This window comes from Myxine glutinosa, chromosome 12, assembly GCF_964187855.1.
Source record: "Myxine glutinosa chromosome 12, kmMyxGlut1.1, whole genome shotgun sequence".
Classification (NCBI taxonomy): Eukaryota; Metazoa; Chordata; class Myxini; order Myxiniformes; family Myxinidae; genus Myxine; species Myxine glutinosa.
Window position 1 is genome coordinate 20526293 of NC_136272.1, and position 144179 is coordinate 20670471.

The window sequence follows — 144179 nt, forward strand, 5'->3', positions numbered from 1 at the left end:
CGATTGCCTCTCCCGGTCCGTCGCGGGTGCCGTCCACCTCGGCGTGGATTACGCCCGCATGGCGGCCGACCAGGTGTCCGACCCCGCGGTGCAAGCCCTCCGGACAGCGGACACGGGCCTGCGGTTGTCCGATGTCCCCTTCAACGACACAGGCACAGTTCTCCTGTGCGACGTTTCCCTGGGCCAACCTCGTCCCATTGTGCCCGCTGGATGGCAACGGCTCGTTTTTGACGCCATCCACGGCCTTTCCCACCCGGGCCGGAAAGCGTCGCAGAAGCTCGTGGCAGCGAAATTCGTCTGGCACGGGCTCCGGAAGGACATCCGCGACTGGGCCAACACCTCTGTCGCCTGCCAGCGTGCGAAGGTCCACCGGCACACCCAGGCCCCGTTGGCACCATTCGACGTGCCCGCACGGCATTTTGACCACGTCAATGTGGACCTGGTGGGACCCCTTCCCCCCTCGCGGGGCTTCACCCATCTCCTCACGATGGTGGACAGGACCACCAGGTGGCCGGAGGCCGGCCCGCTGACGTCAACGACGTCCGCCGACGTGGCGCAGGCCTTCATCGGCACCTGGGTCGCCCGTTTCGGCGCCCCCTCGGACATCTCCTCTGACAGAGGCCCACAGTTCACCTTTGAGCTTTGGGGCGCGGTCGCTCAGGCCTTGGAGGTCAAACTTCACCGCACCATGGCCTACCACCCCCAGGCCAACGGCTTGTGCGAAAGGTTTCACCGCTCAATGAAGGCCGCTCTCAGGGCCAGCCTCCAGGACGACGGTTGGGCTGACAGGCTCCCGTGGGTGCTATTGGGCCTCCGGACGGCCCGTAAAGAAGACCTCCAGGCTTCTACCGCCGAGCTGGTCTACGGCCAACCACTGCGCATGCCGGGGGAGTTCATCCCCGACGCCACCGTCCCCTGGTCCGCGGCTCGCCAACGCTCGTTCCTCCAGGAGGCCGCCAGGAGATTTGCCCCGGTGCCCACGTCTCATCATGGCTGTCCTCAACCCCATGTCCCCCCAGCGCTTTGCACAGCGGAGTACGTTTTTGTGCGCCACGACGCGCACTGGGGACCACTCCGGCCGCCGTATGATGGGCCTTTTCGGGTCTTGAGGAGGGGCGACAAGTCGTTCGTCGTTGACATTGGCGGCAAACCAGACCATATCTCCGTCGACCGCCTCAAGTCGGCCCATTTGGACCTCGACCAACCTCCACGGTTGGCCCTTCCTCCACGGCGGGGCCGTCCCCCGTCGACCAAGCCCCACGCCCGACCATCCGCCGCCACCCACCCCCACACGAATCGCCAGGGGTCGTTTCGGCCGGGTCATTAAGGCCCCCCACAAACTGACTCTCCCTGTACAAGTGAATTCTGGGGGGGCGCATGTAGCGGTCACCGGACACAATTCTCTTGTACCGGCCGGTGACGTAATCAGCGGGCGGTCACTCGGATTGCATACCACGCCCCGTGGAGAGGCGTGGCTTACTGTTTGAATTTGAAAGTTATATTGCCGCTCGGCGTAGCCTTTTTCAGTGTATTCGTGCCGAGCTCGGAATAAACAGCTCAGTAAAAATCAGCTCGTTGTCGCGTCCATATTGTTGGAGTTCGACGTGAGAGCACAGCTCCACAGTTATATACATATATATATATATTTCTTCTTAATGCAGGTTTCCATCAGATGCACACCAAAAGAGATTGTGGGAAGTAGCCCTCAAGAGAGAAGGGTTCAAGGCAACCAAGTACAGCGTTCTCTGCAGTGACCATTTTGAGTCCGAGAATTTTGACCGGACGGGTCAAATTGTCCGTCTCCGAGATGGGGTGATACCATCGGTGTTTAATTTCCCATCACATCTGTTTAAAGTGAGTTGATTTTGAGAGTAGAACAGACACAAAATTATGTACTTTGCTTTTTTGTAGTTATACCAGTTTGCTGACCTCTAAGCATGCTAAATAACTTTTTATGTCATTATAATAATGAGTTATGGACTTTTCCATTTATAACAAATAAATTAATATAATAGTTCTTTAATTGATAGATAGATAGATAGATAGATTTTTTTATTTCAAACAAAAGCTGAAGAGGTTACAGTACAATATCTTATAAATAGATTTAAATGTTATATATGTACATGCATTTAAACACAACAATCGTTTGAGGTAGGGATTAATTGATTGAGCTTAATTGATAGCCTTTAAAAAAAGTATTATTTGGTTAGTCCATATTTAACATCATGTTATATGTACATCTAATCTTAATTAATTTCCTGTGAGTCACAGAGTGTTTATTCAGTGTTTGGTCTGCTCCTGCTGTGAGGGTGGTCTGCTATTCTGGATGGTCCGCTTTTTACAGTACCCCCAACTTTCCTCCTGTCATGTATGAAGTGCAAATAATCACCGTTGTATCCCTACACCGTGACCGCATGGTATCCCATCCTCGTCGCCATGTAAAGTATCTCGACAAACTACGATCAATTGTCGTACACGTTTATTCACTCTGCCGATACAGGCCCGATTCACCTCAGCGCCATCCGAGCTCGCGCGTAGTGATACAATGCCATCACGGTGTAGGGATACCATGCGGTTAAGGTGTAGGGATACAACGGTGATTATTTGCACTTCATACATGACACCTCCTATGAAAAACTTTGCTCTTATTAAATAGGAATTTTCCTCAGCATTAAAATGAGGTATTAATTGTACAGATCCGTTCATTATTAACCGAGCTACGGTCTAGGAGTCAATTTTTAAGCCTTGGATCCAATGATCACACATGCTGGTTGTACCTCCGCAAGATGGCGGCGCTTCCGACGTATCGCGACAAGCGCTGATAGGCCATGCGCCATCTAGTAATATATCTATGTATAAATCAATTGAAATAACATAAAAATTATAAAGGCTGTAGAAAATTATTTTCAGAGGTTTACCGCCAGTGATGCAGCGACTTTTACACCACCTTATTTACTTTAGTTCTTCATGCCTGATGTTTGTGTCCTTTATGACATTCTTAAAAACAGTAAGTTTCCTGTTTGGAATGATTTTCAATTTTGGACATGGTACTCGCAAAAAGCCCACCGATCAAAATTCCGCGCGAAAAACTCCCTTTTGGGCGGTGTATGGGAACTAAGCGCTGCTTCGCATGCTCTATGAAGGGTATGTTTTAGCCATGTAAAGGTAGGGCATGGCGATTGTGAATATGACCTGTTCGACGATGTGTTCGACCTGAACTGCATGAAAATCAAAATGCCGGTGGGTGGAGTTCGCCTTCCTCCTAATCCTAATGGCATCGTTGTACATCGTTCCTCCTAATGGCATGTAGTGAGCCATAAGCCCATAAGTGAGCCATCTATCTATCTATTCCCTTGCTATTACAAATCCAACTCAGGCCAGCTGTCGTCATTGTGGGTGGAGCCAAATAGACGGACGGAAAACTTCCGCTGCTTTAATCTATATGGAGGAAGTAGGTTGTGGCTTTTATATCGTTGTCAAATACAATGGTTGCTATTAAAACGCCTCAGCATGTGCAATTAGTATGAGGTTTGAAAAAAAAACAAGGAGTAAACCGCTGATGCATTAAAAATATTCATCCATCGAGCGTCGAAGTCGGGCTTACTAAAATGGCAGTGGCGTAGCATAGAAATGTTGACGTCATAATCGCTCCAATTATCGATAAACGGGCTCAGAGATCGCAAGAAGAAAAATAATGAGTCAAATGAAGTATATGTGTATAATGAGGAAGGAAACACAATTAAATCCAACAAGCTAGTTTTTTTTAAACATAATCTACTCTGATTGGTGCCTGTAATTCCCCCTGGGCCTGTGCAGCAAATGGAAGACAACAAAAAGGATCTCAATGACAATGGCGCCGACACCATGCGGAATGGAGAGCAGACGTTGTTATTATAACGTCCAAACAAAGCCGTACTACAACATGCAGCGTCCCCTGCTGGTCGCGTGATGGATTCCCTTGCTATTACAAAGGAGCATCCAGTATGTGCAAAAAGTGTCCATGGTCAGTGCTATCACTATCAGTGGGAAAGAATCACGATCAACGAGAATTTTAGGAGAACAGGTTGAATGTGCGATTCGGTACAGAGCGAAGACGTGACTCCTCAGCGAACTCGAGTCCTCACAGACAAATCAAGTCCAAGCCAATAGCGCCACCTACAGGGTCACCGTAGTAAAGTCACACGTCCCAGGACTTGGTTTTAGCTGCTTATACAAGATTTGTTTATACCATCGACAAGAGTGAGCCATAAGCCCAATGAGTAATAACACATTACAATAATAACAGCAACATCCCAAGTCTCATCTCCAATTATCTCATTCAGTTATCTGATCTCCGGTCATCTCATTTCCAGTCAGTCATCCTATCTCTCATCTCCAGTCATCTCATCGATAGTCAATCATCAAAACTCTCATCTCCAGTCAGTCATCCCAACTCTCATCTCCAATTATCTCATATTCAGTTATCTGATCTCCAGTCATCTCATCTCCAGTCAGTTATCCCATCTCTCATCTCCAGTCATCTCATCGCTAGTCAATCATCAAAACTCTCATCTCCAGTCAGTCATCCCAACTCTCATCTCCAATTATCTCATATTCAGTTATCTGATCTCCAGTCATCTCATCTCCAGTCAGTTATCCCATCTCTCATCTCCAGTCATCTCATCGCTAGTCAATCATCAAAACTCTCATCTCCAGTCAGTCATCCCAAATCTCATCTCCAATTATCTCATATTCAATTATCTCATCTCCAGTCATTCATCAAAACTCTCATCTTCAGTCATCTCATCTCCAGTCAGTCATAAAAACTCTCATCTCCAGTCAGTCATAAAAACTCTCATCTCCAGTCAGTCATAAAAACTCTCATCTCCAGTCATCTCATCGCCAGTCAATCATCAAAACTCTCATCTCCAGTCATTTCATCACCAGTCTGTCATCAAAACTCATCTCCAGTCAGTCATAAAAACTCTCATCTCCAGTCATTTCATCACCAGTCAGTAATCAAAACTCTCATCTCCAGTCATCTCATCGCCAGTCAATCATCAAAACTCTCATCTCCAGTCAGTCATCCCAAATCTCATCTCCAATTATCTCATATTTTGTTATGTCATCTCCAGTCATTCATCAAAACTCTTATCTTCAGTCATCTCATCTCCAGTCAGTCATAAAAACGCTCATCTCCAGTCATCTCATTGCCAGTCAATCATCAAAACTCTCATCTCCAGTCATTTCATCACCAGTCTGTCATCAAAACTCTCATCTCCAGTCAGTCATAAAATCGCTCATCGCCAGTCAATCATCAAAACTCTCATCTCCAGTCAGTCATCCCAAATCTCATCTCCAATTATCTCATATTCAGTTAAGTCATCTCCAGTCATTCATCAAAACTCTTATCTTCAGTCATCTCATCTCCAGTCAGTCATAAAAACGCTCATCTCCTGTCATTTCATCAACAGTCAGTAATCAAAACTCTCATCTTCAGTCATCTCTTCTACAGTCAGACATCAAAACTCTCATCTCCAGTCATCTCATCGCTAGTCAATCATCAAAACTCTCATCTCCAGTCAGTCATCCCAAATCTCATCTCCAATTATCTCATATTCAGTTATGTCATCTCCAGTCATTCATCAAAACTCTCATCTTCAGTCATCTCATCTCCAGTCAGTCATAAAAACGCTCATCTCCTGTCATTTCATCAACAGTCAGTAATCAAAACTTTCATCTTCAGTCATCTCATCTACAGTCAGACATCAAAACTCTCATCTCCAGTCATCTCATCGCTAGTCAATCATCAAAACTCTCATCTCCAGTCAGTCATCCCAAATCTCATCTCCAAATATCTCATATTCAGTTATCTCATCTCCAGTCATTCATCAAATCTCTCATCTTGAGTCATCTCATCTCCAGTCAGTCATAAAAACTCTCATCTCCAGTCATTTCATCACCAGTCAGTAATCAAAACTCTCATCTCCAGTCATCTCATCGCCAGTCAATCATCAAAACTCTCATCTCCAGTCATCTCATCGCCAGTCAATCATCAAAACTCTCATCTCCAGTCAGTCATCAAAACTTTCATCTCCACTCATCTCATCTCCAATCAGTCATAAAATCTTTCATCTCCAGTCATCTCATCTCCAGTCAGTCATCGTAACTCTCATCTCCAGTCATCTCATCTCCAGTCAATCATCACAACTCTCATCTCCAGTCATCTCATCTCCAGTGAATCATCAAAACTCATCTCCAGTCATCTCATCTCTGGTCAATCATCAAAACTCTCATCTCCGGTCTTCTCGTCATTTCATCTCCAGTCAGTCATCCCAACTCTCATCTCCAGTCATCTCGTCATTTCATCTCCAGTCAGTCATCCCAACTCTCATCTCCAGTCATCTCATCTCCAGTCAGTCATCCCAACTCTCATCTCCAGTCAGTCATCCCAACTCTCATCTCCAGTCATCTTGTCATCTCATCTCCAGTCATCTCATCTCCAGTCAGTCATCCAAACTCTCATCTCGTCATCTCATCATCTCATCTCCAGTCAGTCATCCCAACTCTCATCTGCAGTCATCTCAACTCCAGTCAGTCATCCCAACTGTCATCTCCAGTCAACCCATCTCGTCAGTGAGTTAGTCATCCCAACTCTCATCTCCAATCATCTCATCTCCAGTCATCTCATCTCCAGTCAGTCATCCAAACTCTCATCTCATCATCTCATCTCATCTCCAGTCAGTCATCCCAACTCTCATCTCCAATCATCTCATCTCCAGTCATCTCATCTCCAGTCAGTCATCCAAACTCTCATCTCGTCATCTCATCTCCAGTCAGTCATCCCAACTCTCATCTGCAGTCATCTCAACTCCAGTCAGTCATCCCAACTGTCATCTCCAGTCAACTCATCTCGTCAGTCAGTTAGTCATCCCAACTCTCATCTCCAATCATCTCATCTCCAGTCATCTCATATCTAGTCAGTCATCTGAACTCTCATCTCCAATCATCTCATCTCCAGTCAGTCATCCCAACTCTCATCTCCAGTCATCTCATCTCCAGTCAGTCATCCCAACTCTCATCTCCACTCCAATCATCTCATCTCCAGTCAGTCATCCCAACTCTCATCTCCACTCCAATCATCTCATCTCCAGTCAGCCATCCCAACTCTCATCTGCACTCCAATCATCTCATCTCCAGTCAGTCATCCTAACTCTCATCTCCAATCATCTCATCTCCAGTCATCTCATATCTAGTCAGTCATCTGAACTCTCATCTCCAATCATCTCATCTCCAGTCAGTCATCCCAACTCTCATCTCCAGTCATCTCATCTCCAGTCAGTCATCCCAACTCTCATCTCCACTCCAATCATCTCATCTCCAGTCAGTCATCCCAACTCTCATCTCCACTCCAATCATCTCATCTCCAGTCAGCCATCCCAACTCTCATCTGCACTCCAATCATCTCATCTCCAGTCAGTCATCCTAACTCTCATCTCCAATCATCTCATCTCCAGTCAGTCATCCAAACTCTCATCTCCACTCCAATCATCTCATCTCCAGTCAGCCATCCCAACTCTCATCTCCACTCCAATCATCTCATCTCCAGTCAGTCATCCCAACTCTCATCTCCACTCCAATCATCTCATCTCCAGTCAGCCATCCCAACTCTCATCTGCACTCCAATCATCTCATCTCCAGTCAGTCATCCTAACTCTCATCTCCAATCATCTCATCTCCAGTCATCTCATCTCCAGTCAGTCATTCAAACTCTCATCTCCACTCCAATCATCTCATCTCCAGTCAGCCATCCCAACTCTCATCTCCACTCCAATCATCTCATCTCCAGTCAGTCATCCCAACTCTCATCTCCACTCCAATCATCTCATCTCCAGTCAGTCATCCTAACTCTCATCTCCAATCATCTCATCTCCAGTCATCTCATCTCCAGTCAGTCATCCCAACTCTCATCTCCACTCCAATCATCTCATCTCCAGTCAGTCATCCCAACTCTCATCTCCAATCATCTCATCTTCAGTCATCTCATCTGCAGTCATCTCATCTCCAGTCAGTCATCCAAACTCTCATCTCCAGTCATCTCATCTCCAGTCAGTCATCCCAACTCTCATCTCCACTCCAATCATCTCATCTCCAGTCAGTCATCCCAACTCTCATCTGCAGTCATCTCAACTCCAGTCAGTCATCCCAACTGTCATCTCCAGTCAACTCATCTCGTCAGTCAGTTAGTCATCCCAACTCTCATCTCCAATCATCTCATCTCCAGTCATCTCATATCTAGTCAGTCATCTGAACTCTCATCTCCAGTCATCTCATCTCCAGTCAGTCATCCCAACTCTCATCTCCACTCCAATCATCTCATCTCCAGTCAGTCATCCCAACTCTCATCTCCACTCCAATCATCTCATCTCCAGTCAGTCATCCCAACTCTCATCTCCACTCCAATCATCTCATCTCCAGTCAGTCATCCTAACTCTCATCTCCAATCATCTCATCTCCAGTCATCTCATCTCCAGTCAGTCATCCAAACTCTCATCTCCACTCCAATCATCTCATCTCCAGTCAGTCATCCCAACTCTCATCTCCAATCATCTCATCTCCAGTCATCTCATCTCCAGTCAGTCATCCAAACTCTCATCTCGTCATCTCATCATCTCATTTCCAGTCAGTCATCCCAACTCTCATCTGCAGTCATCTCAACTCCAGTCAGTCATCCCAACTGTCATCTCCAGTCAACTCATCTCGTCAGTCAGTTAGTCATCCCAACTCTCATCTCCAATCATCTCATCTCCAGTCATCTCATATCTAGTCAGTCATCTGAACTCTCATCTCCAATCATCTCATCTCCAGTCAGTCATCCCAACTCTCATCTCCAGTCATCTCATCACCAGTCAGTCATCCCAACTCTCATCTCCACTCCAATCATCTCATCTCCAGTCAGTCATCCCAACTCTCATCTCCACTCCAATCATCTCATCTCCAGTCAGTCATCCCAACTCTCATCTCCACTCCAATCATCTCATCTCCAGTCAGTCATCCCAACTCTCATCTCCACTCCAATCATCTCATCTCCAGTCAGCCATCCCAACTCTCATCTGCACTCCAATCATCTCATCTCCAGTCAGTCATCCTATCTCTCATCTCCAGTCATCTCATCTCCAGTCAGTCATCCAAACTCTCATCTCCACTCCAATCATCTCATCTCCAGTCAGTCATCCCAACTCTCATCTCCAATCATCTCATCTCCAGTCATCTCATCTCCAGTCAGTCATCCAAACTCTCATCTCGTCATCTCATCATCTCATCTCCAGTCAGTCATCCCAACTCTCATCTGCAGTCATCTCAACTCCAGTCAGTCATCCCAACTGTCATCTCCAGTCAACTCATCTCGTCAGTCAGTTAGTCATCCCAACTCTCATCTCCAATCATCTCATCTCCAGTCATCTCATATCTAGTCAGTCATCTGAACTCTCATCTCCAGTCATCTCATCTCCAGTCAGTCATCCCAACTCTCATCTCCACTCCAATCATCTCATCTCCAGTCAGTCATCCCAACTCTCATCTCCACTCCAATCATCTCATCTCCAGTCAGTCATCCCAACTCTCATCTCCACTCCAATCATCTCATCTCCAGTCAGTCATCCCAACTCTCATCTCCACTCCAATCATCTCATCTCCAGTCAGCCATCCCAACTCTCATCTGCACTCCAATCATCTCATCTCCAGTCAGTCATCCTAACTCTCATCTCCAATCATCTCATCTCCAGTCATCTCATCTCCAGTCAGTCATCCAAACTCTCATCTCCACTCCAATCATCTCATCTCCAGTCAGTCATCCCAACTCTCATCTCCAATCATCTCATCTCCAGTCATCTCATCTCCAGTCAGTCATCCAAACTCTCATCTCGTCATCTCATCATCTCATCTCCAGTCAGTCATCCCAACTCTCATCTGTAGTCATCTCAACTCCAGTCAGTCATCCCAACTGTCATCTCCAGTCAACTCATCTCGTCTGTCAATTAGTCATCCCAACTCTCATCTCCAATCATCTCATCTCCAATCATCTCATCTCCAGTCAGTCATCCCAACTCTCATCTCCAGTCATCTCATCACCAGTCAGTCATCCCAACTCTCATCTCCACTCCAATCATCTCATCTCCAGTCAGTCATCCCAACTCTCATCTCCACTCCAATCATCTCATCTGCAGTCAGTCATCCCAACTCTCATCTCCACTCCAATCATCTCATCTCCAGTCAGTCATCCCAACTCTCATCTCCACTCCAATCATCTCATCTCCAGTCAGTCATCCCAACTCTCATCTCCACTCCAATCATCTCATCTCCAGTCAGTCATCCCAACTCTCATCTCCACTCCAATCATCTCATCTCCAGTCAGTCATCCCAACTCTCATCTCCACTCCAATCATCTCATCTCCAGTCAGTCATCCCAACTCTCATCTCCAATCATCTCATCTCCAGTCATCTCATCTCCAGTCATCTCATCTCCAGTCAGTCATCCCAACTCTCATCTCCAATCATCTCATCTGCAGTCATCTCATCTCCAGTCGTCTCATCTCCAGCGATTGACGCTTCACAAACCTGCTGTTGGTTTCACGGTTAAGGCGTTTGGCTTGTAAATCCTGGGGTTCTGAGTTCGAGCCCCTGTTAGGCCGTTTAATGAATACTAGGGCATTGCCCGTACTATATCTATATCTAAAATTATATCCCCCCCCCTCTATTTACATGAAATGGTTTGGTCCAAAGCGAACGGCTTCCGGAGTTTGGTAAAGAAATCGCCATCGCGTGCACAAACGCGCAGGAAAGCGAATGAATCGCAAATTCGTTTTTATTAGTTTTAAAACATAGTTTAACGGCAACATAGTTTGCAAACGTGAAATAAATGAATACGCTCTCAAATGTGCCATCCGAGGCAGAGTGTGTCCGCCACGTTCGGCACACGCGATAGTTCGCTGCTCTCTGATTGGTTGAATCGTTTTTTGGACATAGCTCGGTAAGTAATTGTCCGATTAATATGAAACCTTGAAAAGGCACATCCTCGGGTCCCCAGCAATATACCTGGCAAGTTAAAAGTATATCGGACCCGTGGTTGTCGAGAAACAGCGGTCACAGACAAACAAACGTACAAACGTACAAACAAACAGAGATTACTGGAATTATAGATAGACTAGGGCATGCCCGTACGTGGGTGCCCGTTCCTTGCCAAAAAAAAAAAAAAACGCTACCCGTACGCTCTACCCCGCCCGTACGCCCGTAAACAAAAAAAACAACGCTCTTCGCTTCCGCCCTTCGCTCTGACTGAATTGGGAGAAATAATGCGCATAAGAAATCGAATTACGTACCGTAATGGCGGTCAGCTCGTAACGCGCTCAGCTCCGCTCGTCTCACATCGGCCACGCCTACGCAACAAAGCGTTCTGTGATTGGCTGCCGGAAGTGAAGTCGTCACTGTCCGGAAGTTCGCAAATCGCAGTTACGATGAATCGTTTTAATTTAATCGCAGTTTGAATTCGTTTTAAAACATAGTTTAACGCCAACATAGTTTTCCAACGTGAAATAAATGAATACGCTGTCAAATGTGCCGTCCGAGGCAGAGTCTGATCGCCACGTTCGGCACACGTGATAGCTCGCTGCTCTCTGATTGGTTGAAGCGTTTTTTGGACATAGCTCGGTAACTACTTCTCCGATTAATTTAAAACCTTGAAAAGGCACATCCTCGGGTCCCCAGCAATATACCTGGCAAGTTTAAAGTATATCGGACCCGTGGTTGTCGAGAAACAGCGGTCACAGACACACAGACATACAGACACACAGACACACAGACACACAGACACACAGACACACAGACACACAGACACACAGAGATTGCTGGAATTATAGATAGATAACACCAGGTGGGTTGATTCAGCCTGAACCATCCATCCCTCGAGGGTCGGCAAAACATGCACCAGCTGATTGGTGACGAACCACCACCACGACCACCACCATCTAGCGTCAGAATCACGAAACTTCGCACAAAGTGGCGGGAACAACTTCATGTGCGGATTGCATTTTGCTTCATTCGAAAATCTTTATCTGTTTTGGAGAACAAGACATTACTTTTCAAACCGCCCTCGTGTATTTATGCATAATTAGTTAATTACATACAGTACCGGTATATATATAAATATATATTTGCATCTGCGTTTCGTAGAGGCGTTTATATTGATGAACATTGCAGGGACGTGAGGTAATGAGGTATAAACGGTACACGAGGTTGTCGATCAAGAAAAGGAACACAAAAGAAACATGAGTGTTGATAAAAACACAATGTGGGCCAAACGGACCGATTTATTTATTTATTTGGGCTGCAAAGCTCGCACGAGCGCAAATCGTGTTGTGATGACGTCACGAGGCAAAACAAAGGCATCGGTGGCGGCCTAGCGGAGGAAGAGCGCGTTCGCGGCCATGCAGTCCAATGGGGTTGCGGGGAACGGGACGGGGAGCGACTTGACGATACAGAACGGTGGGGATGCGGATGGGGACGGAGACGGCCTCGAGCTGCCGGCGAAGAAGGCGCACTGCCTGTCGCAGAGAGAGCGCGATGTGGTGCGGATTGTCGGGCAGTACCTTAATGGCCTCGGTCTCAGGTTGGAAAGGATAGGCCCTCACTGTGTTTGTACGTGCTGTGGAATTTGAATAGCGTTGTGTTTGTTGAATATCGTGTGTGTGTGTGTGTGTGTGTGTGTGTGTGTGTGTGTGTGTGTGTGTGTGTGTGTGTGTGTGTGTGTGTGTGTGTGTCTCTATTATATGTGTGTGTGTCTCTATTATATGTGTGTGTGTCTCTATTATATGTGTGTGTGTCTCTATTATATGTGTGTGTGTCTCTATTATATGTGTGTGTGTCTCTATTATATGTGTGTGTGTCTCTATTATATGTGTGTGTGTCTCTATTATATGTGTGTGTGTCTCTATTATATGTGTGTGTGTCTCTATTATGTGTGTGTGTATTATGTGTGTCTATATTATGTGTGTGTGTATTATGTGTGTGTCTATATTATGTGTGTGTGTGTGTGTATTATATGTGTGTGTGTATTATATGTGTGTGTGTCTATATTATGTGTGTCTATATTATGTGTGTGTGTATTATGTGTGTGTCTATATTATGTGTGTGTGTATTATGTGTGTGTGTGTATTATGTGTGTGTCTATATTATGTGTGTGTGTATTATGTGTGTGTCTATATTATGTGTGTGTGTATTATGTGTGTGTGTGTATTATGTGTGTGTCTATATTATGTGTGTGTGTATTATGTGTGTGTGTGTGTTATGTATGTGTGTGTGTTATGTATGTGTGTGTGTTATGTATGTGTGTGTGTTATGTATGTGTGTGTGTATTATGTGTGTGCGTGTATTATGTATGTGTGTGTATTATGTATGTGTAATATGTATGTGTGTGTGTAATATGTATGTGTGTGTGTGTATTATGTGTGTGTGTGTATTATGTATGTGTGTGTGTAATATGTATGTGTGTGTATTATGTATGTGTGTGTATTATGTATGTGTGTGTGTATTATGTATGTGTGTGTGTATTATGTATGTGTGTGTGTAATATGTATGTGTGTGTATTATGTGTGTGCGTGTATTATGTATGTGTGTGTGTAATATGTATGTGTGTGTGTGTATTATGTATGTGTGTGTGTGCGTGTATTATGTATGTGTGTGTGTAATATGTATGTGTGTGTGTATTATGTATGTGTGTGCGTGTATTATGTATGTGTGTGTGTAATATGTATGTGTGTGTATTATGTATGTATGTGTGTATTATGTGTGTGCGTGTATTATGTATGTGTGTGTGTAATATGTATGTGTGTGTATTATGTATGTGTGTGTGTATTATGTATGTGTGTGTGTGTATTATGTATGTGTGTGTATTATGTGTGTGCGTGTAATATGTGTGTGTATTATGTATGTGTGTGTGTATTGTGTATGTGTGTATTGTGTATGTATGTATGTGTGTATTGTGTATGTGTGTATTGTGTATGTATGTGTGTATTATGTATGTATGTGTGTATTGTGTATGTATGTTTGTATTGTGTGTGTGTGTGTGTGTGTGTGTGTGTGTGTGTGTGTGTGTGTGTGTGTGTGTGTGTGTGTGTGTGTGTGTGTGTGTGTGTGTGTGTGTGTGTGTGTCGTTTGTTAACTCCATATTCGGGTTTCAGAAGGTGGAACGGAGTGTTCCCAGGTGTCGAAGTATCCACATCTGTTTCAGTAAGGGATCTTTATTCATGGACCAGTGTGTGAAGTTTTCTTATACTCAAAGTTTTGTTCCGAAGGTTCTTTTGAGGATCTTCTCCGACCCTCAGCTTCCAATATTCCCGGGGATGGTTTCTCAGATCTGTAAGTTCTTATTTATTATTCCCGTTGCTCAAATAATCACTGGTGCAATTTCGACGCTCTTCAGCTTCCAGTATCTTTTCACCTCATTTTTGAGGGCTTGATATTTGGTCATTTTATTGAGTTCTGTGTTGTTTCGGCCAAAATCGCTGGGGACTGACCAATCAGCAATGCTGTCTTTTCTTTTTTGTACCTGAGTACAATATCCGGTCGCAATGCTTTGTTGTCCCCCGGCGCACCGCGGAGCGAAAGGGGGACTATGGTTTCCCCTCCGTCCGTGTGTGCGTCCGTCCGTGCGTGTGTGCGTAAGCAAAGGACCGAATTCTAATTTGGTGTGTGGGTGAAACCCACGTCAAAATCCAAGATGGCCGCCGCCATGTATGTCTGACCCTTGTGAGCGGAATATCTTGAAAAATAAGCGAAGTACCAACGTCTAATCTAGTGTGTGGGTGTATCTCGGCATAAGGTGGAAGGCTATTGAAAATTGGGTCGCCACGTCAAAATCCAAGATGGCCGCCGCCATGTATGTCTGAACCTTGTGAGTGGAATATCTTGAAAAATAAGCGAAGTACCAACTTCTAATCTGGTGTGTGGGTGTATCTAGGCATAAGGAAGAACGCTATTGAAAATTGGGTCGCCACGTCAAAATCCAAGATGGCTACCGCCATGTATGTCTGAACCTTGTGAGCGGAATATCTTGAAAAATAAGCGAAGTACCAACTTCTAATCTGGTGTGTGGGTGTATCTAGGCATAAGGAAGAACGCTATTGAAAATTGGGTCGCCACGTCAAAATCCAAGATGGCTGCCGCCATGTACGTCTGAACCTTGTGAGCGGAATATCTTGAAAAATAAGCGAAGTCCCAATTTCTAATGTGGAGTGTGGGTGTATCTACGCATAAGGAAGAAGTCTATAGAAAATTGGGTCGCCACGTCAAAATCCAAGATGGCCGCCTTGCGTCTTCCACTTTGTCAACTCATCACTTCACCGACGGGGGACCTCGGCGTAACGCTTGTTTTCTGTGTTCACGTTTGATGGGATAATCAGGTCATATGTGAGCATTACTTCCTTGTTTTCAATGATTGCTTTTGGTTCATGTTTCCATGAGTTTTCTGGAACTGGAATATTGAGAGTTTTGCAGATGTGCCAGACTGCCAGTGGATTACTCTATATGCCTTTGTTGTGCCTTTGGGTGTTCAGCCGCTCTGACATGAGTTTTTTACATCCTGATAGGAGGTGGCTTGTACTTTCTGTTTCTACATTACAGAACTTGCACTTGTCCGATTGACTCAGTCCCACCATTTTCTTAAAGCCATTGGCGTCGTGTCCTTGGTCTTGGACATTTATAATGATTCCTTATTCATCCCAGTTGAGGTGATCTCTTCTTAACCATTCCAAAGAGCCTTCTTTGTCTACTCCCAATCTGCCCAACTCCCTTTTTCTTTTCTTTTTACACCAGCCTGCCCTTTTATCGTTTTCCCAGTTGTCAGTGTATATCTGTTGGATATTTTGTTTTGTATTTTTCTTTCCTTTTTTTTTGCAATTGTTAGAGCTGTACTCGTTTTGCTTTCTTGTGTTGTATCTTCCATTCACACCTGTCTTTGGAAACTTTTTGCTCGGTGGATTAGGGATACCTTCTCTGGTTTGTTGTCTTTGTATTTGCTTACAAATTGGATTCGGTTGTCTGTTGCACTTTTTACATATTCAGCCAATCCTACAGTTGTCATTCTGCGCACTTTGTTGAGTTCCATCAGGCTGCTACCTCCTTCTCGTCTCCACAGGTACATTCTCAGGATGCTTTGATTGTTGTAAAACATCTTGTGGATGGTGAGGAGTTTCCTTGTTTTGATATCCAGTTTATTGATTTCTGATTGTGGCCAGTTTATTATTCCGCAGCTGTACTGGAATACTGGTATTGCTAGTTGGTGAATGGCTTTGATTTTGTTCCTTGGAGTGAGATATGTTTTCAGTATCAGCCTCGTTCTACGCAGGAGTTCTTTTGTAATTGTTTTGCGCATTTGTTTGTGAGATATTTGGTGTCCCTCCTTTACTCCGAGGTATTTTATTATGCTTCGTTGTCTAGCTCCTCTATTGTTGTACTTGTGTCAATTTTTATATTGTTTATTCTTGTTGGTTTACCTTCACTTGGCATACTTGTCCAGGCCAAATTCCATTTGAATGTCACTGGAGTACTTTTTAGCTAATTTGAGTTCTGCCAATTTTTCATCATTTGGTGCAAAGAGTTTTAAATCATCCATGCAAAGTAAATGTTTCACCTTTTGTCTCTTTGGACGTTCTCTTATTTGACGTCAGGATGTATCCATGTCCTTGCTCATTAATGAGGTTGCTCAGTGGGCCCAGGGCCAGGCAAACTAGGAGGGGTGAAAGGATGTCTCCCTGGAAGATTACTCGACATATCTTCACAAAATCTTTCTCCCCCAAGTGCTGTAATATCAATGTGGTATTCCAAAGTTCCATTGCTTTCTCTATCAGTTTGATTATTTGGGGATTGATCTTGTACAATTGCAGGCATTGTATCATCCATGAATGTGGTACACCATCAAAAGATTTTTTTGTAGTCTCTCCATGCTGTGGATAATTTTGGTCTTGTTGTAATCCAATTTTTGAGTATGGCCTTGTTCAGTAGAAGGTGGTCTATCGTTCCATAGCGTGTGTGTGTGTGTGTGTGTGTGTGTGTGTGTGTGTGTGTGTGTGTGTGTGTGTGTGTGTGTGTGTGTGCGTGCACACACATTGGCCTGTCCGATTTATCTGAGTAATGTTGCGTGCATGCACACGTGATTGTCGGAAGCGTAATTATAAGATGTGTCCTACTTTTACCACTCATCATATTATTACTAGGACTGTCATGGTTCAATCTTGTACATTAATATAAAACTCAGAGGTGATGAACATGTAAACAGGTATCGTTTATTACCCTCGCCAAAGAAGAGGGTTTTACATTTGGGTCCGTTTGTTACTTGCCGGAAAAGATTCCGGCAAGTATGTTGATCTGTTTGTTTGTGTCTGTTTGTCTGTTTGTCTGTTTGCAGCACTACGTCCACACCGTTGCACGTAGATTCGCCAAACTATGCACACGTATTTGTCTTGCCCTGGAAGAGACTGTGCCCAATTGATGACGTCATCAGTCACGTGGTTCGGCCGCCATCTTGGAAAAACCGAAAATTTTTGCACCTCTATATCTCCGAAAGTGCTGAATAGAAAAAATTGACACATGGCTCATTGTAAAGAACTTTCCATGGGGAATAAAATGTGTTAATGATGATGTCATCGGTCACGTGGTTCGGCCGCCATATTTGTCCGAAATGGCCGATTAAAAAAGTAAAGTCCGGCAAGTCCTCGGTCTCTGACCGATTTTTCATCTGTTTGTTAATCTGTTTGTCCACACAGAATGTGCTAACGTAGGCCACAAACGCCACCTAGTGGTAGCCAGAAGTAAACGTTCTCTCTTTTTTTTCAACCCAGTACGTCTATTTTAAAGTACAATTCGAATGTAATGTATTAAATTTACCGTGTACCCACTGTATACTAGACTTTGTATCTCTCTCACCTGAAAAGGCAGAGAAAGCTCTATCCAGCTTTGACCCTGATTCAGCAATGGGCCCAGATGGCGTTGTTGTCCGTGTTATAAAATCCTGCACGCTCCCTTTCTTGCTTCCCTGTTGTCTGCCCTGTTCAGTCTGTCCTTTTCGTTTGGCTGCCTCCCCTCGGCCTGCAAGTCAGGAAGCATTACTCCGGTCGATAGGAAGGGTGCAAAAACAGATACTATCAATTATAGGCTCAATTTATAGGCCAGTGACTTTCTTCCAATTACAAGCAAAGTCATGGAATCCTTTCCTGTTTTCAAGCTAATGCTGCTAATGTCATCTTTCCTGTTTTCAAGCAGCCTTATCTCCGACCATCAGTTTGGATTGCGTCTCGTCGATCAACTCTGGACATGCTGCTGCTCCTCTCTCAGCAATGGTTGGACGTCCTAAGTCTCAAACTAGATGTTAGGACCCTCTCCTTAGACATATCTCAGACAATTGACAAGTTGTTATCAACAGACTTCCTCCACTCGTGCACTCAACATGTTGTTATCAATCGGATCCTCTCCTTTCTTCTCCCTGTGGAGTATGACGTTTCCCACAGTGTGTTGGGCCCGGTCGTGTTCCTCATCTACATATAAATTACCTCGTTGATGCTGTGGAAAACGCTCTCTTGCTTTTTGCAGACAACTCCACATTGTTCTGTGCAGTACCCCCATCCCCAATGCTAGGCAGACTGAAGCTGTATCACTCTCTGCTGATTTTATTAGATGCTGATCTGATAAATGGAACATGTTCTTCAACTCTGAAAAATCTGTCTCACCTTACCACTCCAGAAGGATCATCAAACTAACCCACCAATTTATTTTCATGGACAGACACTGGTAGAGGTTTATTCTCTTGAACTTCTAGGCCTCACCATCAGCCTTGACCCCTCTCGAGGGCTGAACACATCGTAAGTTTGGCTTCCAAAGCCGGTCACAGACGGGGGCAATCGGGGCATCTTATGTCAATCCAAGTCTTTCCTTGGAAAATTAGAGCTGCTCACAGTCTACAAGCACCTTTGTCCATAGCTTACTGGAGTACTGCTCTCCACTATGGGCTGATATCCCAGCTCCACATTTAACACTCCTGTATTCTGTGAAATCTAAGGCTCTCAACATTATTGGAGTCTGCCATGACAAGGCCGAAACATAATATCTAGTACTTTAATATAGCAGGGATATCACTGGTCTCTTTACTGCCTCTTCTCCAATATTGCTCCCTGTGCTCTCTCAATCTCCCACCCCTCCCTAGATCAACTATCAGGGATGTAACCCCCAACGCAAGTCGGGGGCCAAATCTTTATTATTCTTCCCTTCTGCTTGGATTTGTCAGGGCAGCGCAGTCACGGTCAGAGTGCCGATCAGTCCCCATGGACCGGCCCTTTCCCTCTTGTCTCTGTCTCTGTCTCTTCTCTCTCTCTAACTCTGCCATGGCCCTGACTTTGTGAAGGCAGGGGGTATACCATCCTGGGTGTGGGGATCTCTGGGTCCCTCCTGGGAGATAGATCAGCCGTCTCCATGCCGCGAGCTTGTTTGAGAGAACTGTCTGAGGCTATACAACAATAACAACAACCCTCCCCAGCAATTCCAGAATGCACGTGCTCTTTTGGTAACCCTCTCCTAGTTAAACCTCCAACATCCAGGCTGACAGCACACAACTCCTTTTTTCCTCGCTTCTGTCATACATGAAACCAGCTTCCAGAGACCGTTCTTTCCCACTATTCCTTCCAAGGCTTCAAGCAGGCACTGCACCACCACCTCATGTCATTCCCCACCCTGACTAGTGACCTTTACTACCCCCATCTGCATCAACCCCCCCCCCCCATCCTCCCCACTCCCCCACCCACCTAACCTTCTTGCAAGCTAATCTCAGTGTTTCCTCCCCTTCTCTTTGTCGTCCTTTTTTGTTCACATATTCCCTTAGTGGTTGTGCCCAATTGTTGTCCCGCCACCCCACTTGATTTAACCTTTCCTCTTTCATGAGCCTCGCTCTTTCAGAGGGAAAAACAAAAAGACACGTGCAACACCAAATTGTGTAGACGGTCGGTCTCCTGTGAATTCAGCGTTGTTGATCTCCTCACCAATCAACTCTATGATCTATCTGCTTCATAGCACTTGGTTTTACCCCTTTTTATCTCGATGGCTGCCATCTTGATTGTACCCAGAATGCTTTGCTGTATACATGTTGCTCAGGATAGTGTAATTTATACAACTAGGGCATGCCCGTACTATATATATATCTAAAATTATATCCCCCCCCTCTATTTACATGAAATGGTTTGGTCCAAAGCGAACGGCTTGCGAGTACGGTGACAATCCCCCCCCTCTATTTACATGAAATGGTTTGGTCCAAAGCGAACGGCTTGCGGAGTTTGGTAAAGAAATCGCCATAGCTCGGTAACTACTTGTCCGATTAATATGAAACCTTGAAAAGGCACATCCTCAGGTCCCCAGCAATATACCTGGCAAGTTTCAAGTATATCGGACCCGTGGTTGTCGAGAAACAGCGGTCACAGACAAACATACAAACATACAAACATACAAACATACAAACATACAAACATACACACAGAGATTACTGGAATTATAGATAGATGAAAGGTCCATATCAACCTTGAACTGCCCCTATATAACCAATCCCAAGAGTTCACACTGCATTTGAGCAAAATTCAAAACCCAAAACACTTTTGTCTACCGTTACTGCTTCGTGTATTTGGCAGGAAGTCAACGTTTGTTTCTCTGCAGTGAAAGATCAACAGGAGTCTTTTCTTGGCATTCGGTGTATTCATAAAATACATTCAGCATGCCAAAACAGGAATAACAAAGTACAGATATCTTGCTGGCAGGATGTACGGACAAGGGGTTTGGAGTACATCTAACTGGTTGTACCACTACGTAATTCTCGTTTGGTAAATAATACATTATCCCTGCTGTCCAGCACAGTTCGCATAACCCTCCAATCAAAAGTATCTGCAACTGTGCTCAACTAATTTGGGATGTACTGGCTTGCCTGCCTCAGGTTGCTGTCAGTTGGTGAATTTGGTGTTGCGAGTCATGCCGTGTTGGCATCCAATGAGTGTTGTTGCTAAATAAGTTTCCCCAGCTGCTTTTTCTGCTCCCCTTGAAATCACGACGCTCCCACAAGTCCCTGCTGAGACATCCCTGGATAAACCAAGTAACACATCCTTCACATGACCAAACATGTTATTTTAGGTGTGTGAAAATCAACAGGTGGTTGCAAGTTTTGACCCCTAATTAAAACAAAAGGTACCACACGCTCTACGCTTAAGTTATTACCCTGTGCGTGCCAAACAAAAAGTGGGGTTAAGGAACTGGTTCACTTTTTTCTGTCTGTCTGTCTGTCTGTCTGTCTGTCTATCTGTTCACAAACGTCAGTTTATGATCGAAGAACAACTTGATTTCATTTTGAATGTTGTATTTTGAACACTAATCGGAGCATGAATCGGAAAACGAACCTGTAGTTTAACATTACTTTTGGTCTCATCTCATCCCTGTTGCGGACATGCAGATAGGAGATATATTTCTTTACTCTGTCAGCTTGTCTGCCAGTCAAACAAAATTAAAAATCATTCCAAACAGGAAACTTACTGTTCCTAAGAATGTCATAAAGGACACAAACATCAGGCATGATTAACGAATGTAGCGTTAAATAAGGTGGTGTAAAAGTCGCTGCATCACTGGCGGTAAACCTCTGAAAATGATTTTCTTCAACATTTTATAATTTTTATGTTATTTCAATTGATTTATATACTTGAACACTGTGGAGCACAAATTTGGAAACTTCTTGGCACTTTGGCAGTACTTGGACAAACTTCCATGAAACCCTTCCATTTAGCAGTACTTGGACAAAATATTACAGCATTTTACACCATCTCGACCAATTAAATTTACCGAGCTTCTCCCATGTCTTTTTTTCTCAAGACTGCATGGGGTAAGATGTTCTATGTACTGTTATGGACTAATCAAGTGTGTTTTTTTTTGTGTTTTTACAACTTTGCTCCCAAAGAAGTTCTGGGCTTTCTTAAACCGAACTTGGATACTTATTGGAAGACGAAGTCGGCACACCCCAGTCAGACTGTCCAACACATAATACTAGATCCTTTAAGGGCTCTTTAAAGAGCATTCATGGCAACTCTTGAAGCCATCGAATGGTTATCTAAACTTGATATAATAGGTTATCCACCGATATCATATGAAACCAGAAGAGCACAAACCTCCGCCAGGCTGAACAGTTTATGTTTTGTATCCAATGATGGGCCGGATCTGGATTCTGACCTGAACCAAAATCTAATCGGCTTGTTCTTGTCACCGTAATCAACTCGTCCATAACCTTTTAAATATCATGGCATACATCATCTTGCTGGTATCTTGCTTCACTTTTGGCCAGATCTCTCTAATGGTAAAGAATCACTTAAACATTAAATAATTATTGTATCTGAATCCATATACAGATCTTCACCAAAATTGAATCAATTCTTCCTTGTCACACACCCAACCTGTCTACCAAGCTTCGTCCAAATCCGTCCATAACTTTTTGATTTGTCGTGCTATTTATCGGTTTTAGCCCTATCACTAAATGGTGAAAAATCACTGAAAAAATTCTCTGATCCAGATCCGGATGAGAATCTTCACCAAAATTGAATCAATTATTCCTCGTCACATACACAACGTCTCTACGTTTTGGCCGAATCCGTCCACAACGTTTTGAAATATCTTGTTCACAAACAAACAGAAAGACAGACAGGGGTGAAAACATAACCTCCATCCACCTTCAGTGGCGGAGGTAATGAGAAGAAGAGGACAATTAGGCCATACTTGGGCAGCTCCATAGCGTTCTGCCCAAATTTAAACTGTCACGCAACTGTTTATTTATTTAATTATCTTGCTGGTAATGAACGAAGGCTCATGGAGGAACCTTGACATCACGCATGCAGGACAGGTACATTGGTAGACTTATGGACAAATTGTACGAACCCGGATCCCAGAATCATCGACTGGGTGGCGACGATAGCTCGTCTTCGATGCATCATAAACCGATTGATTGTAAGTATATATTTTAAATAGTTTTATTGGCTGTTCACCAAGTAACATTTGAAAAGATTAGCACTCATCATCATACAAAGTTCGTTTTTTTTTTTCACTGGTTCAGGATTATCCACATTAACCTGAGGATCCTCAATTCCATGTCGTCCTTTGTACCATTTATCAAACGCAGGCTTTTGCATTTGCAATCACTGCTGGCCAACTTTCACTTCTATAAATAGAGCTAAACAAATCTCCAAGGTGGCCTGAAGGTTACGTGGAGTTGGATTGCGAGATCATACTGTCATTGGAAAGCACATTGCAGCCCAGACTTTAATATAGTGAAGCATTGTGGGTACCAGTAAATACCCACTCCCTTCAGGAGCAAATCGTGCTGGCAGTGGATATCTTGCACAATGCCTTAGTAAAAATTGTGATATTACCCCCTTCACCCCCCTCTCCCCTTATAATAATCAGCATCACGGTACAAAGGCCCTGAATGTGTCATCTATGCCCCAACCTCTGGGGGGGGGGGGGGGGGGGGGAGGGGGCGTTATTGTGCCCATGACCAGCTCACATGTACCCCCAGCTCGTATACAAAATTGATGGAGATCGGTGAAGCTGGTTGGAGCGTCTAATAGGTAGAGCATCCGCTCCGAGTCTGCTAGATCTGTGGTTCGAACCCCGGTCGAGTCGTACCGAAGACTAAAAATGGTACGTGCTGCTTATTTGCTTGGCATTCAGCATTAAAAAGGATAGAACACCGACAAACAACCATATGTCGGCATCTATGGGGAGGGCCAAAGTTATCCTTAGGAAATGCCCTGCTGAGTGTGGTGAGAAAGGCGGAGCCATTGTTGTGATGTCACTGGTACCCAGAGTGCACCTGGAATTAACGTCATTTCCCCCAAGCTCAGTGGCTGTGTTGTCTCGTCTAACAGTCTTGTGTTGTGTCTCGTTTATTTGTTTGTATCTCCGTGTGTGTGAGATGCGTGTGTGGCTGCTCTACTATGAGCAATAGATCCTGTTTAAAAAAAAGAGAGATAATTGGAGTGGGGGTGGAGGGGGGGGGGGCATTGCCAAACATCCTGACATTTTTCATTGCACAATATGTAGATGGCCCATAATTCGACCTGATAATCTGTGTAGCTCGATTAGTTGTAGACGAGCCGAAACCCGTGGAGCATCCACGGAAGGGAGGATGTGGTGTATGGATAGTGTACCATTATGGATGGCACAGGGGATTTGCTTGTTGTCCGAGTAAGAGTTAGGAAGAAAGATGAGAATGAAGAGTGCGTATATGAACAACGATCGCCAACACCGGCACAAATGCATGCTCTGGATTGTCCACTCAGCGGACGGCTTGCTTCGCCTTCGCCCAGCAGACGCCAATACGATGGCGTCGTAAGATGGCGTCGTATCGGCAGTTAATCGGCTGCTTTTGGGCCCCAACGTCGGCTAATTCAGATTTTTTGAGTATGGCTGTACGTGATAAACAAAGAGCGCGGTTCGTAGATCGTAAATGCATTAGTGCCGTGGGCATCGGGTCACTGGGTGCGGCGTAAAAGGGATAACAAAGTCGAGTCCTTACGCTATTATCTATCTATAATTCCAGTAATCTCTGTGTGTTTGTTTGTTTGTACGTTTGTCTGTGACCGCTGTTTCTCGACAACCACGGGTCCGATATACTTTAAACTTGCCAGGTATATTGCTGGGGACCCGAGGATGTGCCTTTTCAAGGTTTCATATTAATCGGACAATTACTTACCGAGCTATGTCCAAAAAACGATTCAACCAATCAGAGAGCAGCGAGCTATCGCGTGTGCCGAACGTGGCGGACACACTCTGCCTCGGATGGCACATTTGAGAGCGTATTCATTTATTTCACGTTTGCAAACTATGTTGGCGCTATGTTGGCGTTAAACTATGTTTTAAAACTAATAAAAACCCCGGGGGGATTGTCACTGTACTCGCAAGCCGTTCGCCGTTCGCTTTGGCGTTGCGAATGGACCAAAACATTTCATGCACCAAACCATTTCATGTAAAGCGTTCGCCGTTCGCTTTGGCGTTGCGAATGGACCAAAACATTTCATGGACCAAACCATTTCATGTAAATAGAGGGGGGGATATAATTTTAGATATAGATATAGTACGGGCATGCCCTAGTAATATAGATGATTGCACGAGCAAGATTTACCAAATAAAGATGCACACATTGAAATCCCCCACAGAGGATCACAGTTTAAGTTTGAGTAATGCCAAGCAAGGTACTCTGAACTGCTGAGGTAACCACCCTGGCAGGTCGAATTAGCTCATTTTGTATATTGTTGTTGATAGCAGAGACCAGGTTTATTTCTTGTTATGATGTCAATTGATGCATGATGCAGGATGCAGGACAAGTGGTATGCCTCATCACTGTGTCTGCAGATAAACACATGGGAATGATAAGGCCATTTGGTGTAAATGAGTTGTGTTAACAGTAAATGTCTTGCAATGACTTGATATGGTTGTGATTTCTTGGTAAATCCCCAAAAATGGATTTTAAAAAACTTGTTTAAAGATTTTAAAGATCATGCTGACAGTCCATGGTTGAGGTAGCAGGTGACTGATTTAAGATCTTGGAGTCTTGAGTTCGAGCTCCTGCCGTGCCGCTAAATAACACCAGGTGGGTTGATTCAACCTGTCATCCTTCCGAGGTCGGTAAAAGGAGTACCAGCTTACTGGTAACAGGGGCACTGCATCAGTGACAACCGCTCTCCCAGCAATGATGCAACCAGCAGATACAATGCCTTGGAACTTCATTAGCAAGTAGTGGTAGCCAGCACCATCTTGATCCATGGCCTTCACAAAGTTCTTCATCAAACCAAGTTTCAAATGAAGTGGTGGTAAGAATACCTTCTCAGGGTCAACATGAGGTTTGTGAATTTCAAATGAAGTGGTATTCCTATGGTATACTGGTTCTCAAAAACTGGATGTGCTCGTGAAAATTGGATATCATAATCGAAATCTACAGGTTCATGTTGGTTAGAATCACCTCAAAATATACTAGAACCATAAAACTTTAAAAATTTTGTTGACCAGTGTTATCACAATGGTGAAGAATCACTTAAAAATTAAATAAAACTCATATACAAATCCAGATTCTGATCTTCACCATAATCTAATCGATTCATACTTGTCATACGCCCAACCCGTCCACCAGGTTTTGTCAAAATCCGTCCACAACATTTTGAGATATCCCGCTATGTATCGTTTTTGGCTCGATCTCCCAATGGTTAAGAATCACTTTTAAAAGTCTAGTAGCCGGATCCGAATCCGGATCTTCACCAAAATCTAATCAATTCATCCTTGTCACACACACAACCCGTCCACCAAGTTTCGTCCAAATCCATCCACAACATATTGAGATATCCTGCTATGTATAGTTTTTGGGCCTATCTCCCAATGGTTAAGAATCACTTTAAAAATTCTAGTAGCCGAATCCGTATCAAGATCTTCACCAAAATCTAATCGATTCTTCCTTGTCACACACACAACCCGTCCACCAAGTTTCGTCCAAATCCATCCACAACATATTGAGATATCCCGCTATGTATCGTTTTTGGCCCTATTTCCCAATGGTTAAGAATCACTTTTAAAATTCTAGTAGCCGAATCCGGATCCGGATCTTCACCAAAATCTAATCGATTCTTCCTTGTCACACACACAACCCGTCCACCAAGTTTCGTCCAAATCCATCCAAAACATATTGACATATCCCGCTATGTATCGTTTTTGGCCCTATTTCCCAATGGTGAAGAATCACTTTTAAATTTCTAGTAGCCGGATCCGGATCCGGATCTTCACCAAAATCTAATCGATTCTTCCTTGTCACACACACAACCCGCCCACCAAGTTTCGTCCAAATCCATCCAAAACATATTGACATATCCCGCTATGTATCGTTTTTGGCCCTATTTCCCAATGGTGAAGAATCACTTTTAAATTTTTAGTAGCCGGATCCGAATCCGGATCTTCACCAAAATCTAATCATTTCATCCTTGTCACACACACAACCCGCCCACCAAGTTTCGTCCAAATCCATCCAAAACATATTGACATATCCCGCTATGTATCGTTTTTGGCCCTATTTCCCAATGGTGAAGAATCATTTTTAAAATTCTACTAGCCGGATCCGAATCCGAATCTTCACCAAAATCTAATCAATTCTTCCTTGTCAGACACCCAACAGGTCCACCAAGTTTCGTCCAAATCCATCCACAACATAGTGAGATATCCCGCTATGTATCGTTTTTGGCCCCATCTCCCAATGGTGAAGAATCACTTTTAAAATTTCTAGTAGCCGGATCCGAATCCGGATCCGGATCTTCACCAAAATCTAATCATTTCATCCTTGTCACATACGCTACCTCTCTGTCAAATTTCGTCAGAATCAGTCGACAACTTTTTGAGATATTTTGTTTACAGACAAACAAACAGACAGACAGGGGTGAAAACATAACCTCCATTGACTTTCTAATTGAGAATGGTTTGTTAATTTCTCCCATCGGCAGCTAACCAGGAGACTGTGATTTGCGGAGTGTAACAATTTGTAAACAAGCAGACTTGCTAACCTTATTTGTCCCCGTGAATTGTGACAAACCCTTGTTATTGAACCCTCCAGTGAGACGTCATACAAGACGGTTGTACGTAATGAAAGCCTGCATCCGGTGTGTGGTGGGGTGTGTTTATGTCTACCTTCGGTAGAGTTCTTGCTCTTCACTGAGAATCAAAACAGAAAAACAGTTCTGAAGCTTTTATGTTTGAAAGTACAGTTAATGATGACTTTGCGAGGGATAAAGTGGGTCAGTGTCGACCTGTTTATCGTGCCCCGGCAGTGGATGCTGTGTTCTTTATTTTGGTTTCAAACTGATTATACAGGACAAGAACCTCAGGATGTATTAATGTGCTTTGTGTATTCATCGTGAGGACGTGAGTGGACATGAGACACATGAACACAGTGTGTATATGTCATTTGAACCTGGGATTCCATCATTGTGAGCTAAGGGCACAGTGTGGGAATGCCAAACAAACCGATGTTGATGATGTAACGAGCTGCTGTTTATATGTTTTTTAACTTTTTTTTTTTTTTTTTTTTTACAAGATCTAGGGTCATGTAAGGGCGAGGTGACAGATGGCAAAAAGGCGACGTGCTGACAGTGCGGCAGTCGGGGGAAACAGAGCAAGGGGGTGAATGGACAGGATACTATAAGAGAGATGATGGGAGGAAGCAGGGTAACTTCCTAGCAAGAGGTTTGCTTTGCGGAAGGGTTAATGGGGTTAAGAAAGACTGTGGGTACGGATGGGAGATGACTTGAGGTGGTGGTGCCACTGCCAACCTGAAGCCCTGGATGGAGGAGTGCAATTGAACAAACTCCAGAAGGCAGTTCCACTAACAGGAGAGAAGAGTGGAGGTGTGCAGTGAACCTGATTGTCGGTAGTTTAACGAGCCCTGAGTGGAAGACTGCATGCTGCACGGGGTCGCAGGGTTGAGATGGCAGATGGAGCCGGATGAGAGGATAAACACAGGGAAGAGATGTTGTTACACCAAAACAAAGCAACTTTTCTTTATATAAGGAAAATGAGTTTTTTTTCTTGTTTTTCCACGTCCATTTTAGGAGCCTGCAGAATGGAAACTGCTGGGAATGTATAATCAAGTTCTTTAGTTCCTGAGTACGCTTAAAGTACATGTGTCGTACGGCGGGCCAGGGCACGTGCTTTGCGGGGTGTTCCAACCGGCGGAAACTTTTGCTTATTTACAAATCTCGATGATAACAGTTATTTAAAGATGTGTGTTTTGGTTGGAAACTAAATTGCTGTTATTGCATGGAGGATCATCGGTGTACGGTTTGGGCTGGCCGCTTGGTGTTTCCAACCGAGTTATTATCTCCTAATGCTGAATTGGATGGTAGCCCAGGTTCAAATCCCATATTCGGTGTAGATGTGTTTATTATCTCCAATGTTTTTTTGGGATACAATATCTGGGCTCATTGAACAGCAAGGTGGCTGAGGTTAAAAATGTAGAAAGGATGTACAGAGGGCCTACAGTTTGATGTGGAGAGACAGAGACAACAACAACAACAACAACAACAACATGCATTTTAAGGCCATTTTCCCTACTAGAGCAGGGGTTAGCCTTGCGGTCCCCATGACAATCTTCTCCATTTTGCCCTATTTTCTGCATCTCCCCTTGTTAACCCCCTTGCCCGCATTTCTTCTTCCACCATCTTTAGCCAAGTCTTTCTCGGTCTTCCCCGTCCTCTACTTCCCTCTACATTCATTTCCATCACTCTTCTCAACCAGTCACTTTCATCCTTCCTCAACACATGACCAAACCATCTCAACCTGTTCCTCTTCACAGCATCAATCACAGGCTCTATTCCCATCATCTTTCGCAATTCATCATTTGTCTTCCTCTCTCTCAACGATACTCCGCACATCCACCGAACCATTCACATTTCCACCCTTTCCAGCCTTCGTTGCTGCACTACATTCATGACCCATGTCTCGCTCCCATAAATCATAACACTTCTCACACATGCAGCATACACCTTTCCCTTCAGCTTCAACGACACTACCCTCCTCATCAGCACGCCACTCAGTTCCCGAAACTTCTTCCATGCACATCTCACTCTAGCAACCGTTGCCGAGTCTGATCCACCTTCTTTATTCAGCACGTCTCCGAGGTAGCAAAATGTTTTCACACCTTTCAGCTTCACGCCGTCTCCAAGATCCAACTCAACATTTCCTCCATCTGCAGCTCCCTCTGTGCACACCTTACATTTGAATGTAGCTGCCACACTGGTTAATGACCCTCTCAGACCACTACATTTTTGATTAACCCACTCAGCGCACATTGTACATTGAATGGAGTTCACTCCGACACCCTTCCTGCACACAGCACATGGCCACTTCCCAGTTATTTCCACCTCACCACATGCTTTACCACTTGCCATCACCTTCGTCTTTCCTATATTCACCTTCAGACCTTTTGTCTCCATACATTCCTTCCACTTGTTCATCTTTTCCTTCAGTCCATCCATACTTTCCGCAATCAACACCAGATCATCTGCATACAAAAACTCCCACAGTAAACCCTCCTTTACGTTCTGAGCCAGCACCTCCATCACAGCTACAAATAGTAGTGGACTTAGTACCGACCCCTGATGCACTCCCACCTTCACCTCAAACTCACCACTGTTCCCGTCCTTCGTCCTTATAGCTGTGCGCGCTCTTTTGTACATTGTGTTACGTGGTCCCCTCGGTGACTACCTGGTCTCGGTGACCCCCGGACCGTGAGAGGACCTTCGCCAGCAAGTAGGATGATATATATGAGCTTTCGTAACGCAACCAATATGAATTCCGGTCAAGAAGAAACCCCACACCAAGGATCCGGACTAATCAATAATATATTCCCTGAGCAATCAACAACCATCAACAATGCACAATCAATATTACAAAGATGCAAACTCATCTACACTAACTCTAAGATGGCCATCTTATATATTCCTCACGTGAGCCCCACTCCTGACTCCCTCCGTGGTCAATGTCTCTCACAATGTCTCTCGTCTCCGCACACGGGCGGTTGAACGAACCCCGGGCGGACGTGCTCCAAACGTGCCGTCTCGTACCGGGGACAGCTGCTGCAGCGCCCCTCCTTGCCAAGCAACGGGGCAAAATCCAGCGCGGCTTCCAACGCGCGCGAGGCCCCAAAGTGCGACCCGTACGCGTCCTTGTAGACGGGGCAAAACCAAGCGCGGGTTGCACCGCGTGCGAGGCTCGACGTGCGACCCGTACGCGTCCTTGTAGACGGGGCAAACCAAGCGCGGTTTGCAACGCGTGCGAGGCTCAACGTGCGACCCGTACGCGTCCTTGTAGACGGGGCAAAACCAAGCGCGGTTTGCAACGCGCGCGTGGCCCAGCGTGCGACCGCTTGGTTCCGTGCACGAACTCACGGGGACTTGACGTGTCAAAAGGTAGTTACGCGTCCAGGTAACTCCTCTCGCCAAACGGGTTTCGGAACGCCTCTGTTTTCCACGCAGCGCGAGGTCGATTCCACCTTTTGTCGTCGCGGGGCGAGGAAGATCAAGAAGAAGAATCGTCCTGTTCCCTCGTGTCTTTTTTTCTTCCCTTTTCGGTCACTTCCGTTTCCGGCCACTTCCGTTTCCGGCCACTCCCTCCGAAGGGCTCCTGACCCTCCAACCACAACAACTTAATATACTCCACACGGATAAGCAAAGACCTGAATGGTAATTCCCATACATTCACATAAATATGTAACACTCCCCCCCTTCAAGAAAGAAAGTTTGAACCCAGCGAAAACTTTCTTCGCCGGCCAATTTGGAGAAACAAACCAGATAACTCAACCCCTTGCCCACATTATCCGTTCCCCCCGGGCACAGTTATCACTTAAAAATAAAGCAACCAAAATTTCCCCACAACCCCTCCAGATTACTCCCTCTGGACTAAGTACCAACAACGACATTGTCCCTGCCAAATCAAACTCCATCTCATGACCCTCTGACTTTGACCGTGAGTTTCTTGGGAATGAAGGTTAAGGGGTTGATCAAAGATCCAAAGTTAAGCAACTCGATAACACTTTTTCCGGGAGGCCAAGCCGAGTATTCACTACATGGATGCCTTTAGGAACGCGGAGTTCACGGTTAGTCCGTGCAGGAAAGTTCTCTACAGGGGCGCCTTGAGGAACGTGGAGTTCACGGTTAGTCCGTGCATGAAAGTTCACTACATGGACGCCTTTAGGAACGGCGTTCACGGTTAATTCGTGTAGGAATCTTGGCTCGGCGGCTCCGCCGCCTTCAGTGCTTCAACTTCTCAGAACTTCCCTAATAATTAGGGTGGGACCACTGGTCCCTGTAGTCCCATGAATAGCGGTCTCCTTCTCGGCCCCTACTTTGCCAATCCTTCCTTCGGGAGCGGCCGTAACTCAGGGAGCCTCCATAATAATTTTGATTGCGGCCCCCACCAAAACTACCGCCCAGTTGTCCTCTCCTGTAGACCTCTCGACGCCTACGAAATGCCTTCCCTACTGTTATGGTCCGACCCTCCAAATCCTTGCCATTCCAATTCTTCTCTGCCTCTCTGGCGTCTTTTGTGCTGGCAAACGTGACAAAGCCGAACCCTCTTGACTGTTGCGTTTCCCAGTCTCTTACCACCCGCACTTCCACCAGCGGCCCATATCTGTTGAAGACAGAGGTCAGAATTTCTTCCTCTGTTTTGAAGTTCAGTCCCCCTACAAACAACTTGGCACTTTTGTCGCCATCCCGAGCTGGTGTGGTGTTATTCTCCCTGCTGGGCTCTTTACCAACCCTCAGGTTACCATAAACTTGACCCCCGGCCAAATCATTCCCGATAACCACAGATACACCCTCTACCGGAAGCGTGGCTTGTAAACCGACGGTGACCGGTCCTGACACCAAATCGGACTCCAACTGGATGACCTGAAGGGGAGCACTAACACCACCCCCGATCCCCTGTAAACGAACACTATCCCCCGTTGCCGTCTCCTCGGACCATGGCAAAATGCCTTCAAGCATTAGAGATTGATGGGCCCCTGTGTCCCTCAATATCCTAACCGGTCTCCGGTTAGTCGAGGCTCCATCCAGTGACACAAACCCCTCTGAAATAAATGGTTGGTAACCCTTTTGATGGCGATTTCTTACGCTAGCCATCGCATTCGGAGTTGTAATAGTCGGACTCCGCTCTGGGTTGTCCCTTTTCATGAGGTAACAACTGGACATCAAGTGTCCAGGTTTCTTGCAAAACGCGCAAGTAGGTCCGGAGGAAAAACTCGGGGTCTGCCTCGGGCCTCCTGAACTATAAGTTTGTCTTGGGCCCGCATCCCTCTGATTTCGAACCGGTGGGGTATCATAGTTGTCCCCATAATCATCCCGAGGCCGCCGCCATGTATGGTCGTTCTCCGCACCTGCTGTTCCCCACCTCCCCTGCGGAGATCTAGGCGAGGAGTTAGGTTCGTGGACCCCTATTCGGTGGGTTAAGGCATAATCATCTGCCATGGTGGCTGCGTCCCACAACTTTGGTACCTTCTTTTCCTGCAGGTACACTTTGATGTCCTCGTGGACACACTGCTGGAATTCCTCCACCAGGATCAAGTCCCGCAATGCCTCGAAGTCTTTCCCGACTCCTTTTGACTCACACCACCGATCAAACATGTTTTCTTTCACTCTGGCAAACTCCACATGGGTCTCACTCTCCCTCTTCCTGGCATTCCTGAATTTTTGCCTGTAAGCTTCCGGAACCAACTCATAGGCCTTGAGGATGTGCTTCTTCAGTACCTCATAATCTGCACATTGGTCCATTGGTAGCGCCGAATAAATTTCCTGAGCTTTCCCCACCAGCACACTTTGCACGAGTATGGTCCATGCCTCCTCCGGCCAGTTTAATTGTCGAGCCACTTTCTCAAAGTGTGGAAAAAATTTCGCGACTTCTTTTTCACTGAACGGTGGAACCAGCCTCACATGTCTGCCCACATCCCAGGTTTTCTGGTTAGGTGTCGACCCCGTCAGCAAGGGTGGTGCCTCTCCCCGTTCTCTCATTAACTCCAGCTCCTTGAATTTGATTTCTTGCTGAAGCTCCATGTCACGTTCCTTTAATTCCCTTTCCGCTTTTCTCTCCTCTGCTTCGAGGTCCCTTGCAGCTCTCCTCTCCTCTGCTTTTCTCCCTTCTAACCTTTCCTGGAGTTCTCGTTCCACTCTCCTTTCCTCCGCTTGTTTCTCTTCCCTCCTCTCTTCTGCTTTCCTTTCTTCTTCTGCTCTTTCCTTTTCTGCTTTCCTTTCTTCTTCTGCTCTTTCCTTTTCTGCTTTCCTTTCTTCTTCTTTAATCCGTTCCTGGCTCCGTAACTGCAACTCCAGTTTCCGGAGCTCAACGTCTTCTGGTTCTTCGGGTAGCCACTCCCAGGCTAACTCGTCCCATGTTCCTAATCCCACCATAGAATGTATCACCGTGGCCTGCAACTCTGCCTTCCTCAAATTAGTTCGGACCTCCAAGTTAAAATGTTTGGCCAATTTCAAGAGGTCCGACTTTAGCAACGCTCGGAACTGTGCCTCACTCGGTGTTACCCCAAAGTTCTGTGCCACAAACGCCATGGTGCCTATCGTTAACACCTGTTAACCTTCACCCAAGATTTTACCGCAATTTCTCAAAACAAATTTATTTTACCAATTAATAATTAATTAATAAATTTTAATTACTAAAAATTATTATTTTATTATTTTATACAATTTTAGATCCCGGACGTAGACCCAATTGCGAAACCGCAAATCGTAATTTGGACGAGCCCCCAATTCTGTTACGTGGTCCCCTCGGTGACTACCTGGTCTCGGTGACCCCCGGACCGTGAGAGGACCTTCGCCAGCAAGTAGGATGATATATATGAGCTTTCGTAACGCAACCAATATGAATTCCGGTCAAGAAGAAACCCCACACCAAGGATCCGGACTAATCAATAATATATTCCCTGAGCAATCAACAACCATCAACAATGCACAATCAATATTACAAAGATGCAAACTCATCTACACTAACTCTAAGATGGCCATCTTATATATTCCTCACGTGAGCCCCACTCCTGACTCCCTCCGTGGTCAATGTCTCTCACAATGTCTCTCGTCTCCGCACACGGGCGGTTGAACGAACCCCGGGCGGACGTGCTCCAAACGTGCCGTCTCGTACCGGGGACAGCTGCTGCAGCGCCCCTCCTTGCCAAGCAACGGGGCAAAATCCAGCGCGGCTTCCAACGCGCGCGAGGCCCCAAAGTGCGACCCGTACGCGTCCTTGTAGACGGGGCAAAACCAAGTGCGGGTTGCACCGCGTGCGAGGCTCGACGTGCGACCCGTACGCGTCCTTGTAGACGGGGCAAACCAAGCGCGGTTTGCAACGCGTGCGAAGCTCAACGTGCGACCCGTACGCGTCCTTGTAGACGGGGCAAAACCAAGCGCGGTTTGCAACGCGCGCGTGGCCCAGCGTGCGACCGCTTGGTTCCGTGCACGAACTCACGGGGACTTGACGTGTCAAAAGGTAGTTACGCGTCCAGGTAACTCCTCTCGCCAAACGGGTTTCGGAACGCCTCTGTTTTCCACGCAGCGCGAGGTCGATTCCACCTTTTGTCGTCGCGGGGCGAGGAAGATCAAGAAGAAGAATCGTCCTGTTCCCTCGTGTCTTTTTTTCTTCCCTTTTCGGTCACTTCCGTTTCCGGCCACTTCCGTTTCCGGCCACTCCCTCCGAAGGGCTCCTGACCCTCCAACCACAACAACTTAATATACTCAACACGGATAAGCAAAGACCTGAATGGTAATTCCCATACATTCACATAAATATGTAACAATTGCCATCACTACTCTGATCAACCATTCCTCCACTTCTAACTTCCTCAATGCCCATGTCAATACTTCACGTGGAACCCTATCGAATGCTTTCTCCAGATCAACAAACCCAAGAAACAACTTCTTCCTCTTCTCCATGTACTTCTCCTGCAACTGCTTCACAATAAAGAGCGCGTCTGTCATTCCTCTTCCTGGCATAAATCCAAACTGCATTTCGTCGATCTTCACCTTCTTCCTTATCCTCCTCTCCAACACCCTTTCCAATACCTTCATTCCATGCTCCAATAACTTTATCGCTCGGTACGAGCCACACTCCAGAGGGTCACCTTTCCCCTTGTATAGAGGGACGAGAGTACTCAGTTCCCAATCCACTGGAATGCGGCCTTCTTTCACCACCAGATTGCAGATCTCTGTCATTCTCTTCACACCCCAACTTCCTGCTGCCTTCAACATATCTCCCACAACTCCCGTCGGCCCTCCCGCTTTTCTACTCTTCATTGCTTTTATCGCTTCCTCAACTTCCTCCTCAGTTATCTTCTCTGCCGGTCCTAAAACTGGGTTACTCTCTGTGTTGCCATCCCATTCATTCTCTGTATTCAACAGCATTTCCATATATCTTTTCCGTCTTCCTTTAATTCCATCTGGGTCCACAACGATTTGTCCCACTTCATCGTTCAAGCAACTCACCGCCATCACATCACACCTTTCTTTCGCTATCTGCTTTGCAATCCTGAATACCGCTCTCTGACCCTCTTCTGAATCCAAGCGTTCTCCGAACATTTTCCTACATGCCTCCTGCGCCTTTGCTACTTCTTTCTTTGCAGCCTTTTTGGCTGCCTTATAACTTTCATGCTCTGCTTTTTCTGCTCCCGTACCCTTCGCCTTCTGCCACTCCTTGAACTTCTTCCTCTTCTCGTCAATCCTCTTTCCAACTTCATCATCCCACCACCATGTTTCCGAGTGCCTCGGTGGTCCTTTTGTCTATACACATCACACATACCTCACCAACGGCTCCCAACAGACTATCTTTCATTGACATCCAACCACGTTCAAGCTCAACCACATCATCCTCTACCCTACTCAGCCTCTCTTTTAATGCCTCCCTTACTGTCACCTCTTTCAACCTCCACACCTTCATTCTCGGTTGGTACTTCACCCGCTGAGCTCTCCTCGCACATTTCACCCTTATGTCGCAGACAACCAAGTGGTGCTGTGAAACAGCCTCCTCTCCCGGGATCACCTTTGTGTCCCGGAGGTGCCCCCTATCTCGCCTACGCACCATCAGGTAGTCAACAGTTGTCGTCGACCCACCTGACGTGTATGTAACAAGCTTATTATCCTCTTTCTGGAACTGAGTATTACAAATCAACAAATCAGCTCCATCAGCAAACTCCAAAATCCTTTCACCTTCTCCATTTCTCACACCATATCCGTAACCCCCATGAACTCCCTCAAAACCGTCCATACTCCTTCCCACATGTCCATTTAGGTCTCCTCCTACCACAACAACTTCCTCATCTTTCACGTTTTCCATCAGCTTCTCTATCGCACACCAGAACTTGTCCTTCTCTTCATTGCTCCGACCAACCTGCGGAGCATATCCCGAGATGACGTTCACCAAGAGCTTTCCAATCATCATTTTCACCATCATCAACCTATCACTCACTCTCGTCACACTCACCACACTGTCTACAAACTCCTCAGAAAACAGGACACCAACACCATTCACGCCCTCCAGGCACCCTTGCCACACAAACTTGTATTTCTGTCCCTGCCTACCCTTCACCATTCTCACACCACTTCCCTTCCATCTCGTCTCTTGCACACAACATATGTCCACTCTTCTTCTGACCAATACTTCCACCACTTCTCCTGATCTCCCTGTCATTGTCCCTACATTGCATGTCCCAAACCTCAGAAACCTCAGAGACAGAGACAGAAGGGAACAATAAGAGGGTTGCGTTAGGTTAGCTGTGTTTTAATTGAGGTATAAACGATTCTGGGTCGGGATTGGGGATTGTAATTAATGTCAAATATATGAAGGCCCGTTTCCGGCAGGTATTGAATCGCGAACAACTTTTTGGAAATGAAGTGCATTACCTTAGATGATAACGGATTCGTTCTGTCATGTCATACCTTAATCGATCGCCCCCTTCCTACCAAGCTACCCTGAATGCAATCCTGCCAGGCCGCAGCAAACTTCGCAGCAATCTGATTGGGTCTCCTTCTGGTAATTGTTAATGGCTGATAAATATAAAATCCGGACTAATTGGGTACACTCACTTTGGTTCTCTATTGACGCCATAAGCCTCAAAAAGCACTGACTGCATACTTAGCTTCGGTACTTAGACGTAGATTCAGGATCTGCAATTCCTATGGAGTACCATATACTCTTGACAGAGTGTCCGTGCTGCCAAAGCAATTCTTGGGCAAAGGATATACTGGGTGGTTTGCCATTGCCTTCCCAACAGTCATTTCGTATTGGAATTTGTAATTTCAAAAATATTTTCAAAAAGCAGATTTTTTTTACTTCCTCAAAAACTCTTACTTCAATTTCTATCAACTAGGGCATGCCCGTACTATATATATATCTAAAATTATATCCCCCCCCTCTATTTACATGAAATGGTTTGGTCCATTCGCAAAGCCAAAGCGAACGGCTTGCGAGTACGGTGACAATCCCCCCCCTCTATTTACATGAAATGGTTTGGTCCAAAGCGAACGGCTTGCGAGTACGGTGACAATCCCCCCCCTCTATTTACATGAAATGGTTTGGTCCAAAGCGAACGGCTTGCGAGTACGGTGACAATCCCCCCCCTCTATTTACATGCAATGGTTTGGTCCAAAGCGAACGGCTTGCGGAGTTTGGTAAAGAAATCGCCATAGCTCGGTAACTACTTCTCCGATTAATATGAAACCTTGAAAAGGCACATCCTCGGGTCCCCAGCACTATACCTGGCAAGTTTCAAGTATATCGGACCGGTAGTTGTCGAGAAACAGCGGTCGCATACACACACACAGACACACACACACACACACACACAGAGATTACTGGAATTATAGATAGATGCAGTTATTTTATTTAAGGCCTGGCCTCAATGAGGACTCATAGTCTGTGACTGGAGCCTTCAACATTAAAAATATATAATATGTAAAATTAAAAATATGTAAAAATTTGTAAAAATAAATAAATAAAAGTTCAGAGGGCCGGAGATAGCTCACCTACTGTGCGCGAAAAGTGGGATATTTAACGGATATTTAACGGATATTTAACGCCGGTGCTTGTAGTCGTATCTGGCTTGACGTCTTCCCGATGGATGGAGCACACATTGATGCCTCTCCCTCCTTGAGAAGCACCAGGATGACAGTTCATACTTTGTTCGAGATTCAAATTAGCTTGTTGGTACAATCCTGTCTCTATTCGCAATAAATATCAGCATCGGGGTAATCACGCTGCCTTTGTGCCTGTCCCCAACCCCCGACCTCTTTTCACAGTCACACAGTGGAACTTCTAATGCAAGAAGCCGGTTGCCGACTCGAGCACCCGACAGCAGCCAGGTTCCGCAGCCACGTGATGGAGGGAGAGTGGGAGAAGGTAAAATGTCAGGAGGCTTTCGGCAAATCGATACATATCGCTTCCTTCGCTACCAACACTTGTCTTCCTTTTCACTCAATCCTGTCTGAGTGGTTTGCCATTGTAATTTTATTGTTATACATCAGCAGGAACTTTCGTATACTGAATTGCGATTTGTTCTCAGGCCGAGGCAGACGTCAACGAGCTCAAATCCCTTGTGAAGGTGACTCGGGGCACTCTGGTAAGCTTACTAGGATGAAACGTTTCCTAGTTTTCCAAGTTGTTGATGTACGTACACGATGTGTTTATTTCTCACTTTTAATCCCAATTCTCTGGCTGCCTCCACATAACTTCCTGGACCGCTCACTGGAGTTGCATATGCCACAATAATAAGTATTGCTGTGACCAGAATTGTGCTTTCATTGTGTTGTTCTGACACCAAAACACTCGGTAACAGTACATATGGACACCGTGCCCAAAATTGCAATAGGCCTACACATCTAGTTCCGCATGACACATTTCTTCAAGACGATCCGTCACGGCCCTCGGTGGGTTGGTCACGGGTCACGTTGGTCACGGGTCACGTTGGTCACGGGTCACGTTGGTCACCCTCGGTGGGTTAGTCACGGCCGGGTCACGGTCACGGGTCACGTTGGTCATGGGTCACGGTCACGGTGGGTGGGTCATGGCCCTCGGTGGACACCGTGCCCAAAATTGCAATAGTCCTACACGTCTAGTTCCGCATGACACATTTCTTCAAGAAGATCCGTCGCGGCCCTCGGTGGGTTGGTCACGGGTCACGGTCACGTTGGTCACCCTCGGTGGGTTGGTCACGGGTCACGGCCGGGTCACGGGTCACGTTGGTCACGGGTCACGTTGGTCATGGGTCACGGTCACGGTGGGTGGGTCACGGCCCTCGGTGGACACCGTGCCCAAAATTGCATGAGTCCTACACGTCTAGTTCCGCATGACACATTTCTTCAAGAAGATCCGTCGCGGCCCTCGGTGGGTTGACGATGTGATACGATGAGATTACCTGGTCCTTTTAGCCCCAATTTCTCGCTGCCGCTCCTTCCGATGCCGATGCCGAGCCCGGGTCCTGACGTCCTGCAAGAGTGATCCGTTAATTATTTATCGCCGCGTTGTTTTTCCGTTGCTTAGCGATCTGCAGGCATTCTCCCTCCTGTCGGTGCAAATAGTGCAATGCTTTGTACTTCGAAAGTGATAAACCACGATAATCCGATCCTTGCTTTTGTTGAACTCGATTTCTCATGCATTGACGTTGCATTTTCTTTTTAATCTGTAAAAGGTTTGTTGGTCTTTTTAACTTGCAACAAAAGCTTTTGTTGGCTTTTGTGCACAACGACAAAAGGCAAATGCGGTTGCCCAGATACCATATTGCCTCGGGGCAGGGGGGCGGGGCAAGAAGGGAGGGGGGTGGGGGGGTTGGGGCAAGGAGAGGTGGGGAGGAAACTTTATCGGATAATGGGCCCTGGCTTGTCTAATGACAGACACTATCTTGTGACGACACAAGCAGGACATTCTAGCTTCCCAGTGCGTTTACTCAATAGTAATTACCTCTCGGAAAACCATCACTTTGTGCATCACTGTCTGGAAAATGGGCAGGAGAGCTGCAGGTGAGCATGAATTGATACAATAAGCAAAACAGGTGTTTGTGAGTGCAGTTCTGGGAGCTTTAACTGTCAGTCGAGGTGAATGGTACAAAGCAATACAGATCAGTACCGTGGACCACCACCCATCCTCATGAGGGGAAATGTTGGGGTTACATGGATTTGCAAAAGGTTACATCAACACTGGTCATGAATTGTCGCTTCCAGGGAAAAATATCCATAAACCGGTACAGTCGCTCACTATTAGTCATACTTTGAGGAGTACTTTGGTAAACGCCAATACAATAGAAGTAATACCAGGAAGTCGTAGTTTTAGGAGTGCTTTTTCACGTTTTCTTTGTTTATTTATTTGTTTGTTTTTAGCGCATGCGGTTCCTGGTGTTGGAGCAGAAGTACTTGGAGCTGCTTGAGGATGGGCTTGTGCTGGAAGCCTTGCACGTCTTGCGACACGAACTTACACCCCTAAAGTTTAGCACCGAGAGAATTCACACACTCAGCGGGTATGACCTCAGATACGACCTGCATTCTATTTACTGGATACTAATGACATTTACACGAGGTTGCACTGAATAGTCTTTCCATTTGCTGTACTTCCTCAAAAAGCAAATGAACAAAGTAAGTCTTTTGTGGCAATGTGAACTTACTGGCCATTGGATTTTGGCATGTGCATCTTTTATTGGATGTATATTGGGTTGATCATGTGACCACAGAGTACCATTGCAAAGATCATTTTTCAATTGCTTGGGGTGCAGCTGTGCTGCTGATGCAGTGCCCCCTGTAGGTTAGAGCAGGAATTTGTAATTTGTTCAGGGTGATATCCTGCCTACTCTTCACGATGGACACCGTGGGATGTTTTAACTTGCCTTCTTTATGGCATCTTGTACCAATGGGGGTTGTTCGTCAGATAGAGTCAGATGTATTAGGATGTTCAACTGCCATCAGCAAAGCGATGGGACGTGTCGAGTTCTGGACGCCGGGATGACGTGCGCGTCCAGAGAGGCCGAGCCCAGCGCTAGACGTAACTCCATAATGACGTCCCAGTGAAAGGAGTGTGACAGACAGAGAGACTGACGGATGGATGGAGAAATCCTGCTACTTTAATATAGATGACACCTTCTTTGTCAAAACTTCACATTATGTATTTGCTTCACATGATGTACAGTCATGTGAAAAAGCAAGTACACCCCATATAAAGTTTTGACGTTTTCAACATATTTCAACATGCAGCTATTTGATCTTCATTTCAACAATATTGAAAGATAAAGGTGATATAATATAACAAATATCATGTAACATTTACATTTTGTAGTCCATTGTATAATTTAAATAAACATAAATGCAAATTTCGCATGTGGAAAAAGTAAGTACACCCCGACATTTATCACTACTTCAAATACCTAAAATTAGAATTGGGTGCACCAGCTCAGGTGCAAATGATTAGAACATCCTGAGAGAGGATCTTGGAGGAACCTGTCTTATTTAAACTTCAGACATTTAGTTTGGTTTGCTCTTTGTTGTTGAAGTGTGTGGCGTCACCATGCCTAGATCAAAAGAGCTCTCTTAGGCCTTCAGAAAAAAGGTTATAGATGCCTACGAGTCAGGGAAGGGATTTAAAAAGATCTCCAAACAATTTGAAATCGATCATTTGACTGTCCGGAAGATCATCGGCAAGTGGAGAAGATTCCAAACAACTGCCAACTTGTTCAGGCCAGGCCGCCCCAGCAAGTTCAGCCCGAGAGCAGACCGCAAGATGCTGAAAGAAGTCTCTAAGAACCCTAGAATGTCATCACGGGACCTACAGATAGCTCTTGCCCCTGTTGATGTCAAAGTGCACGAGTCTACCATTAGAAAGAGGCTGCACAAATTTGATCTATATGGGAGGTGTAAAAAAACAACAACACCTTTAGAGGCCATTTTTCCCCGCAAGCGGGGGTTGGCCTTTTTCGGGGACCGTGGTTGTTGTTGTTTTTTTTGGTCCCCTTTTTGAAGCAATGTTTTACGGCCGGATGCCCTTCCTGCCGCCAACCCTGTTTGTCGCCTTTTTACGACACACAGGGAATTACCAGTGAACTGGTACTCAATTAGCCGACCTCGGAAGGATGACAGGCTGAGTCAACCCCCCTGGCGTTAATTCAGCGATCGACCGGGATTCGAACCCAGGATCCTAGGATCCTAAGCCGGCACCCTAGCCGCTAGCCCAACACCAGGGCTATATGGGAGGTGTGCCAGGAGGAAACCTTTGCTGTCCAGAAAGAACATCAGGGCAAGACTAAAGTTTGCCAATGAACACCGAGGTAAAGAACAGCACTTCTGGAACAATGTGCTCTGGACAGATGAGTCAAAGGTAGAGCTATTTGGCCACAGTACCAGAAGACATGTTTGGCGAAAACCAAAGACAGCATTTGACCACAAGAACCTGATACCAACTGTAAAGCATGGTGGTGGAAATATTATGGTTTGGGGCAGCTTTGCTGCATCAGGGCCTGGGCAGCTCACCATCATGGAATCCACTATGAATTCTTCAATGTACCAGAGGGTGCTTGAGGATAATGAGGCCATCTGTCGGAAAGTTGAAGCTCAACCGAAGGTGGACCTTGCAACATGACAATGACCCTAAACATACCAGTAAATGCACCAAGGAATGGCTGAAAAGAAAGAAATGGAGGGTTCTGGAATGGCCAAGTCAAAGCCCGGATCTAAATCCCATCGAGGTGTTGTGGGGGGATTTTAAACGAGCTGTGCATGCAAGAAACCCCTCAAACATCACACAGCTGAAATAATTCTTCACGGAGGAGTGGGCAAAAATTTCTCCCAGTCGATGTCAGAGACTGGTAGACAGTTATAAGAAACGCCAACTTGAGCTTGTTTCTGCCAAAGGGGGCAACCCATGAGAGCCAAGGGTGTACTTACTTTTTCCACATGCGAAATTTGCATTTATGTTTATTTAAATTATACAATGGACTACAAAATGTAAATGTTTCATGGTATTTGTTATATTATATCACCTGTTTATATTATATTTATATTTACCTGGATGGGTTATATTATATATAACCTGGGTGATATTATATCACCTGGAGATGATTTGTAATACTCAGTTCCAGAAAGAGGATAATAAGCTTGTTACATACACGTCAGGTGGGTCGATGACAACCGTTGACTACCTGATGGTGCGTAGGCGAGATAGGGGGCACCTCCGGGACACAAAGGTGATCCCGGGGGAGGAGGAGGCTGTTTCACAGCACCACTTGGTTGTCTGCGACGTAAGGGTGAAAGGTGCGAGGAGAGCTCGGCGGGTGAAGTACCAACCGAGAATGAAGTTGTGGAGGTTGAAAGAGGTGACAGTAAGGGAGGCATTAAAAGAGAGGCTGAGTAGGGTCGAGGATGATGTGGTTGAGCTTGAAAGTGGTTGGATGTCAATGAAAGCTAGTCTGTTGGGAGCCGTTGGTGAGGTATGTGGATGGACAAAAGGACCACCGAGGCACTCGGAAACATGGTGGTGGGATGATGAAGTTGGAAAGAGGATTGATGAGAAGAGGAAGAAGTTCAAGGAGTGGCAGAAGGCGAAGGGTACGGGAGCAGAAACAGCAGAGCATGAAAGTTATAAGGCAGCCAGGAAGGCTGCAAAGAAAGAGGTAGCAAAGGCGCAGGAGGCATGTAGGAAAATGTTCAGAGAATGCTTGGATTCGGAAGAGGGTCAGAAAGCAGTATTCAGGATTGCAAAGCAGACAGCGAAAGAGAGGTGTGATGTGATGAGGGTGAGTTGCTTGAAGGATGAAGTGGGACAAATCGTTGTCGACCCAGATGGAATTAAAGGAAGATGGAAAAGATATATGGAAATGCTGTTGAATACAGAGAATGAATGGGATGGCAACACAGAGAGTAACCCAGTTTTAGGACCGGCAGAGAAGATAACTGAGAAGGAAGTTGAGGAAGCGATAAAAGCAATGAAGGGTAGAAAAGCGGGAGGGCCGACGGGAGTTGTGGGAGATATGTTGAAGGCTGCAGGAAGTTGGGGTGTGAAGAGAATGACAGAGATCTGTAATCTGGTGGTGAAAGAAGGCCGCATTCCAGTGGATTGGGAACTGAGTACCCTCGTCCCTCTATACAAGGGGAAAGGTGACCCTCTGGAGTGTGGCTCGTACCGAGCGATAAAGTTATTGGAGCATGGAATGAAGGTATTGGAAAGGGTGTTGGAGAGGAGGATAAGGAAGAAAGTGAAGATCGACGAAATGCAGTTTGGATTCATGCCAGGAAGAGGAACGACAGACGGGCTTTTCATTGTGAGGCAGTTGCAGGAGAAGTACATGGAAAAGAGGAAGAAGTTGTTTCTTGGGTTTGTTGATCTGGAGAAAGCATTCGATCGGGTTCCACGCAAAGTATTGACATGGGCATTGAGGAAGTTAGGAGTGGAGGAATGGTTGATCAGAGTAGTGATGGAAATGTACAAAAGAGCGCGCACAGCTGTAAGGACGAAGGACGGGAACAGTGGTGAGTTTGAGGTGAAGGTGGGAGTGCATCAGGGGTCGGTACGAAGTCCACTACTATTTGTAGCTGTGATGGAGGTGCTGGCTCAGAACGTAAAGGAGGGTTTACCGTGGGAGTTGTTGTATGCAGATGATCTGGTGTTGATTGCGGAAAGTATGGATGGACTGAAGGAAAAGATGAACACGTGGAAGGAATGTATGGAGACAAAAGGTCTGAAGGTGAATATCGGAAAGACGAAGGTGATGGCAAGTGGTAAAGCATGTGGTGAGGTGGAAAGAACTGGGAAGTGGCCCTGTGCTGTGTGTAGGAAGGGTGTCGGAGTGAACTTCATTCAGTGTACAATGTGCGCCGAGTGGGTTCATCAAAAATGTAGTGGTCTGAGAGGGTCATTAACCAGTGTGGCAGCTACATTCAAATGTAAGGTGTGCACAGAGGGAGCTGCGGATGGAGGAAATGTTGAGTTGGATCTTGGAGACGGCGTGAAGCTGGAAGGTGTGAAAACATTTTGCTACCTCGGAGACATGCTGAATGGAGAAGGTGGATCAGACTCGGCAACGGTTGCTCGAGTGAGATGTGCATGGAAGAAGTTTCGGGAATTGAGTGGCGTGTTGATGATGAGGGGAGTGTCGTTGAAGCTGAAGGGAAAGGTGTATGCTGCATGTGTGAGAAGTGTTATGATTTATGGGAGCGAGACATGGGTAATGAACGTAGAGCAGCAAGGAAGGTTGGAAAGGGTGGAAATGCGAATGGTTCGACGGATGTGCGGAGTATCGTTGAGAGAGAGGAAGACAAATGATGAATTGCGAAAGATGATGGGAATAGAGCCTGTGATTGATGCTGTGAAGAGGAACAGGTTGAGATGGTTTGGTCATGTGTTGAGGAAGGATGAAAGTGACTGGTTGAGAAGAGTGATGGAAATGAATGTAGAAGGAAGTAGAAGACGCGGAAGACCGAGAAAGACTTGGCTAAAGATGGCGGAAGAGGAAATGCGGGCAAGGGGGTTAACAAGGAGAGATGCAGAAAATAGGGCAAAATGGAGAAGATTGTCATGGGGACCGCAAGGCTAACCCCCGCTCTAGCAAGGAAAATGGCCTTTAAAATGCATGTTGTGTTGTTGTATATCACCTTTATCTATCAATATTGTTGAAATGAAGATCAAATAGCTGTATGTTGAAATATGTTGAAAAAGTCAAAACTTTACATGGGGTGTACTTACTTTTTCACATGACTGTATGATCGCAATGGAAAATTTCACATGGGCATCTTTAATGTCATTGATTTGATTAAGGTGCTCTAGATGCTCTAGATGCTCTAGATGCTCTAGATGTCAGCACATGCTCTGGATGTCGGCCTCTCTGCTGCGGCCAGACTTTGATTCAATGGGAAAAATTGTTTCTTAATCTGACACATTCGGCTGCAGTGAGGAAATGGATTTTGTCAGTTATTGCCGTTTTGAGATAATCTATGGATTGTGGCCTTCCTCGGTAGAAGTTGTCACTAATACTCCAGGAGCTTCGTCAACAAAATAGGATAACCCACACGAATCCAACAGAATTGCTATATCTCTGCTGAGGAAGTCGCCGGAGGCATTATATTGTGTTTTTGTGTTGTCCGTCCGGCTATGGAATGTTCGTCCATGATAGGTTTTTGTTACCATGATAACTTAAGAACGGCTGAAGGGATCTAAGTCAAACTTGGTACAAGTATGTATAATGATGCAAAGATAAACTGATGACATTATGAGGTCAAAGGACAGAGGGTCTGTTGCTGTGCTAAATTTGGATTTTGACCAAACTTGGTATCATATACATTTTAATATATATTTATATATATATATATATACACAGACTTGGCATTTAATATGGAATATTTTTTTAGCCGCGTCGCAGACGCTGCTCATAGAGTGCCCTCTGCTGTTGTTCTTGTACTTGTTCTTGTTCTTCTTCTTGTTCTTGTTGTTCTTGCAGAGAAGACAAAACCTCAAAGCTCCACCCATTCTGGGAACCATAGCTCCACCCATTGTGGGAGAGGCTTCATATAAACAAATATCCACCATTTTATTAACTCGCATAGCTTTGAGGCCTGTTTTGTAGGCCCGTGGTGTCTTGCTCACTCACAGAGTTTTCTTTCAAATCAAATTCGATATATCATTTCATTTTTCATAGTCGCTAACATAGTTTTAGACTTGGTTGAAAAAAAACGGGAAGAAAATCCGATGAAAGTTGCCCTTTATAGAACGAAATGAATTCTCAAAGGCCTGTAACTTCAAGTCCATTGAGATATATTTTGTTTAAATCGCGGCATGGTCAGTCATACACCGCCCGAAATAACAGACGGGAAAATGCCGAGATATATTTAAAAATTCGTCCATTTGATGACAATCGTCACGATGAAATATTTAATTTATACGTCGTCACAATAATGTGGAGAGAGGAGCATAGCTTCGTTCACGTGTCGCCACACATGGGAAATTGCCGAGATATATTTTTTTAAAATCGCGGCATGGTCAGTCATACTGAAGCGATATAGTCATACTGAAGTCATACTGATATAGATATAGTCATACTGAAGTCATACTGAAGCGATATCTCGACAAACCAACAACCACCTGAAATAACAGACGGGAAAATGCCGAGATATATTTAAAAATTCGTCCATTTGATGACAATCGTCACGATGAAATATTTAATTTATACGTCGTCACAATAATGTGGAGAGAGGAGCATAGCTTCGTTCACGTGTCGCCACACATGGGAAATTGCCGAGATATATTTTTTTTAAATCGCGGCATGGTCAGTCATACACCGCCTGAAATAACAGACGGGAAAATGCCGAGATATATTAAAAACTAGCCGAAACCCGTGGAACATCCACGGAAGGGAGGATGTGGTGTATGGATAGAGTGTACCAATATGGATGGCATAGGGGATTTGCTTGTCCGAGTAAGAGTTAGGAAGAAAGATGAGAATGAAGAGTGCGTATATGAACAACGTATTTATTGCAATCTACTTAAATGACAACGCTACGATATACTTTTGAAAAATGAATGGATTCGTAATAGGAATCGGCATAGCACCACTCTGGCCATTTTTTATGAGACTATATGGTGTGGGTTAGATTTGTGTGAACAAAATCAAGAGAAAGGCGACACTTTGTAGAATCCAACTTACACTGTGTATAAAGTGTCACCTCCTGACTTTGTATTTTATATTGTTAGAGACAAAACAAACACTAAATAACATAGCCACATACCAAAAACGTGTATTTTCAATTTTCACTTGTGCAAAAATGCTACTCACAATTACATCGCCTGTGCGTCGGCCTGTGATTGCGCCAGAGAGTTGGCCTGTGAGTCAACTTCCTTTCCAATGTCTGCAAGAGTTGAAATACTGATTGTGCATGTGTAAAATTATATGAAAGAAGAACATGCATATCAATAGACGATGCCATTGAAAAGGAGCGCAGCTGTCAATAGAAAAGGATGTCTGACTTATCAATTTGACATTATTGCACAGGAAATGACAAACAAAGAAACAGTTCATTTCCATCGGGTAATATTATGATGAGAGATCAGCCGATACCTTTATTATGTCCATCAGCATCCATGGCACTTAGGAAAAAAAAATACGTGGCATCAGCCAGCCGCAGCCAACTATCACGTACCGTCTCAAAGTCAATGCCATCCTTTTATCTCTTCGTATACACCTCACTGATTTCTACCTTATCGTGAACAGGGTAAAGCCTACTTTGATAATCATGAACGGTGGCAGATGCAGGAGCGAAACGTAAGCGTAGGCCTCGGCCCTACCTATCCAGTTGTTGTTTCCGTTGTGTAAGGGGGGGAAAAAACAAACATTTTGGCCTCAGACCTTTGAGAGTACGTCGTTCCGTGAACTTTTTGAACGGGCCTCGTATGCCATGCTTCGTCAACGTTGGGTTGTTTTTAAATGATTTGAAGGATTAACTTAAGCACCGTGAATAGAGCAGATACTGATGGGCTGCTGATCGGTTTCACTTCGTTGTTATCACAGTATATGGAAGAAATTATGGTAAACCCACCTGATGAGGTTAGCGTACACCGCCATCGATGACACCGGCACAAATGGCGGAACAGATGGATTCTTCTTCATCGCATTGCATCGCATTCTCTTCCTGTGAAACGGTTTCATAGAACTGTGTCGTTTATGTACATTTTTAGCCGCGTCGCAGACGCTGCTCATAGAGTGCACTCTGCTGTTGTTGTTGTTACCACGTCTTCTTCTTCTTCTTCTTCTTCTTCTTCTTGTTGTTCTTGCAGAGAAGACAAAACCTCAAAGCTCCACCCATTCTGGGAACCATAGCTCCACCCATTCTGGGAGAGCCTTCATATAAACAAATATCCACCATTTTATTAACTCGCATAGCTTTGAGGCCTGTTTTGTAGGCCCGTGGTGTCTTCCTCTCACACAGTTTTCTTTCAAATCAAATTCGATATATCATTTCATTTTTCACAGTCGCCAACATAGTTTTAGACTCGGTTGAAAAAAAACGGGAAGAAAATGCGATGAAAGTTGCCCTTTATAGAACGAAATGAATTCTCAAAGGCCTGTAACTTCAAGTCCATTGACATTTTTTTTTTTTAAATCGCGGCATGCTCAGTCATACACCGCCCGAAATAAGAGACGGGAAAATGCCGAGATATATATATTTAGTTTAAATCGCGGCATGCTCAGTCATACACCGCCCGAAATAACAGACGGGAAAATGCCGAGATATATTAAAAATTCGTCCATTTGATGACAATCGTCACGATGAAATATTTAATTTATACGTCGTCACAATAATGCGGAGAGAGGAGCATAGCTTCGTTCACGTGTCGCCACATACGGGAAATTGCCGAGATATATATTTTTTTACATCGCGGCATGGTCAGTCATACACCGCCTGAAATAACAGACGGGAAAATGCCGAGATATCTATCTATAATTCCAGTAATCTCTGTGTGTATGTATGTATGTATGTATGTATGTATGTATGTATGTATGTATGTATGTCTGTGACCGCTGTTTCTCGACAACCACGGGTCCGATATACTTTAAACTTGCCAGGTATATTGCTGGGGACCCGAGGATGTGCCTTTTCAAGGTTTGAAATTAATCGGACAAGTAGTTACCGAGCTATGTCCAAAAAACGATTCAACCAATCAGAGAGCAGCGAGCTATCACGTGTGCCGAACGTGGCGAACAGACTCTGCCTCGGACGGCACATTTGAGAGCGTATTCATTTATTTCACGTTGGCAAACTATGTTGGCGTTAAACTATGTTTTAAAACTAATTAAAACTAATTTGCGATTCATCGTAACTGCGATTTGCGACCTTCCGGACAGTGAAGACTTCACTTCCGGCAGCCAATCACAGAACGAGCCGAGCCGAGCGCGTGCGCCATTACGGTTCGTAATTCGATTTCTTCCGGAGAAAATAATAATTTCTCGATTTCTTATGCGCATTATTTCTCCCAATTCAGTCAGAGCGAAGGGCGGAAGCGAAGAGCGTTGTTTTTTTTGTTTACGGGCGTACGGGCGGGGTAGAGCGTACGGGTAGCGTTTTTTTTTTTTTTTGGCAAGGAACGGGCACCCACGTACGGGTACCCTAGTATTAAAAATTCGTCCATTTGATGACAATCGTCACGATGAAATATTTAATTTATACGTCGTCACAATAATGTGGAGAGAGGAGCATAGCTTCGTTCACGTGTCGCCACACACGGGAAATTGCCGAGATATATATTTTTTAAAATCGCGGCATGGTCAGTCATACACCGCCTGAAATAACAGACGGGAAAATGCCGAGATATATTAAAAATTCGTCGCCACACACGGGAAATTGCCGAGATATATTTTCACTTTGCACAAAAATAACATCAAGTAATCGAATCAATAGGAATGTCCTGTGCTTATAACATCGACGTTATAGGCACAGCTGCATCTAGGCATTGTGTAACATCGACGCGGCTTTTGTTTTAATTAAAACTTTTTGTACTTGTTATTTTATTACATTCACGTAGTTTCACATTCTTGACTTCGTGGAGCTTCAATCTTTTGTGGTTCAAAAAAATAAAATAAAGATGGATTCTTCTTCATCGCATCGCATTCTCTTCCTGTGAAACTGTTTCTCCATTTAACGTTTCCAAAATCAAAACTTCAAAAACTTCTTCACTTCGATTCGAAAAAACTTCAAACTTCAAAAAACGTTTCCAAAACGTCACTCCATTTAACTTTATTAAAATGACGATAAAGACCATTTGACCCATCGCCTTCGCCCAGCAGACGCCAATACGATGGTGTCGTAAGATGGCGTCGTATCGGCCGATAATCGGATGCTTTTGGGTCCCAAAGTCGGCGAATTCAGATTTTTCGAGTATGGCTGTACGTGATAAACAAAGAGCGCGGTTCGTAGATGGAAAATGCATTAGTGCCGTGGGCATGGGGTCACTGGGTGCGGCGTAAAAGGGATAACAAAGTCGAGTCCTTACGGTATTATTATATAGATTCGTCGCCACACACGGGAAATTGCCGAGATATATTTTCACTTTGCACAAAAATAACATCAAGTAATCGAATCAATAGGAATGTCCTGTGCCTATAACATCGACGTTATAGGCACAGCTGCATCTAGGCATTGTGTAACATCGACGCGGCTTTTGTTTTAATTAAAACTTTTTGTACTTGTTTTCCTTGACTTGGGTTTACTTTCTTAACTCAGTATATCAATCTGGTGAGTTTCTTTTACACTTTGGTGATTTATTTGTTAAAAGAACCATGTCACTGATTGTCTGTCGCAGCAAGAAGTCAACAACAGGATTATATCACAGGTGGCGTGGCAAAATGTACGGACAGGTGCATTTGATGATTTGCTTCACAGTCGGGTATACAAGGGTTGTTGCGTTCTGTATTCGTGGAAAACAACTGCTGCACGTCTCCCAAAGTCATTGCCGCTTCCTCTGGAGATGGTCCGTCAACTCGACAATGCTGTTTGTTATGGAGTGGTGGCTTTACGAAATTACGGCATGAAACGGCGTGCTATTGCTCGGCAGTATGGCATCACTCAAGGTCAGGTGTCAAAGATCCTGAAACGAAATGCTCAGAGGGGTGTCCCCACTCCAATACCAATAGTGGGGCAGATATGTGAAAAAGATGTTCATTTCCGGCAGAAAGTGTGAAATTTCGCATACAGGGGTATTTTGGGGCGCTGATTTCAAAAATTGGCGGATCCAAGAGATCTAACCAATGGACCGGCCGCCATTTTGAATTCCAATATGGCTGCCAAGACGAAATGTTGAAATTCCCTATCTTGGGTTCTAAATGACCTGTGGCGCTGAAATTTGGTACACAAGGGTATGTTGACATGCTGAGTTCAATAATGCAATAATTTGAAATGTCTGACAAACGGTATGGCCGCCATTTTAAATTCCAATATGGCCACCAAGACAAACATCGATGTTTTCATTGCTTTAATAGCACAGTGTACGGTAATGTCATAATGTTAAATCATTTGAGCATTATTATGATAACTGGAAAATTGTTGCATCTCAAATCTACTGATGGGTTTGTAATTTTGTCGAAGGCAGTAGAAATTTGGGAAATTCAGCGCCCCAAAATACCCCTGTCTGTGAAATTTAACACTTTCTGCCGGAACTGAACATTCACATGACATTCCAATAATTTATTTTTTTAATGTTTTTTCTCTTTCAGATCCAATGTCGAAATCAAAGAAAACATCGTCAACAATTCCAATGCCAACAGACTGGAACATTTGCGCTCTTTGCCAGAAACATTCTGAAAATGAACCACTAAGAGATGCACGTAAGGGCAGCAATCAGTCGTGTCTAGACGTCTACGAGAATCTTGCTCAAAATCTCAAGGCATTGAATGATTTAGGTGCCTTGCCTTGCGGGATAAACATTTCCCGACTAGATGATGGTTGCGGTATTGCAGAAACCCTAGCTGCGCATGCTGCCAAATGGCACAAAAACTGTTATGTGCAGTGCAGCAGCTCTCGTGTGGCCAGGGCTGAATCAAGGGAAAGAAAGCAAAGTTCAGACCTTAAACTTGGTGAAGAAACTTACTCGCCTGTTAAGAAAAGACTCAGAACAAGTTTCAAATCTCCATCCGTTGAACAGAGTACTGCTAGCACATGTTTCTTTTGTGATAGAATTATCAGTAATGAAGAAATAGTCCACAGAGCGGCAACAAAAAATGTAGATTCCAATGTTCGATTGATGGCAACAGAATTGAGGGATACAAAACTCCTGGCTAGATTGTCTGTAGGTGATATGACGGCATCAGATGCTGTTTATCACAAGAAGTGCATGACTGTTCTCCACACTCGATACAGATCATTTGTAAGAAAGAATGAGGAAGCCAGTTCAAGTGAAAATATGCCACCAGAATCAGTAGCTTTGGCCGAATTGATAGCCTATTTGGAAGAAATGAAGTGTACAGATGACAGTTACACTTTCAAGTTAGCCGATCTCACAAAGCTTTATACAGAACGTCTGGCACAACTGGGAGGTGATATCTCAAAGAGGATTAATTCAACTCACCTTAAGGACAAGCTTCTCAGACACCTTCCGCAACTTGAGGCACATAAGAGCAACCATGAAGTGGCACTGTCATTCAAAGAGGACATTGGTGAAGCTTTATTGCATGCTTGTAGACAAAGCTCTGACAACGACGCGGTCATTCTCATGAGAGCTGCCCAGATTGTGCGCAAAGATATTTTGCAAAAGCAATACCAATTCAATGGATCCCTAGTTAACGAATCATATAACAACTCACCACCATCATTGGCAGCGTTGATGGAAATGATTCTTGCTGGTACAAACATACAAAAACAAAACGCAAACAACAAGGGAGGCGTCTCTGTGCAATCCTTAACTCAACTTGTAACATTCAACACTATGAAACGAGGAAGGTTGGAAACTACAGCAGTACGTCACAATTTGAAACGTGAAACATCACTGCCACTTTACCTGGGTCTTCTCATTCATAGCAAAACAAGGAAACGGGATCTCGTTGACGTTCTTTTTCAACATGGTTTGTGTGTTTCCTATGATCGCATACTGGAGGTATCCACAGATGAGGCCAACAGAGTCATAGAAATATACAAACATGACGGCGTTGTGTGTCCAACAAAATTGCGAAGTGGAATATTCACAACAGGCAACCTAGACAACATAGATCACAACCCATCATCAGCATCAGCACAAAGTTCATTTCATGGAACTGCGTTATCACTGACGCAACATGTTTCACATGACAAAAGTGGCAGCATTCGAAATCATGAGAATGTCACTGAGAATGAGAACAAACAGCGCTCCAAAACCATAGCCGCCCTTCCTGCATCTTACAGTGATGTGCCTCCTGAAACATTTCCAACTAATAATCCCATTCCAAGAAAACCAAAAGGTCCATCCACTCCAAGTGTGTCCTCCGGAATACAGGACAAAGAAAGTCAGTGGCTTTCGTTTGTACAAAGTCTGCAGGAGAAGGAAGGTCTTGAGAGTGAAGATAATATCTCCTGGTCAACATACATGGCAAATCTGCAGGTTGAAGTTCCTCGGCCTCCTGCAATTACAGGACTGCTACCTCTGTTCCGCGAGAGTGCTCACACATTGGCAATGGTGAAGCATGGAATGAATTTAATCAAGCAGGCGACAGAACTAGTAAACCGCGGACAAGTTCCAGTTCTGACCGTTGATCAACCACTCTATGCAATTGCAAAGAAGATTCAATGGACTTGGCCAGGTATATATGGTGAAGACAAGTTTGTTGTGATGATGGGAGGACTTCATGTAGAGATGGCCTTGTTGAAAGCGATCGGCAGCTTCCTGGAGGGGAGTGGCTGGGCAAGTGTAATGACCAGTGCTGGTGTAACAACAGAGGGAAGAGCAGATAGTCTTCACAAAGGTTCGCAAATATCGAGGTCACAATGGGCACACCAAGTCACAGTAGCGGCGTTGTACGCTCTGCAGCGAAAGGCATACGATGACTACCGGAAAACATGTGAAACTGAAGATTTACAATCATTTGATCTTTGGAGCAAGAAGATGGCTACAAAGTACCCCCAGTTTTGCTACTGGAATAAAGTCCTGCAGTTGGAGTGTCTTCTCTTGGCATTCATAAGATCACAACGGGAAGCCAACTACACGCTCTATGTGGAGACTCTCACGGCGATCATTCCGTGGATGTTTGCCATGGACCATTACCATTACGCCAGATGGTTGACAGTGCATGTAACAGACCTTCAGGAACTTTCAAACGATTCCATGGATATCCATCGTGAATTTGTCAAGGGGAACTTTGTCACTCAGAAGTCATCACACAAGTTCTCTGCTATGGCACACGATCAGATACACGAACAGCAGAACGCTTATGTGAAAGGTGATGGTGGAGTCATTGGAATTACTGAGAATGAAGGGGCTCTTCGCCGGTGGATGGTAGCTGGTGCAGAAATAGCCAGAATCCTGAATGAGTTTGAGGACCAGTTTCAAAGACAGAGGCAAACTGATGTCCGCCACCACGAACAATTGCCTAGTGTCCAGAAATCCTTTGCATCAGATCTCAATAATGCAATCAGTTCCTTTGAAAAACTTGGAAACCCGTTTGCGGAAGACAGTAATGACTTGTATGTGCTTGACACAAAGGTCATCATGCCTGATGAAGTGATAGCCGCAGTGCGATCCATGGAGGACACTGGCAAAACACAATTTGACGGATTTGTGGGGCAGCGAATCAAGGATCCTTCTGACAATTTCTATGATAGCATTTCAAAGAACAATCTGCCACTGTTGAAATCGAAGCCCAAGAAAACACCTGGAAAGTCTGAGGCGAAGATTACACGTATGAAAAGTAATGTGGAGCTCTTCTCACGAATGTACATTTCTTGCCAAACTAGAGATGGTGATCTTAACACATTTTATGAATATGAGTGTCATGGGTGGCCACCTGCATTGGCTGAAGGTATCAATACAATGCGGCCACCAACCGGCAAGGCTGATCTTTTGCCCTGTTTGGAAGCTTTAGCACAACGTCCTCGTGATGCGCCCAAAGGAGAAGTTCGTATTTTCGATGGGGCTGCCTTAGTCCATCATTTGGAGCCTAAGAAGTGCAACAGTGTGATCAGGACATTTGGTGACTATGCACAGAAACAGGTCCTTCCGTACATTGCCCGAAAGTTAAATGAGGGGACTGTGATGCGTGTTGATGTGGTGTGGGACACCTACAGAACGGACAGTCTCAAAGAAGGCACCAGGCTTGGTCATGGCACTGGCATACCACTCCATGTGACTGAAGACATCCGTGCCACGAAACTGGAGCAGCTTCCTTCGTGTAGATTCCAACAAAAAGACATTATTCAGTTTCCTTGCTGATTCCCTGCAAACGATGCCTATTCCAGAGGGAAAAACACTTCTTACAACCTTAGAAGAAGAGGTTAAATCAAAGCCCCCTTCTGATGTTTCTCAAATTCAACCATGTACGCATGAAGAGGCTGATTCACGAATGATGCTACATGCTTGGCATGCATATCAGCATAGTGTAGCAGCATAGCAAACCTGTTGTGCATTTTGTGATACAAGCACCAAATTTGGTACACTAGTAGACTATCATATTATGAAAAGATCTGGATATTGGGCCATCTCAGATTCAGAGATTTGATTTTTGCAAGATTTCGATTCGATTGGGATCGAAGAGAACACCTTCTTCGTCTTCTGTACAGTGAAGTTGCCAGCCCTGAATTCTCTGGCTACATCTGGGTGCTTCATTGGGAGTGCAACCGTGTCCCTCAGGTGAACAGGGACCCACCTGGCATAGTGTGTGTGGTCTAAGGCATGGAACCATGGGACCAGTTCCGTCAGGGCATCAAGGTACGTCGTGAATGAAGCCTGCCGCAGAGAACGCACGTAGACCAGTACCAACATCTCTAGTTCCAGCACAGTTGCCCAGTACTGAAAGTTGGGAATGTCTTCTCCTCTCTGGTGACACCAGTCTTCGAACTCAGGCAGGTCTTCTGCATCATCAGCATATGTCATACAGTGGCGTTCATACGCACGGTGTTGCAGGATGTGCAGTGCCGCTGCAGTGATTTGATGAGCTCTTCTTGTGCGGGTGACGTGGGCAGCTCGTAGGAAGCAGTCGGCCGTCCCTGGCGTTGCAATCTCAGCTTGCAAAATCTGCAAATCTTGCAAAAATCAAATCTCTGAATCTGAGATGGCCCAATATCCAGATCTTTTCATAATATGATAGTCTACTAGTGTGCCAAATTTGGTGCTTGTATCACAAAATGCACAATTCTTTTGAATATTTGGGCTAAGCCGCCCCACTAGCAGGGGTACAGAAGTATCGTCATTCATGCAACAGACACGGATGTGGTTGTGTTGGCTATCGCAATGGCAAGCATTATGGACGGTTGTGCAATGTGGTTGGCATTTGGACATGGAAACTATTTCAGGCACATTGCTGCTCACACTATTGCGACTCACATTGGCCCTGAACGCTCATGGGGGCTTCTATTCCTGCAAACTGTTTCCGGATGCGATACTGTTTCTGCCATATGTGGGATTGGCAAAAAGACTGTGTGGAGCATATGGAATTCCATGCCAAACTTGGGGGAGGTCTTCAATCATCTCTCACATGCACCAGCGGAAGTAACAGATGATGACATGGACAACATAGAGAGGTTCTTCGTTGTTCTGTACCGTAGAACTTCTCCTCTGAAGAAAGTGAATGAAGCACGCAAGCAGCTGTTTGCTCAGGGAAATCGGCAATCGGAAAATATTCCACCGACAAAAGAGGCACTGCGTCAACATGTGAAGAGGGCAGTCTTTCAGGCCGGTCACATCTGGGGACAGTCCCAAATTGCTAACCCAGAGCTGCCTTCACCTGCAGATTGGGGATGGGCTAAAAATGCAGATGATGTCTGGCATCCATTTTGGACAGTAATGCCAGAGGCGTCAAAAGGGTGCCGAGAGCTGATCAAGTGCAAGTGTAAAAAACGGTGTGCTGGAAATTGCAAATGTGCTGCTGCTAATCTACCATGCACAGAACTATGTTTCTGCTCTGGACAATGCTTCCGAGATGAGCAGTAGGAGAAGTAAAACGGATGGAAAAAAGCTTGCAGCATGTTACGGCTGCCAACTGGTACGAAATATACTTTGAAATGAGCTCTTTGACTTGTTATATGATTTGTCAACTAGGGATCCATTGAATTGGTATTGCTTTTGCAAAGAACCCGGGATTTTCAACATTTCGTCTTGGCGGCCATATTGGAATTCAAAATGGCGGCCATACCATTTGTCAGACATTTCAAATTATTGCCTTATTGAACTCAGCATGTCAACATACCCTTGTGTACAAAATTTGAGCACCACAGGTCATTTAGAACCCAAGATAGGGATTATCAACATTTCGTCTTCGCAGCCATATTGGAATTCAAGATGGCGGCCTGTCCATTGGTCAGACCTCTTGGATCCGCCAATTTTTGAACTCAGCATGTCAAAATACCCCTGTATGCAAAATTTCAAACTTTCTGCCGGATGTGAACATCTCGTGCAATTTTTGTTACATATCTGCCCCACTACAAGGCCTGGACGTCCCCGCAGAACCACAAGGAGGGATGATTGCCAGCTGCACCGGTTAGTCCGCAATGGCCGTACCAAGACAGCTAATCGGCTTAGGTTTGAGTGGCAGCAACTGACAAATGTGCCTGTATCCAGAAGGCTAGTCAACCAACGACTGGTTCAAGCAGGCTATCGTGCCAGGCGTCCCCTGAGAAAGCCACACCTGCCCAGACAACACCGCCAGCGCCGATTGCAGTGGGCCAGAGAGCACCGTCGATGGCAGCCAGGACACTGGAATCACGTGATCTTCAGTGACGAGTCTAGATTTCTGGTCTATCGTCAAGATGGCCGCGTCCGAGTGCGCAGACAAGTGCATGAAGCCTACAACAAAGAATGTATAGTGCCAAGAGTCCAAGCTGGAGGTGGTGGGGTGACCGTTTGGGCTGCTTTTCATGCAGGGGGCAAAACTGACCTGGTTGTTCTGAATGGAAACCTGAACCAGTTCAAGTACAGGGCCATTCTGGAAGAAACATTGCTTCCATTTGCTCGTGCAGCCTTTCGAGGAAACTTTGTCTTCCAAGATGACAATGCACGGCCTCATCGTGCTCGCGTGATCCAACACTTTCTTGCTGACAGTGGTGTAGAGCATATGGAGTGGCCTGCCATGTCCCCGGATATGAATCCGATGGAGAACTTGTGGGCAGAATTAACGCATCAAATCGACCACTTGGACCAGCAGCCCACCTCTGTGCGTGAATTGCAGCAGGCTATTGTCACTGCATGGCAAGCGATTCCTGTCCAAACCTTGGCAAATCTCGTGAACAGCATGCCTCAACGTGTACGTGCTCTCCTGAATGCTCTGGGGGGGTTACACGAAGTACTGAACTGTAATTTTACTGTGCGTAATCCCAGTCGTAATTTAACTTTTGTTTTTGTTTAAAAAAAATTTGGCTAATGTGCAAAATAAAGAGATACTTCTGGAAAACGTACTGAAGTTTAACACAGTACTGTCCATGAACTGAGTTCGATATCAGTTTACATCACTTTCAAGGATCAATTTATTTGTTTCGAAATGTCAAATGTGGTTTTTGTTTCTTTTAAAGGTCACATTAACAAAATCTAGAATAATTTCAACATAATTCCAATGAACTTTTGGTTCTAAGACATCTTGAAAAGTAAGTTCACCCCCACAAAAAAAATATTCCATATTAAATGCCAAGTCTGTATATATATATATACAGTATATATATATCTGTGAGAAATAGTAGAAACTCCACAGTACAAGCAGAGCGTCTCATTTGCATTAAATAAATAATCGGGAGATTAAATCAGACGCGGCGTAGCTTCAGGACGGTCGATCTTTAATTTTCGACAAGCTTTCGACCAACAAAGGTCTTCTTCTTAGTCGTCCCCAAGTTGGGGATGGTGAAGGAGAATAACTTCCGCTGAACTTGGGGACGACTAAGAAGAAGACCTTTGTTGGTCGAAAGCTTGTCGAAAATTAAAGATCGACCGTTCTGAAGCTACACCCGCGTCTGATCTAATCTCCCGATTATATATATATTACGCGCTGCTATATATATTACGCAGGTTACGCGCGCTGCTTGTGAGCAAGGAGGAAGCGGACAAGCGGTAACATATAAACGCCTTTATTCAAGACTACACTGTAACACTGTACCGCTCCGGGCTGGGCGCCCGGTGTCTCTCATGAGGCCACGCCTACCCCCCGGACGTGGCCACCGCCCACTTGGTGCGTGGAATGATGTCACCACGCCAGTGGGCCTTTGTGTCCGCCACACGCGCCCCCCCAGAATTCCCGCACACCTGGAGGGCCAGTTTGCGGGGCAGACGAATGACCCGGCCGAAGCGCCCCCTGGCGATCGGCGGCGTCCGGGGTGCAGGGATGCCAGGTGGGATGCCCCTGGCTGCTCCTGGGATGGGTGCAGGACCGGGGGGCGGCGTGGCGGCGGGGCTGGGCGGTGCCGGGGGTCCGCCCGCAGGAGGGCGGCCCCGACGTGGGGGTCGGGCCACTGGCGGTGGATGGTCCACATCGAGGTGGGCCGGCTTGAGGCGGTCTACCGAAACCCGGTCAGGAGTACCGCCGATGTCCAGGGTGAAGTGCTTCGCCCCGGTCTCCAGCACGCGGAAAGGCCCGTCGTACGGGGGCCGCAGTGGTGTCCGATGGGCATCGTGGCGGACGAAGACGTACTCCGCCGTGCGAAGCTCCGGGGCGACGTGCGTCGGTGGGTGCCCGTGGCATGCCGTTGGCACCGGGGCGAACCTCTGGGCGGTCTCTTGCAGAGCGGAGCGCTGCTGTGCCGCGGACCATGGTGCCGTGGAGTCGGGGAGGAACTCGCCCGGCACCCGCAGCGGTTGCCCGAAGACCAACTCCGCCGCGGATGCGCGCAGGTCCTCCTTGGGCGCCGTCCGGAGGCCCAGCAGGACCCAGGGGAGCCTGTCGACCCAGCCGCCGTCGCGGAGGGTGGCCCGGAGCGCGGCCTTCAATGAGCGGTGAAATCGCTCACACAGGCCGTTAGCCTGGGGGTGGTAGGCCGTGGTTCGGTGCAGCCGGACCCCGAGCCCCTGCGCAACCGCCCCCCAGAGCTCCGAGGTGAACTGGGGGCCGCGGTCGGATGAGATGTCTGAGGGGGCGCCGAACCTGGCGACCCAGGTGGCGATGAAAGCCTGCGCGACATCGGCCGCCGTTGTCGACGCCAAGGGCACGGCCTCCGGCCACCGGGTGGTGCGGTCCACCATGGTGAGGACGTGGGTGAAACCCCGCGAGGGGGGCAGAGGTCCCACCAGGTCCACGTGGACGTGGTCAAACCGGCGTTCCGGCACCGTGAACGGGGCCTGGGTGTGCCGGTGCACCTTGGCGCGCTGGCACGCGAGGCATGTCCTGGCCCAGCCGCGGACGGCCTTCCGGAGGCCATGCCAGACGAACTTGTCGGCGATCAGCCTTTGGGAGGCCCTCGCGCCCGGGTGGGACAGGCCGTGGATGGCGTCAAACACCTGGCGCTGCCAGCCCGCGGGCACAATGGGGCGAGGACGCCCGAGGGAGACGTCGCACAAGAGGGCCGCGCCCGCGCCGTCGAACGGCACCTCGGTGACGCGGAGGCCCGTGACGGCGGTCCGCAAGGCCTGGACGTCGGGGTCAGCGGCCTGGTCCGCTGCCATCCGGGCATAGTCGATGCCGAGGTGGACTGCGTGGGCGACGGCCCGGGAAAGGCAATCCGCCACCGGGTTGTCCTTCCCCGCGACGTGCTGGATGTCCGTCGTGTACTCGGACACGGCCGAGAGGTGACGCTGCTGCCGGGCCGACCACGGCTCGGTGACCTTGCCCATCGCGAAGATCAGCGGCTTGTGGTCGACGAAGGCAGTGAACGCCCGGCCCTCGAGCAGATGGCGGAAGTGCCTGACCGCCAAGTGAAGTCCGAGCAACTCGCGGTCGAAGGTACTGTAACGGCGTTCGGGCGGGCGAAGCTGCCGGCTAAAGAACGCCAGCGGTTGCCAAGCTCCACGCACCCATTGCTCGTGCACCGCGCCCACCGCGTAGTCCGAGGCATCGGTGGTGAGGGCGATCGGTGCATCGGGCGCCGGGTGCGCGAGCATGGTGGCGTTAGCCAAGGCGAGCTTCGCGCCCGTGAACGCCGTGTGCATCTGCTCGGTCCAGGTAACGTCGCCTTTGCCCGGCTTACCTCGGAGAGCTTCGTGCAGGGGGCGCAGGAGCTGGGCGATACGGGGCAGGAACCGATGGTAAAAGTTCACCATGCCCAGGAACTCCTGCAGCCCTCTGATCGTGCGGGGGCGCGGAAACCCCTTCACCGCCTCCACCTTGGCCGGCAGGGGGACGGCTCCGTGCCTGGTGACACGGTGCCCCAGAAAATCGATTGTGGCGGCGCCGAACCGGCACTTTGCGGGGTTCACAATCAGGCCATGCTGGCCCAGGCGTTCGAAGAGCGTGCGGAGGTGGCGTAGGTGCTCTTCGCGGGACGCGCTGGCGACGAGGATATCGTCCAGGTAGACGTAGACAAAATCCAAGTCGCGCAGGACGCTGTCCATCAGTCGCTGGAACGCCTGAGCCGCATTCTTCAGACCGAAGGGCATGCGCAGGAACTCGAAGAGTCCGAATGGCGTGATGACCGCCGTCTTCGGGACGTCCTCCGGCCTGACGGGGACCTGATGGTAGCCGCGTATGAGGTCCACCTTCGAGAAGAAGGACCTGCCCGCCAAACGGGCGGAAAAGTCCTGAATGTGGGGGACGGGGTAGCGGTCGGGAGTCGTGGCGTCATTGAGACGGCGATAGTCCCCGCACGGTCGCCATCCCCCGCCGGGCTTCGGCACGATGTGCAGCGGCGACGCCCAAGCGCTCTCTGAGCGCCGAACGATGCCGAGTCGCTCCAGGGTAGCGAACTCCGCTTTTGCCACCGCCAGCTTCGTCGGCTCGAGGCGGCGTGCCCGGGCGTAGACCGGTGGCCCGACGGTGGGGATGTGATGGGCCACCCCGTGCTTGACGGCCCCCGCCGAGAAGGTGGGCCGCGTGAGGGCCGGGAAACCGGCGAGGAGGCGGGTGAATGCGTCCGCTGCCGGAAGCGTACAGACCAACGTGGCCGGAACCGAATCGTTCGGCAAGCCGCTTGGCAAGCCGCTCGTTGAGCTGGGCAACGCACATGCGAGCGAGCTGAACGTCTCGGCCTGGACAAGCCGTCTGCGCTTGACGTCGACCAGGAGCCCATTAGCGCACAGGAAGTCCGCGCCAAGCAGTGCCATGGGTACGTCGGCGGTGACGAACGTCCATCGGAAAACCTGCCCTCCAAACCGCAGAGAGAGGCAGCGTTTTCCGTACGTACGGATGGGCGTCCCGTTCGCGGCAAGCAGCGCGGGGCCCCCACCCGCGGCGTGCTTGTCTGACATGCCGGCGGGAATGACACTCACCTGTGCTCCCGTGTCGCACAGGTAACGGTGCCCGGAGAAGGTGTCCGTTATGAACAGCAGGCTGCTCGAACGGCCGGCGCTCATCGCCACAATTGAGCGCCGGCCCGGGCGTTTCCCGACCCGTTGAAGGAGCACGGCGGATGACACCGCCGAGCTTCGTGGCCGAACTTGGCGTGGAACCAGCACCAGGTGGTGGAGCTGGAGGAGCGCGGCTGGCTCCGCCAGGCCGGTGGAGTCGACGGGTTTCCCCGCGGTGGCGGTTTTCGCCGCGGCGGTGGGCGGGGCGTGGCGGCGTTCACGAGGTGCGTATCAGCATGCTGCTGAACCACAGCGTGCTGTAGAAGATGATGCTGTGGAACATCAGCGTGCTGTAGAAGATGATGCTGTGGAACATCAGCGTGCTGTAGAAGATGATGCTGTGGAACATCAGCGTGCTGTAGAAGATGATGCTGTGGAACAGCAGCGTCGAAGGCCGTGACGGCCACGCCAACGCTCGCCCGCGTGTCCGAAGCGGCGAAGTACTTGTCCGCCTCGGCCGCCAATGCTCGGGGTTCCGTTAGCCCGGTCCCGGCCAACGCGAGGCGAACCTGCGCTGGAAGTTGGCGACGGAAAAGCGCCCGGAATAGCGAACCGGGGGCTTCGTCGCCCAACAGTGACAGCATATGGTCCATTCGGACCGACGGGCGCGTCTCACCGAGCTCGGGGAGATCCAGGAGGCGGTCGGCCCGTGCGTCGTCCGTGAGTCTGAACGTGGCTAGGAGTAGCCGCTTGAGTGCCTCGTACTTGTGGCCGTCCGGTGGGTGGCGAAGGACGGACACAACTCGAGCGGCCGTGCCGGGCCCGAGGGAGGCGACGACGTGGCAGTAGCGCGTGTCATCGCCGGTGAGGTGCCGAAGCTGAAATTGGGCTTCGGCCTGGACGAACCAGACTTCGGCCTGAGCCTCCCAAAATTCCGGAAGTTTGACGAAGGCGGCCATGGCGATGGCGTCGCGTGTGGAAGGATCGCTCCGGCAGATCCAACGTCGAGGGTCACCAATAAAGCGCGGCGTTACGCGCGCTGCTTGTGAGCAAGGAGGAAGCGGACAAGCGGTAACATATAAACGCCTTTATTCAAGACTACACTGTAACACTGTACCGCTCCGGGCTGGGCGCCCGGTGTCTCTCATGAGGCCACGCCTACCCCCCGGACGTGGCCACCGCCCACTTGGTGCGTGGAATGATGTCACCACGCCAGTGGGCCTTTGTGTCCGCCACATATATATATATATATATATATATATATATATATATATATATATATATATATATCCATACATACATACATACATACATACATACATACATACATACATTGCATTCAGAAAGTATTCAGACCCCTTCACTTTTTCACATTTTGTTATGTTGCAGCCTCATGCATAAATCGTTTAAATTCATTTTTTCTCTCATCAATCTACACTCAATATCCCATAATGACAAAGAGAAAACAGGATTTTAGAAAGTTTTGCAAATTTATTAAAAAGAAAAAAACTGAAATATCACATTGACATAAGTATTCAGACCCTTTGCAATGACACTTTAAATTTAGCTCAGGTGCCTCCCATTTATCTTGATCATCTTTGAGATGTTTCTACACCTTCTTTGGAGTCCACCTGTGGTACACTCAATTGATTGGACATGATTTGGAAAGGCACACACCTGTCTATATAAGGTCTCACAGCTGACAATGCATATCAGAGCAAAAACCAAGCCATGAGGTCGAAGGAACTGCCTGCAGAGCTCAGAGACAGGATTGTGTCGAGGCACAGATCTGGGGAAGCCTACAAAAAAAATCTCTGCTGCATTGAAGGTTCCCAAGAGCACAGTGGCCTCCATAATTCTTAAATGGAAGAAGTTTGGAACAACCAGGACTCTTCCTAGAGCTGGCCGCCCGGCAAAACTGAGCAATCGGGGGAGAAGGGCCTTGGTAATAGAGGTGACCAAGAACCCGATGGTCACTCTGGCTGAGCTCCAGAGATCCTGTGTGGAGATGGGAGAAACTTCCAGAAGGACAACCATCACTGCAACACTCCACCGATCTGGCTTTATGGCAGAGTGGCCAGACGGAAGCCTCTCCTCAGTGAAAGATACATGAAAGCCCGCTTGGAGTTTGCAAAAAAGCACCTAAAGGACTCTCAGACTGAGAAACAAGATTCTGTGGAGTGTTGCAGTGATGGCAGTGATATTTCAGGTTTTTCTTTTTAATAAATTTGCAAAACTTTCTAAAATCCTGTTTTCTCTTTGTCATTATGGGGTATAGAGTGTAGATTGATGAGGGAAAAAATGAATTTAAACGATTTCAGCATAAGGCTGCAACATAACAAAATGTGAAAAAAGTGAAGGGGTCTGAATACTTTCTGAATGTACTGTATATGTAGAGGCATCAATGTTTGCTCCATCCATCGGGAAGACGTTAAGCCAGATACGTCTACAAGCACCGGCGTTAAATATCCGTTAAATATCCCACTTTTCGCGAACAGTAGGTGAGCTATCTCCGGCCCTCTGAACTTAAAAAAATTTATTTTTACAACATTTTATATATATTTAATGTTGAAGGCTCCAGTCATAGACTATGAGTCCTCATTGAGGCCAGGCCTTAAATAAAATAACTGCATTGATATAAATTGAAGTAAGAGTTTTTGAGGAAGTAAAAAAAATCTGCTTTTTGAAAATATTTTTGAAATTACAAATTCCAATACGAAATGACTGTTGGGAAGGCAATGGCAAACCACCCAGCATATCCTTTGCCAAAGAATTGCTTTGGCAGCACGGACACTCTGTCAAGAGTACATGGTACTCCATAGGAATTGCAGATCCTGAATCTACGTCTAAGTACCGAAGCTAAGTATGCAGTCAGTGCTTTTTGAGGCTTATGGCGTCAATAGAGAACCAAAGTGAGTGTACCCAATTAGTCCGGATTTTATATTTATCAGCCATTAACAATTACCAGAATGAGACCCAATCAGATTGCTGCGAAGTTTGCTGCGGCCTGGCAGGATTGCATTCAGGTTAGCTTGGTAGGAAGGGGGCGATCGATTAAGGTATGACATGACAGAACGAATCCGTTATCATCTAAGGTAATGCACTTCATTTCCAAAAAGTTGTTGGCGATTCAATACCTGCCGGAAACGGGCCTTCATATATTTGACATTAATTACAATCCCCAATCCCGACCCAGAATCGTTTATACCTCAATTAAAACACAGCTAACCTAACGCAACCCTCTTATTGTTCCCTTCTGTCTCTCTCTGTCTTTCTGTCTGGCTGTCTTTCTGTCTCTCTGTCTCGCTCTCTCCCCCTCCCTCTTCCTCCCTCTGTACATCAAACTGTAGGCCCTCTGTACATCCTTTCTAAATTTTTAACCACAGCCTCCTTGCTGTTCAATGAGCCTAGATCTTATATCGTAAAAAACATTGGAGATAATAGACATCTACACCTAATATGGGATTTGAACCTGGGATACATTCCATTTAGCATTACGAGATAATAACTGGGATGGAAGCACCTCAAAAAGGGAACCATGACGATTTCAATGGGCAGGGTTACAGCCCAAAGTACCCCGTGGGGGTCCTCACCCCCTCTCGTCAAAAATCAAGCTGGGGAACCCGATCAAAGCAAGGGAGGAATCACTCCATTTATGACGACCAAACGTAACAGTACACTTTGATAGATGACATGATCTTGAAAATGAAAATAAGAGTTTTTGTCAAACAAGATTAACAAGCTAAGATTAATTGCATCACTCTGTTTCACAATGGAATGTTCCGGAATCCAAACTCACGAGCAACACAAAATGCAGATCGCCTTATTGTGCAAACTGCAGTCAGGCATTAGCTGAAGTGTCAACTGTGCTTGTGGGCGATGATACCAATCTCTTGTGCTTCTGTGTTACCATGCATGTTTGGCCAACTACAATGCTTATTTTAGGCCAGAACCAAAGAGGGATGCAAGAATGTTAAAGACGAACGACATCGAGCAAATCATGGAAACTCTAGTGTTACGTGCTCCTCCACGACCCCCTCGTTACGGTGTACCTCCGAGCCCCGAGAGGAGTCACGGCAGAAAAATGTGTTATTCTGTGTGTCAAAGATCAACAGAGAAGCCACCCCAATTGTTACTCACAAACAAATATTGTATTAAGATCACACAAGAATAACAGTACAAAAACAATAGTATTCAAAAGTACAATCGATATGTCCTATGATGGTACCATCAGTTTTGTAATATATAACTCACTGTGCTCCAAGTGAGTGAAACACGAACATTCCCCAATGTCTCTTATTCCCGGCTTCAAGACGAAGTTGATTCGCTCCAGCGATCGCCAGAACGATGTCCAATCGAGACCAGAATCCCGTGCGGATGGCAAGTACTGACACACCGCCGAAGCTGTACAAAGGCGCGCACAAGGCGGCTGGGAAATCCAAAGGCGCCCTACAGGCGACTGAGAGATCACACCCTCGGGTATGGACAAAGTAACCTTCAAAAAGCCACGTCACACACACGCCCCAGATCGACGTCTGCATGCGGTGAAAATGGTCGAAAAGAGATGAAACCGCGAGCGAAGCACAAGTCCTGCGCGAGTCAAAATGGCCGACGACCCGGTCTCGTGGCACACGGCACGGCGATGATTCTCTCCTGCATCGATTGCAAAACCTGACACGCAGGTTAATCTGTCACAGCGCTAACCACTCTGTCGTCGGAATCCCTTCCCTGGGAAACCCGAAAGTTCGCTCGTGACTGTTGTTCACCAACGTTCGCTCCAGACCGCAAATAGCTCGGCTCCTTCTTGTCCGACTCTCTTGCTCCGCCCTTTCTTTCTCTTCGTCCTCCGGTTCCCGATCCGGTTTCCTGTTTCTTTCAACATTAACTTTTTTTCCTTTTGAAAACAGCTCATGGACAATAAACCTTTTGAAAGCAATAATAGTATATGGAATCAGAAATATTTACAGTGGATGCAAACCACCACAACGGAAGTGACGAATCCGTAACACGAGGAACTGAGGTTTTCTGGTTTCTACTCTTCATGCATGCCTTACGAGGACGCGACACATCATCTCGCTTATATGGGTCTGGCAAAGCTGTAATATCGAAAAAAGATAAGTAACAGTAAGGCCTTTCCACAGTGCGTGGAGATCTTTACCAAAAAGTCAACCACATAAGAGGTTGGCTTAGCAGTGAAAAGGCATTGGTCTGTCTGTACGATGGCAATTGAAGCAAATATATCGACGCCCTTTTGGCACAGGCTCTTTTTGTAAAAAGGCTGCAACAAGTGGCAAATGTGTACCACCACACTCACTGCCACCTTCCTGAGCAGCTATTGTGTACCACTCACTCAGCGTCTCCGATCAAGTCTGGCAAGGCAACATGGAGATGGATCCTCTTCAGTGGGGATGTACGGATCATGATGGAAGGATGGTACTTCCGCAAGCAGACTTACCACCAGCACCTCAACGATTACTGGAGATCATCAGATCCAAATGCAAAGGAATGGGCCCAACTCTTGAATGCTCATGACAAAAACATGAAAACACAAAAATTGCACTTTGAAATCATTGCGCCTTTAACGTCTTGTATTCACCATATAACCGAATTACCCAAAATGCTGCGGAACCCTTTTTCATAAATCGGTCAATGCATAAATTGTGGGATTTTAAAAATTCATTTGAAATCGAAATGTTCCCCTAATTAGTTTTTGGTAAACTTTGACATTTTACACAGGGAAGGCTGTCGGAAGAAAAAACAAGTGAAAACGAGAACGGCATGCTCCTTTTACACTGTGACTGCGTGACAGTGACTGGGACGTGACTGCCCCAACCATAACTTTACTTGACTGATCAGCTTCCTCCCTCCCCCCCAAACCAGCACAGCTTTTTATGCTCCTCCAACTGTGCCAAGCCGAGTGTGGTGAGGCTTCTCGTGGCTTTGATCCCTCCTGGACATTTAAATTCCTCTGGCGTTGGTCCGTAATCTTCCGCACGGCTGTGGGGTGGTGCGCTCACCTTCGGAGGTCTGCAGGTTTCGTCCAGCACCTGCTTAAACCATTCGCAAAGAAACACGCAGACGGATTGCAAAGGGGGAACGATTTAGAGGATTAGTAGGGTAGGATGGTGAGGGCTGTAGACACATTCGAGAAAAGGGTTTGAACCCCCTGTCATGCCATTAAAAATAACACCAGGTGGGTTGCTTCAGCCTGTAATTCTTTTGAAGTACCAGCTTACTGGGAAGAATGAGCCATTCGAGTATGCTGCGTCGGTGTGGTGACCCATCCCAGGATTGTGCCCCCGAACCAAAGAAAAACTGCCTCGACAGCCCTATGCATCTAAAGATGTGAAAAGAGTGCTTCTTCTTTTTTTTATGATCAAATTTTCAACAAACCTTTATTATGAGCTTATGGAGAACACTGATTAACAAGTTTTACATTTTTATTTGGATGTTGTTTTCATCGAGTTTAGTTTGAGTACAAATAAGTTTGAGTCCAAAGAGCTTTGCATTTTGAGATGCTTTCTAGTTTCTTGCTTGGAATCGATTTCTGCCGTTTGTCTGATCGATTCAAACATGTTAATGTACAGTGGGGCTGGCAGGATAGCGTAGACCGAGGCCTAGAGGTATGCACACTCGCCTCTAAGCGGACTCTCCTGGTTGTGAATACCAACCCAGCTACAAACTGTCATCCTGGTGTTCCACAGGCAGGATGATTCATCAATGTGTGTGCCATCCCTCGGATGGATGCTGAACTGGGTTTCCCGTATGCCGGCATTAGTTGGTGGACATTAAAGATCTCACGGTGTCCTTCGTGAAAAATAGAATGTTTAGTGCAAATATTGAAGTGCTTTACATTCGTATGCAGTATTGCTTTTATGAAAAAAAAAACCCTGAATTTTTCTCTCATTCTACCCATTCTGTACGGATGGCTATACTCAGGGGTACACCTGTCTTGGATTTGCTGCCACCTAAAAGTGTGACTGCATAAACACAGGTTTCACTGTAGCATTCCACTGATATGTGACACTCGAATATTATTTGATGCAGGAGTGGTCTTGGTTTTAAAAATACACGTAAACGACATCTTTCGTTCCTTACCGGGTTGGGTTTGCCAACCGACCATTTCAGAAGGGTGTGCGTGTGTGTGCAGCTTCATGATGTGCAGCAATGCTGAGAGCCTGCGCGAGAAGGCATCCTGGGAAGGCCGCGGTTCCACTTCGCGCTCACGTCTTCTGGAGAAGCTTCAAAGTGGGTTTCCATCTGGTGGAACCACATTATTGAGCATTTCCTCAGACTTTGCCTTTCCGCAACTTCTTTATAGTGTAGCTTAAAATGCAGCTCTGCTTAGTTCATCTTTCATTGACCCTCAAATTAAAATGCAGCTGAAGTCTGCAATGGAAGGTGAGCTTTTAAAGACCCTCACAAGAAGCAGCCTTCCAGAGATCAATACAACAACAACAACACAACATGCATTTCAAGGCCATTTTCCCTGCTAGAGCGGGGGTTAGCCTTGCGGTCCCCATGACAATCTTCTCCATCTTGCCCTATTTTCTGCATCTCTCCTTGTTAACCCCCTTGCCCGCATTTCTTCTTCCACCATCTTTAGCCAAGTCTTTCTCGGTCTTCCCTGTCCTCTACTTCCTTCGAAATTCATTTCCATCACTCTTCTCAACCAGTCACTTTCATCCTTCCTCAACACATGACCAAACCATCTCAACCTGTTCCTCTTCACAGCATCAATCACAGGCTCTATTCCCATCATATTTCGCAATGCATCTTTTGTCTTCCTCTCTCTCAACGATACTCTGCACATCCATCGAACCATTCGCATTTCCACCCTTTCCAACCTTCGTTGCTGCTCTACGTTCATCACCCATGTCTCGCTCCCATAAATCATAACACTTCTCACACATGCAGCATACACCTTTCCCTTCAGCTTCAACGACACTCCCCTCCTCATCAGCACGCCACTCAGTTCCCGAAACTTCTTCCATACACATCTCACTCGAGCAACCGTTGCCGAGTCTGATCCACCTTCTCCATTCAGCATGTCTCCGAGGTAGCAAAATGTTTTCACACCTTCCAGCTTCACGCCGTCTCCAAGATCCAACTCAACATTTCCTCCATGTGCAGCTCCCTCTGTGCACACCTCACATTTGAATGTAGCTGCCACACTGGTTAATGACCCTCTCAGACCACTACATTTTTGATGAACCCACTCAGTGCACATTGTACACTGAATGGAGTTCACTCCGACACCCTTCCTACACACAGCACAGGGCCACTTCCCAGTTCTTTCCCCCTCACCACATGCTTTACCACTTGCCATCACCTTCGTCTTTCCGATATTCACCTTCAGACCTTTTGTCTCCATACATTCCTTCCACTTGTTCATCTTTTCCTTCAGTCCATCCATACTTTCCGCAATCAACACCAGATCATCTGCATACAACAATTCCCACGGTAAACCCTCCTTTACGTTCTGAGCCAGCACCTCCATCACAGCTACAAATAGTAATGGACTTAGTACCGACCCCTGGTGCACTCCCACCTTCACCTCAAACTCACCACTGTTCCCGTCCTTCGTCCTTACAGCTGTGCACGCTCTTTTGTACATTGCCATCACTACTCTGATCAACCATTCCTCCACTCCTAACTTCCTCATTGCCCATGTCAATACTTTGCGTGGAACCCTATCGAATGCTTTCTCCAGATCAACAAACCCAAGAAACAACTCCTTCCTCTTCTCCATGTACTTCTCCTGCAACTGCCTCACAATAAAAAGCGTGTCTGTCGTTCCTCTTCCTGGCATAAATCCAAACTGCATTTCGTCGATCTTCACTTTCTTCCTTATCCTCCTCTCCAACACCCTTTCCAATACCTTCATTCCATGCTCCAATAACTTTATCGCTCGGTACGAGCCACACTCTAGAGGGTCACCTTTCCCCTTGTATAGAGGGACGAGGGTACTCAGTTCCCAAGCCACTGGAATGCGGCCTTCTTTCACCGCCAGATTACAGATCTCTGCCATTCTCTTCACACCCCAACTTCCTGCTGCCTTCAACATATCTTCCACAACTCCCGTCGGCCCTCCCGCTTTTCTACTCTTCATTGCTTTTATCGACTTCCGGTCCCTCGAGCGACGAGGCTTGCTTCGATCTCTCCACGGCATCAAAGTTTGAGTGTTCTCCCGGTCGTGTCTTTGTCAAATTTCCGCTGGGTATTTTGTTGTGTATGTGTTATTGTGTGTTTCTATTTGGTTTTGGTTTTGTAGTTGTTGCAAACTCTGCAAATTTGTTTGTAATTAGTCGTATTTTTGTGCGCGCCTCGTGCGGCCTGGTCTTTCCGTCAGTGTTTTGTGAATATGGGTTCTTTCCTTCATAGTATTTGCTTGTTTCTTTGATTTTCCTTTCTCCCCCCTACCTCTCACGACCATCTTACCCTTTGTCCAGCGTTTTGAAAACAGAACAAACAAATAAACAAACAAAAAAAATTCTATATTAATTCTTTCTCTCCTCCCGGACACGTGCTTGTTCGCTCTCCTCCTCGTCTCGACTTGTGCCCAACCCCCTATATCTCGTTTTTCTTCCACCTCTGCTCCTGCTTTCTCAAATCCACGTCCTCACTTAGAGACTTTTCCCAGATTGTTTTTCATGGTTTTGTTTAAATATTATTTAAATATGTTCACACCGCAGCCGTGATGCTCACGCCGCCCTCTTCCCCCCCCCCCCCCCCCCCAGAATTTCCATGTTTTAAACGTTTCCCAGTGTTTACCCTGGATTAGAATAGGTACACCGTATCCCTGCGTGTCGTAAGAGACGACTAAGAGGGTTGGCGTCAGGAAGGGCATCCGGCCATAAAAACATTGCCTCAAAAGAGAACCATGACAATTACAACTACATATGGGCAGGGTACAGCCCGAAGTGGAGATCGGTTTCTGAGGTTTGGGACATGGAATGTAGGGACAATGACAGGGAGAGCAGGAGAAGTGGTGGAAGTATTGGTCAGAAGAAGAGTGGACATATGTTGTGTGCAAGAGACGAGATGGAAGGGAAGTGGTGTGAGAATGGTGAAGGGTAGGCAGGGACAGAAATACAAGTTTATGTGGCAAGGGTGCCTGGAGGGCGTGAATGGTGTTGGTGTCCTGTTTTCTGAGGAGTTTGTAGACAGTGTGGTGAGTGTGACTAGAGTGAGTGATAGGTTGATGATGGTGAAAATGATTGGAAAGCTCTTGGTGAACGTCATCTCGGGATATGCTCCGCAGGTTGGTCGAAGCGATGAAGAGAAGGACAAGTTCTGGTGTGCGATAGAGAAGCTGGTGTGAGAAATGGAGAAGGTGAAAGGATTTTGGAGTTTGCTGATGGAGCTGATTTGTTGATTTGTAACACTCAGTTCCAGAAAGAAGATAATAAGCTTGTTACATACACGTCAGGTGGGTCGACGACAACCGTTGACTACCTGATGGTGCGTAGGCGAGATAGGGGGCACCTCCGGGACACAAAGGTGATCCCGGGGGAGGAGGCTGTTTCACAGCATCACTTGGTTGTCTGCGACATAAGGGTGAAAGGTGCGAGGAGAGCTCGGCGGGTGAAGTACCAACCGAGAATGAAGGTGTGGAGGTTGAAAGAGGTGACAGTAAGGGAGGCATTAAAAGAGAGGCTGAGTAGGGTCGAGGATGATGTGGTTGAGCTTGAAAGTGGTTGGATGTCAATGAAAGCTAGTCTGTTGGGAGCCGTTGGTGAGGTATGTGGATGGACAAAAGGACCACCGAGGCACTCGGAAACATGGTGGTGGGATGATGAAGTTGGAAAGAGGATTGACGAGAAGAGGAAGAAGTTCAAGGAGTGGCAGAAGGCAAAGGGTACGGGAGCAGAAACAGCAGAGCATGAAAGTTATAAGGCAGCCAGGAAGGCTGCAAAGAAAGAGGTAGCAAAGGCGCTGGAGGCATGCAGGAAAATGTTCGGAGAACGCTTGGATTCAGAAGAGGGTCAGAAAGCAGTATTCAGGATTGCAAAGCAGATAGCGAAAGAGAGGTGTGATGTGATGGGGGTGAGTTGCTTGAAGGATGAAGTGGGACAAATCGTTGTTGACCCAGATGGAATTAAAGGAAGATGGTAAAGATATATGGAAATGCTGTTGAATACAGAGAATGAATGGGATGGCAACATAGAGAGTAACCCCTGTTTTAGGACCGGCAGAGAAGATAACTGAGAAGGAAGTTGAGGAAGCGATAAAAGCAATGAAGGGTAGAAAAGCAGGAGGGCCGACGGGAGTTGTGGGAGATATGTTGAAGGCAGCAGGAAGTTGGGGTGTGAAGAGAATGACAGAGATCTGTAATCTGGTGGTGAAAGAAAGCCGCATTCCAGTGGATTGGGAACTGAGTACCCTCGTCCCTCGATACAAGGGGAAAGGTGACCCTCTGGAGTGTGGCTCGTACCGAGCGATAAAGTTATTGGAGCATAGAATGAAGGTATTGGAAAGGGTGTTGGAGAGGAGGATAAGGAAGAAAGTGAAGATCGAAGAAATGCAGTTTGGATTTATGCCAGGAAGAGGAACGACAGACGCGCTTTTCATTGTGAGGCAGTTGCAGGAGAGGTACATGGAGAAGAGGAAGAAGTTGTTTCTTGGGTTTGTTGATCTGGAGAAAGCATTCGATAGGGTTCCACGGAAAGTATTGACATGGGCATTGAGGAAGTTAGGAGTGGAGGAATGGTTGATCAGAGTAGTGACGGCAATGTACAAAAGAGCGCGCACAGCTGTAAGGACGAAGGACGGGAACAGTGGTGAGTTTGAGGTGAAGGTGGGAGTGCATCAGGGGTCGGTACTAAGTCCACTACTATTTGTAGCTGTGATGGAGGTGCTGGCTCAGAATGTAAAGGAGGGTTTACCGTGGGAGTTGTTGTATGCAGATGATCTGGTGTCAATTGCGGAAAGTATGGATGGACTGAAGGAAAAGATGAACAAGTGGAAGGAATGTATGGAGACAAAAGGTCTGAAGGTGAATATCGGAAAGACGAAGGTGATGGCAAGTGGTAAAGCATGTGGTGAGGTGGAAAGAACTGGGAAGTGGCCCTGTGCTGTGTGTAGGAAGGGTGTCGGAGTGAACTCCATTCAATGTACAATGTGCGCTGAGTGGGTTCATCAAAAATGTAGTTGTCTGAGAGGGTCATTAACCAGTGTGGCAGCTACATTCAAATGTAAGGTGTGCACAGAGGGAGCTGCAGATGGAGGAAATGTTGAGTTGGATCTTGGAGACGGCGTGAAGCTGGAAGGTGTGAAAACATTTTGCTACCTCGGAGACATGCGGAATGGAGAAGGTGGATCAGACTCGGCAACGGTTGCTAGAGTGAGATGTGCATGGAAGAAGTTTCGGGAACTGAGTGGCGTGCTGATGATGAGGGGAGTGTCGTTGAAGTTGAAGCTGAAGGTAAAGGTGTATGCTGCATGTGTGAGAAGTGTTATGATTTATGGGAGCGAGACATGGGTAATGAACGTAGAGCAGCAACGAAGGTTGGAAAGGGTGGAAATGCGAATGGTTCGACGGATGTGCGGAGTATCGTTGAGAGAGAGGAAGACAAATGATGAATTGCGAAAGATGATGGGAATAGAGCCTGTGATTGATGCTGTGAAGAGGAACAGGTTGAGATGGTTTGGTCATGTGTTGAGGAAGGATGAAAGTGACTGGTTGAGAAGAGTGATGGAAATGAATGTAGAAGGAAGTAGAGGACGGGGAAGACCGAGAAAGACTTGGCTAAAGATGGTGGAAGAAGAAATGCGGGCAAGGGGGTTAACAAGGAGAGATGCAGAAAATAGGGCAAAATGGAGAAGATTGTCATGGGGACCGCAAGGCTAACCCCCGCTCTAGTAGGGAAAATGGCCTTTAAAATGCATGTTGTTGTTGTTGTATTGCTTTTATCGCTTCCTCAACTTCCTTCTCAGTTATCTTCTCTGCCGGTCCTAAAACTGGGTTACTCTCTATGTTGCCATCCCATTCATTCTCTGTATTCAACAGCATTTCCATATATCTTTTCCATCTTCCTCTAATTCCATCTGGGTCCACAACGATTTGTCCCACTTCATCCTTCAAGCAACTCACCCCCATCACATCACACCTCTCTTTCGCTATCTGCTTTGCAATCCTGAATACTGCTCTTTGACCCTCTTCCGAATCCAAGCGTTCTCCGAACATTTTCCTCCATGCCTCCTGCGCCTTTGCTACCTCTTTCTTTGCAGCCTTGTTAGCTGCCTTATAACTTTCATGCTCTGCTGTTTCTGCTCCCGTACCCTTCGCCTTCTGCCACTCCTTGAACTTCTTCCTCTTCTCGTCAATCCTCTTTCCAACTTCCTCATCCCACCACCATGTTTCCGAGTGCCTCGGTGGTCCTTTTGTCCATCCACATACCTCACCAACGGCTCCCAACAGACTAGCTTTCATTGACATCCAACCACTTTCAAGCTCAACCACATCATCCTCTACCCTACTCAGCCTCTCTTTTAATGCCTCCCTTACTGTCACCTCTTTCAACCTCCACACCTTCATTCTCGGTTGGTACTTCACCCGCCGAGCTCTCCTCGCACCTTTCACCCTTATGTCGCAGACAACCAAGTGGTGCTGTGAAACAGCCTCCTCCCCCGGGATCACCTTTGTGTCCCGGAGGTGCCCCCTATCTCGCCTACGCACCATCAGGTAGTCGACGGTTGTCGTCGACCCACCTGACGTGTATGTAACGAGCTTATTATCCTCTTTCTGGAACTGAGTATTACAAATCAACAAATCAGCTCCATCAGCAAACTCCAAAATCCTTTCACCTTCTCCATTTCTCACACCATATCCGTAACCCCCATGAACTCCCTCAATACCATCCATACTCCTTCCCACATGTCCATTTAGGTCTCCTCCTACCACAACAACTTCCTCATCTTTCACGTTTTCCATCAGCTTCTCTATCGCACACCAGAACTTGTCCTTCTCTTCATCGCTCCGACCAACCTGCGGAGCATATCCCGAGATGACGTTCACCAAGAGCTTTCCAATCATCATTTTCACCATCATCAACCTATCACTCACTCTCGTCACACTCACTACACTGTCTACAAACTCCTCAGAAAACAGGATACCAACAACAGTCACGCCCTCTAGGCACCTTTGCCACACAAACTTGTATTTCTGTCCCTGCCTACCCTTCACCATTCTCACACCACTTCCCTTCCATCTCGTCTCTTGCACACAACATATGTCCACTCTTCTTCTGACCAATACTTCCACCACTTCTCCTGATCTCCCTGTCATTGTCCCTGCATTCCATGTCCCAAACCTCAGAAACCGATCTCCACTTCGGGCTGTACCCTGCCCATATGAAGTTGTAATTGTCATGGTTTACTTTTTGAGGCAATGTTTTTTTTTTATGGCCGGATGCTCTTCCTGACGCCAATGCATACTGACGTGCATTGCCGAGGCGATGCCAAGGCACTTCCAGAGATCAATGCATTATGTAAATGCAGGAGTGTGGTTTTGCAAATACGAATCCATAAATGGATAAAGAAAATGTGGAAACGTTTGAGTTGTTCCCATTCCCTCGCTTCCGAGCACTGCAAGTCACGCAAAGCAAATTGGAAAAAGAAAATGTCTGACAGTCGAAGGCCACAGCTGTCTGCATTCTCACCCTTAGCCTTCCTACCTCCCTCGGTGATGCTGCCACCACACCGGCTGCAGAGCTTGCTTCGCCAGGCCGTGGAGCTGCAGCGAGCACGCTGTATCTACCATAACACTCGACAAGAACCCAACCTCGACACAGTTTCTCTTTTCACGGACCATACCTGCAGCAAGTATGCATTGTATGGCATTTGCTCATCGTCTTGAGCGAAAACACCTGGGCTTTAAGCCCCATGATGCACTCGATGCATATCTTCAGACGTTTCTGTGTTAATCTGTTTATCACAAATCCAACGTTTTGGTAAATTTGTGATGTATCTTTATTTAGATAGACAAAAATGCAATTGTTTTAGCTGGGTAGATAGCGAGCAAATTGTTTCAAAGTGCTACTTTAGTATGGTGCTTACCTACAGAGACTGTTTGTGGTCATGCGTTTCCAGGAAGCAGTTTCCCTGCCACACGCATCAGGTGCTCACAGACCACTGCAATGAGGTGTGGTTCTGCAAATTCTCCAACAATGGCACAAAACTGGCCACGGGCTCCAAGGATTCGACCGTCATCATCTGGGAGGTTGACATGGTGACTAAAGATTCGTAATTTTCATTCCCACCTGACCTCACCCCCACATAGTGGATGGATGAGTCGTGGTTGTGTTTTACTCCACATCGGGGAAGAGTTCCACTTGTGTTTCGCTACTAATATCGTAGAGCTTTATGAATGAATGCTTTCTTCATTGTTGTTCATCCCACTGAGGTGATGTATTGCAGTGTACACTAAATGAGCCTCGTTTTTGAGTCCAGTCATGAATGCTTGTCTTGTACGATGCTGTGTAATGCCCGAGAATTAGGAATTTCACTCCAGACTCCAGAATTCCATAAAGCACTATCTATTGTATCGCCACTAGACTCCACAGCGTAATGGTTAGAGTGTCCGCTCCGATTCTCGGAGGTCAGCGGTTCAAACCATGGTGGAGTCACTCCAGACTTTAAAAATAGGACACGGGTCCGGCAGCTCACCTGGATCAGGAGCAGCAGTCGCTCAAAACCCCACAGATCCCTCCAGACCCTGCTATTTTTTTTAATGCCGTGAACAAACTTTGATACATCATGGGCAATGAAGGTTGTGATCATGTTTCATTGAAATTGTGTGTAGTAGTTTTGGAGAAGAGCAAATACCTATTTTGGATGGGATCACACACCCCCCACGGACCACCTTAGACCTTGATTTTTTTTTTTTAATGCCGGGCAACTTTCATAAAAATCGTGTGTGTAGTTTCAGAGAAGAGAGCAAATACATATTGTGGGGGGGTCAAACACCCCCACTCCCCTCTCCATAAATCCCCTTTTATGAGTGCAGACTTTTAGCAGTCAATATACCTTTGTTAGGCATCAGGTATGCAGCTTGTAGGCAAGTTTCATCAAAATCGTGTGTGTAGTTTCGGAGAAGAGAAAATACCTATTTGGGGGGGGGGGGGGGTCAAAACCCCCCGTAGACCCCCTCAATGAGCGCAGATTTTGATGCGGTCAATACACCTTCGTTAGGCATCAGATATGAAACTTGTTGCCAAGTTTCATTGAAATCGTATGTTTGGTTCAAGCGATAATGACTGAAGTGTTTATAGACTCACTGACTGACTGACTGACTTACGTACAGATGCTGCTCGATCGCATAAGCTCACTGTACTAAGGGAGCTAAATGTCCAAGGGAGCTAAAAATGGTACTTGCTGCTTCCTCGATTGATGTTTGGCATTTAAGATTGCAGACAAACAACGCTGGTAAAACAATGGCAAACCACCCAGTATAACCCTTGCCAAGAAACGGCTTTGGCAGCACCAACGCTCCATAAATACACCTTCATTAGCTTTTGGGTAAGCACGCTCCATAAAATCGCAAATGATACATGAAAATCAAAAACCTTGTACTGTACTCATCTGAGGTCATTGATCAGATTGAATAAGATATGCACAATTTCATTAATGTTCTGATGAAGATTTGAATGATTGAATTGTTGTTACAGTTGAGATGATAGTGATGGCAGACTTTTAATGAAACCAGTGGAATGTGGTTGTTTCTGTTCATACCACACAGGAGACGTACAGGCTGAAAGTGCTGCGGAGTCTTGATGGCCATGCATATGGAGTGTCTTATCTCGCCTGGAGTCCTGATGATCAGTACCTGATCGCTTGCGGTCCTGACGACTGCTCCGAACTCTGGCTTTGGAACGTACAGGTAATGCTACTGGACTATTTCCACCGGCCTATTTACATACCAATGTTATTCACAAATAATCCCGTTTTATTCACAACCCATTGATCCTTACAATTGCTGGATTCAGACTGGAGAGCTCAAGGTGAAGATGTCTCAGTCACACGAGGACAGCCTAACATGTGCTGCCTGGAACCCCGACAGCAAGCGCTTCGTAACAGGTGGTCAGCGCGGCCAGTTCTACCAGTGTGTAAGTCTCCCTATAGTTCCCAAATCCAGGGATTGTCCTTGTTATTCCGACAATAGTATCAAAACCATGAAGGTTACAATTTCCCAGTATTTTGCTTTTCTTTTTTTATTGCCATCCCTTTGGCAGGACTTGGATGGAAACATCCAGGACTCTTGGGAAGGAGTGAGAGTCCAGTGCCTCTGGTGCCTGGGTGACGGTAAAACCGTGTTGGCATCAGACACACACCAGCGTGTTCGTGGATACAACTTTGAAGACCTAACTGACCGGAATATGTGAGTTCTGTTCTGGGTCATATTCCGGGTGTGTTCCCAAAATGCTCCAATGTGGCTCCAAAATGCAGAGTCAGGAACTCCGAACGCGTGCTTTGATGCGCTCTGAAAGGTCTTCGGGATATCGAGACTGTGTTGCAAAACTCTCAAACTAAGTTTAATGGGCAGAGAGCTAATGTCACGCACAGCTTTACGATATAAAATGTGTTGCAAATATTCGACATTCTCAACATACAGCGAAACAATTCTCATCATTTGCGTTCTGCAATAATTTCCAATGAATTACATCACAGTGTATCATCTTATCACAGAACGATACACATGGCATTCACTGTGACTTCCACTTCCAATTTTTGGTTATTTCTCCGAAATAACCTCAATGGACCCCTGTGTCTGGTCGTCCTACATACATTATGTACATTGACTTCAGAAAGTATTCACACCCTTTGACTGTTTCACATTTTGTTGTGTTGCTGCCTGAATTTAAAATGGATTCAATTTCATTTTTTTTGTCAATGATCTACACATAATACCCCATAATAACAAAGTGAAAACATGTTTGTTGAATTGTTTACAAATTTATTGAAAATGAAATGCAGAAATAACTAATTTACATAAGTATTCAGCCCCCTGAGTCAATACTTCAGTAGAAACATCTTTGGCAGTGATTACAGCTTCAAGTCTTCTTGGATATGTCTGTACCAGCTTTGCACATCTGGATTTGGTGAGTTTTTTTGGGATTAGGGGGGTGTCAGTGAACAGCAATATTCAAGTCTTTCCACAGATTCTCAATGGGATCCAAGTCTGGGCTTTGGCTTGGCCACTCAATGGCTTTCATGTTCTTGTTCTGAAGCCATTCCAGTGTTTCTTTGGCTGTATGCTTGGGATCATTGTCCTGTTGGAACGTAAATCTTTGCCTCAGTTTAAGGTCTTTTGCACTCTGAAGCAGGTTCTCCTCAAGGATTTGCCTGTATTTGGCTCCATTAATTGTTCCCTCAATCCTTACAAGTCTCGCAGTCCCTGCCACTGAAAAGCATCCCCATTAGCATGATGCTACCACCACCATGCTTTACAGTTGGGATGGTGTTAGATGGGCGATGAGCCGTACCCGGTTTCTGCCAGACGTAGCACTTTGCATTCAGGCCAAAGTTCAATTTTCGTTTCAAAAGACCACAGAATATTTTGCCTCATGCTCTCTGAGTCTTTCACGTGCCTTTTTGCAAACTTCAGGCGTGCTGTCATGTGCCTTTTTCTCAGGAGTGGCTTCCATCTGGCCACTCTTCCATAAAACCTAGATTTGTGAAGTGCTGCAGAGACTGGAGTCCTTCTGGCAGGTTCTCCCATCTCAGCCAAGGAACTCTGTAGTTTTGTCAGAGTGGTCATTGGGTTTTTGGTCACCTCCCTGATGAAGGTCCCTCTTGCCCTGTTGCTCAGTTTGGTCGAATGGCCAGCTCTAGAAAGAGTCTGTAGTTCCATATTCTTTCCATTCCCTAACGATGGAGCTCACTGTGCTCTTGGGAACTTTCAACACTAGAAATTGTTTTATCCCCTTTCCCAGATCTATTCCTCCTCACAATTTTATCTCAGAGTTCTACAGACAGTTCCTTGGACTTCATGGTCGAGCTTCTGCTCTGACATTCACTGTCAACTGTGGGACCAGGTATAGAAAGGTATGTTTCTTTCTAAATCATGTCCAATGAATTGAATGGGCCACAGGTGGACTCCAATCAAGTTGTAGACATCTCGAGGATGATCAAAGGTAATTGAATGCACCTGAGCTCAATTTGGAGTGTCAAGGCAAAGGGCTTGAATACTTATTGACTCGAGACATTTAAACTTTTCATTTTAAATTGTTTTGTAAAAATTAAATTTAAAAAATTTCACTTTCACATTTTGGGGTATAATGTGTAGATCAGTGATTTTTTTTTTGGTAATATTTAATCAATTTTAAATTCAGGCTGTAAAACAACAAAATGTGAAAGTCAAGGGGTGTGAATACTTTCTGAAGGCACTGTACGTACGTCCATCCGTTAATAGTTGAACAAAACAAATTTGGTGTGATGCATCGCAACAGCAAGGTCTCATGGGGTTGTGTCCCCTACAAAGGATGCGCCCCCTATGAAGGTGGTTTAAGGGAGGTTTTACCCCAAATATTGGTATTTCATTCAAAAGACTTCTCAGAAACTGCCAGAGAGATCCAGACCAAACTCGCCACGAGGCATCGTGACCATGCCCTAACCTTAAGTTATGCTCAAGGTCGTATCTTCCCCGGAAAGGGGGGCCCCCTCCCCAAATCCCTCATTTTCACTCAACCTGCTTCTCCACAACTACCTGAGTGATATCGACCAAATTTGGTACAATGCATCAGGAAAATATGGTCTCATACATAGGGTTGTGCTCCCCATCCGGATTTGCCCCGATAAGAGGCTGAAAACAGGGTACATCCTCAAATTCAGGTAATTTATTTTTAAATCTTCTCAAACTGTGGGGAAGTAGCCGTCAGTCGGGACAAAGGCTGGGGGCGTAATGCTTTCGGGTTTTCCATGCGTGCATGTACATCCATTATGTTTTTTTTTCTGTTTTTTTTTGTTACCATGATAACTTGAGAACCACTGAAAAGATCTCAACCAAACTTGGCACAACTATGGACTGCAATACAAATATCAACTGTTTAAATTTTGGGTTAAAAAGGTCAAATAACTAATGTCATGTGACCTTTAATTGAAAATCTTTGTTGCCACGATAACTTGTGAATCAATGAAGGGATTTCAACCAAACCTAGCGCAAGCATGGACTGTACTAGAAAGAGGAACCGATTCGATTTTTGGGTTCAACAGGTCAAAGGTAATATGCTCTTTGAAAGTCATTTTGCAGTTCACGAGTTAGAAACATCTGACGTCTCTTCCACTTATCTCTCTTTTTTTCTCTCGTGCTCTATCCTATGTGACCTTGAATTGAGATGAAACGTAACAGTGGGTTGACATTAACACCGGCGAAGGCATACATCCATCGACACATTTGCCTAAAATTAGATTTTCTAGTTAATTGTTAAACATTGCCGTTTTCATTACATTGATGCACCCCATATAAAAGGATGCATTCAATGATACTCGACCAGTTGTATCACGAATGTGCTTTTATGTTACACAAAGTTGATTGGCTTGGCTGAACAAGACCTGAAAAGCCGGCTCTCTGATGGAGAATGTATAATTATTGAAATGCCAAACGATTGCAATGAGAATTGTGTGTTTAATTGAATTTCCCTCAGCATTCAGGAGGACCATCCAATCATGGCTTTCACGGTTTCCAAGCATGGACGCCTGGCACTTTTAAATGTGGCTACACAGGTGAGCTGGGCTTTGTCTGTACCATGTGCTAGGTTTTGGTTTTAACTTGCTAATTGCATGATGCAGTGATAGTAAAATGTTTTACGAATATCTACTTGTGGCTCCAGGGTGTCCACATGTGGGATTTGGAGGATCGGGTCCTTGTACGAAAATTCCGGGGGGCCACGCAGGGATTCTACACAATCCATTCCTGCTTTGGAGGTCACAGCGAAGACTTCATTGCCAGTGGCAGTGAAGGTACATCCCTCACATGTGACGTAATCAGGAAGATTTGTGACTTGAGGCATATGCACCACTGATTGGCAAAGGGTTGCGAAAAAACATGACAAGGTCAGGTCTGACATTTTGACCACCTTCCCCACCTTATCCAAATGAGGGGAGGGAGTGTGGCTACAAGTCCCTGCAATCCACTTTTTTGAATGAGGTAGTAAGGGTCCTGACACAGCGCCTGCATTTTGTCCTGAATGTGGTCGAAACATCGGATCAGAGCTTCTTTATTATTATTATTTGGATGGCTGAGTGGGTTTTTGGACGGATTCCTTCCTTAACCTCCAAAATGCTTCAATTTGAGCCTAATTGGAACACGGTAGCAGACGGGTAAAAGACCATGTTGATGATAAGGTAAATAATTTATTGGAGACATACGAGAACAAACTAAATAAAACGACAATCACAAACTATAACAAGAAGAAATAAATTCAGAGGGAGAAATAACGTTGGACCAGGCCAGATGAGAGGAGGATGCTGCAAACGTGAGGGAACAGGGAGCGAGAGCAGGAAAGAGCAAGTCGCGGGCAATGTGATCATTATCAGCCAAGGTCATGACCATGATCCATTGGCACAGGAAGGAAAGACATGAGGGTATGTACCACACAGATCACTGCACTCTCGTAGGTACAGGCAGGAGAGCCATAAGGATATCCACAACACTAAAAGCACTGCATGCAAGTTGATGCGGGAACATCCAGGGCATCCAGGGCCAAGAAAGCACCGCAGGTGACGCCGGCAAAAAGCAAGAGAGGCACAGGACTCATGCACTCAGCACACCGGCTGCCGATACCAAGCCCACATTTCACCACCTGAACCTCCTCTCCACTCGCTTTGGTCTCCTTATGCGAAGCCTTTCTTTACCTCGACTGTACAGTCACTAGTCCATACGCCACCTACTGGCCATCTCAAACTTACATTGCATGCCCCAATAATGTAATATTTAGATGCTTGATGAAACCACGATGTAATATATGCCATTTAAACCGATTTATAAAAAAAAATCACCATTTTCGGAACAATACATAGATCTTTATTCTTATTTATTTTGTTAAGCATCGCCAACCACAATTTCTCAATGAATTGTCATTTTCCTTAACCGTGCACAACTGTGCCTTGCCCATTTTATAGATCACAAGGTGTACATATGGCACCGCAGTGGTGAGCTGCCCATCGCTGTACTTCCGGGCCATGGGCATACGGTCAATTGTGTGAGCTGGAACCCAGAGCTGCCTTCGATGCTCGCCAGTGCATCCGACGATGGCACCATCCGCATCTGGGGGCCCATGCCGGCCGGTGAAGGCGACTCAGAATCAGGTTAACCGCCCGCACGACACAAGTTCATGGTGTATGCCTCACTTGTGTCATCTTTATATTTTAAGAAGTATTGTACTTCCTCTCTGTTAAAATGAAAAATGTATTTATGGATATGTTGCAGACGATGGAGGCATGGAGAGTTAACAGCGAAGGAAGCTGAGCGTGGACAATGCCCTCTCCATGGCCAGCAACCTTTTATGGGTTTTGATCCATCTTAATTTCATGCCAGTAACCATCAAGGAACTGCCAAGGCGCCCAGTTACAACCAAAACATCCAGCTTTCGAATGAGTGAAATGAGAGAAAGCAGGCCTCTCCGGAAGGGGCACGCAATTTCTGACCGATTCCACCACAAAGCCAACCAAAATTCTGTACATTAGCAATTTGCTTTCGATATCCCATGGCTTCGAGGGAATGGTCAAACCGAGATTTGCTATAGTTCCTGGAATGAAAAGGCTTGATGTGTACAAGTTTCCGGTTCGGTTCGCCAAATCGAACAGAAACCGGTGCCGCTTTCGGTCCCGAACCAGCGCGACTGAAATCGCCGATCGTAGTAGCTGTGAGCAGACTTGTAAATAGGTTAGTCGAGTTGCTGTTCGCCTCCGCGACTGCATTGCTGCCTCGTGGCCCAACGTCCGTACGTGCTTGCTTTGTGAAAACGTGCTGTGCCGAACGGAGACGCAGTTGGTGACGAGGTTTAAGCAAACGAACCAGTGCCAGGAACTTTTGGTGCACAGTTGCCAGACCTAAAGCTAGAAAACAAAACTGATCCTGCACCCTCACCTTTTACCAGGTCAAAAAGATTTTCCCCCCATTGTTACAAACTATGCAGTCAAAGATGACATTGAGTTTATTTGGTATTACCAGCATGTTCTATGCATGGTTACTATAACCGTACCCTTAGTTACCACTTCATTTACAATGCCCAAACCCCACAAACCCCCCTCTTCCGCATCAAATTTCAGGCAATTTTTAACCACAACGTTTTCTTTTTTAATGGCACGTTATTTTGGATCAGGGTAACCTATTGGTGTTGTAAAATAAAACAATTGTGTAACCAATTCTATGTATTTGTTTATCCGATGTTTACTTCCGAAATTAGGTCTGACAATAAAGTGTTAAAAACATTTTTTTTATTGATTCGGTATTTGAGTCCAACTGCAAATCCGATAAAGATTTTGGAAATCGATTATGGCGATTATCCACAAGTTTGCGTCGGAAACAGGTCAACTTGAACAACCCATGACTCTTGTATGTACAGTCTGCAGAAATCTATGTACAAACACCGAGCTCGCTAGTATCCAAACTTTTCGTTCAGGTACGTCTTGCCGTCGCCCGTTTGATCTGCAGAAACAAGATGGAAGAGTTGAAACCCATCATGCAATCACACATCAGGAGAGCTGTTCATCTGAAACCATCAAACTCTTCTTCAATACTCATTGCATATGTTGCCATCTCCACATCTATCCTGCATGTCGTCCCAGTTTATTGTCTTTTCTCTGTACAAAAATGTCTTGAGCATTGCATAATCCAATGCAAGCTGCCATATCTAAACATTTCTGGCACGCTCCCCACTTTCTCTGCATTTATACAGCTCTTGTCCACACCTCTGTGGAGTACAAATCTCCAATATGGGCCGGAGTCTTCCTCATCCACTTCCCATTACCCAATTCCCCTCACACCTCTCCATCTGTCCCGCCCCCAACACCCCCCCCCCCCCACCCCACACCCCCCCCACCCCACACCCCACATCCCCCCCCCCCCCACAACCCAATCTCTCCACCTCTTCTCCATCTCCCCACTCCCCTCGCCAAATATCACCGTTAATGCCTTCCACATCTTAGGATAGGACGATGGGGAACAAGAAGATGGAAAAATGAAGAGGATGAGGGGGACTTGAAGAGGATTTTTCTTCTTTCATTTCCCCCAACACATCCTCCAATTCTTATCTCCATCCATCAAACTTTCTTGCCCCTCACAGCTAACTCTTCTGGAGGGGTTTAAGGAGGGAAGAATAAGGTTGGAACATGAGGAGAAAGAGGATATGGAGGGGAGGAGGATGACAGATTGAGTTGGAGGATTGGATGAAAGGGGAGAAAAAGGAAAGAGGATCGGAAGGAAAGAGGATCGGGAGCAAAGCATGGGAAAAGAAAAATTGTCTTTTCCCATGACCTCTCAATCTGCCCTCTCCCCATCCCATCCATTCCCACCTCCCAAGCCATCCCTTCCATCCCAAATTGCTCCCCATCCACTCCTCTCACATCCCTATTCCTCCCTTTCCTTACCACACCTATTCTCCCTCTCCCAACTCTTCCTAATCCTCAAAAATAAAGTAGACCGCCAAATCTACATACAAAATGCAGTGCTTGAAGTAAAACCCGTAAATACCTTCTGGCGGTAACCATGACGCATATTTTGGGTCCTGTCTCGAACAGACATGGGGATGAAGTTGAGGAGGCTGAAGAGGAAATGCTATGATCATTAATCATGAAATAAGTTAGGCCAATTTTAAACTCTTCACACAAATTGTGTATTGGGATAAAGGTAGCACGAAATACATTTAGCATTCAATTGCCCAAGCTGTCCTTACAAGATGGTGGTGGGTCTTTCCTTTAAAATCATGGAGTGACAGGTGTCATGTTTGAGGGTTTGAAAGTCAAGGGGACTGGAGGAAAAGGGGAAATAAAAGGGAAACTAGAACGAGACTCGGTACAGCACATACTTCTGCCAGGCTAAACAGTTTGTGTTGTATCCCACTGCTAGGCCGGATCTGGATCGGGACTTGAACCAAAATCGAATCGGCTTGCTCTTGCCACCTAATTTGTCGACCTAGTTTTATCATGATCCATCCAAAACTTTTTAAAAATACCATGCCATACAGTAATAAATACCCCGATTTATGTCTCCCCTTTTTACATCGTTTCGCAAATATGTCGTCGCATTATTAGTTCCATTGTGAGCTCGAGTGAGATGTGCATGGAAGAAGTTTCGGGAACTGAGTGGCGTGCTGATGAGGAGGAGAGTGTCGCTGAAGCTGAAGGGAAAGGTGTATGCTGCATGTGTGAGAAGTGTTATGATTTATGGGAGCGAGACATGGGTAATGAACGTAGAGCAGCAACGAAGGCTGGAAAGGGTGGAAATGCGAATGGTTCGATGGATGTGCGGAGTATCGTTGAGAGAGAGGAAGACAAATGATGAATTGCGAAAGATGATGGGAATATTGCCTGTGATTGATGCTGTGAAGAGGAACAGGTTGAGATGGTTTGGTCATGTGTTGAGGAAGGATGAAAGTGACTGGTTGAGAAGAGTGATGGAAATTAATGTAGAAGGAAGTAGAGGACGGGGAAGACCGAGAAAGACTTGGCTAAAGATGGCGGAAGAAGATATGCGGGCAAGGGGGTTAACAAGGAGAGATGCAGAAAATAGGGCAAAATGGAGAAGATTGTCATGGGGACCGCAAGGCTAACCCCCGCTCTAGCAGGGAAAATGGCCTTAAAATGCATGTTGTTGTTGTTGTTGTTGTATTATTAGTTCCATTACCAAATTTGCTTCACATCAACTCTCACTTACGAAGCTTTTAAAGCCATAATTTTTATTCTCGAACGTTTTCAAAACTTACAAGATTGACAAAGACGCCAGAATACATTGCTAAACGACCAAATCAGGAGATCGCAAAATCGCCGAAAGAACTAATGCACAAGGTGGCCCAAAAGTTGCGCTCCGTTGGGATTTTGATTTATACGAGGAAAAAATCAGAAATGTTTGAATTGTTGTTGGCCAATGACTTCATGACACGTTTGTATTCAACAAACACATTCAGAGTCCTTGTCACACACCCAACCTGTTTAGCAAATTTCTTCCGATCTCATTCATAACTTTTTGAGATATCCTGCTCACAGACAGACAAATAGGGGTGAAAACATAACCTCCATCCACATTCAATGGCGGATGCAACAAACAAGAAGCAAGAGAAAGAAGTTAAACAAACAACTTAAAAAAGTAATAAAAAAATTAATATGTATCCTTACTATTAATTCATGGACCGATGTGTATTTGCTTGTTTGTTTGGTGCTCCTACTCCTACTCCTACTACAGTTCTGGGACAATTACATCCAGACTTGCTAAATAGAATCAGCATAACTCCAATTAGTGTAACTCGCGCGACTCGGCACGCTCCACCCGCCTCACCACACGTCGTTTCAGAGGGATAGGCATCTTTGACCATTTTGGTGTCTTTTGGGTCTTCAGGGTATTTTGGGTTTTTCATTGTCTTCAAGGGCTTTTGGGTCTTAAGGGTCTTCTGGTTCCTCTGGGTCTTATGGGTCTTTTCGTTCCTTTGGATCTTCGGGGTGTTTTGGGTCTTCGGGGTCTTTTGGGTCTTCTGGGTCTTTGGTGGCATTTGGGTCTTCAGGGTCTTTTGGATCCTCTGGGCTTTTAAGGGTATTTTGGATCTTCGGGGTCATTTGGGTCTTCACGGTCTTTTTGAGTCTTCGGGCCTTCAAGGGTATTTGGGTCTTCAGGGGTCTTAGTGGTCTTAAGGGACTTGGGGGACTTAAAGGGTCGTCAACGGTCTGAGGGGTCTCAGCAGTCGAAAAGTAATCAAGAGGGTGTTAATTTTATTTGAAGAAGAAGAAGACGTTATGGTCGCATATAAACATACATAACCAAAACACGTTTGCTCTATTCTAATAAGATGGGGTGTATTTATCTTTGCCAGTGGTCTTGGGGGGAGGGGGGAGGGAGTTGGGAGGTGGATGCGAATTCTCCATGTAAATGTGTATTGTGTAGCACTGCCTCCAGGTGGAAGAGGGTCCACACCCCTTTACAGTACAGTATTCCTGTCCCCGCGTTTTCTAGTGCAGTGAGGTGTTTTTAATTACATGTTTAAACTCGAACGCCACTCAGTAGAGCGCATACTCCCGCCGTGGGTCAAGTTGGAATAGTACGATTTCACAAAAGTTTGAGGGAGTAGTTCAGTGACAACACAAGACAGACACTGCACAGATATATATGTATATAATATATAGAAGATAATGTTAAAAAAAACAAGGCAATTTCACTTACATTTTCGGATTCAGCGTTCAATTCTATATAAGTGAGTGTACTTTGAGGCATGTGTGACTTCAAATAAAATTGTAAGCCAGGAAAAGCGTTCGTTTCATTCCTTAGGGATACAACATGTAAACCTGGCCCAAACGTCAAAACAAAACTCGCTCATTTTAAGTCGTACAAGCTAATGCGACCACTCATTCTTCTGGGAAGAATCGCGTGCACATGCTGGTCACACTTGTCACCTAAGCCTTTATAAGTTCATCAAATACTGACACCGCGATTGACATTCGCTGAGGTAAATGTTGATATCTCTTCTGAGGTTAAAAAAAACAAACAAAAAAAAACAGTTTTAAAGCATTATACGTATCAAACGATACATTTGATGAAACGGGGAAACCTAATACACACTTTGGTGGTTTTAAAATGACAGAATATGTCTATTTTTTTTTTTTTTTTTTTTTTTTTTTTTTTTTTGTATACAATATCTAGGCTCGTGAAAGAGCGAACATTAATCACACAGAAAGACAAACCGACACATAAAACATATAACATAGGGAGCGGTAGACAAGATGGGGAGAGAGGGGGAAGGACACAAACACAACATTTGAGAGCAGGGACCGAGAGACATGGAGACATCGAGAGATCTGAGAGAGGGCGAGGGCTTTGGGGGGGGGCGTGGGAAGGGGGCAGTGGGAGAGGTATAAAACATATGGACACTGCCAGGACTTCCAGGAAAGAAGTTGGAATTTCAAACAAGGTGGATCTGGGGTGAATTAGCGGGGGTAGAAAAGATCAAGGTTTTGGATGGGGGAAGATAAGAGATGGTGGTGAACAGCTGTTTTAAAGACCTGGAGGGAGGAGTGGGATTGAAGGGAGTGAGGGAGTTTGTTCCAGAGGCGGGAGAAAAGAGGAATGAAGGAGTGAAGGTGAGCGGAGAGCCGAGATTTCGGCAGTTTAACCATCAGAGGGTTGCTGGCAGATCTTGTGCGACCTGTAGGAATATTTGGGGGACAGAGCACAGAGAGAGCTGGGGGTGCAAGGCCGGAGAGGAGTCGGTAGAAGACAGAAAGACCACCTACCTGCCTGCGGTGAGTGAGTGAAAGGCCCTCAGAGATAGCTTCATCGCGGGAGATTCCAATAATTCTGAAAGCTTTGGTTTCAACAGCGTGAAGCCGAGCTAGGTGTGAGGCAGGAGCACCGGCCCATAGGGGAGAACAGTATTCCATTGAGCTGCGGATGAAAGCCTTGTATGTGGTGAGGAGCTCAGGTGTGCCGAGGAAGGACTTCGCACGACGGAGGATGCCCAGTCGGCGACTGGCTTTGGAGGCCAGCTTGGAAATGTGGTTTTCCCAAGAAAGATCATGGCAGATAGTGAGACCCAAAATCTTGAGCGACAGAACTTCTTGGAGAGGATTGTTGAGAAAGTAGATGGGAGGGTTGTCCAGTCGATCTTTTCGGAGAGACATAGTAAGAGTGTGAGATTTGTCAGGATTGAAAGACATAAAAAACATTGAAGACGACGCTGCTAAAAAATACACCGCTCTAGCGCATAACCGCGAGTTTAAACGACATTTACAACAAATATGAAAACTATTTTCATATCACAATGTTAAATATAGAATATATAGAAGATAATGTAAAAAAAAAAAAAAAAGAGCCCTATCTTCCAATGGTAAACAATCCAATGGTAAAAATTCCTGGATCCGGAATAATATCCTGAGTTTCACCAAAAACTAATCCATTCTTCCTTATCCCAAGGGAAATCATCCCACCAACTTTCATCCAAACCCGTTCAGAACTTTTCCAGATATCTTGTTCACAAACACACACACACACACACACACACACACACACACACACACACACACACACACACACACACACACACACACACACACACACACACACACACACACGAATGCATTACTCCCTGGCGGGAGTAATAAGGATGATAACATAACCCCCTCAATACACAACAACGAGCCTCATGTTCAGGACCGCTCCGAAAGGGTCCTTCTCGTCTGAAATGATGAAATACAAAGGAGAGAGAAAAGAGGATGGGAGGTCGAATAGATACGACGATGTTAAATTAAGGATTAAAAAAAAAACAAAAACAGAAAAGGGGAAGGGGAGGAATAGGGATTTTAGACCAGGAAGTCGGAGTGTACAAGAAGGGCTGGTTATTCCCATAGGAGGTCAATTTGCTGATCCTGAACATGAGGCTTTGCTCTTTTCACTTTTTACTGTGTGATGCTGAAATGTAGAAAATATATCCGAGACCTTAATGCGGCTGAACGAATGTCTGGGAAGATTGAAGTGTCGTTCACATTGACGTACCCTCCCCTCAACCTTCGAGTGACGATCATCATCCAGAGGAACTTCAAACTTTTACAGATGATCCTGAAACCGTTTCAATTTTCCCACAACCGCCAAATTTCTGTCCCGCTTGAAAGAGACAGAAATTTGCAAAATTCCCTCATTAAAGGAGTGTCAGTGTTCACAGAGTTGCTGTAACACCTGCCTTTTCATTGGAACGACCACTTCGATCACAAGGCACAAAAGCAGTTTCGAAGTGACGGACCATTTTTGGTTGCACCTCCGCCAGGGATATCTATGGAATCACGAGCACTCTCTGCAAGAAGATCTACATCCGTGAAAACGGGCGATCGCTTCCATGAACATTTCATCGGTGGATGAACCAACAGCACAAGGCAGTTGCTTGAGACTCGACCTTTCTGGACATTCGTTACATTTCAATAACGTGGCAGGTTCCAGTGTTTCTCTCCATTTCAGCACCAAGGATAGTCGTAAACACAAACAGAAAAGCCTTATTATCTACAGGGTTCCCGCTGTGGTTTTTGAGATTTAATCCGAAATGGGAAGTGCTGTATTAGAAACCGACTTCATTGATTATTTCTTTTAAATACAATTTAAAAATTCATTTTAATTATCTATCCAACATCTTTATTTTGCTTGTTTGTTTCCCTATTATTCCACATTTTCTCCCTGTATCCTTGACTTTTAACCCCTGAACTCTGACGTTCCTCGTGAGGTGTCAAAATGAGCCATTCCCACTCCATGTGCTCCCTGACCCCTGATGTCGCTCGAAAGTACAAACCTCCGACACACTCACACCTTATATGAATCCTCGCCACCTTTACCGTCTCCTTTTGCTCCGAGGAAGGATCAACATCCAAAACATCAGCTGCTCCTCGCATCCAACGTCATGTTTTCCTCCATTGATCTATGTCCACCGACACGAGCCCTCACTATCAAAACTAGTTTTCTGTTATACTCTGGCACAGAGTGTCGGTTTTGCCGAAGCAGTTTAAAGGCAAGCAACGCATTGGGTGGTGTGGATCTCCTGCGCAGCTGACCAAGTACCGCAATCTTACCCATGGTAGCGAGGAAACTGCAACAAGGCCTCACCCACCAAGCCACCAGGTACTTATATGTTGAAAATAAATAAACAACACTGGTGTGACTTGTACGACTGATAGCATCCCCATTTGTATAAATTTAAAAGTAGACACAAATGACGTGTTGCCGCATACCTTTCTCGGGCCGTAGATCTTTTGTTTCCTTTGCATTTTTGGCTGCGCTTCATCTCTCGAGTCGTCTTCTTTAACAACAGGAATCTCTGCAAAGATTTGGTCAATTGATACGTTAACCAAGTTTACTTTACCTTTCAAGTTTAGCAACAAATTTTGATTTTGTTACACCCCTACAACCAATGCCATCAGTTGAACCTCGGCTAAATAAATGATGGGTCCCCAACCTTATTTATTCACCTTGGAAGCATTTAGCACAATGATTGCATTGAGAGCCCACCTTGCTGGCAGACTCCTTTTGCATCTCCCGTAGAATCAACTGGGAAATCTCGCTCGCAACACTCTGCTGGTGGAGCTGCAACACAAGGATATCTCAGAGAATCTCGATAAAAGATATTCATGTTACATAGAAAAATTTTTGAGTGAAGATCATCATCCAGAGGAACTTCAAACTTTTACAGATGATCCTGAAACCGTTTCAATGCATCTGATGATACCAATTCAGAGAAAGCATCTAATTATACCAATTCAGAGAAAGCATCTAATTATACCAATTCAGAGAAAGCCCGAATTTGTTTACCAGCAACAAAGGAAGGTGCAGACTGAACGTCAGGTGTTTCTACAGGATCATTCGTGCTGCTCTTTAACTCCGTGCATCCTGAGATCGAAGAAGATTCAATGTCATGCTTGCGTTGTATTTCTTCTTCTTCGTCATCATCGTCATCCTCTTCCACCTCCTTTGTTTTCAAGCTGAACAGACTACTTGGCAATGGCTCGCGTTTTTGAGGCAACCGCTGGGGAAAGACAACAAATATTTCAGAGGTCTACAAGGCCTTGCTGGGTCAGTTTGCTCATTTTCCACTTGTGCGACGATGCATCTGTTTGTTATTGGCCCACCACTTACCCTTCACCCCCACTTTGTCCATTGACCCTTTGTTAACAAATGCCTGCATTAAGAATTATGTTCATAGTCATCGTGGCTTATTGGAAGCTCCAAGTCGACTCCAATCGATTTGAATGCACAGTAAAGTAGCACATGTGAATGCACACGGGTTTCACTTACCATGTGATATACACACACAAAAAAACAAACAAGAGGATGTCATGGAGCACGATACTCGCAAAATCCATCCCTCCTCAAAATAACAAGTTGCCATGGATACATCAAATTGTCCATTTCATTAAGATTAAAATTGACGATCTTAATCAAAGCTCGGTTCAATCGGACTAAAATTGATGATTTTTAAGATGAAAATAGATTCGAAGTTTGACCTTGAGTTGACCTTTGACCTTTTGCCCCCCCAAAATAATTGTTTTTCCAATTCCGTGATGTACAATGCAATAATTGCTTTTTAATTTTCAGGTTAATCGGAAGAAAATTGACGATTGTTACCAGATGCCTGCATTAAGAATGGAGGCATCTGGTAACACTTAACTGATCTCTCCATAACACTTAACTGATTACTTAACTGATCTCTCCATACAGGTTGCTTCTGTCAAACCAGACGTGATCTGCTTAACAGAAACTTTCCTCCTTTATGATGTCTCTGATTCCATAGTATCTCTCCCGGGCTACTCCCTCCTCCGGTATGATAGACCTGAGCCTCGTCCTGGAGGCGGGGTTGCTATCTTTATCAAAAACTCTCTTCCTCACTCGCCCTGCACTGCACTCTCTCCACCTCACCCCCAGGAATACCTCTGGCTACGGCTTCCCCTTCGCTCCCACCTCTTGTTCATATGTGTGTTGTACCGTCCACCAAACAGTGATGACTCCATCTACATCTCGCTGTCTCATGATATGGACCAACTTCTATCTACTCATCCCAACTCTCTCTTCCTCATATGTGGTGATTTCAACTGTCATCATGCCAGTTGGCTGGGTGTGGGTACCTCTCTCACCAGCCATGGCTCCTCAGCAAAGGACTTCTGCGACTCACTGGGACTGACACAATCTGTGAATTTCCCGACCCGGATCTCAGTCAACGGAACATCTTCTCTTCTGGACTTGGTTATGACTAACTTCCCTGAAAATGTCTGCTGCTCTTCTTCTGCTCCGATCGGATCATCTGATCATGTCCTTGTTAAAGTGGACATCTCTCTGACCATCCTCAGGGAGCCTGCTCAGCGTCGACGAGTCTGGCATTTCACTCAGGCCAACTGGCACGGTCTTCAAGCAGCCATCAATCATCTGGACTGGTCTCCCATCTCTACCACCTCTGACATCAACTCATCCTGGGAATTCTTCCAAAGTAAATTGCTCTCTCATGCACAGATTTATCCCATCTCGTCTTCAGTTGTCATACCCTTCCTCCCGTTCATGGTACACGGAATCTTGTGGTGAGGCTGTTGCCCAGAAACAACTTGCCTTCGTCTCCTGGAAAGCAAATCCAACGGAAGGAAATCTCATTTCCTTTCACAAAGCCCGAAACAAGTGTGTGTCCACCCTCAGGAGAGCCAGGAAACAATATCTCTCCGTTCTCAAGACCGAACTCTCTTATCTGTCTCCCTCTTCCAAATCCTGGTGGCGTCTGGTCAAATCCGTTTCTGGTGTTTGTTCCCCCTCCATCCCCTCCCTTACCTCAAACGGCTACACAGCTGACTCCGCACGTGAAAAAGCTGAATGCCTCAACTCTGTGTTTGCCTCTAAATCTTGTGTCCCAAACCCATCCCTCTCTGTACCCACCATACCCAGTCGTACCCTGCTGCTCCTGGACTCCGTGTCCTTTCCTCCTGACAAGGTGGAAAAGTTTCTGTCAACCCTCGACTCTGATTCTGCAACTGGACCCGACGGCATCAGCCCACGGGTCCTAAAATCCTGCTCTGCTGCTCTATCTCACCCTCTCTCTGTTCTCTTCACCCTCTCTTTTGCTCAAGGTCAACTGCCATCTGCTTGGAAATCAGCCAACATCACCGCTTTGCACAAAAAAGGTGCAAAAACAGATCCTAGCAACTACAGACCAATCAGCCTTCTCCCAATTATCAGCAAAGTCATGGAATCCATCATTGCTTCGGATATGAAATCTTTCCTCTTCTCCAATGGCTTGATCTCTGATCATCAATTTGGTTTCAGACCAGGTCACTCTACTCTGGACATGCTGCTTCTGCTGTCTCAACAATGGATGGAGGTCCTCAATGCCAAACAGGAAATTAGAGCTGTCTCCCTCGACATATCACGTGCCTTCGACACGGTCTGGCACCCCGCTCTGCTCACCAAACTCTCCTCCTTTGGTATCCATGGAAATCTCCACGCATGGCTGGTGGACTTCCTCTCTAGTCGTCGTCAACGTGTGGCCCTGAATGGGTTTCTCTCATCTCCTCTTCCTGTTCAGGCTGGAGTTCCCCAAGGCAGTGTTCTGGGCCCCGTGCTTTTTCTGGTCTTCATCAATGATCTCTCTGACTCTCTCGAAAATCCTCTCTATCTCTTTGCTGATGACTCCACTCTCTGCCACTCCATTCCTCTTCCCTCAGATCGGCAGTCTGCTGCCTCCTCACTCTCTGAAGACCTGGACAAAATCACAGACTGGTCAAACAAGTGGAACATGTCTTTCAATCCTGACAAATCTCACACTCTTACCATGTCTCTCTGAAAAGATCGACTGGACAACCCTCCCATCTACTTTCTCAACAATCCTCTCCAAGAAGTTCTGTCGCTCAAGATTTTGGGTCTCACTATCTGCCATGATCTTTCTTGGGAAAACCACATTTCCAAGCTGGCCTCCAAAGCCAGTCGCCGACTGGGCATCCTCCGTCGTGCGAAGTCCTTCCTCGGCACACCTGAGCTCCTCACCACATACAAGGCTTTCATCCGCAGCTCAATGGAATACTGTTCTCCCCTATGGGCCGGTGCTCCTGCCTCACACCTAGCTCGGCTTCACGCTGTTGAAACCAAAGCTTTCAGAATTATTGGAATCTCCCGCGATGAAGCTATCTCTGAGGGCCTTTCACTCACTCACCGCAGGCAGGTAGGTGGTCTTTCTGTCTTCTACCGACTCCTCTCCGGCCTTGCACCCCCAGCTCTCTCTGTGCTCTGTCCCCCAAATATTCCTACAGGTCGCACAAGATCTGCCAGCAACCCTCTGATGGTTAAACTGCCGAAATCTCGGCTCTCTGCTCACCTTCACTCTTTCATTCCTCTTTTCTCCCGCCTCTGGAACAAACTCCCTCACTCCCTTCAATCCCACTCCTCCCTCCAGGTCTTTAAAACAGCTGTTCACCACCATCTCTTATCTTCCCCCATCCAAAACCTTGATCTTTTCTACCCCCGCTAATTCACCCCAGATCCACCTTGTTTGAAATTCCAACTTCTTTCCTGGAAGGCCTGGCAGTGTCCATACGTTTTATACCTCTCCCACCGCCCCCTTCCCATGCCCCCCCCCAAAGCCCTCGCCCTCTCTCAGATCTCTCGATGTCTCCATGTCTCTCGGTCCCTGCTCTCAAATGTTGTGTTTGTGTCCTTCCCCCTCTCTCCCCATCTTGTCTACCGCTCCCGATGTTATATGTTTTATGTGTCGGTTTGTCTTTCTGTGTGATTAATGTTCGCTCTTTCACGAGCCTCGATCTTGTATACAAAACAAAAAAAAAAAGATGAAAATTGATTTTAGAAGTTTGACCTTGAGTTGACCTTTGACCTTTTGACCTCAATTAGTTGGTTTCCCTATTTAGTGACTCAATATGCAAATGCTGTTCAATTTTCAAGTCAATGGGATAAAAAATGACAATTTTAGAAATTTGACCAAGATGACCTTTGACCTCAACATCAACAGGCTTCTTCCTTATGACCAACTCTACCATGTTCTTGACCTATGAATGACCAAATCTGGTGAAGTTTTGTGAAGAACGGTTTAAAATTGTGACTTGTAGGTGATTGAAACAGACAGACAGAATAACACACAGGACCAACCAATATACTCGGGAAAAATCTTCCATTTTGCAAGTAAAAAGCTGTTCCTATTTTATTTGGTGGGAATAGTATTGCTGAGTAGTCCAAATTCGAATTATAGGCTTTTTCGAATAACCATGTTCACCGTTTAATGTGATGAAGATGAAATGCAAGTAAATGAAGCACTTGGACAAAAGGCCCTTACATTATGCTAGTGGCTAATCTGTAAGCACTAAAATAAAATAAAATCTTGCAATTCTACCTGCAGGATTTTCCCCAGAAACGTTTTTTTCTTCTTTTCAACCTGAATCCTTTCTCCCATTTCACTTCCTGATGTGTGTATCATCCATGGCAAAGAAGCAAAAATCGCTCGACTCACTCACGGTCAAATCATATATTTGCAAATTTCTGGATCATGGATGAATCGGTCTACATTCATTCACAGAAGGTTGTTCGATCTCGTTATTATTATATCATAAGTATCAGTTCAATCAATTTAATTAGTATTTTTAACCAAAATCCTGTCCGTCTACTTCAACAGTGATTTATGTAACTTAGCTGTTTTCTGGGAACTCAAAATCGCTTTGTAACACCAAAATTAGCAGCGGCGTGGCGTAGCTGGTAATCGCAGTACTCAGAACTTAGTGAAGCATGTGGCCAAAGAGTCAACTTAAGAAAAAGAAGAAGAAAAACAAGAATGTGGATCCCGACAGCAAATGATACTTGATCATTGGTTGACCAATTTGCTGTTAATTACAAACACTGATTTCGATTGGTGTGCATCTGTCGAACATCAGAGTGCACACCATTTGAATGCCAACTCTGTTTGAACACAAATACACCAATTCAAGACACTCAAATTTACAAACCGCTGGAAAAAATACATTTGGGGTGAAAGGTGGTGAGACGATGCTGCTATGCAACATCGCAAAAGATGCAGTTTCTACGGACCGAGCATACTGGGGTTGTTGCTACGGACCGAGCTTACTGGGGTTGTTGCTACGGACCGAGCATACTGGGGTTGTTGCTACGGACCGAGCATACTGGGGTTGTTGCTACGGACCGAGCATACTGGGGTTGTTGCTACGGACCGAGCATACTGGGGTTGTTGCTACGGACCGAGCATACTGGGGTTGTTGCTACGGACCGAGCATACTGGGGTTGTTGCTACGGACCGAGCATACTGGGGTTGTTGCTACGGACCGAGCATACTGGGGTTGTTGCTACGGACCGAGCATACTGGGGTTGTTGCTACGGACCGAGCATACTGGGGTTGTTGCTATGGACCGAGCATACTGGGGTTGCTGCTACGGACCGAGCATACTGGGGTTTTGCTGCGGACCGAGCATACTGGGGTTGTTGCTACGGACCGAGCATACTGGAGTTGCCCAAGCATCGTGTATTACCTTTCATAGATGTCAACAGCATTATGGGGGAAACCCTGTATTATGGAATCATCTATCTATAATTCCAGTAATCTCTGTGTGTATGTTTGTATGTTTGTATGTTTGTATGTTTGTATGTTTGTATGTCTGTATGTCTGTGACCGCTGTTTCTCGACAACCACGGGTCCGATATACTTGAAACTTGCCAGGTATATTGCTGGGGACCCGAGGATGTGCCTTTTCAAGGTTTCATATTAATCGGAGAAGTAGTTACCGAGCTATGTCCAAAAAACGATTCAACCAATCAGAGAGCAGCGAGCTATCACGTGTGCCGAACGTGGCGAACAGACTCTGCCTCGGACGGCACATTTGAGAGCGTATTCATTTATTTCACGTTGGAAAACTATGTTGCCGTTAAACTATGTTTTAAAACTAATTAAAACTAATTTGCGATTCATCGTAACTGCGATTTGCGACCTTCCGGACAGTGAAGACTGCACTTCCGGCAGCCAATCACAGAACGCGTTGTTGCGTAGGCGTGGCCGATGTGAGAGCGAGCCGAGCCGAGCGCGTGCGCCATTACGGTTCGTAATTCGATTTCTTCCGGAGAAAATAATAATTTCTCGATTTCTTATGCGCATTATTTCTCCCAATTCAGTCAGAGCGAAGGGCGGAAGCGAAGAGCGTTGTTTTTTTTGTTTACGGGCGTACGGGCGTACGGGCGGGGTAGAGCGTACGGGTAGCGTTATTTTTTTTTCTTGGCAAGGAACGGGCACCCACGTACGGGCATGCCCTAGTTTAAAAGTAAAACAAACTAGAATGGCATTCTTCGATGTCAAGACGTCAACTGATATGCCACCGCCCACATTATTACATCATAATTCTTGTATCAAGTTTGATTTAAATCCATTCAGCTGTGCCAAAGTTAGCACATTTTTACCAGACATAACCTCTGACCATTGACCTATTGATCCCAAAATCGAATCAGTTCATCTTTACATCATTATACATATCTGTACCAAGTTTGAATTAGATCCCTTTAGTCATTCTCAAGTTATTCTCAATTACAGATTTTGACCTTTAACTTTTGACCACTTGAACCCAAAATCGAATCAGTTAATCATTATGTCATTATACATGCCTGTACCAAGTTTGAATTAGATCACTTCAGCCATTCTTGAGTTATAGACCTATTACAGACTTTGATATTTGACATCTTGACCCCATATGCTAAACTTGGTACATACCTGTACCAATTTTGAATTAGATCACTTAAGCTGTTCTCAAGTTTTAGACCAATTATAGATTTGACATTTGACCCCAAAATCTAATAAGTTAATATTTACAACATTATACATACACCAGCAGGCAGCAGGAAGTTGGGGTGTGAAGAGAATGACAGAGATCTGTAATCTGGTGGTGAAAGAAGGCCGCATTCCAGTGGTTTGGGAACTGAGTACCCTCGTCCCTCTATACAAGGGGAAAGGTGACCCTCTGGAGTGTGGCTCGTACCGAGCGATAAAGTTATTGGAGCATGGAATGAAGGTATTGGAAAGGGTGTTGGAGAGGAGGATAAGGAAGAAAGTGAAGATCGACGAAATGCAGTTTGGATTCATGCCAGGAAGAGGAACGACAGACGCGCTTTTCATTGTGAGGCAGTTGCAGGAGAAGTACATGGAGAAGAGGAAGAAGTTGTTTCTTGGGTTTGTTCTGGAGAAAGCATTCGATCGGGTTCCATGCAAAGTATTGACATGGGCATTGAGGAAGTTAGGAGTGGAGGAATGGTTGATCAGAGTAGTGATGGCAATGTACAAAAGAGCGCGCACAGCTGTAAGGACGAAGGACGGGAACAGTGGTGAGTTTGAGGTGAAGGTGGGAGTGCATCAGGGGTCGGTACTAAGTCCACTACTATTTGTAGCTGTGATGGAGGTGCTGGCTCAGAACGTAAAGGAGGGTTTACCGTGGGGTTGTTGTATGCAGATGATCTGGTGTTGATTGCGGAAAGTAAGGATGGACTGAAGGAAAAGATGAACATGTGGAAGGAATGTATGGAGACAAAAGGTCTGAAGGTGAATATCGGAAAGACAAAGGTGATGGCAAGTGGTAAAGCATGTGGTGAGGTGGAAAGAACTGGGAAGTGACCCTGTGCTGTGTGTAGGAAGGGTGTCGGAGTGAACTCCATTCAGTGTACAATGTGCGCTGAGTGGGTTCATCAAAAATGTAGTGGTCTGAGAGGGTCATTAACCAGTGTGGCAGCTACATTCAAATGTAAGGTGTGCACAGAGGGAGCTGCAGATGGAGGAAATGTTGAGTTGGATCTTGGAGACGGCGTGAAGCTGGAAGGTGTGAAAACATTTTGCTACCTCTGAGACATGCTGAATGGAGAAGGTGGATCAGACTCGGCAACGGTTGCTCGAGTGAGATGTGCATGGAAGAAGTTTCGGGAATTGAGTGGCGTGCTGATGATGAGGGGAGTGTCGTTGAAGCTGAAGGGAAAGGTGTATGCTGCATGTGTGAGAAGTGTTATGATTTATGGGAGCGAGACATGGGTAATGAACGTAGAGCAGCAACGAAGGTTGGAAAGGGTGGAAATGCGAATGGTTCGACGGATGTGCGGAGTATCGTTGAGAGAGAGGAAGACAAATGATGAATTGCGAAAGATGATGGGAATAGAGCCTGTGATTGATGCTGTGAAGAGGAACAGGTTGAGATGGTTTGGTCATGTGTTGAGGAAGGATGAAAGTGACTGGTTGAGAAGAGTGATGGAAATGAATGTAGAAGGAAGTAGAAGACGGGGAAGACCGCGAAAGACTTGGCTAAAGATGGTGGAAGAAGAAATGCGGGCAAGGGGGTTAACAAGGAGAGATGCAGAAAATAGGGCAAAATGGAGAAGATTGTCATGGGGACCGCAAGGCTAACCCCCGCTCTAGCAGGGAAAATGGCCTTTAAAATGCATGTTGTTGTTGTTGTTTTACAACATTATACATACCTATACCAAGTTTGAATTGGATCACTTCAGCCGTTCAAGTTATAGACCTATTACAAAAATTGACCTTTGACCTATGAGCCCAAAATCTAATCACTTGATCTTTACAACATTTTACATCATTCGACATGTCTGTACCAAGTTTGAATTGGATCACTTCAGCCGTTCTCAAGTTATAGACCTATTACAGACTTTGACCTTTGACCTCTTGTCCCCAAAATCTAATCCGTTCATCTTTACATCATTCTACATAACTGTACCAAATTTGGTCAGAATCCCATCACTGGTTCACAGGTTAGTGCGGTAACAGTATTTTTACCTAACATGACCTCTGACAATTCCCTTTGACCTCGTGACCCCAAAATATAATCCCGTGGTTCTTAACCTGGGTTTGACCGAACCCCAGGGGTTCAGTGAGCCAGTCTCAGGGGTCCGGCGGAGGTCCTCCGAAACGCATTGCAATTTTTTTTTTTTTTTTTTTTGGGGTTTTGTATCAATTTTGAATCTATGTGTAATTGCACTTATTTATTAATATTATTATTATTTTGCTATGTATGTTATGAACGAATGGAAATGTTATTTGTAATTGTATTCCCATCCCATTCATGGTTTCTCCGGTCTGTGTTTAAGATAGTTGTTTCACACTGACCTTAGTAAGTTGAATCAATGAGCAACTTGCTAATTATTCTGTTGATGGTACTTACTGGATTTTGGACTTTGCAGGTGTTCGGAAATTCCAGTGAATAGCCTCGATTAGCTTGCCGTGTGCCATTGGTCGCGCCTTACTTTGGAGTTACTGATTAATTGAAAAGTAAGTTGGAAATGTTTGTGGATATGCAGGGCGGGTTCAGAGTTATATTAAAGTCAAAAGTGGATGGTGATTATAAAATATGATTGAATTACTCAGAAAATTAGGTGGAGGTGATATAACTCCTTTGGTCGCAATTCAAAACTAACAATTCACAGTTTTCTATGTAATATTATAATGGGATTTGAGGTGACATAGAGTTGAGTAGATAATAAATCCCGTCATCTTAACTATAAGTTATGTTTTCTTCGTTAATTTCTCAGTTTTCTGAGCGGTACTGATTATATTTAAGCATGTTCCTTTTTTAATTTTTGTCATATAATTATTTGCCCGAACTCAATTAAGATCAGTTTGTTACTTTTTTTTTTCTTTTTTTTTGCAGTATGTCGAGCAAAAAAAGGAAGTGGTCGGAGGATTACGTGCGGTACGGGTTCACGTGTTTGACGGAACAGGACGGAAGTCAGCGTCCTCGATGCATGCTTTGCAATGTCAAGTTGAGCAACTCCAGCCCAGCACCAGCAAAACTACGGGAATACTTCAAAAAACTGCATGGCAAGGGGCAGTACAAAGACGCAACGCTGGATGAATTCAAATTGAAGAGAGTCCGATTCGACCAAGTGCTACCTTGCCCACTCTCGGCTTCGTTCCAATTGACAAACCGATCCTCACCACGTCGTATGAAGTTGCGTACCTGATCGCAAAGCAGGGCAAACCGCACACCATTGGCAAGACACTCATCAAACTGGCCGGGTTGAAGATAGCCAACATCATGCTGGGAAAAGCTGCTGAAAACAAGTTGTCTCTCGTTCCACTCTCAAATGACACCATCAGATGCAGAATCAATGACATGAGCGACGACATCCTCGCCCAGGTAGTTGCAGATTTAGTCGCGAGCCCGACGAAATTCAGCCTTCAACTCGACGAGACCACCGACGTTTCGAATTTGAGCCAGCTCATCTTATTTGTGCATTATGTCAAAGGAGACGAGATCAAGGAAGACTTTCTGTTCTGCAAGCCTCTCACAACAATGACGAAGGCAGCTGATGTGAAGAAGCTTGTGGACGACTTCTTCAGAAGCAACGGCCTCTCGTGGAACATGGTGTCTGCAGTTTGCTCGGATGGAGCTCCAGCCATGCTGGGATGCAACTCCGGTTTTGGAGCGCTGGCGAAGGCCGATGCACCACACATCATCGTCACGCACTGCGTCCTGCACAGACACGTGCTGGCATCAAAAACCCTGCCTCCAAAACTGGCCAATGTTCTGAAAATCGTCGTTGAAACTGTGAATTACGTGCGAAACCGTGCTCTGAATCATCGAATCTTCAAAGAGCTGTGCAATGAAATCGGCTCTGAATTCGAAATTAACAGGGTTGGCGGCAGGAAGGGCATCCGGCTGTAAAACATTGCTTCAAAAAGGGGACCACGGTGCCCAAAAAAGGCCAACCCTTGCACTGCGGGAAAAAATGGCCTCTAAAGGTGGTTCTACCACTCTAACGTTCGATGGTTATCAAGAGGGAAGGTAGTAAGCCGTGTTTTTGCCTTGCGTGTAGAATTAGCCCTGTTTTTGTGAGCACACCAGCATTGCCATGCAACGCACTTCCAAGAGTCAGAGTTCATCCTCGCCTTGGCGTACTTGGCTGACATCTTCGACGCACTCAATCATCTCAATTGCCAGATGCAGGGCGGTGCAGTGAATGTCATCGAATCTGAAGAAAAGCTGAGCGCTTTCCGAAAGAAGTTACCGTTGTGGAGGCGGCGAACAGAGAACGACAACTTCGCAAACTTTTCGCTACTGGACGAGTGCTTAAGCGGGATCGAAGATGAGTCTGAAGTTGGAGGCACTGCTGTACTGGGGGAGCTGAAGCAAGCGATTGCCACGCACTTGGATGAGCTGGGAAAGTCATTTGATGGCTACTTCCCCGACCAAGAGCAATACCCAGCATGGATGCGGCAGCCGTTTACTTTTGACGTTGCAACGGCAGATGTCAACGACCAATACCTCGACGACCTTATCGAACTTCAGCAGAGCCAGACTCAACAACAACTCTTCGGCACAACAATGCTCTCAACGTTTTGGTGCCGCCAAATGGAAGGGTATCCTCACATCGTTAAAATTGCCCTTGAGATCCTCACGCCGTTCGTTACAACGTATCTCTGCGAGCATGTGTTTTCGAAACTGGTGGACATTAAAACAAAGAAAAGGAGCAGGCTTGCATGCGAAAATGATTTGAGGGTGGCCCTTGCCAAAACAAAACCACGCATTTCCCAGATCGCCTCCCGAAAAGAAGAACGGAAAACGTATTAAGATGCAACTCTTCTTAATTTTTTTGTAAAATTTGAGGGGTTCCGCGAGTGTTCGGTGGGTTTCGTTAGGGTTCGACGCCTTTAAAAAGGTTAAGAACCACTGATCTAATCACTTCATCTTTACCTCATTATACATACCTGTGCCTAGTTTGACTAAGATCCCTTTAGCCGTTCTCACATCATTGCGGTAACGAAAACCTATCACGGACGGACGGATGAACGGACAACCTGAAAACATAATGCCTCCGGCGGCTACGTCGGCGGAGGCATAAAAACTCATTCCTGGATCAATGTCAAACCTCAAAATTTAACTACCATCCATGAATAGGTAAAGTACGATCCTAAAATACAGATTTGACTTGCACATAAGGAAATTAAATATATAAAATAAAACTGATGGTTTCACGTACCCCAACAGTGCCCGTCTTGAGTTTACATCCTCCCTTCATGGCTCCAAACATTGGCAGGAAAAGTTTCTTGGTGGCTCCATCTGTCCGAGATGCCACTGCTGAAGAAGGATGCTGCCCCGGCCTACATTGCGAAAATATGATTTTGATATATCATTTTTGGATCATATCACCACGTCTTAGCCAACGTGAAAATTTGGGGATGAGGGGAGGTTGGGGAGCAGTTCCAAAAACGAATGTGGCTGTGACAGTAGGACATGTAAGGCCTTATGATCATGGTTTTGAGCAAAGGTGGACTCACAGAGGTTTCATATCCGGCAAGCTGGCTGGACGGGCAATCTCTACGAGCCTCGCCAGCCTTTGCCGCTCCTTCTTGAGCTCAAAGCTACGCAGGCGTAGTTTCCTACGTGCCACCCCGTCAGCCACCGCCACGGTCCCACTCCGGATTTCACTCATGTATGCCTCCAGGCTGTCGTCAGACCCGGCAGTGGAAGGTGCTGGATGCACCAAAATGGAGCGTTACTCAAAAACACCAAATTTGAGAATAGACAAATGTTCCTCCATTTTTAGAAAACTTGCAACTGAGTCTCCTATAATTTGTTTTTAAGATTGGGATCAATGTTGAACTTGATGTCGTGAACCTGATTATGAAATTTCAAATAAAATGATGAAAAAGATTCTGAAGAAATGTAAAGCTTACCAATCCACTTTGTACACTTCCCGTTTAAGAAACGAACCTTTTTTCGACAACTTGAGCTGCTCTTCAGTAGAACACAACTCTTCGTCCACATCCTTCAACTTTTGGATCTGAAAAGAAGAATTCAACAGCAACCGAATGCTAATTCAGGTCGAAATTTTAACCAAGGTTAAACTTACATGATTACGACGCGCATGCGGAGCGAAAAGTGGGGTTGAGCAATTGGTTCAGTTTATCTGTCTGTCTGTCTACAAATGTTAGTTTATCATCGAGAAAAAAAAACTTAATTTCAATTGAATGGTATATTTTGAATATGAATCGGAAAACTAACCTGTTAGACCGTGGGCCCCGTTTTGTTTACTTTTGTAACCCACCTCGCATATCGACCTGCATTTATAATATGATGTGTAAAATTATTACAGAATTAATATCTGAAACTCGTCAAGCACAAAACTTGCACAATTATAACTTGCACAACATACAAAATGTTGACGATCTCTTTAATAAATATTGTCCAATCACAGAACGTGTAACATAGGCCACGAGCGCGGCCAATCGCACGAATCAGCCAATCACATGCTTCGTTTCAGACTGTACATATAGTACTGGCGCCACTGTCATGGTGACATACATGTCGTCAGATGCAGCTACGGAAGGCAAAGAATCTGATGTTAGTTCCTCGGGGTTTTGCTTCAGGCATGTCGTCCTGGTGTTGGTTTAGCGGTTCGGGTGCCGGCTTGGGATCCTAGGATCCTGGGTTTGAATCCCGGTCGATCACTGAATTAACACCCGGGGGGTTGACTCAGCCTGTCATCCTTCTTGTATTGTCATCTTGTATTGGGATATTATCAAACCAGCTCATTGCCGTGACCTGTCCACTTCTGCATTCGTGGCAGGTTCATAATTCTCATCAAAATCTAAACAGTATTTGTAGAATTTCAATAAAAGCCACATCACTGTTCATATTGGTAAATATTATTCCATCGAGTTTGGAAAAACTGGAAAATTGGGGAAAAAATTGGAAAAACAATAAAGCCTATTTTACTCCAGGAATACCCACCCAAAGTATTGTTGCGATCGGTTCAGCCGTTTTTACGGTACATGCAAACGGACATTTGGTGAATTATAGTAAGATTTACGAAAATATTACCAAAAAAAAAACAACCTAGGCCAATTCCTTACTTCCATGGTTATTAGTACCGTACACCGCTTATCATTTTGGCTTAGCGGTTAGGGTGCCGGCTTGGGATCCTAGAATCCTGGGTTTGAATCACGGATGATCACTGAATTAACGCCAGGGGGGGTTGACTCGGCCTGTCATCCTTCCGAGGTCGGCAAATTGAGCACCAGTTCACTGGTAATTCCCTGTGTGTCGCAAGAGGCGACTAACAGGGTTGGCGGCAGGAAGGGCATCCAGCCATAAAACATCGCTTCAAAAAGGGGACCACAGTGCCCGAAAAAGGCCAACCCCTGCTCTGCGGGGTAAAAATGGCCTCTAAAGGTGGTTCTTTCTACACCGCTTATTATTGATTCATGAACCATACACTGCTTCAATCCATTAACTTTGCAATAACAACATTGGAATTAAAGTGTTATGGTTATATTTACAATATTATTATTATTATTATTATTACGAAAACGATACGACTATATTCAGAAACCTGGGCTTAATGTGTCTGAAGCGGCCTGGAGGTGAGGCATGAAGGCATGAAGCCTAAGGCCTATAAGTACTGTGTCGTTGGAAGACCAGTCACGCCAATGCTTTCGATATTTGATGGTCATTTCAACAGTCGGTTTGTTTGTGTTTCACACTGAATGAAAAACGTTTTGGTAGAGCATGGCGATTGTGATATATGACAGGTTCGACGACATGTTCAGCCTGAACGAAATTGGAATCAAAATGGTGGTGTGCGGTGTCAGCCGCCGTACCACCGTAATGACATCACATCACCGGTCATGTGACCAGATCCTCAGCTCTGATTGGTGTATGTTTGAGGGGACAAACAGACAGACAAACACTGCTCTAGACGGCTTTGTCCTATGGGCTACGCCGTAAAAATTATAAGCAAGGTTTAATTCAGCCATCAGCACGCACGGTAAGCACCTCCCTATAGCTGTTCCTGTGGTAATTTTGTGTTAAACATCATCCGATTTCCATCAACTGTTATTCATGATGCGGTCCACATGCGTCTTTTGTTACCTCTTCCAGAAGGGAGTAAAATGTGCTTCACTCATGATTTAAACTGTACGGTTTACCCGCTCTAGCAGGGTAAATGGCCTTAAAATGCATGTTGTGTTGTTGTAATCACATGGGTGGGAGTATCAGATTTTATCAAAAATAGCGTTACATAATTTTTGAATGGGCACCATTGAGGTTAATCAATCCGTGGCCATGTGACGAATCAGCTCCTTCTGATATAACCGTGTGGAGGGTGACATGGAGGTGTCAAGTTAATTTTTAATAGCGCATCAAATGTTTGTTTCCCAATCACACTGTTCATCTTTTAAGCGTGTTTTAAATGCGCATTTCCCAATCGGCCCGTTACCGGATTTTGTCACAGGTTGTGACCACAGTGCGGTTATTCTTGTTTAAATTATGAATTAAACGAAGGTTAATCAGTTGCGTGTATCTTGTGTTCCCAATAATAGAATGACAATCCTGCTTAGTCTCATTTGACTCGATGTGACCTCACCACAACCGACTTTACCCTCCGTCCTTGTTACATCACATATTATCATATTACAATTTCCAGTTAATAATGTAACATCATAACCATAGCAACCGAACATGGATATATACTTTTTGCTTAACAGCACCCCTTTCATTCTAGTTTCCCTTCCCGACGGTCCATTTTGCACCAGAGAGTCGTAGGTGTCCGTTTTCTCGTGGACTTTTCCCGCCTTTCGCATCCTTTGCAAGCGCTTGTGCTCCACAGCGCCCGTGCGATCCAGGAATGTGTCTTCATCGCTGTCATAGAAATCCGCTTCCTCCCAATTTCTCTCTTTCCTCTTTCGGCCACCTGAGCAGGACGTACGTATTCAGACATAACGTGGCTTGCCTTGTACATTATCAGACTTGCAGAATTTGGCTTGTCCCAATCCTTTATGCTATTATAGTACAACAAAAAGGCAAGGTATGGTTAAAAAAAAGGATGGTTTATCCTGCAACAACGAGACCACTAACCCATCACCTGGAAATATGCACATCAAATACAAAAGGGTTAAATAACAAAGCTTGATCCTCAAAATCATTTGTGCTGCAACCGAAGGTCCCATTGCTGAAGTTTAAGATTTTGTTACTTCATTGAAACCTCGAAAAAACTGCCATCCACATCATGGATGTAGAATCTTACTATAATTCACCAAATGTCCGTCTGTCCGTTCGAAGGTACCGCAAAAACGGCTCAACCGATCGCAACAATATTTTGGGTGGGTATTCCTGGGAACCCTTGAAGTAAAATAGGCTATATTGTTTTTCCAATTTTTTCCCAATTTTCCAGTTTTTCCAAACACGATGGAATAATATTTACCGATATGAACAATGATGTGGCTTTTATTGAAATTCTACAAATACTGTTTAGATTTTGATGAGAATTACGAACCTGCCGCGAATGCGGAAGTGGACAGATTACGGCTGCACAGGTTTGATAATATTCCAATACAACCGTCATTCAATCATAATGTTTAATCATTAATCGTTGATCGTTAAACGTTAATCGTGTTAATCGTTTTGTTAAAATATCAATGGATGATTGGAATTGAGTGAATACAAGTACGATTTTGAATTCATAATTGTATTCACCCACCCGTACGGAAATTCACATCAGGATTTAAATATTTGTTTATGTCACGAATGTTGTTAAAAGTTTATTATATGAATGTGTATTTGTGATTGGAGTTATGCTGTTTGGAATGAAAAGAGATATCGAGTTCAAGTGAATGATGAAATGCAGTGACGGTTTTACGTTCTAAACGTGAAATTCACGGATCGCCATATGCAGATTCGCCATTGACTGGGAACGGAACACACGTACCTGTTTGTTTGCGAACGGGTACGTTTTTCATGGAAGTTCTTCATGAACTTGCTGGCCATGTCTGACGTGCAACTGAAGGTGCTACAGGAATGTGGAATTTATTGGTTTCATGCTTTAGCATTCACCATTTCTGCATTGTCTGTTTGCTTATGGCCTCCCACCCATGCGTAGCACGGGTACCTCACTAGTTGATTTAGCAATACAAAACCATTTGAAGCGAGGACATTCTCCGAGAATCTGAGAAAAAACTTATCACATAAAACGGGGGAAAAAATAAGCTTTACTTCGGCTTCTTCTTCTTCGTTCGTACATAGCACATGGCTATGGGTAGCATCAATGACTGAGGGCATGACTATGCCGCTGATGCAATGCCCTCTGCATGTTGGCGCAGGTATTTGTAATTTGTTCATGGTGCCGGCGATAACTCGCCTACTCTTCACGAAGGACACCGTGGGGCTTTAAAGTCCACCAACTAATGCCGGCAGACAGGACGCCCAGTTTAACATCCACCCGAAGGACGGCACACACACACTGATGAATCACTCTACCTGTGAAACAACAGTTTATAGCTGGTCAGGATCCGAACCCAGGCTAGACAGCTTGGAGGCGAGTGTGTGTATCTCCAGGCCATCCTGCCAGCCCTTAAGCACACTAGCGAAGTACAAACATGAAATGTGGATGCTACACCATTCATCATGCACGAGCCATTGCAGTACGCATGTTCTACATTACCAGCCTCTTGCCGAAGCAGCCCATTGGCATCCAGCATACGGCAAGCTTCCAGCGCGCACTGGACCACCACCTCCTTCTTGCGCCCAGTACCTGCTGCCTCGGCCACCAACTCATGGCCATTCGAGTTCTCCATCTGAAGCCTGCATGCAAGTATTGACAGAGAAGGCAAAATTGTTGAAATGCACATCAGGTATATTATACATAAACTTTCTTTTGTAGCTCAGAATGCTGCCAGACATGGAGCAGTCAAATTTTCAGAAAATACCAACACTCCATTCTCTCTGTACAACTTATTACCATGTTTGGATAAATAAAAGGTGTTGTAATGATTGTCTGTATTATAAAAGGAGCCCTGTCTGTCTGCAATACTATAACTTGAGAATGGATTGACGGATTTCAATGAAACCAATGACGGTGGATTTGGGGAACTCCCAGGAAGGATTGTGATGGAAAAAAAAAAAATGGGATGGAAGGAAGGTTTGTATAGCTGGATCGAGATTCTAACCCAAGCTTTACAACTTAAAGGCAAGTGTTCGTACTTCTAGGCCATCCTGCCGTCCAAATACGCATGCACGCACACACACACACTAATTCCCAGGGCACTCTCAAAGATTAGTTTATAGCAGTTTCAATGAGATCCTCAACCATGGGTATCCTGCTTGGAGCAGTCACATGACCATTGATGAAGGTGCAAAATGAAAGGGCGAGACTAACCTGACCTTGCACAACCAAGACGCCGGTCCCTTCTCTTCAACATCATACTCCAAATCCATCCCTGAAGGCAAAATCGGGTGTTAATGATGATGACGACGATAAATCAACATTTTCTCGCCCAATGAGACGGAGTCATTGCTACACCCAAGTTGATAATGCAAAATTTGAAATTCTCCTACTTTAATGTGGAAGAAAATAAAATCCCATATTTATATCCGACACATGGTGATCTGGGTTCTGCTCTAGGGTGTTATTTGGCCTCGGCGGTTATTGACCTTGTTCTGGATTGTTTGTGTGGTCCGGGGTGTCGGATGATTAAATTAACCACCGTTTTACTGTGGAATCCTTTACTTTGGACATTGTAATTTATTTCCCATTCATCGAGTTTAACGAGCGATTTCTCAATGTTTACAGATGTAATTTGATGATAGTCTTTGCGGTCACATGATGCAGGGAAAAAAATAATTAAATTTCCATTCCGATTTCGTTATTGCAGCGCAGCGTTCACTTCCGCTCTTGTTGTGGTTAACCTAACTTTCACGTCTCTGATTGCAGTTAACGCAGCATTCACTTCCACTCCGATTGCGGTTAACGCAGCGTTCACTTCTGCTCTTTGTTGTTTAATGCAGTGTTCACTTCCACTCCAATTTTGTTGGTTAACACAGTGTTCACTTAACAATCCAATTTTGTTGGTTAACGCAGTGTTCACTTCTGCTCCGATTTTGTTGATCAATGCAGGGTTCACTACCACTCTGCTTTTTGTTGGCTAACGCAGTGTTCATGTCCGGTCGCATTTCCTTGGCTAACGCAGTGTTCATGTCCGGTCGCATTTCCTTGGCTAACACAGCGTTCACTTCCGGTCCGATTTCCTTGGCTAACTCAGCGTTCACTTCCGCTCTTGTTGTGGTTAACCTAACTTTCACGTCTCTGATTGCAGTTAACGCAGCATTCACTTCCACTCCGATTGCGGTTAACGCAGCGTTCACTTCTGCTCTTTGTTGTTTAATGCAGTGTTCACTTCCACTCCAATTTTGTTGGTTAACACAGTGTTCACTTAACAATCCAATTTTGTTGGTTAACGCAGTGTTCACTTCTGCTCCGATTTTGTTGATCAATGCAGGGTTCACTACCACTCTGCTTTTTGTTGGCTAACGCAGTGTTCATGTCCGGTCGCATTTCCTTGGCTAACGCAGTGTTCATGTCCGGTCGCATTTCCTTGGCTAACGCAGTGTTCATGTCCGGTCCCATTTCCTTGGCTAACACAGCGTTCACTTCCGGTCCGATTTCCTTGGCTAACTCAGTGTTCACATCCGGTCCGATTTTGTTGGTCAACGGTGTTCACTTCTCCTCTGCAATTTCCTGGGTTACTGCAGTGTTCACTTACCCTCTGGTTACACTGCTTAATGCAACCTTCACATACACGGATTATTCTTACGAGTCCTTACGGATCGCCAACTCGTAGTCAATCACAAGCATCCGTAAATAACTCGCTGGTATCCGTAGATAACTCGTCACAACTCGCAACAACTTTTGACATGTCAAAAATCATCTTCCGTTATTTACGGATGCTTGCGATTGACTACGAGTTGGCGATCCGTAAGGACTCGTAAGAATAATCCGTGTATGTGAAGGCACCCTTACGCAGTGTTGACTTCCGCTCCAATTTCCTTTGTTAATGTAATGTTCACTCCCACTCCAATTTCCTTGGTTAATGCAGTTTCACTTTGGTTAATGTAGTGCAATGTTCCGCTCCAATTTTGTTGGTTAACACAGTGTTCACTAACAATCCAATTTTGTTGGCTAATGCAGTGTTCACGTCCGGTCCGATATCCTTGGTTAACACAGCGTTCACTTCCGGTCCGATTTCCTTGGCTAACGCAGTGTTCACATCCGGTCCGGTTTTGTTGGTCAACGGTGTTCACTTCTCCTCTCCAATTTCCTGGGTTACTGCAGTGTTCACTTACCCTCTGGTTACACTGGTTAACGCAGTGTTGACTCCTACTCCAATTTCCTTGGTTAATGCAGTTTCACTTTGGTTAACGTAGTGCAATGTTCCGCTCCAATTTTGTCGGTTAATGCAGTGTTCACTTCCGCTCCGATTTCCGTGGTTAATGTAGTGTTAGTGCCCCAATTTGGCATGGCTAAAGTGCATGTCGTTCCTTCGCTGCTTATCCCTTGTGTATCGCCTGTGGTATATTTCCATATGCCCAGAGTAAATTGCAACTCAGACTTCACTTTAGACTACGAGCCATATTTCTCGTCTCTTTGTGTACGAGCTGGCAAAACACTAAATTTGATTACAAAGCATAACAGGGTTAATTTTTAGATTATCAAGATTTTATTTTAGAAATCAACAAATCAATGAAGAAATTTTATCAAGATTTTTAGATTTTAGAAAAAAAAATTTTTTTTAAATCAAGCAATTCAAGTTTTGATGTTGCGAGTGGTTAATTATTACATTAGGGCCCATCTAATATGTACACAGGAATAAAATAATAATCATCTATCTATAATTCCAGTAATCTCTGTATGTGTGTTTGTTTGTTTGTTTGTTTGTCTGTGACCGCTGTTTCTCGACAACCACGGGTCCGATATACTTTAAACTTGCCAGGTATATTGCTGGGGACCCGAGGATGTGCCTTTTCAAGGTTTCATATTAATCGGACAATTACTTACCGAGCTATGTCCAAAAAACGATTCAACCAATCAGAGAGCAGCGAGCTATCGCGTGTGCCGAACGTGGCGAACACACTCTGCCTCGGACGGCACATTTGAGAGCGTATTCATTTATTTCACGTTGGCAAACTATGTTGCCATATGTTGGCGTTAAACTATGTTTTAAAACTAATTAAAACCATTTCATGTAAATAGAGGGGGGGGGGATTGTCACTGTACTCGCAAGCCGTTCGCCGTTCGCTTTGGCGTTGCGAATGGACCAAAACATTTCATGGACCAAACCATTTCATGTAAAGCGTTCGCCGTTCGCTTTGGCGTTGCGAATGAACCAAAACATTTCATGGACCAAACCATTTCATGTAAATAGAGGGGGGGGATTGTCACCGTACTCGCACCCACGTACCCACGTACGGGCATTGCACCCACGTACGGGCATGCCCTAGTTTTACTAATTCCCCTAATAATATAGGGGACCAAAAAAAACAACAACAACCACGGTTCCCGAAAAAGGCCAACCCCCGCTTGCGGGGAAAAATGGCCTCTAAAAGGTGTTTTTTTTTTTTTTATTCCCCTGTTATTCTACCCCATGCATATTTGATCATAAATGGCCACTTTTACTGTATCGGAATGCACAGACACCTCAGAAATCCTCACAGAGTAGAGTTGTCACCCACAATGCAATCCGGGAATTTACCTTCTCTTTCAAAAAATTCCCGGAGAGCTTTCTTCGGATCCTTGACGTAATAGGCTTCCTTCTCTTCGTGGAAACCGACAGCAAACGGGTTTTCATCACACTGTTCCTCTTCCTCACCGTCCTCATCAGGATTGTAATCATCTGCTCCAGGTTATGGAGAAAGATGCAGAGAAAATGCAACTTTCGTGACGAGTACAAATGTCACGATAGACAAATGCTTACGCTGGCTCTCCTATCGGACACTAATCCGCACGATGTAAATACATTTGTCATATAAAATCTAACAACTCTCAAACCCTTTGCAGTGTTTTGAACACGTATAACATAATACATACCCATGCCCCAGTTGCAAGTAGCATTCTCATCTTGGGAAGATTTTGCGATATTCACAGGGCCTTCTTCTTCTTCATTCTGATCTTCCCCCAGCATTTTCTGTTCAAGGCTTTCCAGTTTTTCCTTGCGTTTCCGTCCCAGGGCTTTCAACTCGGTGACGCTCAGCTCACACTCCACCTCTTGGTCAGTCTCAGGGCCCTCGTTGCACAACAACCCAAAACACCAAGAACAATTGAGGTTATAAGAACACATGACCACCTTCCAACAGATAATTTACCTATAGAACATTTAAACTAGAGTTCATAGAACACCTTACCCCACACAGTCTTGAGAAAAAGGACATGGGAAGGGTCTTTTATACTCTTGTTTTGTTTCCGAGCAAAATCTATACTGTTTGTTTAACTGTTTGTAAGTCTAAGTTTAAACACAACCTTGTGTGAGGCCGCGGCCACATAGCCTATGTTACTCCTCCCCCACCCCCGAAAAAAAAAAAATTGGAAGTTTACCGCTCTTGATGCAGCGTCTTTTACCTCACCTTATTTAACGCTACATTAGTTCTTCGTGCCTGATGTGTGTGTCCTTTATGACATCCCTAGAAACTAAGTTTCCTGTTTGGAATGATTGTCAGTTTTGTTTGACTCCCAGGTAGGCAGATGAAACAAACTGCCCTACTCCTCTACGCATGCGTACTTAGGACAGGACTCCTTACAATTTGCTTTTGGGAGATCTCCACAGCTATGCACGGTCGAACCCCCTTAGTTACTTAGTGTGATTAAAGATCTTAATTGTAGGACGGGTTATGTCATCGATTTGGTTTCCTATACAAGTGAATGATTCAAACTGCCATCTCGATGAAGCGCAAACGGGAGATGCTCTATCTTGTTGCACGCCACCCTTCAGATCAGGACGCAAAATCATCCGTCCGTCCATCCCTTGTACATCTTGGGTGTGCATTATCCCAGCATAGCTCAAAGTCATCTGTCTGTCCCTTGTACATCTTGGGTGTGCATTATCCCAGCATAGCTCAAAGTCATCTGTCTGTCCCTTGTACATCTTGGGTGTGCATTATCCCAGCATAGCTCAGTCATCTGTCTGTCCCTTGTACATCTTGGGTGTGCGTGAGATCCCCCAGCATAGCTCAAAGTGATCCGTCAGTCCCTTGTACATCTTGGGTGTACGTGAGATCCCCCCAGCATAGCTCAAAAAGGGTAGACTACCTTTGTGTTGGTTACCTGGCTTAAATTCCCAACCTAATATATGTGATTGAATAAAAAGGACATGAATGTTAATTTCGAACAAGTTAGTAAGGATATATTAAATTAAACTGATGGATAATTGGGAGGGGGTCTGGTTGGGGATGGTAGTGGATGCAGCACAAGTTTTCTAACCAACTGCAACCTTCACAACAATAAATTAATAAACACGAATTAAACGAAGAACCATCATTTTTAGAAAGACATTTTTTTTAAATGAAATTCTCATAAACCCAAAGTGACGGACAAGACAATCTTTCCCACACGTACTTGTAGAACAAGCATCCTCGAACTGGCCCCGACCCTGAGCGTGTGTCCCACTCGCAGCCGTCGATAACTCCGACCAGGCAGCCGTTCCTTATTGACAAACGTGCCGTGCGTACTCTGCAGGTCATACACCGCCCAACCAGAGCCCTGCTCGTCGATCTGCCCGAACTGCAGCACGGCATGGTAGCGGGACACGGACGGGTGGTCCATTTGGATGTCGCAACACGCCAGACGACCCACGATCTTGAGACTGTGACCCTCAAGTTTCTTGTAGCCAATGATGGCGCCTTCCTTGATAATCTCCAGCGAGTATTGTTGATTTGGTACGGAGCTCCACGAGGGTTCTCTGTAAGGTAGCGGTGGCGGTGGAGTTGGTGTTTTCCCTCCTTTCCCCTCATTGTTGTCGTCCCCGCTTTCAGGTGCCACTGGTCGTGTTCCTGATCCCTCAGCCTCTGTACCTGTAAGGTGAGGCTTTGTACCTCTGCTGGAGCCAACAGAAAGCAGAGAAGGCTTCTTAAATTCTCCATCGTCGGTTTCCGCTGAGCTGTTTTGTCTGAGACTCTCAGCATCGACATGCGCTTCTCTGTCCACATTTTCCGATGCTTCCTCTGAGCCGATTTCACACGACACCACGGGCGCCGCCATTTTGGTCGGAAATAAACTTCAGCGGATTATTTTGGTTCCGTTCCGCTTCCGGAACATTCAGTTCCTCTGGTGAAAGTCGACGACGTGGGCGGTGCTACGACGTGGGCGGTGCTACGACGTGGGCGGTGCTACGACGTGGGCGGTGCTACCACGTGGGCGGCACAAATATGGGGGTGGACAACGATGTGGGCGGTGGACAACGATGTGGGCGGTGCTACGATGTGGGGCAGACCAAGCTTTTGCATCTGGGCAGAAGAATACATTTATTACCCTGTGCTCACGAAGCGAAAACAGGGTTAGGCATTCGGGTGCGTATGTGTGCAGTGTGCCGTGTCTGCATTTTTTAAAATTCATTTTCTCAGAAACCGTTGGTCCGATTGACATGAAATTTTACCGTAGGAGCACCTCTGCCTGTAGATTCTTTTTGCTGATAATTATGACGTCATAGGTCAAGTGGTACGGACGCTATCTTGGAAAAACGTTACACCTCTATGTCTCCCAAACCGCTTAATGGAAAAAATTGAAACATGGCTCATTGTCAAGTACTCCCCATGGGGAATACGATTTGAAAATATTCTTCTCGAACTGCTTAACCGAACAATGCAAATCTTTAATTAATTGATCAACTACCCATGGAAAATATAGTTTGATAAAAGTGACATCAGTCACTGGTCTGTCAGCCATATTGAATTTTTAAAACCTTAAAAAACAAGAGTTGGCTTGCACCAAGTCCTTCTCAAGACTGCACAGGGTAAGTATTCTATGAATACCATCTAGTTATGCCTCCGCCGACAAGGTCGCCGGAGGCATTATGTTTTCGGGTTGTCCGTCCGTCCGGGCTAAACCTCGTTTTTCTCAGCAACCACATATCCGATTGAGACGAAACTTTCAGGGTAGGAGTGACACCCGTGCAGAATGTTTTTATGATAATTGTGACGTCATAGGTCACCTGGTATGGCAGCCATCTTGGATTAAACGCAAATAATTAAAAATATATTTCTCGGAAACCGCTGAATGGATAAATTTTAAATTTGGCACATTGCCAAGTACTCCCAATGGGGAACAAAAGCACGATGATGATGACATCATAGGTGAAGTGTTATACCAGCCAAAAATGTTTTAATCTAATTCCTTATCCTAAAAATCTGAAATTGCATGCACATGATCTATGACCCATTTGTATTGAAATATTAAATTTATGACATCATAGGTCACATTGTTTGGTAGCCATATTGGATTGAAGGAAAATATTAAATAATTGTATCTCTGAAACCCTATCGATGCGAAATTTAACAAATATCATCTAATAGCACTGTTGCATATAGTTTGAAAATGATAATGTCATAGGTCACGTGCTTTGGCAGCCATCTTGGATAGAAAAACGAACCTTATGCCATCAACACGAAACTTCACAAACGTGATCCCCCACCCATACATATGCAGAGTGATGACATCTACCCTTTGTGGACTATGCGGAGGCATATCGGAGACACAGTCGCATGGTTCTAGTTTGTCTTGCTGGTTTGTCAAAAGTTTGTCAAACTCTAACTAGTTTGTCCCTTCAAATGGATGGAGTATGTCAATCATTTTCTGAACAAAGTAAATGCTGTAAATAAAACCTGATTATTGCATTATATGCCATGAAAATGATAAATCTCTTAAGATTGATTCATAATATTAACATACATGAATGCCAGGAAATTCCTGAATCCCTGAAATCCCAGGAAATGAATGAGGCAGAGAATCTCAGGATGGAACTTCTATGAAACATCCGCTCAGGCACTCCCTACGGAAGACCCAACCCAAAGACAAAGGTATCGTACAGACAAAAGGAGATGTCTAATTATTACCTATGCAAATGTTGGGGTATAATTTTAGATTTTAAAAAAAGACCAATAGGAAGTGTGGGGGAAGTTGGGAGTGAACATAAACAAGGTTGGGAGGTATTATCAGTAAGGAAAAGGAGAGAGTATAAGGAAGGACAATGTATGCAGCATCTGGGAATTGGTGTCAATAATTCAGCCATATTGGTGACTTGGTGTACATAAAGTTAGTTTTTCAATTCACGTTATTCATGTACAAATCAGTTACAAATATGACGTGTTAAAGTACAAACAAACATAATCAATAGTCTTTAAAATCGTTTCTAGTGTGCGCTGTCAGAACAGGAAGTGAAGCGGTATTCATGCACTCATGGCATTTAATACATTTATCGGGTCGGATTCAAACTTGGATTTATCGGGTCGGAAAGGCCTTATTTTGGTATATATTGGGAGTTGGGACCGTTATGAAACTGCCCCCCGAGAGGAGAACATCCATGAACACGTATAACTCCTGATCTCTGATCATCAATTTGGATTCAGACCAGGCCACTCTACACTGGACTGCTTCTGCTCTCTCAACAATGGATGGATGTGGTTCTCTCATGTCTTCCTGTTCAGGCTGGAGTTCCTCAAGGCCGTGTTCTGGGCCCGGTGCTTTTTCTGGTCTTCATCAATGATTTGTCCGAGTCTGGAAAATCCTCTATCTCTTTGCTGATCACTCCACCCACTGCCGCTCTATACCTCAACCCTCAGATCGGCAGGCAGCAGCCTCTTCACTCTCTGCAGACCTGGACAAAATCACAAACTGGTCCAACACGAGGAACATGTCTTTCAATCCTGACAAATCTCACACTCTCACTTTGTCTCTCCAAAAGGACCGACTGGACAACCCTCCCATCTATTTTCTCAATAATCCTCTCCAAGAAGTTCTGTCACTCAATCTTTTGGGTCTCACTATCTGCCATGATCTTCCCTGGGAAAACCACATTTCCAAGCTGGCCTCCAAAGCCAGTCGCCGACTGGGCATCCTCCGTCGTGCGAAGTCCTTCCTTGGCACACCTGAGCTCCTCACCACATACAAGGCTTTCATCCGCAGCTTGATGGAATACTGCTCTCCTCTCTGGGTTGGTGCTCCTGCCTCACACCTAGCTCGTCTTCACGCTGTTGAAACCAAAGCTCTCAGAATCATTGGAATCTCTCGCGATGAAGCTGATTCTGAGGGCCTTTCTCTCTCTCACCGCAGGCAGGTTGGTCATCTTTCTGTCTTCTACCGACTCCTCTCCGGCCTAGCTCCCCCAGCTCTGTCTGTGCTGTGTCCCCCTAATATTCCTTCAGGATGCACAAGATCTGCCAGCAACCCTCTTCTGGTGAAACTGCCAAAATCAAGACTCTCTGCTCACCTTCACTCTATCATTCCTCCTTTTTCCACCTCTGGAACAAACTCCCTCACTCTCTTCAATCCCACTCCTCCCTCCAGGTCCTTAAAACAGCTGTTCACCACCATCTCTTATCTTCCCCCATCCGAAACCTTGATATTTTCTACCCCTGTTAATACACCCCAAATCCACCTTTTTCAAATTCCATTTTCTTTCCTGAAAGTCCTTGTAGTGTCCATCTTGTTTATCCCTTGTACCCTGGCCCCAGCCCTCTCCCTTCCACAGATCTCCCGATGTCCCTGTGCTCTACTGTTGTTGTGCTTTCCTCTATCTCCCATTCTGTCTCCCGCTCCCTTTATTATACGTTTTATGTTTTCTGTGTTTGTCCTTGTGTTTTATGTGTTGCCCTTACATGAGCCTCGACTTTGTATCCAAAAAAAAGAAAACACGAGGACAATCACCATCAGGGAAATGGGAAACCTTAAAGGAGCATATGTGCAGAGGAGGTATATTCCAACGAGGTGTAAAACTAGATGCAGAAAGAGACCAAGGTCTCGAGCAGGGACATGAGTAGTACTATTAAAGATAAGCAGGAGGCATTTATCAGGCTTTTCAGGAAGATCGAGGTTGGAGTGGAGGAGGCAAGGAAGCAGTTATGAGTAGATAGAGTTTCAGGGTCAGGTCATGTGCATTTGAAAGTATTGAAGGAAATGGCTGAGCAGGTAAGTGAGATGTTAACGGATATCTTTAATATCTCACTGGAGTCAGAACAGGTACTGGAGGATGGGATAGTAGCAAATATAACACCGTTATTTAATAAAGGATCCAGATCAGAATTGGGGAACTATAGACCTGTTAGTTTGACTTTAGATGTGGAAAAGGTGTTGGAGACCTTAACTAGGGACCAGATGAGGAACTAAATAAATAAATACAAACTAAATAAAGGCAGTTAACATAGATTTACCAAAGGGAGATGGTGTTTAACAAATTTATTGGAGTTCTATGAAGCAGTTTCTGATTGGGTGGAGGAGGGAAGTGTAGTGGATGTGTAGTGTATCTTGGTTTTCAGTCTAAGGTATTTGATAAGGTACCACATAGGAGGTTGTTGTTGTATAGCCTCGGACAGTCCTCTCAAACAAGTCAACATACAAGGGCACGGAGACAGCTGATTGATCTTCCAGGAGCGACCTAGAGATCCCCCAACATCCAGGATGGTGTACCTAAGCCTTCACGAAGTCAGGGCCACAACAGAGTTAGAGAGAGAGAGAAAGAAATGTGGATGGATTGAGAGAAAGAGATTGTTGGAACGGTCCGATGGTGGATTGAGAGAAAGATTGTTGGAACGGACCAATTGTGGATTGAGAGAAAGAGATTGTTGGAACGGACCAATGGTGGATTGAGAGAAAGATTGTTGGAACGTACCAATTGTGGATTGAGAGAAAGAGATTGTTGGAACGGTCCGATGGTGGATTGAGAGAAAGAGATTATTGGAATGCTCCGATGGTGGATTGAGAGAAAGAGATTGTTGGAACGGACCAATTGTGGATTGAGAGAAAGAGATTGTTGGAACGGTCCGATGGTGGATTGAGAGAAAGAGATTATTGGAATGCTCCGATGGTGGTTTGAGAGAAAGATTGTTGGAATGGACCAATTGGAGATTGAGAGAAATATTGTTGGAATGGACCAATTGTGGATTGAGAGAAAGAGATTGTTCGAACTGGGGAAACATCACATAGGGAACACATAGACTATTCTAACAATGCATTTCCCATAACCGAACCCCTGGACTATGAGAAAAGATCTACCCTCCCACAGACTATAGAAATAACGGTCTGGGGATTCCTATGGTGCACATGAAGACTATGTACTATGGTGCACATGAAGGCGCTACCCTGTGGTACATTTTCCAAAACTGCAACAATATATACACAAGGCCAAGTGCAGTAAAATACAATATCCTATCCTATATATGACAAGATGTGAGCCTGGTGTTGGCTTAGCGGTTAGGGTGCTGGCTTGGGATCCTAGGATCCTGGGTTCGCATCCTGGTCGATCGCTGAATTAACGCCAGGGGGGTTGACTCAGCCTGTCATCCTTCCGAGGTCGGAAAATTGAGTACCAGTTCACTGGTAATTCCCTGTGTGTCGCAAGAGGCGACGAACAGGGTTGGCGGCGGGAAGAGCATCCGGCCATAAAACATTGCTTCAAAAAAAGGGGACCACGGTGCCTAAAAAAAGGCCAACCCCTGCTCTGCGGGGGAAAATGGCCTCTAAAGGTGGTTCATATATGACAAGATGTACAATGACGTTAGAATGGCATTGCAAAATTAACAGATTACTTGGAGAATTAGACCAACAGTAACCCAGACACCTATCCCGAGTCTACAACCACCTTGGTAGTCCCTTAAGCAGTAATGGGAGATCAGATGATATGGCAATGAAGGGGATAATGCATCGACTCATTGTACCAGCAGGAGGCACCAGTTGCTGCAAGTCCGACACCTTGAATCGATTTTTTGTAAAGCCAGAAGTTGGTGACAAAGTGGAAAGAGGAGGAGGAGGAGGAGGGAAGAGGTATCGGAATGGATTTGAAATTGAGGAACTTGAAACAATATCATAGCCTCATAAAAAGGATGCTTAAAATATGAAAGCACGACTTAAGGAAGGAAATGAAAACTGATGAATGTGCGGTAATTGAGGAAAAAGGGGGAAGTTCAACCCCATGGCCAAAGTGCTCGGCTATTTTTAAAATGAGAAACAGTAACCCACCCTCGTTGTGGGCCAAAGGTGGTGAACGGAATGTAAAAAGGGTTCCGGGGTCATCATTTCTTGGGACACACTGGAACAGAGAGGAGGCCATTTCGACCCATCATGACTGTGCTTTATTTAATTAAAATTGTGCTTTAAGTTTAAATTGGAATTAGATAGATACTAACTGGAAGCATTGGAGATAGAGGAGTAGGCCTACAGGGATATTGGCAGGACTTGGAAGTAGCTTGACTTTGGATGGGTGATGTCTGTGAGAGGGTAAGGGATAGTGTGTGATCGGTGTTGTATATTCTTCACCAGAAAACCACCTTCGCCCACCTCCAAAAAAACCCCCACTTTTTCCCCATTGTCATTTTTAACACTCTGGTGATGTCCCTGAACCTGCCACCCTTTTCTCATCCCCAATCCTCCCCCACCCTTCAACGGAGGAATTGTTGTTAGCTCGATGGATTAAGTACCCCGCGCGCATGAAGCGAAAAGCGGGCATAAGCAATGATTCACTTTATCTGTCTGTCTGGCAAAATCATTCCAAACAGGAAAATGTTGATTGTGGGGATGTCATAAAGGACACAAACAACAGGCACAAATAACTATGTATAGGGTGGTGTAAAAGACGGTGCATCAACGGCGGCAAACCTGTGGGAAAAAGTTTTTTTTTCTCCAACCTTTAAAACCTTTATTCTATTTCAATTGAACTTATATATATTTGAACACTGGACAAAATATTACGTTATTTTACACCATCTCAACCAATCAAATTTGCCACTCCTGCTCTCAGCGTTGGGGAACTTCAAAATTTAGATAAAACGTGGCTCGTAGGAAATATAGATCCCGCTCGGAAACGCAAAGCAAGACTTTAAAAGACCCTTGTATTGACATGGGCAGGGTAAGGTGTTCAACAAACTCTCTAGTTTCATATGGTGTTGGTGTAACGCAGCCATGATGGGCTGATGTCATCCTCCTCCTGCATCAAATTTCGTTGTTGAATGTTGTTGTCTCCGGTTGACAGGATATTGTTTTTCGGTCCGTTTCTTTGTGGGTTTGTCTGTCTGGCTGCAAAGAATGTGAATATGTCGATTAATATTACATACTATTGAGTTGTGAGTACTCGATTAATTAGTATACATAGTATTAGAACGTGAGTATGTCTACTAATTACGTAATATTGAAATGCCAGTACGTCTATTAATTACGTACTATTGGAACATAGTCTATTAATTACATACCATTGGAACATAGTCTATCAATTACGTACTATTGCAACATAGTCTATTAATTACGTACTATTGGACCATAGTCTATCAATTACGTACAATTGGAACATAGTCTATCAATTACGTACTATTGGAACATAGTCTATTAATTACGTACTATTGGAACATAGTCTATCAATTACGTACTATTGGAACATAGTCTATTAATTACGTACTATTGGAACATAGTCTATTAATTACGTACTCTTGGAACATAGTCTATTAATTACGTACTATTGGAACATAGTCTATTAATTACGTACTATTGGAACATAGTCTATTAATTACGTACTATTTGAACATAGTCTATTAATTACGTACTATTGGAACATAAGTCTATTAATTACGTACTAATGGAACAAATATAGCAGTCCTGGCGATGGACATAACATCATCAGCGATATTATTTATTTATTTCTTTGTATGTTTGATCAGGTTGGGTGGGGATCGAACCCCAGGATGAGACCGATAGACATAGTCGAGATTTAACTGAGATTCGTCTCGAAACCTAAATCGAGCGATTCGATCAAAGCTGGACAAGGGCAGCGATGTTCACGCAAGAGCGACGCGGGTGGGGGTTAGGTTTGGATGGGTTTCGTCGAAAATAAAAACATTCCTTTGGAACGTGTCGGTGCCAAATGGGCGTCGAGTCACGCGCTGGGAGAGGTGGTTCGCGCATGCGAACCGATGCCCGATGAGCGCATTCTTTGCATGCACTAATTCCTCAATCGTACTCGGCCATTATTGCGCTGTTCTGGGATTTTCCCCTCGTTTCCCAGAAGGAAGCAAAGATCCTGCCGGGATTGTGAAAGGGTTAGAAAGCTGTTATTAATTGATGCGTTGGAAGAGCAGTTTTTAGCATGGGAATCAGATTCTCATCCTGTGTTCGCAAATGTATCCACCGGAGGAAAATGGGTTTTAAACTTCAACTTTGTAGCACAATTATTGAGAATGATCTACATATTATATTACCTACTTGGGTGTGGGGTTGGAGGTAAATAAATAAATAAATAAATAAATAAATAAATAAATAAATATATATATATATACATATCATATTGTTGCGGATATGGGACTTGGCCTCAATATCCGCTTGTAAATACTCCCCTATTTCCCCAATACTCCCCAACTATCCCCAATCCCCCATTCCCTAGTCCCATTGCCTGTAAATAACACTCTGTAGAACCGACCTTCCCCTTTTTCCCCCATTAAATGTCGTGCCCAGGTCCACCGCATCTCACGTAGACAACTATAGGACATCTTGCTAGTTATTCTTAGTCTATGTCAGTTAAGGACTCGTTTCCATTAATTCTGACTCTTCGTTGCACCAGAATGTGATCGTATGGCACCAGTAGTGAGTTTAGGACCTCCCCTTACCTCCTCCCATCTTCCCCATGAAACAACAACTACAACAACAACAACAACAACTACAACTACAACAACTACAACTACAACAACAACTACAACAACAGAGGGGCGCGGCGCGGCGTGCGGGGAGTGTGCGTCCTCACTCCGGCTCGGTTAGCCGCCATTACCCATGTGCGCCGACGGGGTTACCAAGAAGGGGCTGCCTGTCGGCCCCTCGTCAAGGGCGGAGCCGGTAACCCCCCCGCACGCACCCAATGAGAAGCAACGGGCCGATTCCATCTGGGGCGGAGCTAACGAGCCGAGGGCGTGTCACTCCCCGCCGGATATACGCAGCGACTTACCGGACGTGACGTCAGATGCGCCCCCGACTGAAGAAGACAAGTCGCGACCTTCCAGCGCTGAGAGCGACCTCCCCGCATCATTGGACCGGACCGGGTCGATTCTGTCCTTGAGCCAAGAGTGCACCTTGAGCCATCGACTACCCGCTTTCCTTGCCATCAATCCCCGTGTGAGTCAGTTTTTGTCCCGTTTATCTGTCGTCTGTCGGGGTTAATATAAGAGTGTGTCTAAGTGCCTGCCTTTCTATGCTGTCCCTCTTGTCGTTGTAATCTGACCTTCCGCCCTAATATAACCTCCTCCGGAGGTCTTGAGAACTGAACCCTTGGTGTCGTGTCATTTTAATCCAGCCGTTGTGTCCTTTTCCTTCATTGATCTAGCGTAGCGCGACTAGTCAACGTTCGAGCATAATCGGGTAAACGTGCAGGCGCGGTCATACCAAACCGCTCGGTGAACCAACATCCACAACCGCGTCTGTAACAATATATATCATATAAAACACAGTGTGTGTGTTTGTGTGATGTAAGGGTAGATTTTAAAGGCTTTGAGTTGTGCTTTCGGAGGGATTTGAGTGAGAGGAGGGTGGGAGGGTGGGCGGGGGGGGGGGGGGGGGGAGTTAATGGGCAATCTTTGAACACCACTGTGTGTCCACCAAGGACCCAGAAGACCCCAAAAACCCAATGGACCCAAAATACCCTGTAGACTGTTAAAGACACGAAAGACCCCAAGGACTCTGAAGACCCAAAATACCCTGAAAAGACCCTGAAGACCCAATGGACCCCAACGGCCCAAAGACCCAAACAACCCCGAGGACCCAAACGACCCAAAAGACCCCAAGGATGCAGAAGTCCCCAAGGAATCTGAAGACCCAAAATACCCTGAAGACCCATAAGACCCCAAAGACCCAAAATACCTGAAAAAACCCTGAAGACCCAATGGGCCCCCAACACCCAAAATACCCCGAAGACCCAAAAGACCCCGAAGACCCAATGAACCCCAAAGACCCTGAAGACCCCGAAGACCCAAAGACCCCGAGGATCCAAAAGACCCAAACAACCCCAAGGACCCAAATGACAAAAAGAGGATCCAAAAGACCCCAAGGACTCAGAAGACCTCCAAGGAATCTGAAGACCCAAAAGATCCAAAAAAAACCAAGGACACAGAAGACCCCCAAGGAATCTGAAGACCCAAAATACCCTGAAGACCCAAAAGACTGAAAAGACCCAAAGGACTGAAAAGACCCAAAAGACTGAAAAGACCCCTAGGACCCAATGGACTCTGAAGACCCAATGGACCCCGAAGACCCAATCGACCCCGAAGACCCAAAATATCCCGGAGACCCAAAAGACACAGAGGACCCAAAATACCCCAATGACCCAGAAGACCCTCAAGGATTCTGAAGACCCAAAGACTCTGAAGACCCAAAATACCCTGAAGACTGTTAAAGACCCAAAATACCACAAGACCCAAAATACCCCAAAGACCCTTAAAGACCCCAAGGACCCATAGGACTTAAAAGAACAAAAAGACCCTGAAAACCCAAAATACCCCAAAGACCACAATACCCTAAAAGACCACAAAGACCCAAAATATCCTGAAGACTCAAAAGACTGTTAAAGACCTTTAAATACCCCAAAGACTGAAAGACCCTGAAGACTGAAAAGCCTCAAAATACCACAAATACCTTTAAATACCCCAAAGACCAAAAATATCAAAAATACAAATGACTACAAGACCCTTAAATACCCAAAAGACCACAAAAACCCAAAAGACCCTGAAGACCCCAAATTCCCCAAAGACCCATAGAGACCCTGAATACCCAAAAGACCCCAAGACCCTTTAAACCCAAAGACCGCAAAGACCCAAAATATCCTGAAGATCCAAAAGACCATGAAGACTGTTAAAGACCCAAAAGACCACAAAGACCCAAAATACCCCCAAAGACCCAACATACCCCAAAGACCTTTAAATACCCCAAAGACTGAAAAGACCCAAAATACCACAAATACCTTTAAATATCCCGAAGACCAAAAAGATCGAAAATACCCTGAAGACCAAAAAGCTCCCGAAGACCCAAAATATCCCAGTTACTGAAAGGATCGAAAAGACCCAGAAGACTGAAAAGACCCCAAAGACCCCAAGACCCAAAATATCCCAAAGACCCTTAAAGACCCAAAATACCCTGAAGACCCTTAAAGACCTGAAAGACCCCAAAGACCCAAACAATCCAAAAGACCGAAAGATCCTTAAATATCCCAAAGATCCAGATTGAAGACCCAAAATACTCAAATGAACCAAAAAGATCGAGAGGACCCAAAAGACTCAAATGACCCAAAGGACACCGATGAACCAAAAGACGCTGAAGACCTAAAATACCATGAAGACCCAAAAGACCCCAATTACCTAAATGACCCAGAGGACACAAAATACCCCAAGGATTCCGAAGACCCAAAAGAAGAGTAATTATGCCTCTTACTTTGGAATTGCAGACGGTGGCTTGCAAACTGAGCCTCAAGGTCGGTGTACAGAAGCGGTATTTTTTTAATCAAAATAAATACAAGGCCACAGGGAGGTGAAATTTTCTGCATGTGATGTGCAATGTGTGCAGGGTAAAACGAGTGTTCATTTACGTCTGTAGGATGTCTAATAAATAAATATAATATAAGCACACCTGACACTAGGCCCAGACTTCAGACTTTGGCATGCTCACGTGGCTGGACCGTCAAAAACTGTTGCAATCCGTCATTTTTGACTGGCTTTATACTAGTATGTATGTATGTGTATATATATATATATATATATATATATATATATATATATATATATATATATATATATATATATATATATATATATATATATATTGCTGCGGCTTTGAGATTGGTACAGTAAAGGTTAATAAAGGTTAAAGGTTTGCCCCCCCATAGATAGTCACACGAGCAACACGTAGCCTCATTTGTAGTATAGTTATGTCTTAGTATATGTGAGAGTAGGCCCCTTCCAATGTTAATCCTGCGTTGTTGTAAAGACAGGAGGATAGGCCCTACTTCTACAAACCATTCCACCTCTACAGGCTCGATTCAGTTTGTTAAGCATTGGTTGCTCACGAGTCGAGTTAACACGAGGTAGGCCTCGGCAGGTGGAGGAGGTTTGAGATTGGCGCGGCAGCAGTGGGGACGGTAAGAATGAGCCACAAATCAGGACTCACAGCGTGTGGCTGCAGCACAGCGTCACAGGGCGTGGTTGGGACATTCAATCGGGCTAAGGGCATGGCAATAAAACCGATCGCGCAAAGCCCCCACCTCAGTTATGAGGAGGGAGAGGCGCCAGTTGAGTTACGCGCTCGTCAAGTTATGAGAAGGGAGAGGCAGGCGCTCGTCAAGTTGAGTCGAGGAGTTCTGAGTTCGGAGAAAGGAGACGCGCTTGAAGGGAATCATCCGCGCTGTATGAACTTCGTGACGAGGAATACGTGGGCGCAGCCAGGGCGGTTATAACTTGCGCGGTTCAGCGAAAGCGAGTTAACGCGGCTGAATAACTGCCAGCCGCGCAAAGTCCGCCCTCTACCGTTCGCCCCGAGATTATTGCCGCTTTGTTCGAGCGACACGATACGAGTTCCTGCTTTCGCCTACCTCCATCTTCGCGGGACGTGCCGGGGACCGTGGAGAGTGAGACGGGGCCGATCCTGGATGACCACCGCGGCGCTGGAGAACATCATCCTGCCCATCAGCAATTCCGTGTGAGTGTGAGTGAGACGGGCCCGTTTGTCCTGGGGTATTAAGCATAAGACTGTCTAAGTTGCCCTGTGTCTCTTCGTCCTGAGCTGTAAATACGTGCATAGTAATTAAACCTATTTGTTCTTCCTTTTCTTCTGTATTCGATCGTTCCCGTGATTTCTCCATTGACTAAGCGTGGCACGAATAAGACCGCTGAATCGGGTTCCACTATCGATAATGGCGCGGATCACGTGTACTCAAACCGCTCGGCGTATCACCATAACACGTGGTTCGTGCGAGGCTTATTTCCTCGCTTCCAGGGCAGCGCTAGTACATAGGTACGAGCGAATTTGGTCCCGAAACCCGATTTGGCGCTGTCCGGAAGGGGACGTAATAGGTCTCGGGTCGCGCCAGGTCAGTAAAGACAAGGGGATTAATCCCCCCTTGATAAGGGGAGAAGGCCGGCGGCAGATCCACAACAATATATATATATATACATATATATATATATATATACTATATATATATATATACTATATATATATACTATATATATATATATATATACAATATATATATATATACATATATATACTATATATATATATATATATATACTATATATATATATATATATATATACTCTATATATATATATATATATATATATACACTATATATATATATACACCTATATATATATATATACTATATATACTATATATATATATATATATATATATATATATATATATATATATACTATATATATATATATATATACTATATATATATATACTATATATATACTATATATATATATATATATATACTACTATGATATATATATATATACTATATATATATATATATATATATACGTATATATATATATATATATATATATACGTATATATATATATATATATATATATATATATATATATATATATATATATATATATATATAGATATATATATATATATATATATATATATATATACTATATATAGATATATATATATATATATATATATATATATATACTACTATATATATATATACAGTATATATATATATATATATATATAATATATATATATATATATATATACATATATATATATACATATACTATATATATATATATATATATACTATATATATATATATATATACATATATATATTATACATATACTATATATAAATATATATATATATACTATATATATATATATATATACATATATATATATATATATACATATACTATATATATACTATATATATATACTATATATATATACATATACTATATATATATATATATATATACTACTATATATATATATATATATATATATATATATATATACATATATATATATATATATATATATATACATACATATATATATATATACACATATATATATATAGTACACATATATATATATATATATATATATATATATATATATATATATATATATATATATATATATATATATATATATATATATATATATATATATATATATATATATATATACTGTATATATATATATGTCACATTGTGTCGATCGAGATCGACCCGATAATATGAGAACGAGTTTCTTTACAAAGGAGTCCATGTGGCATTCACGCGCTCAAAGCAGGAGGACATTAGGTGCATCAACACTGCAATGATTGCCAACCTATGGTTGTTTGTTCATGCTCTGAACCTTTTAAAAATGCTGAGCGTCAAACAAGTAACCAGAAAGTATTTTTTAAAGTCTTTCTTTTTGGCTTGATTCGGCCGAGGTTCTAACCACCGACCTCTCAGATTCAGACGCTCCAACCATTACGCCACTGAGTGGAGTATATAAATAAATAAATATTTATCGTTGGAACATTGAGCTTGAACTCAGGAGGCAGTTTGGTACATTTTTTTCCCCCACTTTTCTTTTCACTTTTCACTCATTTTCAAAATTTTTAGGGGGGGTTCACTTGAGGTTAAGATGTTCACAGATCACAAAATCTACCACCAAGCCTTATTCAACTCAATGTATTTGTCCTTTATTTTTCAATTGACAATATTTAACTAAAAGAGAGATATTGTCCTCAACAGTGATGTATGTAATCTTGTACCAGCCGGCCTCCTCAGTGAAGTGACAGTTCACTATTTGTACATCGTTAGCTCTTGTAGTCCACTAGCTCATCTCAAGGATGTCCAGAAGCTCCATTCTTTGTGGATTTAAACATGTAAAGTCATCAATGATGACATTCATATCTAAGTCCACACCTTAATGAATGTGCATTAGTAGAAGTCCATTCATCCGATCTTCCCGCATTGTTAGCCTCATGCGAGTCTTAAGACGTCTCAATCTGCGAATAGACTACTCACAACACTTCCTTGATGTTATGGGCATAGTGCAGAAGAGAAGCATCAGGCAGTGGATGTTGGGGAAGAATGATTTGTCTGTCTGTCTGTTTGAGGGTTTTTGCTGCTGTCGTTGGGACCTCTGATGCTGACTTGCTGTGGTTGGAACCTCATTATCTGCCATGTGGCAAAGTATAGAAAAGAAGGGGCATTCCATAGCTTGTAGAAAATGCCCAAACAATACAAAATAAGGGGCATTCAAAAAATCTTGTGTGCATGCTGGACTACCCTTGTGTTCTTTGGAGGAAGCAAGTAATGCTCTAGAAAAGTTCATATAAAGGGGCATCTGGCAAATAAAATACATTTACTTCTTCAGGCAGGTGTATGAATCAAATTGGCGCCCCTTTATATGAACTTTTCGAGAGCATTACTTGGTTCCTCCTAAGAACACAAGGGTAGTCCAGCATGCACACAAGATTTTTTGAATTCCCTTTATTTCGTATTGTTTGGCATTTTCTACAAACTATGAATGTCCTTTCTTTTCTATATTTTGCCACATGGCACAATTGGCACATACCCTTATATAAAGGGGCCTTTTATATGCCCCTGGCATTTTACCCAAGAATTCTTGCTAGTTCAATAATGAACCAGAACGTCACTCGGTAGAGCGCATATCTCCGCCAGGCTGAACAGTTTACATTTTGTATCCCACTGATAGGCCGGATCTGGATCAGGACCTGAACCAAAATTTAATCGGCTTGTTCTTGTCACCTAACGAACTCATCCACCTAGTTTTGTCAGAGGTCGTCCACAACCTTTTAAGATATCATGCTATGTATCGATTTTGGCCCTATCTCTCAATTTCTAAAAATCACTTTTAAATACCAATATCCATATCCGGATCTGCACCAGAATCGAATCAATTCCCCCTCGTCACACACCCAACCTGTCCAACAAATTTCGTCCCAAACTGTCAAGTTTTTGAGATATCCTGCTCACAGACAGACAGGGGTGAAAACAACATCTGTCCACCTTCGGTGACAGAGGTAACAAGGAGTTGGTAGAAATGGGGAAGAGTGTGAAGGGACATCGACCAGAGTTGAGGGGAAGTTGGGAATGGGAGGGAGATAGTGAAAAAAAATTCCACCATTTTAGTACATAATATGTAGACAGACCAAGATGGTCTCAGGATCTTAGCCATAAACATAAACACAAGGACCGATTGACGATAGAGCAGATGCAGACCAGGAGACGTTGATACAATATTCAAATAATTAGCAAAGCAATAACAACGCGATTAACTAGAGTTTTAGTAAAATATATACCTCGTGATTTCAAACCCATTATGCGTCTGAATAATCCGACACTCCACACATCAACTGTCTTTTTGATGCAGCGTCAACACAAACTCGTAATTAAAATCAATTGACTATTTCATTTTATTTACTGTGCAGCTCTCATGACTATATCAATTTAAAGCCGATGTTGCGTAAAGCACAAGATCTTGCTCTTTTCAATATCACAAGGACCTGATACTCTAGGTCCTCCACCATTTGGGTGGTATGAGTAATAGATCTGTGTCAGATGAAAGCTTAATCTTAAACAAAGATGGTTGCCATGGCAACATAATTCAGCCAATCACAGCAGTGATCTAATCAGGTCGAGATAATGTCATGAGGAATAGATACTGTATCTGCAATATGAAAGCTAAATCGCAAACAAAGATGGTTGCCATGGCAACATAATTCAGCCAATCACAGCAGTGATCTAATCAGGTTGAGATAATGTCATGAGGAATAGATACTGTATCTGCAATATGAAAGCTAAATCGCAAACAAAGATGGTTGCCATGGCAACATAATTCAGCCAATCACAGCAGTGATCTAATCGGGTTGAGATAATGTCATGAGGAATAAATATCTGCAATATGGAAGCCAAATGTTCAACGGTTTTTTTGAAATATCGCGTTCACAAAAGTACATCATGGACGGATGATTGGTTGGTCGGTCGGTCGGATGGATGGAGCTCATTTTAATGTCCCCTGTCTCCGATCTTGTTGAGGGAGCAGTGGGGAAAATGTATAGTTATTGCAAAACACTGGTTGTCATGAGAAAGATCCGCATTCATAAATTAAGGCACCACCACCAATGTCAACAGTTACACCTTTGATGAAACCGACATTGGGTTCACCATCTAGGTAGTGCAGTCACGTGATGCCCCTACACCTTGGCACTTGGGAAGACACTCAGCAACCGGCACATGATACTTGCACAGTTGTCAAAATGTCAGGCCTGAGCCTTGCCTGCCGGGCAGTGATACTAGTTGGTGGTGACTTCCGTTTTGAATGTGTGGTTATCACCCCATAGCACCCATCCGATGTGTATGTGTGTATATATATATATATATAAAACATTGTTACGTTCATGTGGTGGGGATTGGGGGGGAAGGGGATGATAGCTAGAAATTAGGTTTAGTATGATCTGTGTGCTAGTGTTGAGTTTAATTCCATTTTCTGTATTAATTTGTGTTTAGAGTAAAGTTATCTAGCACATAGCCCGCTTGGGGGGTGGACTTGGTCCAAAATATAGTGCTAGATGGGGTAAGGATGTCTCGTCTGGTGTTCCCCCTCATCTGTAATCGGACAGGGCCGAACCATACAACCATGTGAAATGAAGACCCCATGGAAAATGGTAGCTCCTGGTGGACTTCATGCAGTTGTGGACCTCATACAACACAACGTCGGGGCCAGTGAATGGTTCCCCGACAATCCCTGACGCTCGCTTTAAGGTTGGTGAAGGTACCACGCTCCCATTGATCATGTGCGCATGCGTGGTGCACCCCTTCCCCACCCCTCCTGCTAGTAGACACCTGCTAACAGACAAACCCTTGAATTGTCAGATTGACTGACATGGGCCACAGTGATTGGGCAGTACCCCAGAGTGGGTGAGGTGTGGCCCCGAATGAGGTGGAGTGCTTGGCAGGTGAGGTGCTTGTACCTGGTGGTATTTGAAAACCCAAGACCGCGAGCTATTTGCTCTCAAATCTCTCTCCACGTCTTACACATGCTGAGGAATGTGTGAAGCCCCCCCTTGCCTGCCAGTATACCCTCGCCTTCCTGCTCATCTCATGCTCACCCACCTGCCACAGAAAAGACCTCGGGCTACACATCAGCTGCACCAACCTGTAGGGCGTTTTAACACAAGACCTGGTCCAGTTTAGTGTGAACAAGTGGTTGAATGCTCATGGCACTCTAGGCTATTATTTGTCGTTAAGTGTTGTTTATTTATTATTCATCAAAGTCTCTCTTTCTCCTCATTGGATCAGTAATGTTTATGTTGTCTCAAATAAATAAATTGCGTTTCTGAAGAGCCATGATCAGGTAAAAAACATTTCAGAGGGTCAGTAATCCCTGGGGGGCCCAAATTGCGGAAGTGTCTTTAAAGAATAACCAGCAATATGGAATGTGCGTTAGTAGAAGTCCATTTTTAGTACATAATCTATCTATAATTCCACTAATCTCTGTGTGTTTGTTTGTACGTTTGTCTGTGACCGCTGTTTCTCGACAACCACGGGTCCGATATACTTTAAACTTGCCAGGTATATTGCTGGGGACCCGAGGATGTGCCTTTTCAAGGTTTCATATTAATCGGACAATTACTTACCGAGCTATGTCCAAAAAACGATTCAACCAATCAGAGAGCAGCGAGCTATCGCGTGTGCCGAACGTGGCGGACACACTCTGCCTCGGATGGCACATTTGAGAGCGTATTCATTTATTTCACGTTTGCAAACTATGTTGCCGCTATGTTGGCGTTAAACTATGTTTTAAAACTAATAAAAACCATTTCATCTAAATAGAGGGGGGGGGGGGGGGGGATTGTCACTGTACTCGCAAGCCGTTCGCCGTTCGCTTTGGCGTTGCGAATGGACCAAAACATTTCATGCACCAAACCATTTCATGTAAAGCGTTCGCCGTTCGCTTTGGCGTTGCGAATGGACCAAAACATTTCATGCACCAAACCATTTCATGTAAATAGAGGGGGGGATATAATTTTAGATATAGATATAGTACGGGCATGCCCTAGTGTACTAAAATACAACAAATCCAGTCGCCATGATCCTCAACACGTTGGATGGCGTTGGGAGTCACGAGGCAAAACCACTCCGCATTCTCCTTGTGAATTCAGCCATCCACGAAGCGACCTTCTTCAGCGTTTTAAAGTCTCCTCACCTGAGTCTTATTTAACGGTTGTGGTGGGTGTGTTTTCCTTTATCGATCCCAGTGTTTCCCTCGAAAATCAGAACCACTCAGTCCATGAAGCATTTGGCCGTAGCTCCATGGAGTATGCTCTCCACTATGGGATTGCCCTCCAGGATCACATCTGTCTCTCCTGGATTCTGCGGAATGTAAAACCCTTAATATTATTGGAATCCATCATGATGAGGCCGAAGCACAGGGTCTGTTGTTGTCACATCACAGGCAGGTCGGTTGTCTTTCTGCTTTCTCAGATTTATTTTCCAACATTGCTCTCTCCGCTATCTGTCCTCTGACCCTCCACAGCATCTCCAGGATACACACTTTCTTCCAGTAAGCCCCTCCTGGTTAAACTTCCAAAATCCAGGAGGACTGCCCACCTCAACTCCTTTGTTCCTCAATTCACCCATGTATGGAACCATCTTCCAGAGCTCTTCCCTACAGGGCTTGACGCAAACAGTGCAACGCCACCTCGTGTCATGCCCCATCCCGACCAACGATATTTATTACCCCCATTAACCCTTCCTAACTCAACCCGCTTACTTGCTGATTTCAGTGTTTCCTTCCCTTTCTCACTCGTTTATTTCCAATTCTCAACCCTCCCATCTACTTTCTCAACAATCCTCTTGAAGAAGTTTTGTCACTCAAGCTTTTGGGTCTCACTATATCTGCCATGATCTTTCCAGGGAAAACCACATTTCCAAACTGGCCTCCAACGCCAGTCGCCAACTGGGCATCCTCTGTCGTGCGAAGTCCTTTCTGGGCATTTCAGAGCTCCTCAACACGTACAAAGCTTTCATCCGCAGCTCAATGGAATACTGCTCTCCCCTCTGGGCTGGTGCTCCTGCCTCACACCTAGCTCGTCTTCACGCTGTAGAAACCAAAGCTTTCAGAATCATTGGAATCTCCCGCGATGAAGCCGATTCTGAGGGCCTTTCACTCACTCACCGCAGGCAGGTTGGTGGACTTTGTCTTCTACCGACTCCTCTCCAACCTAGCTCCCCCTGCTCTATCTGTGCTCTGTCCTCCAAATATTCCTGCAGGATGCACAAGATCTGCCAGCAACCCTCTTATGGTGAAACTGCCAAAATCAAGACTCTCTGCTCACCTTCACTCCTTCATTCCTCTTTTCTCCCACCTCTGGAACAAACTCCCACACTCTTCAATCCCACTCCTCCCTCCAGGTCTTCAAAACAGCTGTTCACCACCATCTCTAAACTTCCCCCATCCAAAACCTTGATCTTTTCTACCCTTGATAATACAACCCAAACCCACCTTTTTCCAATTTCATTTTCTTTCCTGAAAGTCCTTGTCATGTCCATCTTGTTTACCCCGTGTACCCTGACACAGCCCTCTCTCTTCCACAGATCTCCCGATGTCCCTGTTCTCTACTGTTGTGCTTTCCTCTCTCCCCCCCTCTTGTTTCCCGCTCCCTTTATTATATGTTTCATGTGTGTTTCTGTGTTTGCTCTTACACGAGCTTCGACCTTGTATACAAACTATATATATATATATATATATATATATATATATATATATATATATTGTTACGGACACGGCTTTTAGATGTTATATTGACCGAGCGGTGGTGTATTTAACCGCGTCCGAACAGTTACTCCCCGATTAAAACCCGATTCCACCCGAACGTTGACTAATCGCGCTACAGATATTCAATTGGGAAACCTCTAAAGCGACCGAAAGAGAAGAAGAGAGAAGAAAGACAGAGTTTGGAGGAAGAACAGATTTATTATACACACACAAGCAATATTTTAGAGCGACCAATATTATTTACAGCAATAGATGGAAAAGAGCAGTCACACAGTGCATTGTTAACTTATTCTATTTCATTTACTTAATCCCCAAGACAAACGAGTAGGACAGGACGTTCACACTCACACGGTGGATATTGCAGGCAGGTAATGGCTCGAGGTTGATTGCTTGAGAGGAAAGGCCAGGTCGGAGGCCGCAGCACCCCTCGCGGTTTTGGCGGGAAAACCTCCGTCGCGTATCCGCGGCCGTCACGCGCTGGCTCGGCACACCTGCTCCTCTTCCTGGGGTGGAGCCGTCTCCCTCCGTTCAGCGCGTCTCTCCAACGACAGGGGGGTATTGCAGGCAGGCAGGTAGGTAGGTAGGTAGGTAGGTAGGTAGGTAGGGCTTGCGGTGGATTGCGCTCCTCTTCCAGTTCATCCCCCAGCGTATCTCTCAAGGCCTCTCTCGGTGCAGCCTCGTTGCTCCTCTCCAGCTCATCTCCAGTCATCTCTCATCTGGACTCTCAAAGCAGTCCCCTGCAGTCGCTTTTATCACCTCCGGCGGAATTAAGCCGCCGACTCCGAGGGCACGCCTACCGGGTCACTCACCGCGGTGTTGATTGGCTGTTAGGGCCGGTTCACTCCTGCCCTCTTCTGACGAGGTGGAGACACGCCTTTCTTCTCCAACCTTACCTCGTGGCCAATGGTGGTTTGAAGAAAACCAGCCAAAATGCGGAAGGCAATTGGAAGGGAGGTTTTGGGGAAATTGGAAGGGCCTACGCTTATTTTGTTTGATACAATGCAAAGTCAATCTAGTGGAAAACACATACTTAGCCTACATGGAATAAGGAAATACACTATTTAAAAGATATATCGTGACCTGCGTGTATGTTCTATGAAATTAATTAGGAGGACGGCTGCGACCATTATTTACATTACCAGGATGTTACCATACCAAAACCATACTCTTCACATCCGTTACCCTTCCTCCAAAATTGTTACACTCCTCAAAACCCGTTACACTTCTCAAAACCCGTTACACTTCTCAAAATCGTTACACTGCACCCTCCTTTCTTCAGGCACGTCCTCGGGCCTACTAGACTTAACTGAGTGTGACATGTAGGTGTAATTCCTTCTACAATTAACCTGACCCTGAGTGTGACAATTTTAAAACACAAATAAGTATGTCCCCCTATTGCATTGCATCCTGTCTAACAGACTCAAGCCCACAGCTAACCGAATTACGGAATTACTCTCAACCTATACATTTACGGTGGGGAGCATTATTTACAATGACGTGATTTCTTATTTACAACGCAACCCAGGACCTGTGTGTTTTTTTTCTTTTCTTTTTAGGGAACAAGAGAAAGAAATTCCTGTTGGGAGGGAGGAGACAGCACGCATTGCATCGATGCACCAGTACCAATACCACCAAAGCACCCAAACACCACAAAGCACCCAAAAAAAAAACACCATCCGGTGCGGTTACCATGGTTCATAATAAACACAACAAAACAACTGGTGGTGGTCTTCTCCTTGTCTGCTGGGCCGATGTTCTTCCTGACGTCTTCTGGCTTCATGCGGCCTATTTGGACATAATAAAAAGCACAACTTGTGTTCGTTTTTTATTATTATTTAGGGCCTCAGGGGCCAACGAAGGGTGGTCCACCTGTTTGGCATAGGTGCCACCTTACCGAGGTCCGCAAGCAAGATTCCCTGGCCACTATGGCCGGTCTCCAACAGAGGTGCTCTGCCCCAGAACCTGGGGTCCATCGAGTGGTACTTGGCCGCCGAACAGCGGTCCATAAAGTGGTACATCAACGCAATGCGTGCTGGTTCTGGGAATCTCGGGCGCACAATGGCCACCTCACGCACGCTCCCCCCGGCACCCAATGGCGCACAGGTCATGTGGGAGACAAAAGAAAGACAATTGAGCGAGGGGTAAGGTCACAAGGGTACACGTCAAACAAGGCAATGCAAGGTGAAATGCGTACGGAGGGCGAAGTGAGAAAGCTCGTCCCTACCGTACGTCACCCCCCTGTCACCTACACTACCCTTGCTCTTACCCCATATTTACAAAATCTACACATTTACAAATTCGTCACTACTGTCACGTCTTCCCCATATTTCCCTTATACCAAATTCGTCACCACAATCCCTCTACTTCAAAATTTTGCCATCATCAAATTCATCATCAATCCTCATAAGGAGGCAGAGATGGAACATCAAAGCACAATGTCACACCCACGTCATGATGCGTCTCACAACCCAAACATTTGCACAGTAAAAAAAAATAATCAAACATGGCATGGTGTGGAGTACCTGTCACCTCAGGTGAGTGGATGCAGATGGTGTGAGGAGATCCTTCATCCTAACTATCCTCTAAATGATTTTAACACACTTTACACTACCCGGGGTCTTTCCCTGCCAATTCATTGGCCAACTTACACTATGGGTTCTAATAACCAATTCCCATTGGCCAAACTGTGGTGCTCCTCAATTTTGGGGTCTCACTCCCCCGATTCATCTCCCGGTGCTCTAGCACAATTTCTGGGCTGCGACGTGTACCTCTCCCAACAGGTCTACCCACCTGCACACCTCCACCACTGTAGTTGCCACCCGAGCTTACCTAGCTCCTCACCCTAACCTATCTAACTGGGGGCAGCCCCTCTCCTGGCTCTGTCACCCCTTGGTGCCCTCTGGCACTGGGCTACCCGGGTCCGTCCTCCGGATCCTCGGGCCCCATCCACAACAACTACTACCGGCTCCCAGAGCCCACCTGCGGCCTCACCTGGCCGACATCCTTACAGTGGTGGAGTGCCCAAACCAACTACACACACTAACAGGCTACACGCCCAGCCATTTCCACAACACCAACGCACCCATCCACATACCATTCTGTCACCCGCACCACAGATGCCAATATCCAACTACAATTTACCTATACCCTCTACCTAACACTTACACTACCCGCCCCGGGTATCCGTGATGGGGGTCCACTCTTCCCCCATTCACACCTTCGCACCATCCACTCCACTCCACAATTTCCACCATACTCACTCCACGACCATCCATTCCAATACTCCATACCATTTATTCCATACACCTGCCCTCCATTCACCTGTCGTTGCACACCTGTGCAATCTCACCTGGTGCCACCTGCACCCTCCTTTCTTCCTGGACCACTTGGTCATCACAACACGCAATCACCACTACTCCCTCATACACTGCTCCACACACCTGTTCAGTTGCACACCTGTGCAATCACACCTGTTCCATTCTCACCTGTTCAATCCTCACACACACGGCATCATCTCAGCTAACTACTCCCCTCTGAAACTTGCGCTTCCCAGTCGTCCCTTTAAACTATTGCGCTCCCACGTCATTATAATCCACACTAATCTACCTGCGTCCCCACTACAGGTATCAGTCACTAACTAAACTTAACGTTACCTAATGTCAATCTCTTCTAGATCCCTATCATTATAACCTAACCCACCCGGGCTAGTTTTCACTGCCATAAACCCCATAATCTATAGCGCATTTGCCCCCACCTGTGAGGGATGGTGGATTTGCCATCCCACCACATCGGGGGTCTCTCACTACCAATTTCGCTCGTCCAAATCCAACAATTCAAAAATTTTCCATTTACTGCCAATTCTATTCACTTTTCTAAATTTCGTTTCAAATCACTACTATCACTATCACCATCACCCGTCTACTTATTACATCCTCTCGGTGCGCCAATTCACATCACCCGTCTACTTATTACATCCTCTCGGTGCGCCAAT

General features: G+C 45.3%; 2 protein-coding genes and 1 long non-coding RNA gene across 5 annotated transcripts; 1 reads left to right on the top strand and 2 right to left on the bottom strand.

The window, feature by feature from the left end:
* The first annotated feature begins 12376 nt into the window (after positions 1-12376).
* Positions 12377-87093, top strand: LOC137438144 (WD repeat-containing protein 26-like). 3 transcript variants are annotated; one of them, XM_078766545.1, is made up of 14 exons: positions 12377-12672; positions 38913-39012; positions 39176-39232; positions 40986-41122; positions 70811-70908; positions 78330-78486; positions 78754-78892; positions 80402-80542; positions 80649-80768; positions 80895-81040; positions 84306-84384; positions 84492-84621; positions 85783-85968; positions 86090-87093. In XM_078766545.1, the coding sequence occupies exons 2-14, from the start codon at positions 38932-38934 to the stop codon at positions 86110-86112; spliced, it is 1494 nt and encodes a 497-aa protein (XP_078622671.1). In that variant the 5' UTR covers positions 12377-12672; positions 38913-38931; the 3' UTR covers positions 86113-87093. The 3 variants fall into 3 exon arrangements, with proteins under 3 accessions (XP_078622671.1, XP_078622669.1, XP_078622670.1); XM_078766543.1 differs by having other exon boundaries at positions 12404-12643; positions 78330-78495; XM_078766544.1 differs by having other exon boundaries at positions 12404-12643.
* On the bottom strand, positions 84995-119468 carry SLC4A1AP (solute carrier family 4 member 1 adaptor protein). The gene is made up of 14 exons (XM_068133116.2): positions 118742-119468; positions 117221-117416; positions 116886-117026; positions 113516-113576; positions 112802-112941; positions 110895-111055; positions 108076-108145; positions 107640-107835; positions 107342-107462; positions 95150-95363; positions 94850-94924; positions 94573-94658; positions 88355-88424; positions 84995-87310 (listed from the first exon to the last, which is right to left on the bottom strand). The coding sequence occupies exons 1-14, from the start codon at positions 119381-119383 to the stop codon at positions 87261-87263; spliced, it is 2223 nt and encodes a 740-aa protein (XP_067989217.2). The 5' UTR covers positions 119384-119468; the 3' UTR covers positions 84995-87260.
* A 16332-nt stretch (positions 119469-135800) lies between these two features.
* Positions 135801-140039, bottom strand: LOC144888498 (uncharacterized). The gene is made up of 2 exons (XR_013621053.1): positions 138476-140039; positions 135801-137886 (listed from the first exon to the last, which is right to left on the bottom strand). It is a non-coding gene; the product is annotated as an uncharacterized LOC144888498 (long non-coding RNA).
* Between the last annotated feature and the right edge of the window lie 4140 nt (positions 140040-144179).

Coding starts and splice junctions, on each gene's coding strand:
- SLC4A1AP (XM_068133116.2), bottom strand. CDS start 119,383: ATGGCGGCGCCCGTGGTGTCGTGTGAAATCGGCTCAGAGGAAGCATCG. Junction 108,146..110,894: donor CGGACACCTACGACTCTCTG/GTGCAAAATGGA, acceptor TCTTCTTTTCAG/ATCCAAAAGTTGAAGGATGT. Junction 94,925..95,149: donor TGCACCTTCCTTTGTTGCTG/GTAAACAAATTC, acceptor CTTGTGTTGCAG/CTCCACCAGCAGAGTGTTGC.
- LOC137438144 (XM_078766543.1), top strand. CDS start 12,462: ATGCAGTCCAATGGGGTTGCGGGGAACGGGACGGGGAGCGACTTGACG. Junction 41,123..70,810: donor AGAATTCACACACTCAGCGG/GTATGACCTCAG, acceptor GTGTGTGTGCAG/CTTCATGATGTGCAGCAATG. Junction 84,385..84,491: donor TTTTAAATGTGGCTACACAG/GTGAGCTGGGCT, acceptor TTGTGGCTCCAG/GGTGTCCACATGTGGGATTT.